General features: G+C 38.7%; 2 protein-coding genes across 7 annotated transcripts; both read left to right on the plus strand.

Moving 5' to 3' along the window:
* Window positions 1-41,173: 41,173 nt before the first annotated feature.
* ERCC6L2 (ERCC excision repair 6 like 2) lies at window positions 41,174-84,698 on the plus strand. Of its 6 annotated transcripts, XM_075020933.1 has the most exons (17): window positions 41,180-41,660; window positions 45,606-46,030; window positions 49,115-49,234; window positions 50,719-50,912; window positions 53,396-53,557; window positions 54,774-54,981; window positions 56,411-56,551; window positions 59,227-59,340; window positions 60,867-60,986; window positions 67,147-67,218; window positions 68,393-68,538; window positions 73,712-73,807; window positions 75,171-75,270; window positions 78,545-78,697; window positions 79,830-79,910; window positions 81,652-82,837; window positions 83,022-84,698. In XM_075020933.1, the coding sequence occupies exons 1-17, from the start codon at window positions 41,642-41,644 to the stop codon at window positions 83,045-83,047; spliced, it is 3,363 nt and encodes a 1,120-aa protein (XP_074877034.1). In that variant the 5' UTR covers window positions 41,180-41,641; the 3' UTR covers window positions 83,048-84,698. The 6 variants fall into 6 exon arrangements, 3 of the variants coding, with proteins under 3 accessions (XP_074877035.1, XP_074877037.1, XP_074877034.1); XR_012649041.1 differs by lacking the exons at window positions 75,171-75,270; window positions 83,022-84,698 and having other exon boundaries at window positions 41,176-41,660; window positions 81,652-81,888; XR_012649043.1 differs by lacking the exons at window positions 75,171-75,270; window positions 78,545-78,697; window positions 79,830-79,910; window positions 81,652-82,837; window positions 83,022-84,698 and adding exons at window positions 70,950-71,194; window positions 74,794-74,877 and having other exon boundaries at window positions 41,174-41,660.
* LOC142027136 (DNA excision repair protein ERCC-6-like 2) lies at window positions 83,347-104,126 on the plus strand. The gene is made up of 6 exons (XM_075020822.1): window positions 83,347-83,537; window positions 83,667-83,848; window positions 84,695-84,943; window positions 85,846-86,000; window positions 100,764-100,951; window positions 102,881-104,126. The coding sequence occupies exons 1-6, from the start codon at window positions 83,347-83,349 to the stop codon at window positions 103,854-103,856; spliced, it is 1,941 nt and encodes a 646-aa protein (XP_074876923.1). The 3' UTR covers window positions 103,857-104,126.
* The last annotated feature ends 40,053 nt before the right edge of the window (window positions 104,127-144,179 follow it).

A 144,179-nucleotide genomic window follows, 5' to 3' on the forward strand; every position in this document is an offset into this window, starting at 1 on the left:
TCCGTTAGCCTATATTGCTTCCAGTTTGGGAAGGCAGATTGCTCACATTCTTTCAACCTCAAAGCTGCTTTGAAATGATTAAGCACATGGCCAGGTACCACAAGTTCTTCCTCCTTCCAAAGCTGGGTGCTTGTCATATTTTACTACTACATCAAACTCTGCACAGAGAACTTATTTTTGTGAGTGAGGAAAAAAATTGAGAAAACGTGAAGGATGCACAGTCATCTAAGAAACCGGTACCAGTACTTCCACCTCCCAATACAATACAGATAAGCAGTAGATCACAATACCTGCTGGTGAAATTGAACCAACGCTTTTTGTGGAAACCTACAACCTTTCACCATTTACCTCAGTGGATCCCAGACTTCCCCTTTACCCTCAATTGTTTTGTAACACAGGATGTACTTATCCATCTACATTTAAAGTGGTCTATGCCTGTGTACCTTCAGACTGATGACACTTAGCACCTTTATGTCAGGCATTCCTTTTCCACTTACAAAGATCAAGAAAATTTTACCACAGAGAATCAGGGAAGCACACCTGTGAGAGGAGAGCTGGTGCATGAAGAAGCAGACTGGGACTGAATGTTTTTTTATCTTGCCTTTGGCAAGTTAAATATCCCTTACTGTTTGGGGAATTGTGAAAGAAAGGCACCCTGGTAATTATTTCCCAGTCATTGATGTAAACAATTTAATAATGAAAATAAAACTAACATAGTGGAGTCAACATCTGAAACTTGAGTGCACTTAGTTCCAGTTCTAAATCCTTTTGTCTTTGAAAGTACCCCAAAGAAGTAACTCAGCAATTTTAAAAGTCAGAGGTAAATAAATCTCTCAGAACCCCATTTATGAGTTTCAATGGAAAAATGTAATCTTGTGGAAAGGAAATAAAAAACCAGTGTAATCCGTCAGAGTAACCTGTAGCCTTTTCTGGACAATGCACCATCAAAACTTTCTTGCTTTTGATTTAAAATTTTTTATTATAGGCTCATATACCAGCTTAACTACTGTGTTTCAAAATAACTCTTTTTATATTTAATGTAAGTAAATATGATATGAAGCTATTGATCCACAATGAATTTAGAAACCTAAGATGCCAATTTTAGAGTTTTTTCATGCCATTTATTAAAATTCTTAAACATATTTTTGTTACATTTACAGTAGGTGTTCTGCAAAATAGTCCTGCAGGTGTTTATAATTTTGATGTTATACGCAGTACAGTTTAGTGGTTTACACACATAGAGTTTGCCTACAGCTGTATTTCAAGACAAAGTACAGCCCCTCTGGAGAATAAGGTTAGATGTTTTCTATCATCCATCCATGTAAAAAATATTGGATAAAAGTGGTGCTGATTATTCAGCAGGTAGCACTAACTTGTGTTTATACCGCAGGTTTGTAATCTGTTATACTACACCATTACAGCTGATGAGTAGTAGCTGCAGTTGTAGAAGATGCAGCATAATGAAAGGTCATTTTTGCTGTTTAATCTAAGTGTTATGCTGCACCTGCCAGTGTAGCCCGGGAAGCAGATTCCTCCCTGCAGTACAGCCTCCCTTTGTATTGTCACCAGTCTGGAACCGCAATGGCAGGTAATTCATTGCTCCTCCATTTGCAACCACTGAGTAAGTACTGAGCTACCGCCTCAATGTTATACTGCTCAGCTTTTTGCTCTCAAGATAAAAACAATAAAATGCTTTAGTAAAGGACTCTTACTGCTTTGTGCAAGAGGTGTGGCACTAGCCACATTTTCCTGCTTGCAGTGAGTAATTATAGTCTGTCATTTCCTCTGTGCTTTCAAATTGTTACTGCATTCTTCCCACCCTGACCAAAAGGTTGTGTAGCACCTCACGCACTGTTAAATAGCAGCTTCACTCCACCCTACAAATACCTGTATTTCATTGTTGGCAACTGAACCAACCCATCCATTTCCCCTTACTGTGGAATGCACTTTATAAATTTTTTGAACAGCATCAAGTGGATACAGGGGTCACACCTCATAGGCAAGAGCTGGCAACTGAAGCATATCTATCAAAATTCTTATCTTTAAGCTTTTCCACTTCTCTCATCTTGTCATGCTCCTTTAATACACCCATAGCACTTTGGCTGAAATGAAAGTGCCACTTTCTGAGGCAACACCATAGCACCAGGAGTCAGGTACCCAGCAGGCACACCAGTAGCTCTGAATTCCTTAGCTAGGGATGAGTGGTAGACTTCTGGCTGTTCTGGGGCTTATTTTTATTAAATAAATTGAAATAAATTCTCAAATTCTTTTGCTTTTTCCCACCTCATAGATGAAAAGAACCCACACAGGTGGACAAAAGTAGAGGATGGTTATATGAACTAAGAAACTATCCTCGTTCTACTTTGTTTTCAGTACGGATATAAGGAGCAATTTCTTGTGCTATCGGTATTGATTGATTGCTTATCTAATGGTAGTTATATGGCACAAGCAAAGAAGAAGAAATCAGTATGGGTTCTTCATTGAAAATGAAAGTTTACAAAAAACAGGGGCATAACTGTCATCCACTACTGTTTTCTGACAGGCACCATTCTGACACATAGAAGTTATAATTGCACTGGCTTTTGCTTTAAGAAGTAGCAAGCAAGTTATTTGCTTTTCTGACTTTTATATGCTTGTGATGGGAGTCTCAGCATCATTGAGTATGATGTTACCTGCACTGTACTGCTTTTGCAGCTTGAGTTGGCAAGCTCAAGAACTTGCCCGTACAAAGCTCCCTGCACGGTGCTCAGCCACATTGTGTTGATCCACCAGGTAGTTCCGAGGTAGCTCAGGAATTCACACTGAATTATATGCTGTTTCACACTGCTGGAAGGCTAGGACAGTTTATTTTTTTAAAAGGAGGCTGAGAAACTCCAACTCAGTTTTTGAAAAGGGGTTGCATGAAATGTTCAGCAATGCCTACAGTTAGGCACTTTGTGCAATGTCTAAATTCCCACTAGGAGAATGCAGCTCAGGGGTTCAGGAAAGCACACAGCAAAATTAGAGTACAAGTTAGACCCCTGTTCCTCTTCCTGTGCCATCATCTTCCCTACCTGTCATTATTTTTACTGCACTTATTCACTACAAGTAAGCTTGTGTAGTTAGGAATGTTGTACTGGGACTGGCTGGGATGGAGTTAACTTTCTTCATAGGTTCCATGTTTTGAATTTGTGGCTAAAACTGTTGATAAGACATCAGTGTTTTGGTTGTTGCTGAGCAGCGCTTGCACAGCATCAAGGCTTCTTCTTTTTCCCTCTCTGCCCTCCCAGCAAATAGACCAGGGGTGGGCAAGAAGTTGGGAGGCGATGGAATCCGGACAGCTGACTCAAACTAACCAAAGCTTAGCTTAGCTGCTGGCCAGGGTCAATCCACTCCAGAATGCAACTATTTAAGTGAACAATTTAACTTTTCAAGCTAGCAGAGATTTAGAATAGGAAGTTCTGGTTTTGGTGCATCTGGAATTGGTCACTGATGAAAGCACAGCTGCACCTATTTCACAGAAGAAATTCATGTATCATTTAATCTAGCAGATACCAGCAACACACTTTAGAGAACACCAAATAATCAAAACTCATGCTAATTTGTCTTGAATGAGTGCATTATACATGTGTATTGTGTTTTTCTCCATACTTTTCAGAGAATGGTTACTACTCCAAGGGATCTTTACTCTAGACCTTAATAGCAGATCTGACTTGTGACTGAGAGCTCCCTTCACTCTGGGACTCTATCAGCTCATTAAATTATTATTGCTACTAATACTCCAGACTTCTCTAGCTTTTTCTCTATTTTCAACTGGAGGGCACTCAGAATTGTTCTCAGAAGTGCTTTTTTCTTCTCCATATACACTTTCCCATGGGCATGGGCACAAACATAGCTCATCTGATGTGTGTTCTTCAAAGCAGCCACTTCAGAGCTCTGAAAAAAGGCAGAAGAGCTGTAGTTTTTATAGATAATTAAAGTACTCAGTAACACTTCAAATTTTTAATAAATGTTTTGAGTTTTATTCCATACTTCTAATGTTTTACAAATTTTAGCCTGGGTTAACAGATATTACATGTTATTTAGAAAACAAAAACGGTGACAGGTGTTAATACCAGAAAACTGGCATTTAGCAAAAGATTTCAAAGAGATGCTGTAACTTCAAAAACATTGAGCCATTTTTAACAGAAAGGCTAAGACAAGCAACTATTTGGTAGTGTGGTAATTTAGAAGAAGTCAACCAGTACTTAAAATTGGGTTGCCTCTGGTACTCCAGTTGGGAGTCTGAAGAGGGAGATGTGCAGAATTAGATGGATATGGAAAGACAACTTGATTCCTCTGATTGCTTATCAAAATCTTAAGATTTTGACTTCCCAGAGTACAAAGGCACTGCCAATACAAAGGGTAGCATCTTCAGAAAGAAAAGCTTGCATTCATTTGTACTCCTCTTTGCCTTCCCTGAGAACAGACAGACATTCATGGTTTATGGTTCAGGAATATGCTCTCCTTCCTTCAGAAATCTTATGCCCATAGAACAGTTTGTTAAAGCCCACAAGAAGTTCCCTTGAAGTATGCTTGTAACAGCATTAGCAGCAAAAATGATGAAGTAATTGTCTCATTTAATGAGATCCAATTTTTACTGCACTTAATTTCTAAGGAGTCAGGAGCAAATTCAGAAAAAGGTTGTATTTCTTGGTGCAATTTCTGCATAAATGACATATGAAATTGGCTTATTTTATTTAAATGGATGCCAGATATTGCCAAAAGACAAGAAAAGTCAGTCATGGGAAACAACTCCTTAGCACAGTAAGGTAGTCAGAAAGCTTGTCATAACTGCTGGCTAAATGTGTAGGTAGTGAAATCTCCAGCCAGGGAACAGAAAAAAGTTCCAACTTCTAGCCTTTTGAAAGCCCCTTTCTGAAGGCACATCTTACACCTCTAGGTGATTTGTGTCACTTCTGCATAGTGAAGGTCAATGTCCCAGTACTAATGACCTGGCTTAATACCACTTAGCAGTCAGGACAATGGTGTCAGTAAAAAAAAATATCAATCTTTAACAATAGATCTATATACACTTTATGCTTCTGATAACTTATGACAGGCAAAAATATTTTTTATTGCAAAGAACTCTATAAAAATGTTTTAAAACTCAAATAATTCTCAAAATTACTAATGCATCCCTCTGGAACACATTTCTTTAGGAAAAAGTTGGAAATACCTCTATGCCAGAAATGTATGATTTTCAGTAGCAAAGAGCATTATTTTCTTTTACAGATTGCAAATTTAGCGCTATGCAGACTTCAGTTGTGGCAATTTATGGAAGAAGAACCTAGAGGGGGCCTAAAAATGGGCACAAGTAAGATAAATTCATGAAACAGGTAGAAATTCTAATTGAAAGCAAGCATTCTGGCTCAGCTTTTAGAGGCAGGGAATGGGAGAGGGCCCATACTAAGCATCCTGTTCACCATACTACACACCAAATCTGGATTTTAAAAGCCTAGGGAGCCTGAGCCAAACTTGTATCTGTCTCACTTTTAACACCTTAGAATTATTCTATAGGCTTCTTCTCACTTGCACTTTAAACAGATCCATCTCTGTTCATTTTAGCAGTTACTTCTATTTACTCTTTTTTTTTTTTTTTTTGGTCAGGGTCAATGGCCACATCTTGAAGTTTCACCCATATGATTTTGGTCCTGACACTGGCAAGAATTTACACAGATCCTTAACTTTCACCGGAAGTATTCTCCCATGAGCAACCCTGTCATATGTGAGGCCACTTTTGCAGTTCGATCTATACATAAGCATTTGCAGAATCAGGGACTTTGAAAACTAGCAGGCAGAGCTAGTTGTTTGCATTTAAAACTGTCTAGCTTAACCAGCATTAGTTTATACTTAAGGAGACTAGGCCATACCATGTTAACTCAGTGTTTACCTTTTAATGAGAAAACCATTATTTCTAAAGTACAAAAGGTGGTAGATTTAATTCATCCAGATTTAGTAAGACATTTGGTATGATGGCATATCAGAAATGAAATGGTATATGATTAATATCAGAATTTTAAGAGGTGGAAAACACTAACTAAATAGGAGAACACAATGAGTTATGCTGAAAGAGGAAGCACTTGGCTAAAATAAAACCATTCACTTGAAAGGAATTCCTTCTGGAAATCCATTCCAAGGATAAATTCAATATTTTTTTAAGTTAAGATCACTAATAGGTGTAAAGGTAAAAGCATTTGCTGTTGCCCCAGGTGGTGGGGGGTGCCAACCACCCAGAAGAGAACCAGAACATGAAGTAAGAATTAGGTAAGTTTGAGGATGGGAGCCATGAAATGAACTCGACAGTAAAAAAATGTTAAAAGTCATGCATTTAGCACCTGTTAATAAGAATTTCCCTTCCCCCAAAAGGTCACCTTATGGAATAAGAACAGAAGGAAGGTCTACTATCTGTTCTACAGTAAGACATTGAAAAGAATTGATCTTTCAAGAAGTTTTCCTGCATTTCTCAATACAACCCAGGTACCATACTCACTGCAGTTCCTCTCCCCTGTGCTTCCCATTACCCAATGCCAAAAAACTGGGACAGAGCAAGGGAAAATGGGAGAGAGGACAAGACGGGAGGAGCATTGTGAAATGAGCATTTCATGAGCGTTTTTATGTTAGTGTGACCTCAGGAATTAACTGAGCATAGCATGTCTGAGCCTAGCAGACTCTTGTGTGGGATATTCACTCACATCGATGGCATTCCACCCAATTTCAGATGTGACTGTATCTTGTCTGTAGCCCAAGGAGACTCAATAGCCTTTCATGCACAGACAGAAGAAGCAGGCAGTTATACTCCCTGGCTGGCATGCTTACTTTGTCTCTGCTGCTAAACAAAAGGTCTCTGTACGAGGTCACTGTATAATGAGCCGTAGCTCAGTTGTAAATACATTTTCAATGTTTCCGTCCCAGTGCAGAACAAAGAGGTGTGCCCCAATTCAGGTCAACACTTTGCAACATCATCATTTGAGGAGAAAAATAATTTTTGTCATCAGTTGTCTCGGCATTGCTGTTTCATGGGAAGCAGGCTTCCTGATATATTTGACACTGGCTGTGATGTCAACTGCCTGTCATTACCCTCTTTAATCTTAATTGGTGATCTCTGCTTTGAGCTTTGTTGCATTTCTGCACACTCAATATTATGTGAATGAATCCTGTTTTGTTTGTCCTTCAAAATTAAACTCTTTAGGTTTTCAGAAATTTGCTTTCCTGGGGTGCTTGCAAGTATGTAAAATCTGAGATGCCAAACACCAACAAAAGACACGCTAGGCTAGCAACAGTAAGGTTGGTTTGCTCTTCCATATAAAGGCAAATTTTCAAATTGCTCTACAGAGTTCAGTCCCTCACCAGAATGCCAGGCCAACTTCCAGGTCTGCAGGCTTATAACATAGCGTGGTTTCACCGATACCTTCTGTACAGACTTTATGTTTTGATTTTGAACCTGGCACAAAATACTGTATTTCTTCTAGTTTCTGAATGATTTGAACTACTGCATGCTACCTTTTAGGGGGTTTAATGCAAAATATTCAGACACTATGATTAAATGTAAGGGTACAGAATATTTTAGGATTCCAAAACTGGATTTGCTTTCACAAACATCACCAAAAAACCGAAAAGTGTTTTGTTCTGAACTGAAGATTATAGGAGACTTCATACTAATCATCTAATCAAAGCTGTGAACTAGCATAAACAAAGTTTTATTTTAAGCTGGAGATGTCTACATCTGTCTCACTGCAACTTACAAGTAAAACAGAAGTTAATTTAAAATTATTCAGCCTTATTTCAATATTTCTTCAGTACAATGGGATTTAAAGAAGCCTGTTGCATTAAAAAATCTTAACTCAAATCTTTGGCAGCCTCTTCTCCTTGAATAATCCCAGCTCTTTGGCATATCTCAGTCCTGCTTTTTCTCTCCTGTCTTCTTGTCTCTGTATATACATTGTTCCTCAAGTTTACAGGTAGATGCACAGAAACAAGCGATTAGAGATTGCTGTAAGTATTCCAAAGACCTTAGTAGTATCTTTTTTTCCTGTTTTATATGATGCTGGTCTGAGCTTACAGTAGAAATGAAAAATATTTTCAGGTGCCACATTTCCAGTATCAGATAAGTCTTTGCAACTACATTGCTAAAATAAAGCACTTGGAAAATATACCCTATTGGGTTCCTAAGTAAGGAAACATACAGACAGATTTTCTTGGCAAATTCTAACACTAACATAACAGCACATTAACAAGGTACTTTATAGCAATATATGGCCAGGTTACTGTGCAAAATATTTAGTTTTAGAAACACCAGTAACTTTCAGTATAACCATCATGCTGCTTCTGTTCTCAGCGTTTTGCATGATTTCACTTATTCTCTTCCTGGGCTTCCAGAACATGTCTGCATCTTCCCATGGCTTTGATGATCCAACCCCCTTTTCTACCTCTGGTGGGAAATTCCTAGTGCCTAATGACTACAGTTTCTTTGGAATTAGTTAGATTTTTCTTCCTTTAAACACAGACCTGCACTTGTAGTGCACTGTTTAGACCCAGGCATAATGGTAGGGTTTCAAACCTTTCACAAGGCGTTACCTCAAAAATGTGTCACCAAAGAGGCAGAACATGAAATATTTCCTTGAGTAAACAACTCACTAACCTCCAGCCCTGCTGATTCCTCAAAAATCAATCAAGTCTAGGTGTTCCCCATCTCTGCTTGTTCTGAACCCACTACAGCTGGGTTTCTGACCCACTAGAGCTTTTTCTAACTGCACAATAGCTTATCAACTGGCATCACATCAAAGAAAAAAAGCTGCATGGAAAAGACTGCAGTCTGGCTCTTCCGTGGCTGTGCTTGTATTAGAAAATGGAGGTGGGGAGCTTTGGAGAATGGGTGTTTTTTCCTCCCTTCCCTGCTCTGGCTGGTGAAGGCAGGGAGGCTTCTGACTTCTGTTTTCAATTGAAACTTTATTTTCTTTGACTATTGTTAAAAACAAAAAAAATCTATGAGGGGGAAAAAAGCTTTTAAAAGAACGTGGGTGTGGCTTTTGCTTCTCTCTAGCTGGTGACACAGACTACATGATCGTACTTTGAAAATGCTTTTCCTGGGGGGGAGTGGGGAGCCGGCATGTCTCCTGCAGTATAAAAGATTCTCTCTCCATAATCACAGCAACAAAGACAAGGTCAAATTTAAGGATTTCAGAGATTTGTCAGGATGATTCATCATGATGTATTGCAGAATTTAACAAGCGTGTTAGATGTATAGCTGATTTCTCTGATCCCACACCACTGCCGAGAAAACTCCAGTAAGCATCTCTTTTCCATTTATGAATCTACACCCCTTCATTATCCCTGCCAAAGAAAGTACAAGAGCTTTTAACATTTAAGCATAACTGAAAACAAGTTAAAGGAAAACTTCAGCTTATGCAGCCAAAAGGGTCTATTTACAAGGGGCTCAGGAACTTAAGTCTTTTCATTTGGTGAATTAAAAAAATCTTTATGGAACAAGATGTAGAATTCAACCTCTCTCTTCAGGACACAGTAGTATCTCAGTTGTAGAAGTCCTACACCTTTTCTATTTCTTTTGAGTATAGTTTGTTCCATAATAGAGGACTTCAGAAGCTTTAAATGGGTCTGGAATAGAGAAAACAGAATAACTAGAGCAAAAAAGCCCTAAACTTCTGTATTTCTCTTTTTCTTTCAAGTATGATGCTGGACTACAAATAAATCAGATTAATGTCCAGCTGATAGCTGGTTTTCACAGACAGTTATGTTTACTATTCAATTTTATCCAAAACCTGTTTTCAAGAGATTTCCTATTTTCCAAACCCAACTAAACTAGCAAGAAATAGATATGGGCAAAACTGAGTATTTAAAGCACAATAAAAAAATAAAGCTAGTGCCAAAGCAAATAAACAAATACAATACCAAAAGCTCTGGTTTTGTTCTGCTAAATCACAGCCTTATTTTGAAAGTTGGTATGTGTTTTGTAATTTTTTTTGTTTTCTTGTTATGACAAAGAACAGCATTCACTGCAGACTTAATTCATTTTAACATGCTCTTTGGGAATTTTTTTGAAAGCTGATAGTAAGAAAATAGCCTCTGCTTTTTTATCATAATTTAATTTTTTTTTTTATTCTATGCATTTTTATAGCATTTTATTTATTACACTTTCATTCAGAAGAAAAAGAACGGGATGATACAAGAACTTACACGGCTTCTAACACAGATGTTATTATTTTAAATTTTTTTCTTTGAAAAATACATTGAGCCAAATCCTACTTTCAGCTGTAAGATATAGTACCAAAAAACTCTAATGAAGTCAGTGGACTTCCTCTGGTTTTACAGGCATAACAGGCTAGGCTTCACCCATGTGTGTCTATGTTTTGTAACAAGTAGTACACACCTGAAGTATTAACATATATAAACGTTATAAACAGCTTTATCTAGATATAATCAGTACACCTTAATTCATGACTAACAAAGAATTACAAACAGAAGTGTCTCACTCTTCAAAGGAACTGCTTGGTTTTCCCCTGCCTTTAGTCCTAATTTTATACTATGTCTTTATTTTATACTTCTTGTGTTGAGAGAATCATGATTCTACCAAAACTATTTAAAAGGCTTTTTGTATATTTACAAAATCAGCTAGGCTCTCCTTCATTCCACAAGGTACTGTTTTCCTCCCCAGTAAAAATCTCACTCCTAAAAGTCATCATATATCAAATAGTACTCCAATTTGTGGATTACCAATAGATTTCTGCCTAATATTGTATAAAGTTAGTAGTAAGGCATTAATTTCTTAAATGAGGCCTTAATATGTAAAATCGCTTGCTATAATGTGCTATACTTCTAGATAGAATCATAAAATCAAAGAATAGTTTGGGTTGGAAGAGACCTTCAAAGATCATCTAGTCCAAGCCCCCTGCCATGGGCAGGGACATCTGTCACTAGACGAGGTTGCTCAAAGCCCCATCCAACCTGGCCTTGGACACTTCCAAGGATGGGGCATCCACAACTTCTCTGGGCAACCTGTTCCAGTGTCTCACCACCTTCATCACAAAAAGAATCTCCTACTCATGTCTATTCTAAATCTACCCTCTCTCAGTTTAAAACCATTACCCCTTGTCCTGTCATGCAGGCCCTGGTAAAAAGTCTTTCTCAGTCTTTCTTTTAAGACCCCTTCAAGTATTGAAAGGCTGCAATAAGGTCTCCCTGGAGCCTTCTCTTCTCCAAGCTGAACAACCCCAACTCTCTCAGCCTTTCTTCACAGGAGAGGTGTTCCATCCCTCTGACCATTTTCCTCTGGATCTACTCTAACAGGCCCATGTCTTTCTTGTGCTGGAGACCCCAGGGCTGGAGACCCCAGATCTAGACACTGTACTCCAAGTGGGGTCTCACCACAGTGGAGTAGAGGGGCAGACTCACCTCCCTTGACCTGCTGGCCATGCACCTTTTGATGCAGCCCAGGATATGGTTGGCTTTCTGGGCTGCAAGAGCGCATTGCCAGCTCATATGTAATTTTTAATCTAGCAATATCCCTAAGTCCTTCTCCTCAGGGCTGCTCTCAATCCCTTCATCTCCCAGTCTGTATCGATGCTAGGGATTGCCCTGACCCAGGTGCAGGTCCTTGCACTTGGCCTTGTTGAACTTCATGAGGTTTACTTTGGCCCATCCTAAGCCTGTCAAGGTCCCTCTGGATGGCATCCCTTTCCTCAAGTGTTATCAACTGCAGCACTCAGCTTGGTGTCATCTGCAAACTTGCTGAGAGTGCACCCAATCCCACTGCCTATACCATTAATAAAGACACTGAGCCCAGTACAGACCCCTGAGGGACACCACTTGTTACTGATCTCCATTCGGACATTGAGCCATTGACCACAACTCTTTGGATGTGGCTAGCCAATTCCTTAGCCATTGAATAGTCCATCCATCAAATCCATATCTCTCCAATTTAGTGTCAAGGATGTTGTGTGGGACTGTGTCAAAGGCTTTACAGAAATCAAGATAGATTACATCAGTCGCTCTTCCCTTATCCACCAATGCACTCACTCCATCTTAGAAGGCCACTAGATCAGTGAGGCATTATTTTCCCTTTGTGAAGCCAATGTTGCTTGTCTCTAATCACGTCCCTATCATCCATATGCCTTGACATAGCTTCCAGTAGGATCTGCTCCATTATCTAACAGATACAGGATACAGAGATAAGGATGACTGGTTGATAGTTCCCAGGGTTTTCCTTTTTACCCTTTTTAAAAATGGTTATGATGTTTCCCTGTTTCCTGTCACTGGGGATTTTGCCTGACTACCATGGTTTTTTACTTTGTACAAGCTGTAAGGGTGGTGTGATTGATAAGAGTGTCTTCTGAAGTTACTCTGCTATCTACACCTCACATAAAATTCTAAGGAAATCTTGTAGTCCTCTTCTATTTACAAGAAAAACATAAGCCAAACTATGTCTATGTCAGAGAAGAATAACATTTAGTCTCAGTCTCCAATTAGAGTATGTTTTTATGTCTGCATAAAATATTGCATTTCCTCATTTACATAATGTTCTATCTCTTACCACAGTAGATTTTTATCTTTGACATTGACCAAAAAATACTATTTTTGCAACTAGATGGAGAATCAGTTCATATTGTAGCTTTAACTACAAGTAAAGTAATTATCTGCCTTATTTTCTTTCCCTATAGTTTTGCTTCTTTAAAAAATAAATTCCAGTAGGCAGGATTATCCTTTCCTTAAGATGGGGAATCCCAGTGCTATATAACCAGAACTAATTTATCACACCTGTCAGGAGAAATTCAGGGAATGGATGATCTGTATCCTATGTTCCTAGAATCAGTGAGTTTGGAGTACTTTTGGTAACAAAAGAATGAAGAACAAGTGCATCATCAAGTTATGGCATTAGAAAAAGGAACAATTTCAGAAACCAATGCTCAGACATTAAGAATTTCTAACCTCCATACAGTGAACTTAATGTGTATGTGAACAGTAATGTCTACAGCAGTATTACTGTAGGTTTCTAAGTAGTTTGCATGTCATAGAAAAGGTTTTATATTTTGAGCTAGCTGTATCTTTTAAATGAGCATCATCATTTAGTCCTGGTTAAGATGACCACACTAATCCAAACAGGAGAGGTTAGGACCAGGAGTTCCTATCAGAGAAAAATAATCATGAACCACCAAGAAGATTAAGGAGATCTTGATCACTGAGTCCATGCCAGGGAACTTTGGGCTACAGAAGTTTCAATTTAGTTAATGAAAGTAGCACGACATGCTTCCACATAATGGGATTAGATATTAATTTAGGAACAGTAAATATCCTAAATTATCAGAAGATGTTCAGTTTATAAACAGGAAATCTGTGTGCAGGACAGAGCTGCAGCAGGGTGAGAAGTTATGGAAAACTTAGCGAGAAATTTTTCAGGGTGCTAGAGAGACACCTGCAAATGCCACCTACTTGTGCCAGAAATTTATCACATGATTAGTGCTGAAGACTGATCAACAGCTCATAGCAATGGTGATGAGAGCTTGGAATTTTTTTCTGAAAAGAACGTTTTCAGATATCATAAAATCCTTATTTGAGTGAAAAGTACAAACTCCCAGATTTGAAACAAGTAAGACCTGCTACACTGGTTTTAAACTAGGTTGGAAAGAGGGAAGAAATTAGTTCATAATAATTGTTTGGACTCGCTCAAGTTAATTTAGCAGATATATCAACATGAACAGGAAGGCTGAGGACACAAAGGTATTCTGAAACAAAGGTGGAGAGTGACAAATCACTGAAGTGTCAATAGAATTATGCAAGAATGGAGTAGAATATATATTACTAAAGGGGTTTCTGATGGTTAGTGTTAGCTTGGTGGGCTAAAATATCACTGAAAGTAATACTTTTGTTGCAGAAAAGTGAGAAAGGAAAGAGTTCATAGCCCTGGCAACACAAAGTTTGGCAGTTAGAACAGACATTGGAGACAAATGCAAGGTAAGATAAAAACAGGGGCTCAATTCTCCACACTCTTTTGATACGAGACTTGGGGTGGTAGGTGATGCAAGCTAGTTTTGTTGGAGGGTCTTTTGTCAACTAAAAAAGTCAAGTGTGATAGGGCCTTAGTATTGTCTCCAGAAAACCCATCTCTACTCCTTGTGTGCTTCATTGCTTCCACAATGCATCGTGGTCCAAAAACTCTAACCATACAATAATGCCTTTAAGAATAAAAAATAAATCTAATGGCTCATCTAGGTGAAATAATTCTACAATACTCTTATAGCTGCATTTTAATAATTATATTTGATATACAAATGGAAAAAAAAATCTCATTTCAGAAACTGTAAGCATACAATACGTAGACTATTTATTTAGTTCAAAAGGAGTAATTTTCTTAAGTATTATATACAACTGCTTGCAGAAATCAGGTTCATTATTATTGATATTTTAGCTTTCTTGATGCATTGTTTACATGCTTTTCTGAAATTAAAATCAGACTGCAGGCCTTAGCTAGACATGTAATATTTTGCTTTTGCAGGCATAATGGAAAAAAAAAAGAAGTTCTGCAGTCTTTATTATCAAAACTTACATTGCTTTTCTTGGTGTGTTCTTTAGCTTAATACTTAAAAGAACTCTGTATTTAATTCTGAATTTCCTTAAGAAAATCAAGATCAAAGCATCTCTTTAGCAGATTCTCATGACAGTCCCATAAAATTTAGTGAAACTCCTAGCAAATGTTACAAACAAGGATAAATCAAATTTTATTTTAAAACAGCTCTGATCTAGAATAATAATTAGAATTTCATACCTGGAGAAATATAAAATGTGAGTTCAAACAGAATGAACAGTTTTTCTGTTAATTGCAATTTAAGGGTAAATGAATAAAACTGGAAAACAAAGGCTCTGAAAATGGTTCTTGGGCTAGCTTATAGGTAGGTGAATAATATTGAGAAAAAAAATCAGACAAGAGAGCTTTACCTCTTCCGTGAAATTATACTTCAGATCCTTACCCTAACCTCCCACTACCTTCATCCCCATAGTCTACCCCTTTCCCGCAAAGTCAGTGTACTGTAAATTGTTACAGGTCTTAAACTGACTTGTCATATTTGGCATTAGTTTAATTAGTTTTGGCAAATGCTTTTTGGTGACTCATGGGAGAGTTCTTTTGGTCTCTTTACTAACAGATGTACCATTTCCTGTGCTAAAAGCAATGACAACAATGTCACATGGCTATAAAATTGTAGGAATTTGCTACTCATAGTCCAATAAAAACAACTTGCTCAAAAAAAAAAAGAAATGGAGTAGATAAGATGGAAAATACACACTAGCAGAAATGTTTGGTCATAAAAGATTTGATCCTTTGTCACTTATCTAAACTTCATATGTTGAACTAGAATTCCGTATTATACAAAGCATTAACTTGGTGGCAACCATTACTTTGTGTCACAAAGAACTCCACTGCATTGCACAAAGCTGCCTCTTCATGTTAGGCTCATGGAATAAAATGGACACATATAATCAATTATCACATTATTTATCACCTCTGGTATAATTTGCTAGATGTTCCCTTGCTTATCCTAATATGTTTCTCCTGGTTAAAGTGTTCCTATGCGAAAGGCAACCTCTGTGGAGTAATACTAGAAGACCAGAAGATGCTCTGTAACAATTTCTAAATCATGATTTACCTCCTTACACATCCTTACTCTCCTCCTCTGCTTAGTTTATGCAGCAGAGAAGCCCTCAAAAGATAAAATAATAAGTTAAAGTCTAGCAATTAGGATATGGCAGCTTCTTTTAATGATCCTCAATCTCCCTTCCCCATTTGGGAACAGAGGGGGATGACACCTCCTCTGGGGTAGATGAGCAAAGGGAAGCAGCACCCTGCCTGCATGCCATCTTCTTGTACCAGAGGAGGCCCTGGAGGTGGCCACCAGATCTTTGCTAGTCTGTCCTTTTCTCAAATTTTCAGGGGAAAGGAACTGAAACAACCAGTGACTGTAGAGAGGAGCTTTCTGCAACCCACCATTCACAACTATTGGTCCGAGTAAAGTGCCACAGACATGAGTATATATTTGCTGGTCATTTCAATTTGCTTTTGTAAACATTCTGAGATTTTTATCTTTTCTTTTAAAGAACAGGAAAAATCCTGTGAATCATCAGGAGGAGAGATTTCCACATGAACATCTGTCTGACCATACTGAAATATTTTTGAGATCCTTGTCCTATAGAGCATAGAAAAAAACCTGTAGCTTGTGCTGTCTGTATTACACAAATAGCATTTCCAGGTGTGGTACAGATATCTGAATGTGGATAGAAGGGAAAGGCTCTCCTGCTGTTACTAAGCTGTGATTTTTCGACCTAGCTGAAACGTTTTTTAGATAATTCAAGAAAAAAAAAAAGTTAATGAAATACTTTTTGAACCATTTCTCAACCAGCTTCAATGACTTCATTCCCCAGTGCAATTAATATGTCACCTTTATCAGAGCTGAATTCACCAAAACAAAACAAAAATGAAAGGAATGTATTCATCACTTAATTACAATTAAAGGTTCAGATTTAGACAAGCTGCCACAGGGAGGTGTAATTTGCACTTCCTAACATCAGCCAACCCTCTTATGCCAGAGGGGGCAATTCATCACTGTGGAGGGGTATTTGGTGTTCCGTGAGAGCACTGCTGGCAGTAGGCTCCAAGTCAACATCTTTGTTAGACATCCTAGTCATGCCCCCTTCTGGACAACACTACCCACTCCTTCAGCAGCCTGGAGAACCTAGGACTTACACTGATACTATTTACGTTGAACCAGCAGTCTGCAGCTGCAGCTTCCCTACATGTCACAAGGTGGGGAGAATAAAATTCCTCAGCATTAGAAACAACACTTCATGCCACAAATGTAAGATCACAGGCAATTATTCTTTTAATCCTAAATGTCTGTATACATGAGGACAAGAAAGAAAAGTTCTTAATGATAAGGTGGACAGAAAGATGAGACTGCAATTAAATCTGGAGTTGGAATGGTCTCAAATCTATTTCTTGAATCACCTTCTTTTATGTTTTCATGGTGCTTACCAGAGATTCCTTCTTTCCAATTCCCTTTTGTATCATGCAAAAATTAAGTGATTAAAAAAAAAAAATCTATCTGTTATAGATAGGACCCCATCCTGTAATCAAAGTTTTGTATTTCTCACCTAATGCTTGACTACTTTAATGACATGTTCAGTATTTGATGAAATAGGTCTAGTCCCATCAAACTCTGTAATGTGGAAAATCTTTTCAGAATAGAATCACAGAAATTAGATGTTCAATGTTCAGGATTTTTAAACATGCCTAAGAGTTTCTTTTGTATGGAATTAAGGCTAACCTTGACTTCCTCTTTTTGGAGACTCTGGACAATGTTTAACACAAAAGGAGCTATTTTGCTAATAAAGAAAGCCTACTGTGACCTTTGCATTGTCTGTGATACAAAAAGCTCCCACTATAGCCAAAAGCAATGTCAGATTTAATTTAAAACCTTGCAATTTGAACTGTCATCAATGATAAGTCCTCCCTCATCAGCAACAGGGGAAAACACATCCAGTAGATTGGAAAAGTGTGAAAACCTTTCATGTTAATGAAAGCAAGTATTGATTTCAAGGTTAAAATTTTGGTTGTATAAACTGAAGATGAATAAGCACGATTTTAATAGAGTAATAATATCTCATGTCAAAAGACTTCAGACTACTTTAGAACAAAAAGCTTCAACTGGTAATGATTTAATTTCACAGTGCTAATGTAGATCAGTATAATTGCCTCCCTTTGGAGACAGATAAACTGAATGAAGTTAAGATGCTCTTTTCTGAGAGAAATTGCTGGATCACTTCTTTGTGGGCATTTAATTTCGAATTAAGAATGCTCTGTTGATATGAAAAAGAAGGCCTGAGTGCCTCATGTGAGTGTTAATGGGTATTTAGATCAGTATCTACTGGAATGACTTGAATCTTGGACAATAATTTAGTCTCCATTCATGTTATTCCTGTTACCTTCTCATGAATTTGTAGCCAGGAAGTTGAGAAGATCATTATTTACAAAATTCCTGACAGTACTACATAGTTCATATTGTCTCCAAAGGACTTATGTTAATATTCATTTCACTACCATCTTATCACCACTGAGTAGAGAAATAAAATATAAAGCAGTTTATGCTCTCCCTGTCAAAAATCTAGACCATACTTCTTACAATTAAAGGTTCAACTTTTAAAGTGCACATACTTCATGAATGCATGGTCATTAGAACTGAATGCTATAGCATTCCTCTTGTCTGTGTTTCAGATCCACTCAGTAAACAAAGAAAATACTAGTCATGAAAAAATGATGTGTAACTTTAACTCTATTTAAAGAAAGAATATGACTTGTATTTTCATTACTGTTTAGATAACACAGTAGTTTTTATATAAAGTACATAATAAGCTTTGCTTCTTACCAATTTTTAGTATTTTTATAGCGCATATCTTTTTTAATTTTTCCTTAGGAATTGTTTATGTTTCTGACAATATTAAAACTTGTTCAGGACAGCCAACTAATTTTTGTGCAAACAGTAAAAATAATTGTAAGACATCATGCTGGAAGTCTGATTTACCACCCAATGTGTATCTTATTTTTAGATGTCTTTACTCATGCATTTACATTTTTTAGATACGCCTTTGGCTTTACTTTCAACTTTAACTCTGCTTGACTTGCCTGCCATTTTTGTATGCAGACTGAACCAAATTGCAGTCCTTGGCTCTGACAGAGCAACATCTTAAAATTTTTGGAAGTATAGCCTTGTTTCAAATGGTGTTTGCTCCTGAAACCTTAGCTCTTCTACTGTGGAGAGGTAAGGGGGTTTTAGGCAATATGTCCTGCCTGGAGCATTGGGCAGTTGTTAGCAATTAGAGACAGTTGTCCACTCTCCCACCCCAGGGAAACTGCTAATAAAATGTTTCTAATGACTTTGGATTTTGTGTGACAACACATTTTAAGAAAGACAGAACAAAGCAATGGTGGTAAATTCAATCCCGTAACATTACTCACCAATGTAGGTGAAAACAGAATTCACATCAGTTTCCTACTAAAAGTGGCAGATCTGACATGAAGGTGAGGACTGTGTTGACTATCTATTACAGCATTAGGCACTACAAAGAATACTGAAACACTAGGCTTAATAATGAGTAAACACTTTAAAAAATTAAACTTGAAAGCACAGGACAAGTCACCATTCTTGGTCAATATAAAGCATAAATATTTCCACTGTATATTCAGTTAACATATTGAGACATAATGGAGAATTTTACTTGTGTAAAATTTTGAAAAGCAACCTTTTTATTTCCTAGTGTGTGGTTCTTAATAGATGGGAAAGATGCTAGCATGAATAGTCACAGAAGAGACCCATCTTGTTGGATGATCAAATAAGTATATAATTGATAGTTTTTAAAGAATAATGAATTCAAGAATGTGCATTTGAGCATAAGAAGGCATACGGAGCAAATACAATGCAGACAAATTCTTCATGGCATATTTCTGTATCCAAGGGTTTAGATTTCTTCTGTGTTTATCAGATCCATGTAGTAAAAAGAAAAATGAAATCATCATCCTGATGATCCCTCTCATTAAATGTCACTCACACACAGCTGGGATAGGTATGCACAGCACTCTAAAGTGACACTGAAGAAGAGTACAAATGTTTTTACTGTACTCTCACTCTTGGCAGGTCATTGTGAGAACTCCTTTTTTCTTCTTGACCTTTCAGCTTATACATCTGGCCTCCAGAACAGCTCTCTTATGGGGTCATACAAAATTCTGTCCCTTCTTGGATACTCCTAGTCCAAAATAAGCACAAAACCCCAAACTCTTTCCCCACTTTTGGACCCAGACTTTCATTAGACTCTTCACTGCCAATAGACTCTACAAATGTTTCTATCCTTCCCAGGTTCAGGCAAGCCTAAGTTGATTTTTGGCAGCTAAATAAGTAATCATCTCCTATCAAACTCTACCTTTCCACAGGGAGCAATCTTCCTTAGGTCCTGGCACTTAGCCAGTGCTTTTACTCCCACAGTAACAGATTAAAAAACCTTTCTTCTTCCCATTCTCAAAGCAAAAAAAAAAACCCAACCAGTGCTAGGCTTCTCCCTTTGAGTCCCCCAAGAGGCTTAATACTGGTCTAAGCCACTCCAAAGCTAATGAAGACTTCTTGAGGCTCACTGTATATCTCTTATGTAAGGGTGACAAATCCCACTAGAGTTGTCTGAACCTTGGAATGCCTAATTCAAGAAAAATAAAGATGGGATGCCTTTTTTCTAAAAGGAAAAGATGTTTCTACCAGAATTGAAAATGAAGACTACATCATCTTGCATTGGCTCACACCACAGATTTTGATGCAAATAATTTCAAGAAGTGTCTTAAACTGTATAGATTGCACCTATACTATATATACAAACATACTGGGGAATGTGCAAGAAGGGATGGAGGAATAAGTATTCCAAATACTTCATTGTACCCAGGAAATTACAAAGATAGACATGTGGCAGTAATAAGAACAAACAGCTTTCATCCTGGTGTTAGCTGAGATATAGACAGGAAAGCTCTAACAGGTAAGAGTACGGGGTTCACAGGGTAGGTGTACAAAGGCAACAATCCGGTAAGATTTTCTGATACTGTGATTGCTGCTTGCTGTTCCAATCCTACCATAAATTAGAACTAACACATAAAGGTGGTCTGGGAAGCTCTAACTATATGCCAAAACTCTGGCAGCACAAAACTCCATATATCAGTTCTACCACACAGTAACATCCACCTATACTGGCATTTGTTGACACAACTGTGCTGATTTGCCCTAACAGCTCAAGTTTTACTATCAATGTTTATTATGTAAAATAGTGCTTCAGGCTGTTGGTACCTTCCATATCCAACTTTGTATGTTGCAAAAAAAAATCTCCATTGTATAGATCTTTTTGTTTGTTTATTTTGCTGCTTACTGTTGTGGTTCAACCCCAGCCAGCAACTAAGCACCATGTAGCCGCTCACTCACTCCCCCCACCCAGTGGGATGGGGGAGAAAATCGGGAAAAGAAGTAAAACTCATGGGTTGAGATAAGAATGGTTTAATAGAACAGAAAAGAAGAAACTAATAATGATAATGATAACACTAATAAAATGACAACAGCAATAATGAAAGGATTGGAATGTCCAAATGATGCGCAGTGCAATTGCTCACCACCCGCCGACCGACACCCAGTCAGTCCCCCAGCGGCGATTCGCCGCCCCCACTCCCCCCAGTTCCTATACTGGATGTGATGTCCCATAGTATGGAATACCCCATTGGCCAGTTTGGGTCAGGTGCCCTGGCTGTGTCCTGTGCCAACTTCTTGTGCCCCTCCAGCTTTCTCGCTGGCTGGGCATGAGAAGCTGAAACATCCTTGACTTTAGTCTAAACACTACTGAGCAACAACTGAAAACATCAGTGTTATCAACATTCTTCCCGTACTGAACTAAAACACAGCACTGTACCAGCTACTAGGAAGACAGTTAACTCTATCCCAGCTGAAACCAGGACACTTACTGAAAGAATTCCTATATATTGCCTGTGCCAGCTCCACTGCAGATCACAGGATTATGTCACTGTTGATTCTTAAATGCAATTGAATGCCTCGTATGCTTGCTCCTATTGGTGGACAACTCCGTAATGAAATTTGGGTACAGTAGCAGGAAGTACTGCAATTGTAAAAACAAGTTCTGAGAAACCAGCAACGTTACTATTAAATGTTTTTGCCAAGCTATCCTACTTCCACACATGACACACACATCTTTCAAATAACAGAGCATGGCCAGAGGTTTAAGTAAAGGTCCTCTAGTGTTGGTTGGCTGCTTCCTATATGTGATGTAATTATGAATCATAATATATCGTAAAGTTACTCAGTCTTAGTAACAGAACAGCTTCTTCTCAAGCATTCTGTGAATCTATGTAGAAAACAACCCCTAACTTTCACAGTTAATAAAGTGTTTGGGGTACTCTTAGCCAAAGAATGATTTTGTACAGATCGAAGCAGCTACTCACCAGTACTTGGAGTGCAATGTCCTGTTCCAATTTACATATTTACAACATCCTTTGTATATATTGCAAATATTGTGCCATCGCAGACAGCACTTTTTAAATGAGACTGAAACAGTACATTTTGAACAGTTATGATAATTAAAGGACCTATCACCTTTGTCACCTTTCTTTTTTTTTTTTTTTCAAGAGTTGCCATGGCTGCTATGGCTTTCTGACCAAAATCCAGTCAAGAGTATCTAATTATCTGATACTTACTGAATATTTTATTCAATTTAATTAGCTGGATGCAATATGGACTTCCTGACCTATATACTTAGTTATAGCAAGCAAGTTCTAAGCACAGTCAAGGAAAGACTACATATGAAGCTTTTGCTTTCTGTGATCTGGTGTTCATGCAGTGTACTGAACGGGTTTCTCAGGAGAAGTTTATGTCTGCTTCTAGTCTGTGTTCCCAAGAGAGGTCCTAGAAACTAGTACATTGAAATAACCCAGGTTTATGCTTTCTTTTCTTCAGTCATACATCCCTCCTGGAAGCAGATCTTGTCTTCAGCCTTCCATGCTTTCTGTGGCTAACAATGCTACCTTTGCAGCCCATATGTAATAGGATTACCCTACAATTGGATATAATGTACTTAATGATTCAAACTCTTTCCTTCCCTAGAATTAATGGTCCCATATCCAATTAAGAGACTACATTTCAGAGACAGACAGCATGTTCAGTTGTTATTCTAAAAGACATTGAAGTTTGTGGAGACAGTCTGAAATCAATAAATATTTTAAATGTGCAAGTTCACCCTTAAGAAGCAGGCAGGAACAGGAAATATCAGAAGAATATGCTGAAATGGAAATTATTCCATGCCAAAGGCAGAAGTTTTATCTAGGGAAAGAAAAAAAGGAACATGGGCTTGAATTATGCTATTATTCTTTTTTCTGCTGCTTGGTTGTTGGTTTAAAATATGGTTAATATAAAAAATCATCATTTTATTTCTATATCAGACTAAAAGGAAAGTAAGATGGAAAGAACATTAATGTCTGAGTGACCTCTACATCTTGCATTGCATGTACCTTCTGTTCCAGATAAAGCTTTTGATTTTAGCTCCCACTTTTCCTTTCCACCCATTTTCATGGTTTGTTTATCATCTAGTATCTTTCACAAGACTAATGTGGCATAGATCCATTGGAGGATTGCTTTCAAGCCTTTTCTCCTTATCTTCCTGTACTTGGATGCTCTCCATGTTAACTCACCGAGGACAGGAAGCTTTCTTCTTGAGCCTAGGCTTGTACTTCAGCACTCCACCTTCCAAGTGGGAGTTGTTTATGAAGGAAAAGAAGCAGACATTTCAAACCAAAATTGAGAACTTGTTTGACAAGAAGCAGAAAAGAGACATAAGATCGGATGGTGCACTCTAGCTAAATGGGGTGTTGCCATTTCCTCTCACTCGACACCTAAGTTGCCCTCCCAAATGCTGGTGTTAAATATCAAGCAAGTGTAGAGTGATTTCTTTTGGCTGCTGATTTGGATTCTTCTGGAGGCTATGTGACACAGAATATGAAAGATGAGTTATTTGATGCAGAAATAATCTGTACACCTTAAGTTTCTAATCTGAAAACAAATCTTTATCTGTAACACTTGAATGCACATCTTTATAAACCTGTACAGCCAATGGATTGTAACTGTGTATAAAGCTTGGGTCTAGGGCCTGATACGGTTTCTAATGAAATACACCTAACTGAAAACAGTAGAAGTTGGTCCTATGACTTCCAATAAGCTTTAGATAAGAATCCTCCTCAGCTACTGAGGAAGCCATGAAGAACTGGAACAATGCTGAAACCAAATGTTATCCATTATCAGATATTCTCAGGCTGCTTTTAATTTTGTATTTTAATAGTACAGAGCAGCTTCAAGCCCACTATACTAGGAGCTGTATGTATAGAAGTAAGGTGTTAGACCTAAATAGTTTAGGGAACAAAATGCAAACTGAGACACAAAAGTCTACAGCAGTTAGAATTGCAAGATGTAATAGTCAGACTGTGGTAAGTTGATATAATGATATCATATTAGTTCTCTCTAGTTAAAAAGCAAACAAACTCTTTGGTAGATTGCAGGGACCAAGGTTGTGCTAAATTTTAGAGAGGCCAGCAAGGGGAGAAGTAATTAATCCTTGGGCATGAATCTGGCATAGCAGATCATTCTCCTTCTTCTGACAGCTACTTTAGTTTTGTGGCAGACTGCTTTTTCAGAGCACTCAACCTTCCAGCTAGTTTATACACAGTGTAAACTTTACAAGTAGTACCCATAGGAGATTTACATAGCAGTGTCAGGATCCTGGGGAAAACTGCAGCCATTTTCCTCAACCAAAGCAAGAAAAAGAGTATGAAGTACACAGAAGCTGCATGAAACCTGCTCCTTGTGTTTCAATTCTTCTATTACCCAGTTTAGTATCCTCCCTTTGTATAGCCTGCCTCTACTGTCGTAGGAGCTTACAATCTTTAGTGTGTTTCCTACAAGTATTCAGAAATAAACTGTCCACTACATAGTCCAATGTCAAGACAGGGCCTACAGTCTCACCACCAAGTCTGGTTCAGTAACCCTTACAAGATTAAGGTTGTGTGGACTTCCTATGAACTTGAAAGGTACAACTCTGAAACGATAAATAACAGTGCCTCAAGCAGCAAGGAGAAGGAAAGGCAGAGAGTTTTCTTCATCACATTCAGGCATTACTGTAACACAGAAAAAAGTATTCCTTAAACAAAATACAAGGAACTTTAAAGCCAACATCTCAATTGCATCATAAACTTTTTTTTTCTGGGCACCTTTCCGTTTAGTTGGGAGATAGCATCAATTTTTGTTTTTTGAGTATGCCTTCAGTTCTACCTTTTATCCCTGGGGGATAAAATTTTAGTATCATTTACATAGAAAAGGACCTGTTACCAACACAAGCTGCCTTTCAAGAAGCAAAATATATAATTTTTTTACCATCAAATTATCTTTGGTTCATACTCTTGATAATATCTGTCAGTGAAGGCTCACTGGTATTGGCAACAAGTGCAAGTGTTAGTGTATGATCAAAATGAAGAACTGGCTTAACTCATGATATATGGTATAGAATATATAAAACAGGCTTTGTCTTCTCAGTACTTGAAACTTCCCAAAGTCATCATTATACAAACTTATGATTATCAATGGAATCTCTCAATCAAGGACCACTTGGAATTCAGATATTCAGGTATTTTGTGATTCACATCTTGAAAAGCTTATTTTACACAGAAAATTATTTCCATGTTCCATTCATATTTCCAAGTGTTATTCTATTTTGTTCCATGAGTGCAAGACTAATAGGCCCATAGATGCAATTGGTTCTTATGAGGTCCACTGAGAAGCATTTTTGTTAGTTTTAGTCACAGGGGTCACTTTTAAGGCCTACCTCGCCAGACAGGAAGCATTTCCATTGTTTGGAGAGTGCCAGATAAATAGACATTGGCCACAATTAGATCACCTTCTGCAGTAATACAGAAGCATTTACTATAAAACACAATGCAGGGACTGCAGCCTAACTTTACCACCACTATGGATCATAAATTCAACTAGAAGTTATTCTCCCTGCTATTCTGGAGGCCTCATGCCTATATTCTTGACCAGCAAGAATCTCTTTTCCATTCCTGAATCTCTCCTCAGCCCTTAGGTTTTAGGCAAAACTAGCAGTCCCCCAAAATGGACTCCGAGGGCCTCTGGCAGAGGATTTTTTGCTTTTATTTTGCATACGATGAAAAAAATATAATCTCACAGAAGCCAACACTAAGCAAAAGAAGCCTACATTCATATGCAAAAAGCTTTAGCAAGTGGCACTGTGTTAGGATGCAGTGCTTTGTTTCAGGGCTGAGGAGTGCCTTGTCTCTACCTAGTCTTAAGAACCCACTTGCACAAGTCTTGCAAGTATGGCTGATGTAGGGCTGTATGTGACTAAGAAGTCCCAGTGTATTAGCAAGGAGTCTGCAGCTATAGATGTGTGACAAACTGTTGAACATGAAATGGAAAATAATAATAATAATTTTAGGACACCCCCCCCACCACCACCTTATTTTCCTTTTTCAGGTCAGTGAGAATGGCTAATTACAATGCATTGCTGAAATTCTGGAAGCTGTGTTTGAATTATAGTGTACTTTGGGGACAGGAAATGTCTTCCAACTCCAATCTATTTTTCATGAGAAAAATAAAAATGGAAGCCCCCCCACGCCACACAGGGAGAATCCACATCTGGATTGTGTCCTCCTAGGGCTAGAGCTGTATGTATTTATTAGATGTAGCAATGGAGAACACTGCAGAAAGCTGAAAATGTATTTTGGAGGGCAGAAGACTACTACCAAAAAGTAACCTGCCAGTGTCATGGTACAGGATTAGACTATCGATTCATGTGGTTACTCTTATTCTCAGTTTATGTGGTAGGGAATACAACTGCAGAATTTTTCAGCTACCAGTTGTCAATTTGAAACTCCCCCAAATTACAGATATTCCATAGAAGAGGAATTGTTGTTTTTTCCAGTTTCGAGAGAAGAATTATCCACCCTCAAAATCTACCAATGCAGCTAATTCAGTTAACCTAACCAAATAAATTGTTTCACTTACATACATGAGTAAGATTTGGCAGGAATGTACTGTCTACAGCTCCAGCCACTTCATGGGGGGCCTCTGTCCATGGTGCCAGCCCAGGCACTGTCTTACTTGCTGTCTGCTAGGTAAGTGGCACAACAGAAGATCAGAAAGTATGAATATTTAGGGATAAAGTATCTGAGGAGACTGAAGGACACAATGTAAGATGTCTCTTTAACCCTCTGGAGGAAACCAAGAAAAATCATATAGCAGCCGTTTGTCCTTTTTCTAAAACAAAAGCTTTTCAATACTATTCACGTAACATCACGTGTGGAGAAAAAGGCTTTGGTCCCAAAAGCCTACAGTAAAGGCAGATAACAGAAAAGGCAAAACAGCAGAAGGCATTCAACAAGAGTTGAATGAAACAGCAATGACACTGAGCCTGTGTCTTTGTCTGTTTTCTTCAAATATGTTCTTCATTTTTTTTTCTCCTTCTGTATTAACTGTTATATTGAAGAAAGGATTAAAGGAAATAAGCAAAATGCACTAGCTTTAAATGGGAATAAAATGAAGCTCATTAACCTCAAAAGCCTTTTTTTTTTTTTTTTTTTTGCATAAAACGACATAGCAGAAACTGTACCTTTTAAACTAACCTTTTCTGAAAAATACTTGTTCACTAAAAGACAAGTAAATTGGAAACACAAGACATCTAAACAAGAAGCCCACTTGTGGAGATGCCATTCCTTTATCTGCTGTGACAGAAAACAGGCCCTTACAAACTGCATTATAGCTCCATCTGTAGGAAGCTTGCAAATAAATAATTTTGTGAGTCAGCAAATATACATATGGATATGTCTCTCAGCTCTGGGATTTCTTGTACCTGTTTTTGAAAGCCTCCAGTCTACAAACTAAGTCTCTAATTCTAGCTCCCCTCTGGTCCTATGAATCGCTCCTGAAGTCAGAAGGAAAACAGGTGAAAGGGAAGGTGAGAAAGAAAAAAAAGAGAGATCATAACCTATGTCTTCATCCCAGTTAAATGAACTGTTTTATATCACTCAGAAGTTAGAAAAAGTCTCTCTATAAAATACAGGATTGTAATGTGACTGGAAGGCTTTTCAAAGTTTAGTTCATATGCCTTAAGCATTTTTCTTAGTCAACTCCAACGTCAAGGCAATGTTTGAAAGTGGCAGCCAGTTATGATTGTTCAATTAGAAAAATTTATTTTTTTTCCTCAGGAAAAAATAGGAGTTCTGTAGGAACTAGCCACATTGACAAGTCTTTTCTCCCTGTCTAAATGCCTGGGCCTTAACTCACCCCATGAAGTCACAGCTATGATGCAACTGAAAGTAAACACACAGCAATATCAATAAACTAGGTAGGTATTACATACTCATCTAAGAGTTTCATCTATGACTGGACAATGAATAATCTAAGATACCTTTAAACTGCCTTGCTTGGGTGCAGTTAACAGTATCATTTCAACAAGACAGAGCACAACACAGGCTGCAAAGCCTACTGGAAAAAATAAAAAAGCCCACCCTTACTAAGCTCTTTTCTGATGTGGCTGAACTGCTACTTGATATCCAGATTAGCTAATTTAAAGCTAGGTTATTGTAGACAAGCTGAAGAATACATTTCCTGGTATAATTACTATAATATAGCCACACTTGGGGACTCTTCTAATTTAAATACCACCCACACTGTCAAGAGAGTACTTTTCGGGGAATAACTTACCCTATTTACCTAAAACAATTAATTAATTAATTTCTTAGTCAAAACGTATTGTTAGAAATCATATGATTTCTATTACAATACTGGGAGAAGTTTTCAGTATACATGTAGACTAGCTGTTTTTGTGAAATGAAAATGCCTCTGTCAGATGACACCACCTAGGTTTGGTGGCGTATTTTAATACAAAATGGTACGTAAACTAAGTAAAACCGTACTCCATTTTCTTATCTTAGAGGCACATTCATCCCAAAACAAAAGAGTGCAGCAGCAAGCACTGAGCAATATTGTCTTTTCTGGTTATCTTACAGAAATGGCCACACCCACTTTAGTTGATATAGCTGTGAAATACTTCACTGCCCTCAGTATATGCTGCAGTATGTTACTGATTAGGTATCAGAGATGCTGTGACAGAAGGTATTGTTACTATTAAAGTATTTGAAGAAAATTAATTAGCAACAACTTCATGCAGTTCATGGTATATTTGGGTTTCAGTTGTAGGTTTATGCTGCCACGTATTTTGCACTAGTATGTTCCAAAGTTGGTAATACAGCTAAGTGGAGAATTGGGTAATCACATAGTTGTTTCTGTAACATACTGCACTTTGTTTGGCATTTGTAAGCTAGAGGGTCTGACAACAATTTGAAAATTCCTCTAGCATTTTCCCCAGTGGCTAGGTTTGTTTCTGGTGAGCAACTCAAAGGCACAAGATCTGTTGCTTTCTTATTGCAATGTGAGTAGCACATTAGCATCAATCCTGATCCCCGAGAATAATGTAATCTAGATTTACCCTGCAGGAAATCCTGTCTAGTGAATAAGATGAAAGCACTTCATTTCTTAGGAATAATCATTCCCCATAATTTATGAAGTGGGAATAGAGTGCCAAATATGATGTATGAAAAAAACTGTACACCAGGAGATTTTGACTGACTTCTCCAGATCATAACCTTTAAAGGACCTATAATAACAATGAATTCTGGTTGTTCCAGGGCAAGCTGCACGGCAGTTCACAGGACAAACTAATATTCAGCCATGTGCACTCTGGATCTTTTCTTGGTTATAGCATCATATGTATTGTAATCTTCCATATGACTTTGCAAAGAACATGTGATTATATAATCTACTAGTCTCCTCCAGTAATCCCCAAATCTTTGGGCCAATTTCAACTAAAGGGAGACAGAATCACAGGATCTTTGACAAAGCTAGTCAGAAGAGGTTTTGGGTAATCATATATCCAACCTCTTACTGAAAGCAGGACTAATTTCAAGTTAGAATTTCAAGTTAGAAGCTTGAAGAATTTCAAGTTAGAAACTAATTTCAAGCTAGAAGCCTAATTTCAAGTTGGAAGCTCAGCATTTTGTCCAGTCAAGTTTTAAATATTTCTAAAAAGGGATTATCCATCTCCTAAAAAATCTCTGTTATAATTACATTTTTAAAATTTAATCAAATTTGTCATCTGGGTAGAGAGGTCAATATGAGTGGCATTGTCAAAGGAAAGGCAGATGGGAGGCAACTAGTACACATTTTGCTTGGCTTCTGCTAGTTAGCTACTCCACTGATAGCTGAGATTGTTATGGCCTATAGAGAAACTGGCAAGAAGGAACCTGGTGAATATATCAAGGATAAAAAATAAGCTTTGTTAAGTCTCCTGTTTCAAGAATAGCTTGGAAAAATGAATAAATACAAGATGGTAAGCACAATTTTCATTTTCCAACTATTTTTTCACTCATGAAATGTAGTTCCACTTCATGAACAGCATTTTCACATTACAGATATGAAAAGCATATATACATAACTGGCCCAGATTAAGAAACTTTAATAGCAGACCTCTTTCAAATAAATGTAAACCACCTAGATGGATTTTAACTAGAATTCAGTTCATTTTTGAAGGCTGAATTCAGATGGGCAGGTCTGTTTTTGCTATGTATTGTCTAATCCTGCAATTCTTCCACAAGTCCATCATTTTTCTTGATGCAGTAGAGTTCATTTAGAAATGCATCAGAGCAAAAAAAGCATCAAACACTACAGAATGGACACCAGCATCTCAAATTAGGTTGTCAACACTCATAATTCTGTGGATTCATACACATGGGGACTAGTAACCTACAGTCAGCACTGATGTACTCAGACTTCTAAATCTAGCTAAACCTAGACTTAGGAGCAAACATCATGGAAGGGGCAAAAACCAGCCATTTGCTGTGTTTATGGCTTTCATCAGAAATAAAAACATTATAAATGTAATATATTTTTATCATATCTTAGAGACTGTAGACTTCTGGACCTCTGAATGTCCCATTATAGTAAGAAAATATGTGAAGGCTTATTGAGTGGGTGGCTGGCATGTTAGTTGTCTAGCAATGGAAGACAAAAGTCTTGCTAATACAGTTTTACCTCCACATTTTATTCCACTCTAACAAACACATCTGTTGATTAAAAAAACTTAAATTATTTGATATAATTTAGTACATTACATCAGGGGTGTTAACAAAGTTGAAGACCTCTCCAAAGCAAACAGCTTAGACAAAATTTGGTTTTTAGACTGATTTCATTGCTGTTTAAATTGGTATCTAGCCTCTAGATATTAAAGAAAAATAGCTTATAATGATATAAATAAATCTCAGCATAGAGCTAAAGGCTTACATTCAAACTGCCCCAAGAAATCGTTTGTACATAAGCATGGTAAGTGTGGTTTCCACATAGCAGCACTGCATCCAGCAATACTTAGCAGCCAGCACTATATATTCTTGAAAGGGAGAGTGACGTCAAAACCACTAAGCATTTCAGGGATCCAGTAATACAGACTGATTTCTTCTTACTTCAGATGTGGAGGTTTGTTTAACTGACAAATTGGATTTTATTTCCTAGCCAACTATATCTTTCAATGACCGATCATCATCCAGCCCTGAAATAAATGTTACCTGATTAAAGTAGTAAAGGTTGAAACATTTAAAACACATGCTGTAGATCTCAGAAATCAAGTCAAGATGTGCAAGGGTAAGAATTATTAGAGGATTTATGAAATCCGCCCCGAACAAATTAATTCATCAGTTTAGCCAAAGGCCTGTCAATGAATTCAAGAGCTTTTCAAAAAATAGAACATCTGTTGCATATTTAAAGGTTCTGTTTATATGTGAATGTAGTGGATTATTCTTTCTGAGGCGGGATACACAGTTTACATAAATGTATTTGGAAGTTAATTGGGAATTGCTCTCATGTTCTTGAGGATCAGGGGTAATCCATGGAGGATTCCAGCAATCACTAGTCCTTGAGCCTTTGGAGTGACTGGGGAGAATTAGATCTTGAGTGAAGCTGAAAGATACACCCATAAATCTGAATAATGACATTGTCAAAACAACCTATTACCTCACAAGAGTTAATAGTAGCCTTCCTTTTTTTTTTTTTTTTTTTTTTTTTTAAAGGAATCAAGATTATGTGGCTTTTTAGAAACAAGGTGGAATTCTCTCTGCATTCCGCGGTCTTTCTGAGATGACATAATAACCTAGGTTCTCAATTGTCCTAGCATTATGTACTGACTAATCTCATTCTGTTTTAGGAAATCATTTAAGCTAAGGCTTAAGTCCACTCAGCTAAAAGAATTTGTTTTACTGTCTTTGTTGTGAAAGGATGGTACTGATCAGAAAATGTGCATTAAGCAAAAGTTTAAGCACTTAGGTTTTTTTTCTTCTGTATATATATACAGATACTCTGTTGTAAATGAACAACCTAGATTCTGTAGAAAACTGACTTGATTGTGCTACTTTGTACTATCTGTATTAACTTCATATACATACAAGAATAAATGAATACAGCCACCTACTAATTGAGATTTTTTGATCTTTCTATATTTTGCCTGAAGTATTCTAAGAAAACATTACACGAATGCCAGTGAATGCAACCATTATTCATATCATGTAGGAGACACAGAACCTCAACAATTTGGCTTAGAAGATCTCTCCTCTGCCTCCTTTTCTGTGGTGGCTGCTGCTACTCCATTTATTTTTACGGCTCCAGTACTTGTAGTAGTTAGATGATAAACATCAGTGAAGTCATAACAACAACACATCTGTTGTTAAGACATAATTATTCCCTCCCACCTACACATAAAGAGCTGGGTTAATCTCTTTCTTTAAGAAAAAAAAAAATATATGCAATATGAGTGACTGGTTGTGGTGAGAATGCTCTTGGGAACATTTTTTCAGCTATTTTTTTTCCCTTTTAATTATACCTATGACTGCAGGTTTGGATTCTTAGCATGTCCTTTTATTTTTTTGGTGAAAGTCAATGGACTACATTTGACAATTGGCCTAGGGAGTCAGTTACTTGGGCCTTGTACTTACAACCAAAGACCCACATGGAGAGAATCAGCCCCTAGGACCGACCAGAAGGGACAGTTGAATTTGAAAAAAGGCTGGTAAGCTCTGGACTAGCAGTAATCTTGAATGTAGTGGGAAGACCCTGGTAGGCTTGTACAGAAAGCACAAGCAATTGAATGCTGTATATTTTTGTCTTTCTCTCTGGTTTTTTTTTTTTCCTTTTGGCTTTATTTACTTACTATACTTTAGGCATGAATCTTCTTCGTTTTTAGTGGGGAAAATGAAGCGGTCAGCATAAGAAAGCACCATGGTGAAGAAGGTTGGTCCATTGCTCAGTGCTGCCCTGTGGCAGTGCAACTAACTTGATTACAAGTCTACATAAAATCAGCAAGCAATCATCCTCAGAAACAAAAGTATTCTTCCAAACCCCAATAAATGTTGCCCTTCTTTGGCCACATTCCTTAAAAGGCACTAGCAAAACCAGTATTTTAGAACTAATTTAATAGCAAATACTACCCCCCCAAAAAAAAAGAAAAAAAAAAAAAATCTGTTCTGTTTAAAATAAGGAAAAAAAAACATTAGGGTTGGCATCCAACCCCAGAGTAAGACTGACTATTTTGGTTTTTTTGGTTTCAATAATTTTTTTTATAAGGACACCTACAACCTGGCTTTGAGATAAACTAACGCTAGAAAGAACAGGTATGTTTTTAACAGTCATTCCTTTTGTAAGCTATATTCTTTCTTTCTGTGGTTTATAAGTAACATATTCTATATGCTACATCTTCAAAAAGATGTAGCATCAACTCAGAATTTACTGGATAAGGTGAATCAGAAAAAAAGAGAACAGTGCAGTTCAAAGTAACTGAGAATTTGCTTACAGATGAGGAAGCTACGTATGTTTCATTTGGACAGTAAGATTTCACTATTATGGTGTATGAATCAAGTTTGCTATTTTGTGGCTTTATTAGGTTTTAATTGTTGATACTTGAATTTGGACAGCCTTAATTACAAACTAGGAATGGGTTTCAAGTTTGTTTGCAGGCCAGTGGCACAGCATATGCATGTACATGTATGTGTACAAACCAATAGACTGTTTTGAATAAAACTAACAGAGATGTTACCTATTAGAGTGATCAGATACCTGACAACAATTTGAAGTTATATTAACTAAGTAAAAGGCATGCATGGCAACTTACTTTTTAATATAGAATGTATTTCTGATGATTCCTTTAAATTAAATTAACTTGTAATATAACTGGCTTAATAATTCATTTGATGCTTTAGAAATCATATCATGGTATTTCTCCTATTTTAATTTCATCTTCCATTTTATTCATAAGCAAAGACTTGAAAAAGTCTACCAGTAGTTTTACTGGTATTGTAATCTGCTGCTGGTGTCACAAAAGGTTTTGTATTTTTTTTATGCAACAGTGAACATTGGGCAGGGGCTCAGAATTTGTCTAAACAGATATATTTTGCAGTGCAGTTCCCATTGTGTTATGAAATGTCTCTGTGCTTGGGTTACTGGTTTAATACATTTGTTATATTGAGAGCTGATTCAGCAGAAATAATCTCTGACATACTGGTCCCAGACGTTTGTGGTTTCTGGCACCAAAGGCAGTCTGATCCTCCTAGTAAAAGAGGTTAACTGACTTCAGAGTTGGGGAAAAATCCCCCAGGAGCAAAAATATCCCTGCCTTCCACATGAACATGCAGCATTCTTACATGCTTTAGGGGAACTGACTGGTGAATTGTTTGACAAGCCCCCAGTTTAGCTTGCCTAGCTCCAGTTTACATCTTAAACATATTTGTACACAGCTATAAATATTTCCCTAAAAACTGCCACTTCATCAAGCTACCCTATTTTGCTAGATTTCTTGTAGACATAGCACAGGAAATAACTTGTATAAAGCACTGCATTCTACTCACAGTACTGGAATAGGATTTTTTTGTTTAAACAGGAGTCTTATCTTCTAATGGAGCTTCAGAGTTGCTTCCTAATATGCTTTTTTTCTTGTGTGTATGCCTCTGCACATTTCCTCAAAAGTATAACACATCAGGTTATGACTCACACAATTAATGAGGTAAATTGCATAAAACAGGTCAGAAAGGAAAAAAAGTTTTCTCTTTAGAGGGTAACTACATACACTTTTTTCTTTATTTTTGGATCATCATAGCAGCCCTGCAATTCACAGCTGGCACCACACTTCCAAGATGACCTTACAGTTTCATTTGATTAGAGATGCTTTGTCTAGGTTTGACCTGATGATTAAGTCAGGTGGCTGTTTACAAGGATTGTGTATTCCAGGTTTTGTGGGTTTTGTTACGGAAGTTGCATGTCCCAGTCTCCCACACCAGATTACATTTGCATCTCATCTGCTTAGGAGGCTTTAAATGATGTCTGTCTTATCTCTTGAGGACACCTTGCCATGTTACCCCCCACAAAAAATAAAATAAAAACCTCTGTCTTTCCAGTTTTAGTCTTTTTTGCTCTGTGTGTGCACTGCTTTTAAGTCTTTCCCTTCATGCTTTGCTGTCAATCAAAACTCAAAAAGGTGAAATCAAACCTGAGGAAGCAAATACTTTTTATTTTTTCCTCAAGGAAAAAACGGATTACGGGAACCAAACTCAACTGTAATCTCCATAAACCATTTCTATGACTACTACTCCTAATGGAAAGCTCTGTTCCATTTCTGAAATAATTTTTATTTGTAAAGTGAAATGTGTAACACATAATAAAAGATCCTCTGAAGAACAATTATGCTGATTTGGTTTAACCAGACCCAGAGCATAACTGAGACTGGTCCACAAGCCTTTCAAATGTTCACATATTTTTCTGAAACATTCAAAACTGCTCTACACAAATACCTGCTACAAATCCAGTGGAGCTGACAAGTCTCATTATCCAGTTCCCACTCCAGGTAATCATGAAATCTGAGTGTTGCTGACATGATCCATTTATATAAAATATTTATTTAAGGACAAAACTTTACATTTTCCTCAAGTCACCCTCTAACCAGAGACTCAAAGGAAATGAATCAATACTTTGTAACACTTGCAGAATCAGTCTCGCAGGTTTATTCAAGCTGAGTAACACATCATCTGGCAGACAAACTTTAAAGGACAATTTTGCAGCAGGTTATAAGAATTATACTACCCTGGCTTCTAAGAGTTAGTAAGATTTAGGACTGGCCAGAATCTTTTTGAGAGAGAATGAGTTAACAATACAAGGGATATCTGATCTATTGAGTTAAACTCTCAAGGTGTTACCTATTTTTTATGTGTTGTGCACACATTTAAGTGTTGTGCAGCACTTCCAGACACCCTTAGTTAGCATTTTCAGGCTTTTATTTTATCATTGAGGATACAAAAGAGAAGAATGACTTGATGATGAGTCATTAAGAATAACTGGAAGATGAGGTTGGAAATATGCATACAGCTAGGTAAGAATTGGTGCCATGTCTTTTGGCACTGGGCCTTGGGACAAACTGGATTCTGGCTAAGCAGTCTGCCTGGTATCTACAGCTCTTAATTTTTAAATAATAGCATAAGCAGTTAGTCAGACCTCAGTTTGTCCTACAGACTTCTTCAAAGAATCACAGAATGGCTGAGGTTGGAAGGCTCTAGAGAACATCCAGTCCAACCTCCCCCATTCAAAGTAGGGTCATCTAGAGCAGGTTGCTCAGGTTGCATGTGTCCAGATGAGTTTTGAGCATCTCCAAGTATGGGGATTCCACAACCTCTCTGAGCAAACTGCCCACCACCACAGCTGAAGAGTTTTTCCTTATCCTTAAATGGAATTTCCTGCTTCAATTTGCACCCATTGCCTCTTGCCTTGGGCACCACTGAGAAAAGTATGGCTCCATCCTCTTTATACCCTTGATCAGGTATTTGTGCACACTGACAAGATCTCCCCTGAGACTCCTCCTCTTGAAGCTACACAATCCCACTTCTCAGCCTCTTCTGGCAGATGCTCCAAACTCTTAATCTTTATGGCCTTGGACCTTCTCCAGTATATCCATGTCTTTCTTGTGGGAATTCAAAAGCTGGACACAGCACTTCAGATGTGGTGTTACCTGGGCTGAACAGAGGGGAAGATCATCTTCATTGATCTGAAGGGCAATGCTCTTCCTAGCATCGCTCAAGATGCTGTTGGCCTTCTGTGCTGCAGGGGTCCACTGCTGGCTCATGGCCGACTTGCTGACCCAGAAGTCCTTTTCTGCAAAGTTGCCTTCTAACTAATTGATCTCCAGCCTACGCTGCTGCACAGGGTTATTCCACCCCACCGTCCAGGACTTTCTTGAACTTCATGAGATTCCAACCTGCCCATTTCTCCAGCCTGTTGCACTCCTTCTCAGGTGGCAGTATAAGCACCCGGTCTGTCAACCATTCCTCCCAGTTGTGTATCATCTGTAAACTTGCTGAGGATGCACTCTGTCCCACCATCCAAGTCATTAATGTAATGGCCAATACTGGCCCCAGCGTCAGATCCCAGAATACTCCACTAGTAATAGGACTGCAGCTGGACTTTGTGCTGCTGATAACAGTCATTTAAGCCCAGAAGTTCAGCCAGTTTTCAATCAACCACACTGCCCATTTACCTAGTCCATACTTCATCAGGGTGTACATAGACTTTTATGGGACAAAGTGGTGAAAGCCTTGCTGAAGTCAAGATAAACAACATACACTGCTCTCCCCTAGTCCACCATGCCAGTCATTTCATTGTAGAAGGCTAATGGATTGGGCAGGCATGAGTCTGAACTCCCGAAGACCAGCTTTATGATCCTGCTACCTGCCTTGTTCCCTTCTCTCAAGATCCTGGACTCCATCATCTCATGGTCACTATCGACCTGACAGAGCCACATGTATCCGTGCTGCTCTCACATAAAATGCTAGTTCTGGTCCCCACTGCCCTGGCGTGTCCTTTCTGAACAGCCCGTATCTGCCCACAGCAGCACTCAGTCCTGTGAGCTATCCCACCACGTATCTGTGATCCCAAGGAGACTGTAGCCCTGCAGCTGCACACAACGGTTCTAATGCCTCTTCTTTGTTTTGTACAACAGTGTACAGACACTTCAGAGCACCCAGTTAGGTTCATTTCCATGAACTCTGAGAGCTTCTTGAATACTGTTAATGGGTAATGTGGAAAATACCGTGTCAAATGAACTGCTGGAGAGAAAAAAGGCCTTCCAAAACGTTAATTCAGTGCATATCACATTACAGAGTTCCTCTTTGTAGCACTTTTAATGCTGCCATGCTTAATTAATACTAGTGAATTGAGCCACCTCTTCTTTCTTCTAGTATAGAATTAAAAAACTGACTTACATTTTCAAAAATTCTAGGTGCCTGTACTTTCCGTGGGTTTCAGACTTGCAAATGCTGAGTGCATCTGAAAATCACTAGCTTGCTTTGTTTTCAGACATACTGACATGGAGGATGCTGTAAATGTAACTAAGCTGCTCTTTTTAGATGCACATCAGTTAATTTATCTCCTCTCTCTGTCAAAGAAGAATGAACAGGAAGGCCACAATGTTACATGTGAAATGCTTTCAGGGATATAGCACATATTTAAAAAGTCCTTATCCCCATTATCCTATTCATTTTGGTTGTTATCTGAGCCTAACACTTCTCTTATGAAATCCAAACTAAGTCAAGTATGAGCAAAGTTCAAATTTTAATATGGGGTTTGGATATATTCAACTTTTCAGTAATGGCAACAGCTTTTCAAAATGAAATCCTTTTACAAATCTTTCCCTGAAGAAACACGGTGTGAGACATTTTTGACATCCTAGCAAATAACTTCAAACTTGTGCTAGGAAGACTCCTGAAAGAAGGACTTTTATATTCAAAAAATGATACATGACAGAGCTAAAGAATTATCTGGCCTCTGAAAACATTTTCATTATGGGCCTGGACCTTTAAGGGTACTGCATGAAAGAAGTCCTAATCTCAGTGGGCCAGCTTGTTGTCTAGCTTTTTTTTGCTTCCCCCCCCCCCCCCCAAAGTGGAGTAAAGATACAGAAACTGCATATAATTTGCAAGAGGAATTTTAATGGCAAGAGGAAACCTACCTGTTGACATAAAGCTAACCAACCGTTCCTGTTAAGGGTGCCTCCCTCCCTTTACTCTCCTTCCTGAAGAGAAGAGCTTCAAGAGTGTACCTAACTGTAATAGAGACTCATCCTAGTGACTTCATTGGGATTTTCAGGTGCAAGTCTGTTTCCAGCTAAGCCACTGAGGTCTTACCACTGACATAAAAGCAGAATGGGAACCCTGGAGCGTAGGCAGAATTTTACTGCCTGTTTATTAGAAAAATTGAAGTGTTTAAGGAAGACTTTAATCTGTTTCTTATTTCCTTCTATTGTGAAGTCATAATACTGTATTTGTGACTGTAAAATAACAGCTGTACTCTGCATGGAAGAGTCCTTATTAAGCACAAATATCTCAAGAAGAATCAAATGCAATATAGTATTCATTAAATAAACACCCTGTTGTATAAACACACCTTTATCTTCAAACATGATCCAGTTTAAAAGCTTGCCTTAGCATCAGAGCCTATATTCTTGCTGATTTTTCTAAGATGCGATGCTCTGAGGGCTGAGGTGTATGTGAGGTCATGGTAAAGTTACATTGTGTTTATTTTGCCAGATTTTTAAAATCTGAAATGCTGCCTTGTTTTCAGCTTTGGTTTTATGATAGTTCTTCTCACACTCCTTTGGAATGAATGCAGTTAACTGCATGACTACATCTATGTTTTTAAAACAATGTAATTTACTGGTATGATATTATTAGTTTTATTTTTGAACAACCTCCCCCAACATACGTGGTGCCTGATATTCATGTAGTTTATTGTTGCAGCAACTGTATTAGTGCTTTCGTGCTTGCTATTTTCCCGTTAGTCTAATGTAACTGGCTGACCAAACACCATCCATCTTTCATTAACTTATGTTAGAACAAAATTCTGGCTCATAGCAGGCAACTTAAAGAAGCAACTTAATGCTGCTCCAGGTTGCATAAGTCTTTACTACTGTTACAGCAGGCAGATAGCTGCCTGCAGGTTAGCTGCATGCAGAAACAGCACGGAGACCCACATATTAGAAAATGTATTGCCTTGCCTTGTTTTTGAAAAACTGGAGGATGTAGAACTTTGATTAGCCAGTCTGACTATCCATCTTCATTGTGCAGAATTTTACTGCATATGCCAAAAGGATCCTGTTTTTTTTCCTGTAATGCTTAATCCCTCCTTAACATATCATTAAAATGATTGAAGTTACAATATAATTAGAAACAATGAGAAATTCATACACAACTGATGTCTTCTGCATTAAAAAAGTAAACAAAGTTGCTATTAAAATAGATCTTGCATGGTATTTACACATATAGACTTAACTTTTGTAAGTGAAACCACTTAGCAGTGAGCTATTAAATGCACGTGAAAGCCTTTTGTCCAAGTAATAGCAAGTATCTGGGAAGTCATGCCCTTCATGTAACATTCTATTAAATTGCTACTGACATATGAGGCAATCTGGATAGATGTCTTGGTGGGGCTAAATTTTTGGTTGTTACTGATGGTTTGTTGATGGTTGTTACCGATTTCGTAATTTGGAAAGCGATACTGTATCCAGTTAAGGTCTTCTGAACACGGGCAGAGGCGGAGCCGTTGTAGCAAGTGGGCGTCTCTCACTGAAGCCTTCTCCCCAAATGGGGAATGCCGCACATTCATTTCTTACCATGCTCCAATCGCTTCTCCCCGGCTAACTCCTCTCTCCCGCGCCAGCTGCAAGGCCGTGCTCTGCCAGGGCACCAGTTGCACCTTCCATTGCACCAGCTGTTTTCCCTGCTTCCTTAGCTGCGCAATTTCTTCACAAAAAAATAACTTTAGACCCCCTTCTTCCCCCTCCTCCTTTACAGGTTTTGCTACGAACAAGGGTTGCACTAGGAGGAAACTCAGTTACAATATAAGCAGCATGGGCCAAATCGTTCCAGCTGGAGTAGTTAACGCTCTGCTCATGGGCTACGCTCTCAGGGGCAACGCCGCACCTCTCACCGCGCACAGGTCCCTGCAACGACACCGCCACACGCGCCACGCGGCACCTCGGTGCGTTTCTGTGCCACAGGCCGCTTCGTCTGGGTCGCGTAACACGGACCCGCAGCACGGACCCAACTTACTGCCGGCCCTGCGCTGGGCCCTCACCAGCACCCAGGGCCGCCGCCCTCAGGCCAAGCGCCCTCCGAGCCACAGCACCGCAGCCGCCGCCCGCCGGGTGCCAGGCGAGGCCGCCCTCAGCCTGCCCGGCGCTGCGCCCGGCACCACCCCGCCGCCGCGGGGCACCATCCCCGCGCCCCGCCCCGCCCCGCCCGCCAGCAAACCTCGCGATACTTCCCCATTCCTCCCACCTTACCGCCGGCTCCTTTAAGAACGAGGTCCCGCCGCACCGCTCTTCTCGCGAGAGTTGCTTACACCCCCCCCCCCCCCCCCCCCCCCCCCGACGCCCGTGGTCCGGCTGTGGCCGAGCCTACCGCGCCCGGTGCGGCGGGGGCGGGGCGGGGCGACAGACGGGGGGACGAAGGGGCCGCTGGCCCAGGCCCAGGCCCCGGCCCCGGGCGCGGCGTCTGCCCGGCACCCCGGGGCGGGGGGCGGTGAGGCCGGCCGGCCGTTACCGGGGCCGGCAGCGGTGCGGGGAGGGGGGCGAGCGACGGTCTCCTTCCCTGACACGCTCTGAGGCGCCCGGCGAGTGACTGCTGGGCGGCCCCTGGGTGTCCTCAGCCCCTCTGCCCGCCTGTGACTCGCCCGGGGGAGCGTGCGGCCTCCGGGGAAGGGGTGCGGGCGCTAGAGCGGCCCGCGCCCCTCTCCCGTGGCGGTAGGCCCCGGGAGCGGCGGCCCGGCCGGCTTCTGGTCCCCACCTGCCGCCGGGTGCCTGCGCCCACGGGCTCTGCTGGGCTTTGCACGGCCAAAAGTTAAAAATGGGTGATGATGTCCCAGGTAAGCGTCTTCGGTGTATCTTTCCAGAGCGACGTTCAGACGCTTGTTCACGTTTGCTCGGGTGGAAAATGAGAGCAGGTGTGGGAAGTTAGGAGGGGCTTGGCGACCCGCGGCGGGCGCTCCCGCACATTCGCCGTGGGGAGGAGTGCGCCCGTGGGGCGGCCGGCCGGCCGGCGCTGCCTCGTGGGCACCTCTCTGTGCCGCAGTGCTGCCAGGCCTCGCCTAATGGCAAAGATGAGGTGCTTGGACACGAGAGGCGTGGTGGCGTATGTGTTTTACAAACATCAAGTGATAAGACTTGTTTAAAGCAGTTCTGGTTGCAAGCGTACGTTTTGTTTCTTGCAACAAGTGCAAATCTGTGGTTAAGGGAACTCAGAACATCTTGCTTTCTTATCTTTTGGGAGAGAACGTTTTGGGGCTTTTAGCCTCTTTTGTTTACCAACTTTATAGTTAAGCTTTATAATTTAAGAAGGGCGATGCTCTTACTTTATTGTATCCTTGAATTTTGCTTTTACAGTCACTTACTGGAGTGTAAAAAAAACCCTTTCCAGGCTACATTAAGTGGGCAAACCTCAATAGTTAGAGGGCATTCATGATAGTTTAGCTTTTTTTTTTTTTTGTAGAGTAGTTGTTTAAAGGAGCTAGTGTGTGACAGTAGGCCATTATCAGCATGATGTAGTATGGTTAATATATATAATGGCACAATTTTTTCATCTGTGGTAAAAGGGGTAAGTGTAGGCAGGCATCTTAAATATAAGCTTTCTTCATTGATGGCAAGTGTATTGTACCCATCAATAGTAGGAAGCCATACTGGATAATCTTTTAAAGATAGTACCCTACATAAATCATAGTTCTGATTCAAAACCCAAGAAGTTAGTCAATCAGGCTAGTTAAAAGTAGCAATTCTTGCTTTGGCTTGTACAGCATTATTTTCTGGGGTTTTGTAGCAATGGTGTCCTTAATACCATTGCTTTTCTTCTCGTGCCCTTTTTCTTATTCTGTTCCTTGTTTCTCACTAGGTTTGGAGTTTGGTAATACTGAAACTATTCCTCAGTGCAATTTATTCTAGTTTGCACCTGGAACTCTAACTCTGACAAGTTGTGTGCAACTCACTAAACTCACGTAAATGCTTAGTTAAAGGCACTGTCATCTTAAGTCATAGTTTTGACTTGAGAGTCTTTAAACAAATGTCACATGTCACTTCAGATATTATTGTAAAAGAAAGTAATGACAGAAGTGCTCTCTGATTTTAAACTTGGTTTTGCATATTTAACAGGGTGCTCTATATAGCTAGTTTCACTTTTTCAGTCTTGCTTCTTCTTTTTGAGAAAATGCTCAAAGACTTAGGTGCTACTGGGAGTTCATGTGCACATTTTTTTGCATTGATTTGAGCGTGTGTCAGAGATAGTACAAATGCCTTAAAGCTTAAGAGATTAGTTATGTATGGTTTGTTGAAGACGCTGTCTATACTTCGTCCTTTGCCTCAAAAAGATATGTTTCAGCTTCAAGTCTCTGTGAAGATCAGGAATGGCTGAAGGTATGGAGCAGCTTACGTACAGGTCACAGGGCGTTGAGGCTGAACTTCTCAAGTAAGGATGGTGGGGGGCATTATGAAAGAGATCTGCAAAATGATGAGTCTAACAGAGAGGTTGTATTTTATGATCTTGTTAGTATAAGAACTAATGGGCCATCAGTTTAGGTTGTGGGATCCAAGTTCATAGCAGGCAAAAGCTTGACAGGTATTAGAGAGCAGACCTGCAAAATCTGTAGTCAGAAGACACCGAATGCAAGAAATATGCATGCGTTGAAGGGGGAATGGAGCTACTTGAAAGAGAGAGGTCTGCTGGGGTTTGCTAAACAGACAAACTACACCTGGCCCCTGAAATCTCTGTAGCTAAAAGAAAACTTTAAGGCCGAAGAATTTTAGAAGAGATTCTGTATGCTTGTGCTATTTTTATTGTTACCTGGATATCAACTTACGGCCACAGCTGGTTGCAGAATAGTGGGCTGCATGGATGTTTTTGTTTTCTTTTAGTGTATACAATGTAATTAATTTTTAAAAATGAAGTATAGTTATCGCTGATCTAACTAATACGTTGTGGAGAATAATCCTGTGAGCATACATGTCCAGGAGCTCAGGAACTGGTGAGAAGAACCTATCTTCTCCATGAGTTTTTTTCAGAGACATAAAAATGGGGAAAGCTGGAGTTTCTTGCCTTTGGGGCTTCCTCTTTTCTTTTCCTTACCTCTGAAAAGTAACTGGGTTGATGCGCCCAGAATGGTGTACTACCACTGATCATAAGTATGAAGTATGAATACTTGCTCTGATGCAAGATTCTCTGTGTCTTGCTCCTTACCATAAAATCCTTAGGTGCCTCTCACTGCTACTGATAATGACTTTGTCAGAAGTAGCAGAACTTGTTCCAACAAACAGATAAGAAACAATAAAAGTTCTGAAATTAATCATGTGTCAGTGATGGCTGAAGGGGAAGGTTGGAAATTGTTTCCAAAAACTGAAAATGGCAACACTTCCTCAGTTCAGATCTGGAAAATTTGTGTGCAACTGTTATTTACGAGGTCTTTCTCTTTTTGCTATGAACAGTGAGCGCCTTGTTTTTTCTGATAGAGGCACTTTGTTGGGTTTTTCATTGTCAGTACAATGGGAATTCTTTGGACTCTGATACACTGCTGTTCTTATCTTTCCCTTTCTCTGTTAGCGGTGTACATACCATTTAAAAATCATCTTTCTGTCTGAACTGTAAAAATGAGGTAGCTGAAAATGAAGCAGTTCAGTTATCTCTGTTGTTAATATTTGGTATGCTGTACTAAGGCTATAGTGAGACCACATAGAGGAACAGATTTTAACACTTCCAGACCTGACAGCTATGTAAGCAGTTTACTGAGTAATTAGCTGCTTTGATGAACAATATAGGCAAGTGATGTGCTACTGTATATTCTTAAAATACACTTCTGTTTTTTCTAAACATAAGTTTTTGGTTTTTTACCTGTTAGAGATTTTGTTAGGAGAAAGGTGAGGTTTTCCTATGTGATTATAATTATAAACAATTTACTAACACTGCAGTACTAGATTCAGGTAGATCAGAAGTGTGTCTATACAGAAGGCCTTTTGACCAGGTCACATGGTCTGTTAATTAGACATTAATCACAGAAAGGTTTGAGTTGGAAGGGACCTTAAAGATCATCTAGTTCCAACCCCCCTGCCATGGACAGGGACACCTTCCACTAGACCAGGTTGCTCAAAGCCCCATCCAACCTGGCCTTGAACACTTCCAGGGACGGGGCATCCACAGCCTCTCTGGGCAACCTGTGCCAGTGTCTCACCACCCTCATAGTGAAGAACTTCTTCCTTACATCTAATACAAATTACCCTCTTTCAGTTTAAAGCAATTACTCCTTGTCCTGTCTCTGCATGCCCTTGTAAAAAAGTCCCTTTCTGGCTTTCTTGCAGGCCCCCTTTAGGTACTGGAAGGCTGCTGTAAGGTCTCCCTGGAGCCTTCTCTTTTCCAGGCTAAACAACCCCAGCTGTCTCAGTGTGTCTTCATAGGAAAGGTTCTCCAGCCCTCTGATCATCTTCATGGCCCTGCACTAAATCTGCAGGCATCAGCATTTGCCTGTGTGAAGCCACTGTGTAACAACTTAATGTATCAGAATTTGGCTTTCATATCAGATTTTTTTTCATATATTCTTTCAGACACTTATAAAATAGCAGTGTTTCAGCAACCTGTAATTCTATGTCTAGCTCAGGATTTGGTTCTGAACAGTAATTGGTATCTTGATTCTAGTGCTACCTTCAATAAATATTTTATTTTAAGTTGTATGCATTTTGTCAAATAAATTTATATTCAGTGTTTTATTAGTGTGACAAAATGGAATACTTTATATATCACAGTTTATCACTATGTGTGTTTGGGGTTTTTTTTATAGATAATTGGCACATTGGGGAGAAATGCCTTGCCCCTCTTCTTGAAGATGGGAAACTTCATGAAGGAACAATATCCTCTATTGAAAAGGACAAGAATGGAAAATCATTTGCTGTTGTATCATTCTTGGAGTCTGAAGAAAGGAAAATACTAATAACTAAACTTTGTAGACTCAAAGCCAGTAGAGGACCCTGGAAAAGCTTAGTATTTGATGATGGTGATCTGGAAAAGCCTTATTTTCCTGACCGAAATCTTCCGACGCCTGCAGTTGCTTTTAAATTATCTGACAACGGTGATTTTATCCCATATACAATTAACAGATACCTGCGTGATTATCAAAGGGAAGGAGCCCTATTTCTGTATGGACACTATGCTAATAAAAGGGGCTGTATTCTTGGAGATGATATGGGCCTTGGAAAGACAATACAGGTACTCTTTTTGATTGTTACAGTGAGAGAATAGATAATTTTTTTGGCAGTGTGTTTTCTGTGAGTTGTAAACCTTTTTTAAAAATAAAATATTTAAGAAAAGATACCTCAGTGGAGCTTAATCTCCGTTTGCTATTGTGGAGTTTGAGGAGGCAGGATGTGACTATCCAGGACAGCAATTAGAGCCAGGAGCCATTGCTGATTTAAGATTCACTCCTGACAGGCCACAAAACTGGGATGTGGCCCCTTTTAGTGTAAGCATGAGTAATTACAATAGTTAAAATGTTAGTATTCATTTTATGTTGAATTTCCTTTGAGGATTGCTACCTGTGCATCATGAAAATAATTTGCACTGGAGTATGCTGAAAGTACTTACAGCATTTATCTGACTGTAGCTCTTTAAATGTCTTTTTCCTTTTTTCTTGAAAGCAAATAGTTTAACTGTACTGGGAACGAGAAGAAGCAGACACATATACTCCCATCTCTGCAAAAAGTGCTTAGATGTTCCATGTTATTTTTATCACTCTTTTGGAAATATGACTCGGGTTGATGAAAGGACAAAGTATAGCTGCATTTTTCCATTATGCTTTGAATCAGTGTGGCCCAAACGATTTATTTATTTTACTAAAATTAGTGTGTTTTTATGTTTGAAAATTCTCTTTAATCTGTCTGTTTTTAAGTTAGCAGCTTGAATCCTATGGTGGCTAGTCTTTGTACCTGTGTCTTTTCTTCCTCCATGTGTCAAATGCAAGCTCATTCCTTCACTGACAAATACTGGCTGTAGCATCTGTTGCCCTTCTATTTAGGAGAATGTTGACAGACACCCTTCAGTGCAAAGAAGTATTGTTCTGTAGCAAACTTCACAAGAAGAGTGAGTAAACTAAACTGGCAAAACTTCTTTGGATAGAGCATTTAGAGATGCATCATGGATTTGTGTAGCTGCTGCTGGTCTTTTAACAGATGTTTATTAAAACTAAACATCCATTTGCCTTGTGTTTTACCTAAGCTTGGCCATGTTTCTTGTCCATGGCTGTTTAAGAATTTGGTAGTTACGGAAGTTTGTTTCTACTCAGAACTGCAAATAATCTGATTTAATATAGTAAGAAGCACCTGTATAAGATAGTAGTAAACTGTAGGGGAAAAAAATTGAGTTGCCTTGCTTGCATCTTTTGTATTTTTTGAATCTTGGAGCTGATTCTGTAGTGATCTGGTCATGTTTATCACTCAGCAACAGTGTGTTCCTGTGTGGAACTCACATCTATTCGTTATTTCTTTTAATCATAGTGTCAAGTTTGCAGAAGAAAGGTAGAGGTTTTGAAGAATATCTTGTGGTTTTTTTATGAAACACAGTATTTATGTTCTTCAAGTTCAGTATGGGAAAGGCAGTTCAGTGGATATGAGGTAAAAGGGACTTGTTTAAAAAAGATTAGTATGTATGAAAGAAGAAATATTAGTTAAACTTCATCAAGTAACTGATTTAGTCTTATAGAAAACTTGTTTTATGCTTGTCAGTTGGCTGAACCTTATTGTTTCTAAATTACAGGATGATTTATGAGATAAAGACTTTCCTAGAAAACTTTTGCATTTTAATGTTCTTTGTAATTCTGAACTGATTTTTGCTTAAGTTGGCTTGACTGTACGGCTCTTTCATTTCAAGCTGAAATTGAAGTGGAGGCAAGTAGAATAATGTTGTTTCTTAATGTGATTGCAGTAAGTTAGTTTCCTATCAAGGCCTTTCGGTGGCTTCCTGCTTTATCTGCAAGAGCCAAAGGTTTCTCATAAGAGTTGCCCTTTTACAGCCTTTGCTATTGTTACAAATTTGTGATGCGTTATTCTTCCAAAGATGGAGGATCTGGAAGGCACATGGAGATTTTATGTTCGGTTGAATTTTATTCTGATTCTCAAAAGGTTTAAAAAAAAAATTAAAGCCAAACAATGTGCAAACTTACAGTTCCTCTTAGCGTCAGTTTATATGAAATCTTATGCTTAAAAGTGTTTGGTTTTTCTTCTGCATACCTCTTTCCCACTCTGTGGCCCCATATGTGATGGGTTTCCTCTCTCTTCTGCTCATCTACCTTTACTCTTCTCAGGTATTTTTCCTGCACTTCTGCACTCCTGCTGGCTCTTTCCCCACCATCATTAGGGGGAGAAAGCTCTGGAAATTTCCTCTTTTTCAGAAATCAACAGCTGACAGCTTTACCTCTGCCCTGCTATGAGCAGATGTGCAGCAGCTGCAAAAGGAAGTGTCTGGAGCTGGTTGCTCTGAGTAAAAGGGGCCTGTTTTCAAAAGAAGGGCACCTCTCTGATGATGCATCTGGTCCTTGCTGCTGCTTAGCCCCATGGATACCATTTAGCCCAAGTGGATTTTATGGATTTGCATGTTCTGGCCAGCTATCTCTGTGCCTTCTTCCTGGTTTGGATTACCACGGGAGCAGCTTGGAGTAGCCTATGCTGGGATGTTTGTCCTTGCTGTGGTGTATTATAATAAGTGTCGTCTCATAATCAAAGCGAAATTACCTTGACTTGTTTGAGGCAGATGACAGAATATAGCCCCAACACAACAGAAGGAATTGCTTTTGAAGCTAGCAACAGGAATTGGAAGGAATGGGGCATACAGAAAACAACATATTAGTGAAAATAGAACCTCTAGTTTAAAGCTCTTCTTCCTTAGTTGCAGAAGTAGCATTGGGAGTATAGTTAGCAAGTATCTCTTCCTTCTGTTTTCTCATCTAAGATTCAAGTGTCCTTCTGAAAATGGAGAATTGCAAGGCATGCCTCATCTCTAGTTTTTCCTGGCTCATTCATAGTCTCTTTTGTATTTTTGGGACTTTTCCACTTGAGAGGATGAAAGAGTAAAATAGCACAATTAATTCCTCTTATCATGAATTCAGGAATCTCCAAGGGAAGGGCTTCCCATTTTAGAAACTGAGATAGATTTGAAACAAACAAACAAAACCCCAGTCCCCTCCCCAAACCACCTTACTGAATCCTGTCCAGGATTTTGTCCTAAATGTTTATTTTCAATATAACTCAATTTCTGTTTGCATTTTGTACATAATCACTGAGAATTGTTTTCTTTCTCAAGGTAATTTCATTTCTGGCTGCAGTGTTGCACAAAAAGGGAACACGTGAGGATATTGAAAATAATATGCCAGAATTTTTACGGAGGACAATGAAAAAAGAATCAAAGACTAACCCCAAGAAGGTACAGCTTTTAGTGACACAAGCTTAAGGATTTTGGTAAAAGGCAATACTTGGATTTTTTTTTTTGTTCGTTTGCTTCAGGACTTTATTAATTTTTAAAATTCAGCTACTTGGGTAGATTAGGAGTTCATGGCCTCCCTAGTAATTTTAGGGAAGCCTTCAGTTTTCCAGACTGTCATAATGCATTATGAGCTGTTATTGTCTGATCTGCTAATGCTGTTGGTCTGCACTAGCACAAAACATTTGGAAATACCTGAATGAGATTAGTGGCTAGAGTACTTTGAAAAGCTTGTGTCGGTGAGTAGAAAATTATAGTTTCGTGTGATTGTGTTTCTAAAGTACAAAAACCATGTATATCTATATTAACAGGATATTTAAATAATTAAGGCAAATGCATATGTTTGGAAAATTTATTGCTAATATTCTTGTGACCTCACATATTTTCTTGAATGACTGTGAATAATGTCAGAAGTAAGTCTGACTGACAATCTAGGTAATCAAATACAGTTACAGCAAATAAAGATGCATGTAAAAGTTCTGTGTGAATGAGAGAAATCTGAAGTTCATTTTAATTTTACCCATCACAGGACCCATGCAGTTTCTATTTTCCATTGCTATTTTTATTTTATTGGAATAATTGGAATATTTGACAGGCAGAACGATTCATATGACTATAGCTCTGTGAATAATAGATACAGGTTCCTCGGGAAATACAGAGAGGAAGAGGTGACGGGATAGCACTTTGTACGAAAAAACAGGAATGCTTCTGACTGGGAATAAGAGAAGAAGAATTTCACTTAGTGGACAATCAAGTATTGGAACAGGTCACAGAGGCTGTGGACCGCCCTCATCCTTGGGAGGTTTGGAAGACCTGAATTGGGAAAGCCTTAAATGACCTGGTCTGAATTCAGTGTTGCCCCTGTGTTGACCAGAAAGTTGGACTAGAAACTTCCTGAGGTCCCTTCCCACCTCACTGATTTTAGTATTCTATGATATTAAATGAGTTGTATGTGCTGTCTTAAATTTCTAAACCCTTTTCATGCCTTTCTGTTTTGAAGTTGTATGATGATGAGACTTGTGAATTGGTGGAAGCTGCTTACCCTCTTCATTCTTTTGTTTTCTCCATCTGTAAAACATTTTATGGTGTACAGATACAGATGCTATAACAAAGAAAAGTGATAGTATCTTATGTCTTATTGCAGTTGTTAGAGTATAATTTGAGTAAATAGCACTACTTTGGTAATTATTTTTTTTTAGTGTTACAGTATTTTTCTTCTGTACTATTTACATACTCTGAGTAAAATGATTACTTTTGAATTTATGTTGGCTGTTCAGGTATTTCCTATATTATGCTTTGAAGTGACACTTAAAGAGTTCAGACTGCTCTAGGCAGTAAAATAAATCTCAACATTTTGATTTTTCCTTATTGAGAAAGTGCTATGTTATAGTTTTTCCAGTAATACTGTAACATCTATTTGTTTTCAGACTTTCCTCATAGTGGCCCCTCTTTCAGTGCTGTACAACTGGAAGGATGAGTTAGACACATGGGGGTACTTCAAGGTCTCTGTCTTACATGGCAGTAAAAAAGATGATGACTTGAGTCGTATCAAGCAAGGGAAATGTGAAGTTGCCCTTACAACGTATGAGATACTTCGCCTGTATTTGGATGAATTTAACAGGTAATTATTTTAATGTCTTTTTCTACATGCAGAATTTTAACTGTCTAATTTTGCATTGTTATTTACAAGTACTTATTCTTTCTGTGCAATGTATTTACTGCTAAATCCAATGACTCACTGGGCTGAAGAGGAGAATCCTATTTAACTATCTTTGGGGAGTTTACCCTCTACTATCTTTGTAGTGGGATGCTTTGGAGAAGTAAGCATTTGAATAGTTTTCATAAAGCTAGTCTTTGCTGTTAATCCATTATTGAAGTGTTCTCTAAAAGGTGCAGGAATTGCCTGCCTGAAAACCAGTGGTAGCTAAAAGATATGCAGAAGTTATTTCTATCTTTCAGTACAGTGTAAGGAGAAAATAAATGTGGAATTTTTAGCAAAGGTATTTGCTAAAAAGGTGTTTAGCAATCAAAAGATATTTTCCTTGTTATTTGCACTTTTCACCAGCTTGATGAAATTCTTGAGTCCTAAAAACTCTGAGATATAAGACGTGTGTGTATATGTAGTTTTAAATACACTGAGGGACTTGGCAGAATCGAGGTTTTTCTGACCGCAGATTGTATTAGAAATCTTGCTTTATTTGCTCCATCGCTGTCAGCATTTTCAAACTGGAGAGCTTTGCCTTTTGTTTTGCAATGTTCAGGAGTACTTGGCCTCTCATCTGATCCTAGTGGTCCTCTTTCCTTATGTTATCTTGGAAGTAGGGTACAAGTTGTGTGAATAGCCAGTAGTAGCAGCCTGCCCTTAGTAGCTGGTGTTGTCAGTGAATCTGCAGATCTGGTCATTTTATGTGTTGGGAAAGCTCCAGGCTCCAGAGTGGTGATGACTGTCCAGACCACCAGGACAAAACAGTCAGATCTCCATCTGTGTCTCTGCTGAGGTCTGAAAAAGAAGTGCAGATAGAATACTAAAGGACTTGTGTTAACAGTACCCTGACTCCTGCTGTTGTCTTTCTGTGGAACTCTTCAGTTTTGGTCATTGAATAGGCAGTGGTCAGGAAATAGGTGGGTGTGCAGAGCAGATCTGACATGTGACTGCCTGCTTGCAAATACATTGCTTCAGCATACAGATTAACTAAACTGTTTCTGCACAGCATGTGACTGGATGGGCCTATAACGTTGACACTGGAAGAGGCTATGTGTCTTGCTTAGCTAGAATGATGGATTGGCCGCCAAAACTGGTCTTAATTAATTATCACTAATAAGAATACATAGGCTCAGTTATGCATGTAAATCAGCATAATGAGAGATTAAGTTGAAGGAGCTAGCATGTGTTCATCTGTTAGTCTCCTTTCAGTAACTCCCAATTTTTAGCAGATTTTAGGAACGTAAGGGACTCAGATATGAATGAATGTATTTAGCAGGCATCAAAAATGCCACAAGATCAGCCTTCAGATTAGTGAACTAAATGCAGCCTGCTCAGGAGAGAGGTTTCCTTCTAAACATGTCTGGTTTAGCTTTTTGCTGCTTGAAGTATCATCAAAGTACATATGATTGTGTTCTGAAATACTCATTCATATATATATATAGTTTAGCAATCTTATAAAGCTAATACATCTCTTCCTGGGGACTTGATGACTTAAACAGTATACAGGTCATTCTACCTCCAAGTTTTATGCTTGAACTTTGCTGCAAAATACCTTTCAGTCCCTGCTTCTAGATATGTTCCTCCTAGTCACAGAATCACAAAATATTAAAACTCCCCTGCCATATTGGTATCATATAGATATTAAAGAAGTTTAGTGATGCATTCATGTAGGAAACCACACAGATTGAAATTATTTCAGTCTACTTATAGTTACACTGGAAAGATTTTGTTGAGAAAATGAAGCATACCTGTTGCCTGACGTGCAGGTGTGGCGACCTGGTTCAGGAACGGCGGCCTCCGTCCATTAGCTTGCGGACACCAATGTGGTGGACAGCAAATGGCGTTTATTGGTGGTCGACACAGCGTTATATAGCCTAAGTTTATAACGCCACTTCCGCCTGCTTACATCGTAAATTAAACACTATTGGTCATTAGTAGAGAGGCTCTAACTTTCCGTACAACGCGAGATCTTCCGACCGCCAGACCCTAATTACCTACACATGCCTGTGTTAAGCATGTTTCAGTAGTTTACCTTCGGAAATTTATTTAATTTTTCTAAATCTTATGTATGAGTGGAATTAGTGCTGCTGAGATTTACTGGATTGATTGCTCCAGAGATTGAAGCTGCGTTCTTTACAGAAAGCAGTTCGTACAGTTATCAGTAGTTTATTTATTTGACTGTGTAGTTTAGCCATTATATTTAACTATGGCAATTGAATTTACTAACCAGAATATGAAGAAACCGAGTAGTATAATACAATGTAAAACAGAAAAATAAAAAAGTAACAGAGTCTTCTAATAATCACAGCTACTTGTGTGTCTGACTTCACTTTTAATGTGTATGTGGGATGAGGGAATAAGTAGTTTCAGTTAATAAAATATTTCTTGTTGATCTGCAGTATAGAATGGTCTGCTGTGATAGTGGATGAAGCACATAGAATCAAGAATCCAAAGGCTCAAATAACTCAAACCATGAAGTCATTAAAATGCAGTGTTCGCATAGGTCTTACTGGAACCATTCTTCAAAACAATATGAAGGAACTTTGGTGTGTTATGGACTGGTAAGTAAAATATCTTTTTTTATGGTCAAACACCTCAATATGTTAACCATGCAGTGGGACTGGGATAGAGCTGCTGGGATAGAGTCAAAACAACAACAAACCACAGCCCTCCCCCTAAAAAAATGCAACATTTTGTGAGAATGTAAGTATGTTTTTCCAATACATCTATGGAGGTAAGCTCCTGGTATGAATTTTACAGTTATTTAATACATTTGGACCTCCTCTTACATAGCTTCTTTGGGGAATTTGGGAAACAGTTAAAATTACTTTCTTTCCCCCCCACCATGTTTACCTTCCTTTTCTAAGGACACTGGTTTTTTCTTCTTCTGTCCTCTGCACAGTAGATGGACAGTCATTACACAACTTTGAACAACTTTGTGCCTTTGCTCTGTCCAATATGTGCAGGTCATTCTGACTTACTTGGAAGATGAAAGTAATAATATTTTGCTGTTTTTCAAAGTGCACAAGTGTGCATATTTGCAAAGCAATGTTCTTGTCCAGGAAAATTTTTAATGGAGAGGGAGGGGTGGAACTAACCCTAGATATAAATCTAAACATAGAAGTCTTGCTGAGGATGCTTCACAGAGGAGGAACAAAAGCAAACATACCTTAGATATAAGGATATGCATGTTGAATTGAAATACCAGGAAAGAAGTACTTTAACAGTAAGCTGCATCTGGTCCATTTAAACTATGCTGATGTTGTTAATAGATTGTTCCAAGATGTAGTGCTGCTAATGATTACTAAATTCTTTTTGCTATTGAGTTTCTTAAGATTTTATTTAGTAAATTGTGATATCTGCATAACGTGATTTTAATAAAAACAGTAAAAATTGAAAACATGACTGCTTAGCTTCCAGTTAGGCTCCTGAACAGTAGCAGCTTTGTGGTTTAAAGGTTCTGTATACTTGTGACTTCTGTTAGTAGCTTTCTTTTTTGTGGAGATGGCAACCCTTTTCCTAAGGGGAATCTCTTAATATTTGAGAGTCACAGAAAGTAAATGACAAAATGGCGTGTCTGGAAGTAGTATGTGTTTCTATTTATATGCATAATTTTTATTAATTTCTCTAGTGATTGTTAATTGAAGAACTCCTTCTGTTAGCCAGAAACAATTTATGGTGTGCTTTTAATCCATGGAAAAGGATAAACTGCCTTGGAGTAAAGAAAATGCTGTTATTCCTTCACACACAGACCAGCCTCCTTTGTTTTTTTAATAGGGCTGTACCAGGACTTTTGGGTAGCAGAGTACATTTCAAGAAGAAATTTTCTGATCCAGTGGAGCATGGCCAGAGGCACACTGCAACTAAAAGAGAGCTAGCAACAGGTCGTAAGGCCATGATGAAGCTAGCAAGAAAAATGTCTGGCTGGTTTCTGAGACGTACAAAAGCGCTTATCAGTGATCAGTTGCCAAAAAAGGAAGACAGAGTAAGAGTGCCTGCACATTTCAAATACAGTGCTAATGAATATATCTATTCTTTTTTGTTCTTGTTGTATTTTCTCTCTTTCATCATGCCTGTAGTAGTTTATGGTTTTCTTTTGGACTTAAGAACTTAAGAAGATCCAGAGCCTTGGAAAAAATGCACAAGCAGTAGTGTGCTTTGTTCACATAATTACTATGATTGCGTGTTGAAATGGAGTTAATCAAGCATAAAAATGCTCAGCTAGACTTCTGACTAGTGATTTACACATGTATTTTATGTGGACTTTTGTACTTATCCGTGCAAACCAAATGCAATGTATGCAGATCTCTTGAAATTCTATGTAGGACTGCTGAATTTGCAGCTTGACACTTTATGCATGGAACAGTATGCTTTTATTTTTTAACGCCTTCATTTTAGGTCACTAAATAAAAGAAAACCCCCAAACCTAAAGCTGATTGTTGATAGGTGTGTAATCCTGGCCATCCAGGGCTAATGTAAACATTATATAAAGTGATAATACTTTATGACTATAGGTAAGCGTTCTGATAAATTCTCATTACATATATTTGTGCTTTCTTCACAAGTAGGCAAATATGTCAGTTTGCAGCTGGTTGTGTTTTCAAAATTTGGTATTTGTTCTTCATTCTCAGTGTATAATAATGTCATCTAAACTGTCTTTGGAAGGAAAGATTAACACAAACGTCAGTCAATAGCTTTTCTAAATCTAGCAGGTTTTATTCTTTTCATTCTCTTGTTAATGTGAGTATATGTTCAAGTTACTGCTGTATTATTATAGCTCAGCATGGTGCTGCTGCTGTGTGGGTGGCCTAGGTTGAGGAATGATCTTGGGATTTCTGTCTCCTGCTGTTTAAGACTAAAGATGTCATGGAGATGCCACCCATGGTCGCTAAGAAGAGGGATAAGAGTTTTGGCCATAGCACTGTGTAGATCCTTGCCTTCCCATTGCTTATTCTGTTTGTCCTGCCTTTGGTAGTGCCCTACAACAGCTAGTGCCTAAAAAGAGGAAAGAAAGCATAAATTGAGCAGCTGGCAAAGCAGAGGGGAATCTGTAATTACAATTATCCATTTATTTCTCTCGTTTTTTCCCTCTTCCTCCTATACCCCCAGAAAAGCCAGATTGAAAGGTTTATAGAAATCTAACGGCAAATTCTTGTAGCTTGATGTTAATATTTTTTGTAGAATTTTGTGAGGCAATAAAATAAGTATACATACATTTTGGCTAAAATTTCATTCTATTTTGGTGTCAAGATCCACATTTTTTCATTTGGTGTTTCCTGTAACTATTTAGGCAAATACACTCTTGTTTTCTACTTTATTTTCGATGTTCCCTGGTTTGTGTTATTTGATGCAGTGCTGTTTGGCTTTTCATTGTATACTGCACATAGTTGTGTTTTTGGGGTTCTCTTTGACAGATGGTGTACTGTTCCCTGACTGAGTTCCAGAAAGCAGTGTACCAGGCTGTGCTACAGACAGAGGATGTAAACTTAGTACTACGAGCAGGAGAGCCTTGTAGCTGCAACAGCGGCCGTAAAAGGAAGAACTGTTGTTACAAAGTAAGAACTTGCACTGTTTGGATTGTAGAACATAGCCTTTCTGGTTTTCTCAAGAGACTCTGCCGATGAAGAGCTGATTGAAATGGCTGCATGGTCATAGGCCATCTGTTTGGGAAATCCTGACTGGAAACTGGACAGGTGGCTGCTTCGCAAGCATGATGGAGTTAGGTTCTTTGGGATTACAGCAAAGCTGCTTCACATGTCCTGAGCAAGTGGTTGTTACTTATGCAGTAGATTCTGGATGTGTTGTATTAGTAAGTGCACCTGTGATATAGTTCATGTTGGCAAGGGTATTGCATTGGGATGATCAGTATGTCAGGTGCTCTGCTCCCATGTGTCTCAGGTGGTCCATGCAGAAGCTGCAAATCCTGGCATCCTGGACCCAGCAGGTCATGTGGGCTTTGCTTGTGTTATAACTGCAGTTGGATTGTGTCTTTCTGTGGCACTAAACATGCACTTTGCTTTGCTTCATTGAAGGGAGAACAGTAGCCATCGAGCACAAGCAGAACTTTTGTTCACTAGTAAAAGCTTTGCAGATTTCTTCTATCTTCTCTGGACTTCTTTAACACTCGATTAGTCTAGCTTTGTATTTGTTTCACCCACATCATTCAGTAGGCTCAGATGAAGTACGTCTTTTATTAACCATGTAGAAGCATATGTGTCATACTTGCTTCTCCCTATTTTCGTTCTATCCTGTTTTGATTCTTGTGTAGTGGTTTGGTTTTTTTCTCCAAATGATGTAGATTGTTCAGTCTTCTGCATCTTTCTTTAAAAACAATCCCCCTCTCAGCCTGTTTAATATTCCATGGATACTAGCATGAGTTTTCTGCAGGCTTCTGTTTCTTGTGATGTTTTGTACAAAAAGTAAAATGCTGTTGAACTTGATTCACAAAGGGCAGTAGGCCGGCCTGCAGACGCTTAAGTGCTCTTATGGACTGTCTTATTTCAAAGTTAACCATGAAATTTAGTAACTTGAGAAGGGAAATGGAAATGAATATTGGTCGAATCAGCCAACCATAACCAGAAAAATAGCTGATACCATTGCTGCTGCTGCATTGTAGAACTTTTGAAGTTGTTTGACTTACGTTACTTGAGATGTTTATAAAGCTTTACTATTCTCTACAGCAAAAATGTATAAAGTTAACTGTGGTAGGATAAGAAGTCATTCAAACTGTTCTTGATGTGATTTACATTTAAATCACTGGCAAGTGCTCCAGCCGCACTGCACAAGTCACAGAAGGCAAAGGCAGGGACTGGGAGAATGAAGAACTACCCACCCTAGGAGAAGATGAGGTTCGAAACCATCTAAGGAACCCGAAAGTGCACAAGTCCATGGGACCTGATGAGATGCATCCCTGGGTCCTGAGGGAGCTGGCAGATGAAGTGGGTACGCCACTATCTTTCATATCTGAGAAGTTCTGGCAGTCTGCAGAAGCTCCACCAACTGGGAAAGAGGAAACATAATGCCCATTTTTAAAAAGGGGGAAAAAAGGAAGACCTGAGGGACTGCAGGCCAGTCCTCACTTCTGTGCCACGCAAGATCATGGAGTGGATCCTTCTGGAAACTATGCTAAGGCACATGGAAACCAAGGAGGTGATTGGCGACAGCCAGCATGGCTTCACTAAAGGCAAATTGTGCCTGACAAATTTGGTGGCCTTCTATGACGGGCTTACAGCGTTGGTGGATAAAGGAAGAGCAACTGACGTCATCTGCCTGGACTTGTGCAAAGCCTTTGCCACTGTCCTGCACGACATCCTTGTCTCTGGTGAGACGTGGCTGTGATGGATGGACCACTCGGTGATTAAGGAGTTGGCTGGATGGTCACACTCAGAGTTGTGGTCAATGGTTGCTTGTCCCAGTGGAGACCAGTGATGAGTGGCGTTCCTCAGGGGTCGGTATTGGAACCGGCTCTGTTTAACATCTTTGTCAGCGACATGGACAGTGGGGTTGTGTGCGTCCTCAGCAAGTTTGCCAACCACACCAAGGTGTGTGGTGCGGTTGACGTGCTGGAGGGAAGGGATGCCATCCAGAGGGACCTTGACAGGCTTGAGAGGTGGGCCCATGTGAACGTCATGAAGTTCAACAAGGCCAAGAGCAAGGTCCTGCACGTGGGTTGGGGCAATCCCAAGTATGTAAATACAGGCTGAGTGATAAGTGGATTGAGAGCAGCCCTGTGGAGAAGGACTTGGGGGTGTTGGTTGGCAAGAAGCTCAGCATGACCCGGCAATGTGTGTTTGCAGCCCAGAAAGCCAACTGCATCCTGGGCTGCATCAAAAGAAGCATAACCAGCAGGTCAAGGTTACCCAAAGCCTACCCAAACCAATCTGTGATGATTTTGAAGTTACTGTCTTTCTGTCTGCTCAGGAATTCTTGGTTATCTTAACAATTTCTGTAGATACCGTGGTATCTGAAATGTTTAGTAAGCTATGAACATAGTTGTCGGTTCTTTTTTTGTTTTTGAGAAGATGTTTTCTATTAATAGGATCACAAAGCTGAGAAAAAAAAAACATGCTGCATTTTTGTTAAAAATACAGTATGCATCTCTTTGGGATCAGTTATAGTACTACTTAGAATTGCTAATGCATTAAACCTTGTAAGAATAGCATTTTTTAGATTATTTTTTATTTTCAGGAATATTTATTTGCATAAACATTCTTTCTGGTTTTTTTTGTAGGTAAATGCTTACGGTGAAACAAGTAAGTCACTGTGCTTCAGTTACCTGACAATCCTACAGAAGGTTGCAAATCATGCTGCACTGCTACAGACGGACAACACTAGCAAGCAGCAGGTTAGTTTCAGAAGTATCTAAAATATGGAGTTGTGGAAGATGCGATGAAAATTGAATGAAAATTGCTTCTGGCCTCATTTTTAAGTCTTAACTAACTGAAATTAAGATATTTTGCAAAATTTGTTTTCCATTCAGTAATTCAGACTGCAGCCATTATAGATTGAGATGTTACACAACCCTAAGTTCATTTAGTTGATGCATATCTGAAAATAAGGGTTATAGAAATATTGGCGAACTTTAGGAGGGAGAGTAATTTTTAGTGATTTCTAGGAGCGCCATTTCTGTTCCATTTATGACAAGTGTCTAGTAGGAGGAATATCTTTGTGCAAAGAAATAAATAATAGGCAATTAGAATGTGTGGGAGTTTTTTTCTCTAGTACTTTTCTATTCAGAGCTGAGCTTCTTTAATTAATGAGAAACATGTATTAGTAGATAATGCTCAACAAGAGAACAGTATCAGCTTATCTTATTACTGTGGCAAGTAACAAGACCCACAAACAGCAGAGTTTTTAAAAATGCCTGCATGTGAACCTTAAGATCCAAGAATGAGCAAAGGGATTTAGGGGTGTTACCACTACCTCTCAGAAGTCACAAAGGAATGGAAATGAGAAATTCCTAGCTAATTTTGGCAAGTTTGTTCCATTAAAGCAGTTTTGCTTTTTAGGTAATGTTACTATTAATGTCCAGGGCCTTACGTGCAGTATATACCAAAATGTTTTCAGTGGTTTTTTTTGTATATTGTATATGTAGTTTTTGTTATAACAACATTGGAGAGTTTAAATAGCTACGGAAATAACAATATATAAGTATTTTGAGACTTACTGTCTTTTACAGCATACATAATTATTAACCTCTCCAAAATCTAGTGAAGACACTGATATTTTGTACTATTTCTTACCTCTAATACTAAAGTCCATCACATGTGTTATTCTTAGGTGAGAGATTAGATATTTTCTGTTTCTCTGGAAAAGTAGACTTGAAGTATGTGGTCATGTTCAAGTTCAGAGCTACCCAAATTCTAGCAGTGGAGCTTTACATGGCTTTTGAACAGTTTAAATGCATTTCCCTTAATGTTTTTGGTCATATTGGCAGGACAATATGTAATTCCCATATTAGTTTATCATGCCAGAGGGTCAGGAGAAATACTGGTACACAACTGTTGGGTAATGCAAACCTCAACCCAAGAGAGTTCTTCAGACTGACACTTCTGGCCAGTCCTGTTTCAGTCTCTGCCCTAGAGAAGAAATTTTGGGCATCTCTAGTAACTAGAATCCACAGTTTCAGATTAAGATCCTCTTCTTTTTTTTTTTTTTTTTTTTTTTTTAATTAAGCAAACCAAAACACCCAGGAGATGTTTTATCCAGTACTTCTGTAGTGAACTGAATAAAACCATGTAACTCTTTTTCTGCTTGAGTTACTTCAGCAGATCACTTGTTTCAACCTGTTTAACTCCTTGTATGGCTTAGTGGTATCCCAATGTAGCTCTAATTTTTAATGCCTGTTCAAACTTTCTGCTTTTCTTCCAGGAAGCACATATCAAACGGGTGTGCAGCCAGGTATTTTCCAGTTTTCCAGATTTTGTGCAGTTAAGCAAAGATGCAGCCTTTGAAACAATTTCAGATCCAAAGTACAGTGGAAAAATGAAGGTAAACCTGCACTTTAGAAGAAAAATATGTATTAGTAATAGATCTGCTGCTGTAGTATATGGATATAAGAAAATGTACACCTAATAGTTGTGGGTTTTTAATCATTCTGTTTATGGTGGTGGTACCACAGCAGGTGTCTCCTGTCATGGATAGGGTGCCTGTGAGCAAAGACTGGATAAGAATAATCTGTGATGCAAAGAAATCTTAAGATGTTAGCTTCACATATTTAGTGATAGGCACGGAAATGGGCCTTACAGTCAAGGGGGTTGGGATCATACTATTATGACAGGTAGTTCCATGAAACCATCAACTTGGTGGCAGTTGGAAATATTTGGGAAAGTAAAAGAGAGGAAACCAGAATCATTATGGACTTAATGATTTGTGCACAACTCTAGTATTGTGGGTAGTTCCAGTCCCTCCTCTCAAAAAACATATGTTAGATGTTGAAGAGCTCAGAGAAGGGCCACAAAGGGGATCAGTACTGTGGGACAAAAGCAGCCAAGTAGGCTGGGACTCTCCAGGCTGGAAAAAATGTCTTAGGATGGATTTCAGAGGGACCTACACAATCATGAGTAGCATGGAACTGGTGAAGATGTACTGAGTGCTTACTGTTTTTTCTAACCCTTTGGACATCAAAGGAAGCTAATAGGAGCCACACTAAAGATGAACAAAATAAACATGTTAAGTGTGAACCTGCAGAACTCCTTACATCAGAAACTGTGCCTTTCTCTGATTTTGGAGGGGAACAGGATGAATAGCTGAAAAAGATGTGTAATGTAGCTCATGAAAAAGAAAACCATACTAGTTTAGGAGAGTTCCTGCGCTGAGAGTAACTGGAGGGTAAGAAGCTATGCAGAATGGAGTGTACTATAGTTTTGCTCTTTATAAACCTGGATATTCACAGTTGTTGGTTGGGACTGGCAGGGAGGCAGTGGCAGGGCTGTGTTTTTTTAACAGAAATGGTTGTTAACACTTCATTGCTCTGTTATCATGCAAGCAACATCTTTCCTGTTATTACGTACATGTGAGAGGCCTGCATATTAGCTTGTTATATATATACTTAATTATCTCATGAAAGTCAACTTTACTGTTAAATTAGCTACCAGCAAATATTTAATACGTACCTGTAAAAACTAAGTCCACGATCTTTGGTGGTGCTTATGAAGCTCTTCTTTTATTGGTTAAAACTAGTTTTCCTTTCTCTAGAAATTTGTCTCTTGGGGCTATTGCATACTTCACTCCAGCACCGCCTTAAAACATTTTCATTATGTGTTTTCTGACACAGTAGTGAACAACACAGACAAGCAAAAATGCCTTAGTTAAGAGAGAGGTTCCAAAATTATGTGCCTTTTAAAGCCTGCTGCTTACAGAACTGCCTGTTGGGAGGAATCTGTTGCAAACTGTGGCCATAAGTCTGAGTTGATTCTGGGACAACATAGACTGCAGTGTCTTCTCAGGGGTGCAGCTGGCTGTGGGTGTGTGGGTTGGGTGTAACCTAAGGCTCTTCTCATGCTTCTGTACAGTGGCCTTGGGTAGTAAGGAAGAAGGTTCTGCTATTGCAGTGCCAGACTAAGAGCATAACTGAGGTGGCAAGAGAGCAGAGGCTGTGATCATCTTAAGTATAGTGAGCTTGTGCTGATGGCTTGACACTGATGAGATGTCAGCCAGGTTGAATGTTTACTTTTGATGTTGAGGAGGTCCACACAGTTAGAAAAATCAGTCTCTGAGCTACCAGTAGATAAGTGCCAGGCCAATTTACATTTCTGGATAATTTGCCCAAACATAGGTAGAAAGAGATGAGAAATATATGATTAAAAATAGTGAGCTACTGGCATGATCATAACTCCTGTCATTTTTTTGTTGTTAGTGAATCATCTAATGTTCATCTTCATTCTATGTCACTAGAAACTTTCCTGATATATTATGCTTTTTATTTAATTTTCGATCTTTTAGCTTGTTATCAGTCTATACTGATCAATATTCCTAAATTTCAAGGTATTTTTTAATATAGGTTGTAAGTAATTTAAAAAAAAAAAAAAGCCAAAGCAAGACAAAGAAATCCACAAGTCCCCCCAGAAAAGACAAAACCCAAACCCTAAAGAAGCACATATTCCTGAGAAGGGCCTAGGTGTGGAGATTTTCCATTTTTTAAAAAAAGTGCAGTGTATATCATGGGAAACTGGATTTTAAAATCTGATCTTGTGTTTTTGAAGTAATGGTTATATTGAAAAATATTTCTTCAGTGTGTTTAGTAGATGAGAGGGTAAGTGCAATATAAATTTCCGTAGAAAACTAAGAAAGGAAATAAAAAAAAAATGCTGTAATTCTTTCACAGAACATTCTATTACTCTGACCTTTTTAAAAAGTCAGATCAGACACTACACTGCAGTAGTAGTAGGCAAAGGTACAAAGCAATATGGACCTTTCTTTCCTCCAACCAAAGAAATTCTGATCTTATGTTATTATGAGGGGTTCTGCTTATTTGATTTGTTTTTTATTTTATGAACTGTAGAATAGAAGCATTTTCAAATGCTGCATTTATGACAGCCCAGTAGACTTACAGAATATTTTTCCACTGTTGATGACTTCTGGTTTTGTATATGTGATGCTTTGTTTTAGAAATCTACAGTATGTTTCAGTCCCTTGCAAACTGGACCCAATTTATCTAAGAATTATTGATAGAATTGCTTACATTGACAGCCTGCTTTCTCTTTTGAGGGGAACTTCAATTTTGGGTCAGTTCATGAAATACATCTTGGTGTAAACAGAATATTCTGGATTGTGTGGTGATATCTCTGTGCCTGGAAGGAGGAGTTTTATGTAGTGGGCCAAGTAGCCATCATTGAAAAATAAGGTGGTTTTTGAGTCCATTAATTTTGTCTTCAGAATAATTGTGATGCAAAAAATCGCTTCATATGTGTCTGGTGTTGTGGTGGTTTGGTTGGTTTTGTTTTGTTTTGTTTTTCTGCTGATTGCATTGAAGGTTTGTCCTGTGAGAAAACACTGTCTAACTTTTTCTATTCTGAATTTTAAAAAAAAAAGGCTGTTTGGGATGATTTTGATTTTTATGCTCTGGAAGCAAAGTAATTCAGAAGGTATTTAAATATAGAAGGTCCTCTTACCATCAGAAAGTAATCAGAGGAGAGCCAACAGATACTAGAGCTTGAAAACTACTTTTTCTATTTTTAACATGTTTGTTTGGAAATAAATGAACAAATGATAGTAAAATGTTTTTTCATAGCCATGTACCACTGTAGTCTTCACATTTTCTGTTCTATAAATAAATTCTAGGAACTAATTGAAATACTTCTGTAACTTTCATCTGACAGTATAGACTGAATAGGTATTATCTAATCCTTTAAATTACAGGCTACTCAGAAGTTTTGGCACAGGTGATTATTCTTCTGTAGATGAGCATATTTGCAAAGGAAAAGTTTGTGGCATTTATTTGAATTTATTCAGCGTGCGGGGGGGAAGGCTGGGTTTTGTCTATGAAGTTTAATAGCTAAGCAGTTTTAACTGTTTTGCAGAGCTGAAAAGGTTAACCTATCAACTTAAAGTATCTTCTGTTCTCTCACCAAGCAGAGATAAAAACCACAGGGAAACGTACTTTTTTGTATTATGGAATATGCCTATGCCACCAGTAAAACTAGAATTGCTTGAATGTAAGTGTGAGAGAATGGCATATTGGTGTTCAAGTCCTACCTTGTGCTGTGGCTGCAGTCATCTCTGTGTGTTTTGCAAGCTGTAGCATTTACAATGTACTACCCCAGGTTTTCTGTTCTGAATTTAAGATTATAACAAGAGCCTGGAAGAAACAGTCCCTGTAATCCAAACGTACACATACAAGCATTAATGGTACACCTATGACTCTTAATAGGTCCTTGTTACAGTGGGAAATAGGTAATAATGCAGTAACGTGATCTAAGCTTCAGCTTTTTTTGTGGAATTATCCCCTCATTTTCAATCATACTGCAGAACATACGGTTTTCAGAAGACTTGCTTACACTTTCTATTGCAAGGTGAATTTCATGCCTAGATTTTTAACTTGGAATAGTTGAATATTTGAGAATTGAAATGAGTGTGCCTTATTTGGAAACCACCATTTTTCTCTCATGAAGTGTGGACCTGCAAAGTGCAAGGACAAATGATTCCATTGCTTTTGAAACACAAAGATTGCAGACTGTCCATACATTCCACTGCTTGGAAAAAAAGTCAAGATGAATGAGGGTAGTTTTAAAAGCCTGCAGTAATTCTCATTACTACCTTGTCTGATTGTTAAAATTCTAGCTCAGAGAGACTCTATATGCTTTCTAATTGAAAAGGGCTATTAAATGTCTGGGTACTTGAAATAATTTTATTTTTTTTAAACTACACATGTAATATTTCCACAGACATCCATTTGTGCAGTTTTGGAATACTGTTCTTAATACACATCTCCTGGATTGATTTATTTATTTTTGCCTTGCATATTATCATTAGTTCAGTGGGAAAATGGAAGTCTATCAGAGCACCTTGCAAATAATAGTAATTTCTGCCATTAAACATAAACCTAACCCAGGCAGGCAGGCATGGTTTTAAAGGTTTAAAAACACCGTAGGGTAACTTGGACATTTGTATACAAACAAGGTATTCTCAAATGTGAGAGGTAAAAATTTCATCAGTCAGGCAACTCACAATGTGTAGTAATGGGGAGATAGGCATTTGAATCCATGTGGACTCTTACAAAGTGCATGTAACTTTTGCTTGGGTATGATGAAGTATTTCTTTTTCAGACCAACAGCTTTCAGGATAATACTCTGGTGCGCAAGCACCGAATTTATTTCTCTTTCGTGCAAAATCATTCGTTACTTTTCCCTGTTTGTCAGAGCTGTTCATTACTCCAGAATATCTGAAATCTCAGTGGGCATGACATTGATCCATTTTATTTAAACAAACTGGGTGGATTTGTTTGTTTGTTCTCCTATAGGAAATTAATTATTTGACCTGTACTTTAATAATAACAACAACAATACAGTAGTGAAACTCCTTCTACTTTAAAAGCATGTCACTGTTTTTCTTCTGTTTCTTTTTCTTAATGTGGCTAAATAAAATGCAAATGTGAGTCATTTAGCTCTTGCCAAATTACCCGATGCAGATTTTTTCTCAGTAAAATAAATCCTGGTTTATATGTTCTTGTACAATGAAACCAAGCAAGAATTATCTTGTTTCTACCTTGTTTTCACTTAAAACTGGCTGGCTAACATATACAAAAGGGCTTGTAAGTAATGTATAATTACTATTTTATATTCTAGACATTATCCAGAACTGTAAAATTAATATAAATATTCATCATTATTTGGTTATCAAAGATTTGTTAGGCTTTTACTGAAATCAGTGTTGATTAACTGTTTGTTTATCACTGAATAAATATAAATTTTAAAACATTTATTGCCCAGTGGGAGAAAGCTACAGCCATGGTACAGAAAAGTCGTCCTTCCCCTTTGTGTGTTTCTTCTGCGTGGTACTCTGGAGCTGCCATTGCCAGATGTGGACATGCTCCTGTTGAAAATAACAGTATCGCTATTATACACAAGGCTCTGGATTATTTGCTTCCCCACCAGAAGAACATTGTGTGTGGGCGGATTATTGGCATTTCAGGGTCTGTGCAGAGTCTGGGAAGCTGTATCCTACTGTAAACAGAGCAACAGACGAGAGTGGGAGCGGGGCGGGGCATAGATCTCACTGATTATTTTAAGAAGACAAGTTCCAAGAAGTTCTGAACTCAGATGTAGTACAGAAAACTTAAAACAGACCTTCATGTTTTCAGGGGAATTCTGTGCATTTGTTAAATGCAAAAATTCACAAGGTGAGCTAGTGCATGAGATATGTCAGGGCAACAAAACATTACTTAAATAGCTTCTGAATTTACCTGTTAGTGATATGATTGCCTTTTTACAGCAGGATTTCCATGTAGATCACTGAAAAATGCATAGGTCCAGCATCTCCATTACCTTTGGCACATTCGTTATGTTAGTAGTGTTTTTTGTTATGCCTCTGTTTGGGTTTGCAAACAATTAATTACAGTGTAGCCTGTTTAAAGGTTGAAAACACAAGTAAGTGTGTGTGAGATGACCTGTGGATAAAACCTCTTTGTTTGTATTCTGTGGTTTGTTTACAGGTCCTTCAGCAGCTTTTAAATCACTTCCAAAAAACCAAGGATAAAGTTCTTCTTTTCTCCTTTTCCACAAAGGTGAGCTCTGTATGATTTTTATCAATTAACTGCAGCAGTGAGTTCTGAAGTGTAAAGCACTGAGATGACAGCTGTCAACCACATTTCCTTTCTCTCTGTTCTATGGGAAATAATGATGAGGACAGTGTGCTGTATTCCAGAAGCATATTGAAACCTTATGTTATCTCTTGATAAAAATGGTGACAGCAAAACAAATGTAACACTCTGCCTTCCTTAGAGCTTTTTAAAATTCTTGTATTACTTCAGGTGTAGATAGCTCATACTGACTTCAGCTGGTATGTCTTGAGTTAGAGCAGCAAATTATGATGGAAGTATCATACAATCTTTGTGTTAGCACTGAAAGTAGTTAAATTTCCTCTGTTCTGCTGGTTTTTGACCATCAGCAGTGATGAAACTTACGCCCTGAGACTTACTACACTAGTTGGTTTGAACTTAAAACAGTGTTTAATTGGAGCTAGAGGTGTATGTGCATTTCACTTTTAAGGGACTTGATTTTCTTGTTAGGGAAAAATGTGTTTCCTGAAATGGTGCAATCTATAGTATGGTTTTCTTTACTTAAATATTTGTAATGATAGCACTAAAAAGTGTTAAAAAATAATAGTGTGAATGACAGGTCAGAGTCTTAAATATTTAATAATTTTGTGGCTTTAAGGAAGTCTGCAAGTTTAATATTTAGATGCTGTAGTAAAATGCTCATGTCTCTTAGGTTGTCCTTCAGGGTGTTCAAGACCAGACTGACTGCTGCTTACTGTGGTCTTTCACTCCATCCCTCTGAACTGACTGCATATCAGTGTGTTTCTGTGCTGGCTCTGGTGCTCATTTACTGTATTTCAAGTCATTGTAATTTGCTAAGATGGTAGGAAACTGTTAAAAGTTGTCTGCCAGCTTATTGGGTAGAACTGATTCAACATCACTTAGAGAAGGGACAGGCAGCCAGGGTTGGAGGACTGAGTGAAACCACAGCGGACCAACATTAATCACCTTGAGTGCTGTAGAATCACAGCTAACGAGAGTCAAGGATGTTAATACCAAAATGGTGAAGATCTACTCTCATTTTCAATGCTTGGTCTATTGCAAATATATTTGGGAAACATGGCCTCTGTGATTATGTTTAATTAAAAAGATAATAGTAAGCACTTAATCTTTTTTTTTTTTTATTTATTTTTCCACCCAGTTGCTAGATGTGCTGGAACAATACTGTATGGCATCTGGGCTAGATTACCGAAGACTTGATGGAAATACAAAATCAGAAGATAGGATCAGAATTGTAAGAGAGTTCAACAGCATTCAAGAAATTAACATATGTCTTGTATCTACAATGTAAGAAAATTTAACTTGTAGTCTGTTTCATTCTGCCTTTCTAGTGCTTAGTGAACAGGTTACTCTGCATTTTGATTGATGACCTTGTGAGGGGTCACTTTTTTAAGGAAGTGAATTGTTCTCTTGTCTGTTAGTAAACACAGACTCACTACTGTGGTCTGAAGCTTCTTAAAATATCTGGAGAATTCCTCCCTTCCCCTTTCCTCTGCTTTATGAGGACTTCTAATATCTGAAACAAATGGGTCTTCCGAATCCTAGTTTTAAATTTCCAGTTGCTGTAGGAGCGAGGAAACTGGTTTTAAATATTATTATTAAAACGTTGTTGTTATTGTTATTATTTATTATTATTATTATGTTATTATCCACAAAAAGCTTTCATTTTATTGTAGACAAACTCAATTTCTTGTACTGTACTAGCAGAATTAGCAAGTGAGTGTGAACTTGAAACACTATATTGAACTGAAAAATTATCTCTTGTTGTTACTGTAATTTATTAACCATGTTAATTAGCATATGTCTATTTAAAATACTTCAAACAATCCCTGATTGTCTTTTAAAAATGTATTTACCTATTAGATCTGCTTAGCAATCTATGATGGATAGTGAATTCTTTTGAAATAGAGCAATATGTTCAACTAAAATTAATGAAATTGAGGACTATTCTTTTTCTTTTTTTCTTTATTTTTAATTCTGGCTACTTCTATGTTTCATCTTGAATGAAGTTTGTTACCAGGCAAGGGCAGAAAGGGAGCAAAGAGAAGCTTTAATCTTCCTGCCCAGAGGAAAACTACGTGAAACTCGATGAAAGTGCTATTCTTGCCTATACAGTCACTTTAGTCCTTTATTGAAAGCGTGCATGTTGGAGTTAGATAGGAGGATCCACACTACCTCTGTTTAACTAGAAGTCAGACATAATCTTAAAGACTATTGCAAGTGCATGTCAGAACTGTCTTCAGATACTCTCTGGTGTATGTGGGCAGGGTTTTAAGAGGTTTGTGGTATTGGTCATGCACATTTGTTTGTAATCTCAATCAACTGTGGAATCTGGCCATCAGCTTCCCTAGGTCCCCAAGACCTGTGTGAGTCCCTGTTCCTTGTCTCTGAAGACAGCAGGGAATTGCCGCATCCGTAGCATAAGAAAAGACTCTCTAGTTTGTGCTTCTACCAGTCTAGTTGTGTGATCATAACCTTTTCAGTTCTTTTCCATTAACTTATATAGAAATACAAATGAAGGTCAGGTAAACAGAGATGAACTTTCTCCTCTCTGTTATGAGAGCTTGTGAATACAGAGACTGGTGAGCTTTCAGTGCTGGCTGGTGGTGCTTGAGACGCAAGTCTTGATTCTGTTGTTTTTAGTGTTTCTCATCTTGCTGAGTGAATGGAAGGAACGAACAATGATGGAATTGCAGTCAATATAACTAGCGTTTAATAAGCAAAACAGAAGCTACAATTATTTTTGTAGTTTATGACAGATAACAAGAAGTGATCTTTTTGCTTGCTTGATATACAGTAATGGAAGCAGCTTTAATTTGGTAATTGTTTGGAAATCAAAAAGTGATTTATTCTAGTTGTACTCTGCAAGAGATTCATCTTTCCTCTTACCCAGATTTCAGGCATTAGGACTTTACAGTATATTATGGTAAGTTGACAGAATTGGGTCATACTCTTCTGTCTGTACTTTCTTGCAAAGTTTTTGGCCAACTGTTCTGTGTAGTCAACTTGTATGTATTCTGAAAGTCCCATTGCTTGGAGAGCCAAATGTTGATTTTTGCTGAAAATACTTGCACAGTCTTTTGGCTACAGAAATACATTCTGCAAAGGATGAATTCCCCGCATAGTGATCTTGAATCTGCCATTATATTCCACTGGCACAGTTAACATACAACTTTAAACAGGAAGCTGAATCTATAAATTAGTGAGTTACAGTGCAGACAGTGGTGATGAATTCACTATTAAATTTACAATGTTCCCGGTTTTATATTCCATTTTTTCTATACCAGCAAAATGCTGTTTCTGCCTGGAATTGCCTATGTATCGCCCGTAAACATTTGGAAATCCTGATTTTAATTGGTTGGTGAGTTTTTTTGAGAAATGGGGCCTTAAACAATAAAATAAAAAATAAAAATCTGTCTATCTGTATAGCTTGACCTCAAATCTTTCAGTTAATGTTAGTATCAAACACAGTCATATAGCTATCCATAATGCTTTTATAGCTAGCTATGACTCTAATACAACTATATGGATAAATATATTTTATGGGTGTTGACAGAAAATATGATTGATTTCTTCAGAGCTTGTAAATTCCATCAAACCATTAGGTATATGTCATGAATTTCAGCCTTGAGCTCTATGGAAAAATAGGTATACATCTGTTGGAACTGCTAAGGCTCATTAAGTATAATCTGTTTCAGAATACTGCAGTCCTGTGCTGGTGTTGCTGGGAAAATATATGATTATTTGGAAGAAGAGAAGGGCATTTGGAGGCATGCTTAGAAACATTAAAATAATTGCTGGAGTTGCTATAACTTGATAGAGGAATGTCAGAGCTTGCAACTCCATTGACACTGATTAGCCTGAAGAAGGGGAACTGTATATGTACAATAGTGAAGTCTACATAGTCCTGTTCCATCATAGTGTTCTGGAAGAAATAAAAGCAGTGAGTATTCCTACCTTTAAAGCTAAATTGCTGTTTTCAGGTTTTCCATGCTAGTCTTCCTCTAGATTAATTCCTCTGGGATAATTATAAATTAAAATCTATTTCTGCTTCTCTGGGTTTTTTTTATGTAAAGAGAAGTGCTTAGATGATGAAGAGATGATGGTTACAGAAATTTTTAGACAGTTTTTTATTATGAAACATTACAGTATACACTTCCATTCTACCTGCAGCATTCTCAATTACTGGACTGCTGTCCGCTACTTTTACAGGGCTTTTTTTAACTTGAATTCTTCACAGCTATGTTACAAATCATTTTTAATGAGCATGCAATCAAATTCAAAAGAACTCTCAGCTACGAGATACCACTCAAACAGAACTTATTAACTGTAAAAAACTTACCTCAGTAAATAGAATTACATAGTCAAAGCTTTCATGGAAACTTTCCTAATGTGATACTGTTTTGTAATTTCTGAACATGGAGGTATTAAGTTGTCAGTGGCAGGATAGAAAAACAAGCCATTTATTTAACACAGTGTGCAGTTTTAAGTAAGGTGATCTTTTGAAAACTGTTGTTTGTAACACAACTGCTATGAGACCTTTCATACAGGGATCTTCATTTGAGCCATATTACTGTAATTTGCATGCATGGACCATCTTGCAGTAATGACTAGCAGATAGTTGAAATGATAGTTAAAATGGAAGATATTCTTTACAATGCGCAAACTAACTACTGCATTCATTCTGCCCATGAAGGATGTAGGAGCCATTCTTTTTCTGTTTTGGAATATCTGAATTTTTGCGGCATACCTAAAATTATGGAAAGGTAAAATCTTTATAAAGCTAAGTATCCTGTTTAGTTAATCTTTATGGTCAGTCTGTTTTACTTGCACTAAGGCTTTGCACTGAGGTTTAATTCATATTTCAGTTCCAAATATTGCAATTTTTTATGAGAAAGTATTTGGAAAAACATGTTGACTTAACGTTTCAGTCTGACTGCAGGGTTGGTTTGGTAAGATGAGAGGCTGAATTCTGTCCTCACTAAAAAGAAATACACCAAAATTCTGAAATACAGTAAGGTATTCTGAAAAATATAAAGATTTTTATTCAGCATTTCAAACTTTGAGAACGCTCATCCTCCGGAAACCTCCATTAATATTGGCAGGTTCCCACATCCTCTCCCTTTCCAGATTTAACTAACACACACCACACCACACCTGGAAGGAAGAGGCCACAACTGTATTTACATTGACAAGGATTCCATGAAGACCACAAAGCGGTGGGGCTCCATAAGCTTTTGGTTTCTGTCTTCATTCATTCTTATACGTGGAAACTTTACCTTTCCCACTGCTTTAAACAAGTAGAATATAATGTAATCTGTTAAAAGTAGCTGCTTGGTAAATTAAATGGGATTGACTTTTGTTTTTGTGGTACCTCATTCAGGAAAAAAACACACTTGAAATTAGTGCTGTCTATGTTAATGTGAAGAATTGTTTTAATAGTTAAATTAATAATAGTATTTAGTGTGTACTTATTTAGGAACTTGCCTCTTTTTGTAGGAATGCTGGTTGAGCCAGTTGAAAAGAGTTTTCAGTATTTGCTTGTTTTGCAGCTGGATGAGAAGTGGTATATTCCTCACTTTTGTTCCTATCAAATCATTCAGCTATGCACATGCCAAACTCCAAGTAACTGAGCAGTTCTGTTGGATTCAGCAGGGCATTAGTTAGGTACATCAGGTTAGACATACGCCCAAATTCTTCACTGGCTTGCAGGCTTTACCTGAAAGCAGACTACAGCTGTTGAATGTTTTAAGATGATGTAACTGGTACTCCTGTGACTCCTAACCCCCACAGTAGACAATTTTCTTACAGCGACTTTTTTCCTTGAAATGACCAGTATGATTGTTGCTCATAGGCAGCTGTGTGGCCAACTTCATTTTTTAACGGTTGACTTACATACTGTACAAATGTACTTGTGACAGTTGTTAATTCTTACAGATATGACTTACCCTAGACTGTGACCATTTTAGTGGAAGCTGCATAGCATTATTGTCAGAACTATGTACTGGGATTAGAGGAAGTAAAATCTAATGCAGACTCTTTATTTAAGCTATAGTTTTCCTGCTTCTGTAATGTTAGCTGGCATAAAAGTGGTTATGTATTTCACTATAATTGTTGGGGGAGTTGGTCTCTGTAGGGCTCAGTGGGTATGAAATAGCAGTCATGTCTTCTACTATATCAAGGTCATAGCAGTTGGTTATGACTCAGCTAGTCATACAGTTTGTAATCTTCTTGCTACGTAGGTGAGAAGACTGCATTTTACACCAGTGGTTATTTGAGTACTTGGTGGTTATTAACGCAACAGTAACACAAAGCTGTACCCCGCTATTTTTAGTATCTCTATTGTGCTCTTTTTTTTTTATCTTGTGGAAGGATATGCGAATATGGACCTAATACACTGGGAAATAAAAAAGTTTTTCTCACTGTCAAATAGTTCTATTTTTTAATTTTTGTTTTTTAGGGCTGGTGGACTGGGTCTTAATTTTGTTGGTGCCAATGTTGTTATACTGTTTGATCCTACATGGAACCCAGCAAATGATCTTCAAGCTATTGACAGGTACACTCTCAAAGTATAGAACTTGATCTGTGTTGTACTCTTATTTTGCTTTGATTCTGTAATCTTATTATCCAACTAAAATTTTCCTCAGGGAAGAAATTTTTTACATAGTCTGACTTGTCCACAGACCAGTAAGAAATATGCAGCTATGTTATTTTTAGCTTTGTTCTTATTTTTAACCCTGAATTTTACTTCTTGTTTTCCATTTTATTTTTGTGGCACTGTTATAGTGGGGTCATTAGGAAAAAAAGCCATAGTCACTGTAACTTTTTGTGATCTTGAGAAATGTGTGTGTGTGTGTAGTTGGATGGCATTTTTGCTTTGTTTGCTAGGACAGAGTAGGTTGTAGTTGACCCTAGTTCAAGTGATATTTTGAATTCCAGAATCCTTGAAGAAAAACATTTACGTTCTTTTCTCTTTCACCCTTGTGGAGATTAGTGTCTTTTCAGCACTCACTTCTATCTCTGATGGAAGTGCCGTTGGAATATTTCCAGGAATCTGGGTTTTTCTTTCAAGGCTTTTTGACCATAGGATGTTTTCCTAGGAATTCAGGACAGACTTTTGAATAGCTGAAGTAAAGAATATTGGAAACCTTCAAAATCCAGTAGATTTGTACATTTTCACAAGCAGAAATAAACTTGTTTCTGTTGTCCCATCCAGTTACGTAATTTCATTTTAAGGGTCTTTCTGACTTCTGAGAGGTGTTTATGTGCACCTGTCCTAGAGAAATATGTGTTTGAAATGTGTATGGTTGAAAGGGACTGTCTTTAAAGAATCTTTGTAAGATCACATTTCTATAAATTGGTTCAGTCTCTCTTGAATTTTTGGAATATAGTTTATTAGAAGTCTCAGAATTTACCATTTAGATAGAACACTGCCAGTTCATTAGCTGTTTTTATGATGTTGTTACTTGCAAAGTGCTTTATAAAGATAAGAAAGAACAGGCTGCCCCAAGTAATCCGTGATCTAACTCCTATATAATGCAGATAGGAGGATATCTTGTGCAACAGCAGATGGAGACAGAGAGGAAAAAAAAAAAAAAGAGAAAACTGTGGAAGATGTGTTTTCAAGAGAGGTGGGAGACAGGCCTTGTGATACAAACTGAGGACGAAGCTTTTTCAGCTGGACAGGCCTGGGAAGAAGCATGGAAAACTAAGGGTAAAGGAAAAGGGAATAAAATACTGAGGAAAACTTGGAAAAGTAAAATTAAAAAAAAAAAAAGCAAACAACCAACTTATAAATCATTTAGAATACTCCTGTTTTATTGGAATGCTTTTATTTATTTATTTTACTACCCCTAAGAGCTGTCTCTTACTTTTTTTATTGATTAAAAATGGTTTTTAATATGCCACTGTCCTTGCAGAGCTTATAGGATTGGCCAATACAAAGCTGTTAAAGTGTTTAGATTGATATCCTTGGGAACTGTGGAGGAGATGATGTACTTGCGACAAGTTTATAAACAGGTAAAGTTCACAAACTATTTAAGTTGGGAGATGGTTTTTAGTGGCTTCAATGACTGAAAGCTAAGCTAGCCTATAGCAAAATTGTAGTTTACCTTGGTTGTATGATACATGCTGTTATCTTAGCTTACTAAGCAGAGATATATCATTTAGCGATAATCAGAACAAAAAAGAATTATATTTGTATTCAAGTTTTTCCTGTAACTTTTGACAGTTTAATTATGCAATTAACATTAATCGGGTTATACAGAGAAGTGTTTTATTTAAAGACTTGTAAAATATATCTGCGAGAGTTGTAGTTAGTAGCTGCAGCAGTCTGATTCAGGCAGCTTTTTCTTATGAAAGGTTGGAGTAAGTAGAGCAAAAATCTTGCTGGTGCTATAGAAGACAAGCAAGAAGGCATTGTTACTCTCCTGATTGTGAAAACTTGCTTATAAAAGGAGGGGGAAACAGCTTGTAGTTGCTGCTATTACAAAGATGATAAGTGATGTTGCTTGCCAGAATACTCAACCTGAAACGCTTGCTCTCTCCAGATTTTTCGATTTGCATTGATAGGTTTAAACACCTAAGATTAGGAAGAGCAATGTGTGTGGTTTGAGGAACCCATAATCTAGCAACTGGTTCCTGGTGAGATCAGAATTAAAACAAAAAATAGGCAAACTTGAACATGAACAACAAAGAGCTGGCTGCAGAATAATAAGAAACTCGATGAAATATGAACATGTTTTTCTCAACAAAAGTTGCAAGTTAAAGAAATAAGGTGATTGATTTTGAGTTGAGATACTGACATTATAGGCATAGAAACTTGGAGAAAGGAAGAAAATCATGGAGATACAGTTGTCCTGAAGAATGCATCGCATAGAAAAGACAAAGTAGGTCACCTCAGTGGGCAAATGATACTATATATTAAAGAAGGCTTTATGAAATTTGATGAATTAACCTAATAATTTGAATTTTTGGCCATAAATAGGAAAAATTTGGTAATGAGTCTTCAGTTACAAGCAGGCTCTTGTAGCTGGGTTATTTACAAGGAGCAGGTTGGAGGCTGATTGAGTGGGAAATGCAGTAGTATACAGATTGTCATTATTCTCCTAAGATTTAAGTAAGTGACAAATCAGAATAAGGTTCTAAGATCATCTGATTTCACAGAGCAGATAGTCAGAAAACCTACAGCTGGAAGATCAAATCTTGAGCTGCTCTCAGTAACATGTATGGCTTGCTTTAAAATGCTACTTTCAAAAGTGTAACAGTGACTCTTATCTGATTTAAATTCAGTGTTTTGTAGAAGCCAAAAAGCTATTGAGTCCTGTTTAATTCTTACAAAATTATCTAAATAAAAAGGTGGAAACTTGTTAAGAAGAAATTAAAAGAAGTAGGTGATGGGCTGAAGCGCTCACAGGTATTTGGGCAATTTTCAGAGACTGTGTCAGAAGCTCAGAATGAAGAAGACATTGTATTAATAGTTGAAATCATATATTAACGAGGCAAGTTAAATATAAAACCCAGTAAGTCCAAAAACTATTCTTGGGGGACAGTGGTCTAAAAACATAAAAGCTAATAATTTAGTTTTCGAACACATCAGGAGCAGGAATTGTACTGCTGTATTGGCATGACTTTAGCAAGGTTTAAAGGAGTGTTCATTCCAAAAAACCTGCTTGATTTACTTTTTATAGCCACATTCACAGAAAAGCTTAGAGAGCATCCTGTTCCAAAATTTTTCTTGTGCAAAGTACTTTTGAGGATTCATTTCAACAGCAAGTGTCAGTAGGAGAGGTCTCAGAAAGGCTAACAAAAATGAGCAATAGCAGAGTACGGCTGACTATATTCACTAAAATCCTGAAGAAGTGGAGTCATGCTTCATGGATGTCTTTGGAATTGGTGATCTTGTAGGTAAAGACCACCTGGATGTTGTCTGTTTGGATTTCCAAAAGGCACATATAAAACTTCTTGAAAGGCTCTTGTGTTTTTTTTTCAAGTTGCCTTGTGTTTTTCAGGTTGATTAGGAAGCAGTATACAGAGTAATTGTAAATCTGGGATATTATTTTTTTTAGCTTACAGTTGGATTGCATTTCCTGCTATTGACACTTGAGCACAGTTAGGAAACTTTCAGTAAGTTTTGAAGAAAATGCATTTTTCTGCTCTTGAAAATTCAGACACCATGAGTGCATGTGGACATATGGCTTTTGGTGAACTATACAAATGTGCTCTCAGAGAGCTAAATGTTGTCATCCATCCTTTTCATGAAATGAATTTATGTGAAAATGCTTTGTCATGTTTGTAGTGTATTCTTACTGAGAGATCTATTTGATTTTAAAATTGCTGAATTTTTTCTGTTAGTGGTGTTTGATTGTCTGACCTAGTCATGTGTGATTGAAGAATCTGATGTAAATAAAACTGAACTCTAACATAATAGAAAACTGAATAAGTTATATATGTATCCTAAAGTATACTTTTGTAAATACCATGCATAATTCAAGAAAGACATAAACGGTGCTTAGCTAAAATTAAACTAGAACTTGACTGTATAGTTACTGGCCTACATAATTCAAGAGATGTGCTGTCTAGGAAAATACCTGTTCAGTGCTAGAACTAGAAGTGGGTAGAACTGAAGAAGTACCAACTGCTTAGAGACAGTTACAAAAAATATTACAGGTCTGGTATCCTTAAAACCATGGATTTTACTTTCTTCCACTTAAAGTCAAATAGACCAATTATGTAAGTGTTGAAAATTTGCAGTCATTGGAATGCAGCTAAACCTGTCTGACTTCAAAAATGTTTTAATTCTCCCTGACAAACTATTTACTTGTCTTTCCTTTTTACCTGGAAGATTTTGAAGTCACTTCTGTTGAGTCAACTTAGCAAGAGTGCATGATAATTAAAATTGAATTCAGAGAGCAGTAGGAGTAATCAGGTGGCTTTATTTAGTCTTTACCAAGTAAGCATACAATGCATAGGACTATGAAAAAATACTAAGAATTTAGTATCGAGGAAAGATGAGCAGTCAAGATATAGAGGACTGGCAGTAGTGTGTATAGTAGGTGTCTGATATTGGACAACAGTGAAGTAAAAGACTTGAAATATTTTTATTTTTTTATTCAGTGAACTCAAACAGGCTCGTATTATACCAACATCTGCCAGGGAAATGAAAACAAAATATCCTCCCTTAGGAATTTCTGCCTGCTCCAACGAAAGCTGTGTATACAATGTGCATGCCAGGAAATTCTGACATGTTGTTGGAACAAACACTTTTGAAATCTTTTGTGTTGTTCTGTTTTAGCAACTTCACTGTGCGGTGGTTGGAAGTGAAAATGCTAAGCGGTATTTCGAGGCAGTGCAAGGATCAAAGGAACATCAAGGAGAGCTTTTTGGGATCCATAACCTTTTCAAACTCAGGACTCATGGGTCCTGTCTTACCAAAGACATCCTGGAGGTGTGAAGTCCTACCCTTTTGCTTTTGGCTATTAGCTTTACATTTTTCCTTTCCTCATGAGATACTTCGTCATAATTTTGTATGGAAACACTTTATAAAAAAGAATGGTGAAACTTAAGCAGTACCTGTCTATGCAGTGCCTTAAATGAAATAGGCATGCTAATTTCTCACTCTGATGTAGACCAGATAAATTTCCTTAAATCAAACAAAAAACTGGAAATCAAAAGTTTGCTAATATATTTCTTTTCCTAATAAAAATGCTGGAAGTTATTTTTATGATACTTTCACATATTGTCAGCTTTGTGCACAGATACCTTTTATTCATCAGTAGCTCAGAGTGACCTTTTAAGACAGAATTCTGATCATAAAAATATTTTTTGTGATCACGGCAACTTTTTTATAGTACATTTTGAGATGTCAAAACCTGTTTAATAAAATATATTTTATAATGCTGTATTTAAAAATGTTACAGGGTGGGAGTAAATAACTGAGGCTTGATATTTTGAGATTCACTTCTTAGTTACTCCAAAAAGACTGTTGGCCCAATTCCTTAGCATATAGTGCAAATGAATTTTAAGTATATGCAGTATTATACCTTTTTTTATCCAGCATGTTTGCTGCAGCTAACTTGCATCTTGCAATTTATTGCAGCTTTATTCTAGGTTTCTTTCCATCCTTCCCTTCATTTTGTTATTTTGCCTATGCTAGGAAGAGGCTGAGGACTGTGATACAGCCATATAAAGGTAGCATACCCAAAAGAGTAATGTGGTGTAAGAACATGTACTTTGGGGATATTAAGCTCAAATCTTCTCTAAATTAAATTAAAACATGGTATGTGATATGAATATTGTAGCAGGTATTCTGCTTTGGAAAAGTTTAAAATTATTAAGACAGTGTATGTATAAGATCCTCCCAATTTATGCAGTGTGTTACTTTTCCTGCAGGTTATGTGTTAGATCAAAGAGCAGTAAGTGTATTACCAAAATGTAAGTCTTAGTCTGGACTTGCTGATGATATGTCCAGTGCTTACACCTTTTGTAGAAAGAAAGAAAAACTATTTTTTTTTTCTGGGCTTGCCTTTATTAACTTGAACAGATACAGTTTTTATTACATACATTCTTGATTGTTTTAGAGGGAAGGGCGAGTAGAAGCAGGAGTCATGACAGCAACTACATGGCTAAAGGAAGAGACTCCTCCATGCAGCTCAGAAAAGGTGAGATCTCTTTTTGGACTATGCACCAAAGTGTGCCAGTCCCTCTAGTCCCACTAGAGTGGCAAATGTGGACAGTATGTTATTAGGCTGATAATACTTTTACCGTATATTGCACTTGCCATCTTTTGTTGTCTGCTTGCCCCTGGTTTTACATATTGTAAAGCATTGGATAATGTCATGCTGTCTGTATTTCTGTATTTAAAATGGAATATTGTGGACATCTGGTTATATGGTATTCTGTGATGTTTACAACACTTGAATATCCTCAGTCTGAATGAAGGTATTACTAACATGCAGTTATTACAGAGCAATACTGTTTACTAATCGTTGCTCTGTAGTGTCTTGAGTGACAGCCTTATGATATGATATGACATGATATGATATGACAGCTTTCCAATCAAGAAGTCAGTTGAGAATCTGACACCTACTGATGTTTAGAAGATTTTGGTTAGGGCATTGTGGAAAGGAGTACAATTTCTTTAGAGGATTGAAAGCTTGCTTCAGGTTTTGTGGACCCCTCTGGAAGACATGGGCCATTTAGTTAATGTACTCATGTACAGTCATTCCCACCAAATCAGTGGTCTGTTCAGTGCAGGCTTTTTTTTTTTTTTTTTTTAAATAATATATCTAATAGTTTCCTTGTGGAACAAGATTGATTTTATTATTTTTTTTTTAATTTTTTTTTCCTGAAAAGGTTGGGTTTTATGGGAGCATTTTTATGAATGTTTTTGACCAAACACTGTGTTTAGGTGATTTGGGAAACGAACAGTTAGGTCTACAATATGGCTTCTAACGTGAAAATATTGTTAACTTAAATCACACTGAATAGTACTAAAAATTAGCCACTGTCTATTATGTTTTTTGGAGATTTCTGTGGGCAGATGTCAGTATTCATTTAAATCAGTGTGCCATCGCATTGGTCATAACATCACATTGCTAATACGTCACTGTATGGTCATGATCTCACATTGGACTTGGTGACAAGCAGTCACTTTTTTAGCTTATGTTAAATGCTTTTTGATAAGCAGGGTGATATCAGGATTAATATATTAATTTTAAAACTTCATGTACAAAAGTTTAGTATTCGCCCTTCTGACTTTCCACTTACGTATTGTCATAATTTTGGCTTAGTAGTAGGCAGTTTTGGAGCTGTATTCTGGACTTCTGAATCTTCAAAATGTTTTAAGGTTGCCTGGGGGTAATTTTTGTTTGATTACAGTAGACCTCAACTAATTTTAGTGCAGAATATTATGTACTCATAGCTCTTCTAAACTGTGTTAGCCCCCATATACAAGGAGGTTGACCACTGCTGTGAGAATATTTTTTTTTAATGAACGTCATTACACAGTATTAAGGTTTGAATCATGAAGTCACTTTTCAAACTACCTTTGAAGGATGAAAAGTTGCAACAAGATTAGTATAAGCTAGAAAAATATGGGTGTGGATTGTGAAGACATAGGTTGTTTTAGCAGTGTGCAGCATATATTCTCAAATACATAATATTTTTCATTATTTTAATTGTTCTGCTAAAAATTTTGTTCTCCTGAAGACTTTCATATAATTTCTTTTTATGATTTGTTTTGCATTTGCTTTCTATTTGTATATTATGATACTATTTTGTATATTTTTTGATTAACATAGTAGAAATCCACTTTTTTTTTTACACTGCTTTGAAATTAGGTGTGTTCCATATACTATTTATGTCTTAAATACCTTTGCTGTCAATTATTTTTCTTCTTAGTATGAACAACCAGACTCTAAAGAAGATAGAGATCCCCAAAGCATTCAGGCACAACTAAAGAGAGAAGAAATGGATTTTTGTGATGACTTTAGTGATGATGATATTCTGGAAACTTCCATGAAAAAATGTGACAGAAGGAAGCCTTGCAATGCAAATAATTTAATGGTAACAAAGGGACAGCTTTCCTTAATGCAGTGTGGATTCTCTAAGTTGTTGCAGAGAGAAATTGAAACTACCAGAGGGGATAATGATTATACCTCTCATCATTCAGGTTCTGATGATCAGTCTATAAGAACAAATGTAAATAGCAAGCGCAGTGATTTTCACAAATGTCAAAACCATGTGCCTGTTTTGGAGCATGGGAAAGCTGCTCAGTCACCAGATGGAATTGATAAACAAGATACATGTAGTACAGACTGGCTTGCTTTATCAGGCTCTGAGGAGGAAGGGGACAGAGAAAGTGAGGATCAAGGCATTTCAAAGCAAAGTGATATAATCATGGAAACTGAAGACAGTTCTGAAGAGGATGATGATGTCATCTTTCCTACCCAAGTTCCAGCATGCCAGCAACCAGTGCATACTAAAAAAGTTGAAATTTTCAGATCAACATCTGAAAATTGTGAAGAGTTAGCAAAGGAAAAAGATGGGTTTGTATTTAAGGGAGACAGTAGGCAATTTGGATGCCATAGTACTGCGTCAAATTTCAGCAAAGTCATGTCTTCTGAAGACATCAAGAACAGCACAAGAGATTTGAAATATGAAAGTGACATAAGTGATGAGTCTGATGATATTGAAATTTGCCATAATTCTGAATCAAGAAAGTTAAGAACTTTAGGCATTCCAAAATGGAAAAAAAGACATGCCTGTAGCAACGGACTAGGTAACATCTCCAAATCTCTGCTAGAAGCAAAGAAGCACAATAGAAAAGGAAGGGAAAGTGATTCTCAGAATATAGATGAATCTTCATCATCTGAAGATAACTTACCAGTTGAGAAAGTTCATGCCAGAAAGCAAAGCTGTAAGTCTAAAAGCCAGAAAGGCAGAGTTCAGTTTGGGTCTAAAATGCTTCATCCTATTCAAGACACCTCTGTTGCACAAACAAAGTCTAGCAATTATGCTGTGCGAAGAACTTCTGCAAGTAAACCTGAATTTGAATGTGAAGCGGAATCAATGGACAGATATTTAGGTAACTATGGTAATTTAATTTCTTTGATTTTTATTTCAACTAAAGCAGTAAAGTATGTTTAATTTATCATTGTTGGCAGGTTTTAAATTCTTCCTGCTATACAAGTTTTTGTTACAAGATACTAATAAATGCTTTGCTAAATTATTTAGTAATGTCTTTCCCTATCTCTCTTTTTACTTATTAGTGTTACTTTCCTGTCTCCTGGGTTGATGGGCTGCTTTCAAGTATTTTGTTAAACACTTACTGTCTGTTGAAAGATGCTAAGATTGAAGATTTATTAAGAATTCACAAATCTAAATATTTGACCTGTAAAACCTTGAAAGTCTTGACAGGGCTGTTAAATAAAGACTTGTGCACATCTACTTGGCAGAGTACCATGAGATAAAGCCCTAGAGGGAAGTGGGAACCAAGAAAGCTCGTTAATATTCAAGGATAACCTCCTCCAAGCTCAGGAGTGATGCATCCTAACAAAGAGGAAGTCAGGCAAAAACACCAGAAGGGCTGCATAGATGAACAAGGAGCTCCTGGATAAGCTCAAATACAAAAAGGAAGCCTACAGAGGGTGGAAGCAAGGACAGGTAGTGTGGGAGGAATATAGAGAAATAGTCCAAGCAGCCAGGGATCAAGTTAGGAAAGCTAAAGCCCTGATAAAATTAAATCTGACCAGAGACATCAAGGGCAACAAGAAAAGTTTCTATAGGTACATCGGTGATAAAAGGAAGACTAGGGAAAATGTGGGCCCTCTCAGGAAGGAAATGGGAGACCTGGTTACCTGGGACATGGAGAAGGCTGAGGTAGTCAATGACTTTTTTGCCTCGGTCTTGACCAGCAAGTGCTCCAGCCGCACCGCACAAGTCGCAGAAGGCAAAGGCAGGGACTGGGAGAATGAAGAACTACCCACCCTAGGAGAAGATGAGGTTCGAAACCATCTAAGGAACCCGAAAGTGCACAAGTCCATGAGACCTGATGAGATGCATCCCTGGGTCCTGAGGGAGCTGGCAGATGAAGTGGGTACGCCACTATCTTTCATATCTGAGAAGTTCTGGCAGTCTGCAGAAGCTCCACCAACTGGGAAAGAGGAAACATAATGCCCATTTTTAAAAAGGGGGAAAAAAGGAAGACCTGAGGGACTGCAGGCCAGTCCTCACTTCTGTGCCACGCAAGATCATGGAGTGGATCCTTCTGGAAACTATGCTAAGGCACATGGAAACCAAGGAGGTGATTGGCGACAGCCAGCATGGCTTCACTAAAGGCAAATTGTGCCTGACAAATTTGGTGGCCTTCTATGACGGGCTTACAGCGTTGGTGGATAAAGGAAGAGCAACTGACGTCATCTGCCTGGACTTGTGCAAAGCCTTTGCCACTGTCCTGCACGACATCCTTGTCTCTGGTGAGACGTGGCTGTGATGGATGGACCACTCGGTGATTAAGGAGTTGGCTGGATGGTCACACTCAGAGTTGTGGTCAATGGTTGCTTGTCCCAGTGGAGACCAGTGATGAGTGGCGTTCCTCAGGGGTCGGTATTGGAACCGGCTCTGTTTAACATCTTTGTCAGCGACATGGACAGTGGGGTTGTGTGCGTCCTCAGCAAGTTTGCCAACCACACCAAGGTGTGTGGTGCGGTTGACGTGCTGGAGGGAAGGGATGCCATCCAGAGGGACCTTGACAGGCTTGAGAGGTGGGCCCATGTGAACGTCATGAAGTTCAACAAGGCCAAGAGCAAGGTCCTGCACGTGGGTTGGGGCAATCCCAAGTATGTAAATACAGGCTGAGTGATAAGTGGATTGAGAGCAGCCCTGTGGAGAAGGACTTGGGGGTGTTGGTTGGCAAGAAGCTCAGCATGACCCGGCAATGTGTGTTTGCAGCCCAGAAAGCCGTTTGCAGCCCAGAAAGCCGTTTGCAGCCCAGAAAGCCGTTTGCAGCCCAGAAAGCCGTTTGCAGCCCAGAAAGCCGTTTGCAGCCCAGAAAGCCGTTTGCAGCCCAGAAAGCCGTTTGCAGCCCAGAAAGCCGTTTGCAGCCCAGAAAGCCAGTTGCAGCCCAGGCTGCATCAAAAGAAGCATAACCAGCAAGTTGAGGGAGGTCATTCTCCCCTTCTACTGTGGTGTGGTGAGACCCCACCTGGAGTACTGTGTTCATGTCTGGGGCCCCCAACATAAGAAGGACATGGACCTGTTGGAACAAGTCCAGAGGAGGGCCATGAAGATGAACAGAAGGGTGGGGAACCTCTTCTGTGAAGGCAGGCTTAGAGAGCTGGGGTGGTTCAGCCTGGAGAAGAGAAGGCTCCAGGGAGACCTTATAGCAGCCTTCCAGTACCTAAAGGGGGCCTGCAAGAAAGCCAGAGAGGGATTTTTTGCAAAGGCATGTAGTAATAGGACAAGGGCTAATGGCTTTAAACAGAAAAGAGGGTAGATTTGTATTAGATGTAAGGAAGAAGTTCTTCACTATGAGGGTGGTGAGACACTGGAACAGATTGCCCAGAGAGGCTGTGGATGCCCCATCCCTGGAAGTGTTCAAGGCCAGGTTGGATGGGGCTTTGAGCAACCTGGTCTAGTGGAAGGTGTCCCTGTCCATGGCAGGGGGGTTGGAACTAGATGATCTTTAAGGTCCCTTCCAACCCAAACCGTTCTATGATTCTATGAAAAAAAAAAAACAAACCACCAAAACTACATGACCTGGGAGTTTGAGATACCATGGAGAGGATTTGATTCTATTAGAGACTTCAAACGATACTGCAGCTGTTAAATTTTCAATGCTTTCAAACTTCTTTGTCCATCTGAAAAAAACAGACTGAAATGGAAGCAGTATTAAACTGTCTGGATAAATCTAAATAAGTAAAATTGTTAATTTCATAGAGCTGAGAAACCTGATGCTGAGTGAAGTCACAACAAATCTTACAACTTTCATGTAAAATTTTTAAAATTAGAATATCCTTTTTCAGTGCAACTGTGTACCTTCAGGGTTTTGTAATAATCAACATCTTTGATTGTATCTTTCTCCTAATATATCAGATGGTGTTCAAGAAGTGGCATATATTCATTCAAATCAGAACGTGGTTGGATCCAGCAAGGCTGAGAATCGCTTGAGCCGGTGGGCAGTACGAGATGTATTTAAGTTGAAGCAGTTTTCCCAGCTCCCTGCTAATGTAGCAGTCTGTAGTGCCAAGGTAAAGAGAAATGTTTGGGAAATGTTGTTTTTACTCTTTTTTTTTTAATCCTCATTTTTCATGTTAAAAAGCTCTAACAAACTTGTTTTTCTGTTAATGGCCACCGTGAATGATCAAAGCCACTGGGGGAGGAGGAGGAGGCTCAAATGGAGGTCTAATAAATTACATTTGTGTTTTGTTTTTTGGGGTAGTTTCTACATTGGCAAACTCTGAGAGAGTTGGGAATTAAGCAGCACAGCACCCTCTGTGGGATTTTACTGTGAGAGAAATGGTGAGATTAAAGATTGAGTGTTTGAAATCAAATTCTGTGCCATGTTTGCCCAGTTTGAGGCTTGAAAAAACTTCAGTTTGTCCTGGATCCAGTTAAGAAAAATCCAGTTGCCACAGTACATGCCAGAATCTCTGTAGCATAGAAAGTCAAACATAAATCAGTTTGCAGACGGGTTGGTTGGTTTTTTTTTTTTGGGGGGGGGGGGGGGAGGCGGGTAGGGAGGGAACACATGCAGTTGCTACAATGAGTTAAATTGTCTATGCTTAATGTCTGAAACGTAAAACTAGAGTTTACTGTGGGTATTCATTTGCAGCAACAGATATATTTTATGCTTTTTGTTGGTCATGCATCTTGTTACATTTGGAATACATACAAATCTGGAATAGATTCAGGTACAGCTTCCAGATTTTTGTTCATATTACACAGTGGTTTTAATCTACTCTAGTTATCTGGACACTTTGTTGTTTGTCTTGTAATAAACATTGGCAGTTTCCTAGACTGATTCTTAAGATAAACCACAAGCATAGAAAAAGTAATCGGTAAACGTGCAGTTTAGTCTTTACAGACATGTTAGCAAGCACTATAGAAGTTGTAGACATAAAACTATGTTGTTCTGGGGTGTTGAACATCCGCGGTGGCTAGAAGAGTTTCTTCCAGTGTTGTTGATGTACTGTATTTAATTAAGCCATTAGCAGGGATGCCAAAGAATTTTTACTCTGGGAAGATCAAACCAGGCCAACCAGTGAAAGTGAGGCCTTTTCAATTCTAACACATTTGCATTAGAATGTCCCTTATTAACAGAAAAGTTGGTCAAAAATACTCAAGAATACTGTAGAAAGGTACTTACTTAATGGCAATGACAACATTATAAAGTTAAATATAAATGAAAGAAAACTTTGAAGAGCCTACTTTGAGTAAATGTCTGTTGATCCACCTATGTTCAAAACTAGCTTGTGGGAGTTCATTTGTCTTGTTCATGTAACTTACATCTCATTGTTTAGAGTTTGTGTGACTGCAAGTATTACAAATGAACTTCTCTTGATTAACTTGTCAGTTTTTCTAAGGTATCTATTTTTCACTCAGAAGCAACAGTAGTGTCAATCTTCCTGGAGATCTAAGTAGGAAGAAAAACATCAATAATTATGGAGAAGGCTGCCTCTGCCTTTGCTTCCTGATCTTTCTTTTACGTATAGGTACTAATCTGGAAATAATCCCTAGATAGCTGCCTATTCTTAAATGTGGAGCTTTGAATTTTTTGTGCTCTGCTTAAAAGAGCTGCCGGATCTTCATAGACAACTTTGAAATATGATCTACTTAAAATGTTACTGCTACTGTTTTCCTTTCTTCATTATTTTATTTTTATTTTAGAAGGTGTTCTGTGAAAAACATCATCATTGTGCTTCTGGCCATCATTCCTTGCTGGTCATTTTTCACTCATGTGCCATCAGTTCAAGTTAGGACATTTGCTGTCAAAGCAACTAATTGTGTTTTAAAGAGAATCCTGATTTCAAATGAAGTTTAATAAAAAAAGTTTTTCAGCAGATTACAGTAGCATTATGTGTAATATTAAAAATACAGCTGAACAGTTTACATTTCCATCATTATTTTAGGTAAATAAAATTATAGTATTAAATACTGGAATGTTAATTATAAATTGATAGTTATTTAAAGAAAAAATTTTTGTCAGCTGAAATTTTCTCACTGATGTCACTTTCTAGCATCACTGGTCTAACAGTGGTTCTCAGAAATTGCGTAGCTGTTTCTGTTTGTTCTGCTTTTCAATGATCACATTCTTAATTAGAAGCTTTTTTTACAGTGTATTTATGTGGAAGCTTTATTTGATAGCATCATGAAGGCTCCTGAATAATGCCCTGATAATATTTCTGTCCCTTTTTAAGTACACTTAATCAAATTGTCTTATCTCTAAGTAGGAGGGATCAAAAAAAAAAGGAGGGGGAGGCATCTCTTCCTTTCATTTCATAGATAGGTCTATTTGGGACAAAAGTAAAATATCCTTTGCGCTGTTCATTTTACCTATGTCAACTCTGTCTTCCTGCTTTGCAGTTTTACTCTGCAATCTGTCTAGAATAATGCACTTCTGACTTAAAGTTTAAATACATTTTTCAAGAAATGACTGATGTCTTTGGGAAAGGGATGCAAGAATACTTAAAAAATAACAAAGTATTCCACTGGAGTTGATGTGTTGTAAGTTGGGAAATACAGCTTGTCCTACAAATCTTAGTTGAAGACTGAGTGAAACATTTTTGCTTCCTGCTTACAAGTGAGTCTAGAATGACAGGCATAAAAAACAATGTTGTAATAAGCAATAAGTAAAATGTAATAAATAATATGCAAAAGTAATCAATTAAGGCAGCCTCTTCTAAGAACATTGACATTTTGTTGATTTCTTGCTGTTGACTAGTCACCTAATCACATTTGGCTTCACTAAATTCCCATGAACTTTTACATCCTAGGTTAAGCTCTTTAGTTTCAGTAGCTAATTTATGGAAATTAGGTAAATATGAGTAACAGCAAAAATAAGTTGCTGGAAAGCAATATTAAAAAAAAGTCTTCTTCCTGGTTTTCTCCCTGCAGTACTACTACTAGTAGTACTAAAAGGAGTATAAATTAGGTTTATTAGTCCTTCCTTTATTGCCGAAGCATGGAGACTAATGTAGTCACTTGAGTTGTAGAAACTGCTTAAATCTGGAGTGGACTGCAAAATCTGTGAGGACTCTTCCTTCAAAGTGAGAGAGCTTGCATGGGAAGAAGTTCCTTGAGAGCCAAGGTAGAAATGGTGGGGGCAGAGAGTTTTGTTCCTCAAAAGAGAGCTTTGAAGGTATGTAGAACATCTTGTTTAAGAACATGCGTAACTAATGAATAAATAAGTTTGGGTTCAAATTGATTATTAAAAGTGTATGATTTGAACTTTGGGGTAAGAAAAGGTGTTTGTCTTGGTGATAGTTTCTTTCCTTAATTTGACTTCAGAAGGTCTGCATTGGATCTGGACAGCTGGCACTAATGTAATACAGTCAAATATCTCTTAACCTTTTAAACGGTAGGTTTTAAGCAAGTGTATTTTTTAATCCAGTAATAAATAGTCCATCTGTCCTTAATCTTACCTATGCTGGTTTTCATATATCCCAGCTACCTTTTCTCTGAAGTAACAGAACATATTGTTTTAACCTGCTATTGCTCTGTACCTTTAAAGGCTTAAGGGAACAAAATCTTGGTTCTTTTTGTGAGAAACAGGTCTTGCTACTATTTTTTCTGTTCTTGCTTGCTTTGTGCTCCAGGTTCCATAACAGTCCTGGTACTTGGCTTCAAGACTGCTGCAGAGCCTTTGACTTTTCTTTCTCCAGAGGTGGTAGGGAATGCAGTGATACTCTGTATTTTTGTTTGTTTTAAAAGGAATTGTGCAGACAGACTAGTTTAGCTAGAATGTTCACGTTTATGGTACTGAATGCTTGTTTAGTGTGTATTTCCTTCCATAAATTCTATATGGCTATTGAAAATACAGTTAGGTAACGGCAACCAGAATATGAAGTCTGGCATCGAGAAATAAAATAGGATATCATGAAAGCTCTGTCACAATTTATCAGCTATAAAACGTGAGATAAAAGCTAAAAGTAGTAACAGTATAAAGTATGCATTAATTGTACAAGCAAGAGAATAAACTGTATTTTGGTTGAATATCATTAGTCAAATAAATCCTGTCCAGCATCTGAATTAAAGATAACTATTTGAAGGTAGTTTGTATATGACAGTAGTAGAAGCAAACAAATGTGAAAGGTTTTTTTTATCACATGATTCTGAAGAAAGGAAAATAAATTGTGTTTTGGGGAATATATTCCCTTTATCACAGAAGTCCATGGGATTGCATAAAGGTAGAAGAAGATTCTGTAGCTGTTAAGTGAGCTGGAGCAGCATTTTCAATGAAGAGAGATACTTTGTCTTGTTATAGAGGGGGCTTTCATAAATAGTCATCTACAGCAGTGGAGATCTGCTTATACTTTATTTTGCAAGTATAATCAGGGAGGTGCTTAAAAAGACTAACAATCTTTTTTTTTTTTAGATAGCGCATATATATACTTGATATCCCTTAAATGTAGTATGCTTAGAATTACAGTAAAAATATTTTAACTTACTACCAGCAGTTCCTGAATTGTATGTATTATCCTGTATCTGAAGATTGTCCGTATTCTGACCATTGACCACAACTGGCAGTGTCAGATCAATGTAGATTTTGAGAAGAAAGGACATAATAACAGTATGATAATCTTCCCTCAAACAGCTGATGTTTCCTGTGGTGCTGGTTATGTGGAAGGCACTGAAGTATCAATAATTAGAGGTGTTTAAGAGCCTATTCCATGGAGAAGCATGGCAGACAGCTGTTCCTGAAGAAATTTTGGAGATACAGATTATACTGTATTATAGGTTAATAACACATCTCAACTTCTCCTTTAGTTCTAGGAAGTTACTGTATGTCACAGAACCTAAGTGTTTCAGAAAGCAGTCAAGTATCTCTTTGCAGTCTAAGATCTCTGGCTATTTGTAATCTTTCATAGCAAGTCATAAGTGTTAAGGCAGAAATTATGGTCAGATCTGTGACACCATGATGCAGGGAGAGTCACACCAGGCTTCAGTATTCTAAACATCTGAGGGTAGAAAATGCACGTCACTTAGTGTGGCAGATATCCACTCCAGTAAAAAATTACTTAGAGCTGGCCTTTGTTGCTTCCTTATGCATATGACCACAAAACACATTTGCTGTGCTATTTCACAGAAGATTATTCCTAAGAAGGGTTTTCTGGTCTTTTGTGTAGAAGTGTAAGGGAAGATGATTATATTAAAAGTTAGCCTACTAGAATAAATAACATTTTTTTCCTGCATTATTTTGTTGGTTTTAGCCTGATTTAATGGCATGGAGTAATCTGTGTTCTGTGTTTTATTTTAAATTCAAGTCTTCTTTACACATGTGTGCAAATAGACTTCATTAAAAATTCATTGTTTTCTCATGAAACAAGTGGAAGATTATTGTCTCTTACCCAGTCGCTGTCTGTGAAGGTAGCTGAAAACCAAAATGAAGAACTATCTTGTGTAGCTACAGAAGGAAGGATATTGAAAACAAAAGCTTCTAAAAGAAAACACGTGAAATGAACCTGTAGACTGGACATGGTGGACTTACAAAGCCAGACTATAATTCCCAGAGCAGACCTACAGTTATTTCAGCCTTTCAGGAAGGAGGGGGGGAAAAAAAAAAGTCTCGAGTAATTCATGTGATATTTTGCTCAAAGTTATTCTGACATTATTAATTTGGGGGAAAAAAATGAAAGTGTTAACAACTTCTCTAAGACCTTAATCATCTACTAAGTATTTTTTAGAGGTTTTGATTTTTATTTTTTTTATCCTTTTTTTCTGGTGGGTTCCAAGTTCCAAAGCAACCTGGCTGATTTTCAGTGCAGCTTTTTACTTACTTTGGTTTTTGGATAACTTGCACTGTTATTTGTGAAGCTTTTTCGTAGCTACCATAAGAAATAGAAGCCTTCCAGAGGCAAGATGAAATACCTTCTGCTAATATTTCTAGTCTATTCTGAATTAAATTACTGTATTCCTTAATTAATTTCCTAATTAATTTTTGTGTTAATTGGCAAAACCAGCCTATGTGAAAAGTTTTACACAAGTACAGAAGTCTGGAACAGGCTTTCTCTAGTTCCTATAAAGCTGAATTTGTGTAGTATTTCTTCAATAGGAACCTTGGGGTGGGGGGTTGGAGCATGGGGAAGACTTTGGAGAAGGCTTGGGAAGCTTCACAAAAAAGACAAAAAAATGGGAGCAGGACAAACTAAATAATCTAAAAAACTGATGAAGTCCCACATTAGCCCTAATTTGCACTTTTTAATATGTGGAAAAGTGTTAGTCACAAGAACTTGTACTGTACCTGTTGAATATATGGACTCTTTTTTTTTCTTTTTTTTTTTTTCCAGTCAACTGCATGTTTTCAACTTAAGTTTACTTAAAGTTTTACTGAAAAGAAATATACAAAGAGAGCCATTCAATTGAGGATTAATCACTATGGCAACAGAAATGTGGTGACTGAAAAGGGGGAGGATGTATTCTCCCCTCAGCTTCCTGCCAGCTGTCATATTCAACCTCTGCGGCATGAATTCAGGCCAAAATATAGACTGTGACCAGCTCTAAGAAACTATATCTGTATTTTTTTAAATTCGTACAAGAATCACACTATAAAAGAAGACTTAATCCTCTGAATTGGATGACAGACATTTGGCACTCTTGCCAGTGTTTGACAGAGAAATAACGGGATTCTTTGTAGTAAAACCTGGATTAATGGTAAACCCCTCTTTATGTTATTGCAATGTGGTGTAAATGAGAGAACTAAGCACACTGTCAGCCTAGGAAAAAATGTTCCCTTTGTATCTCCAATGCAGATTTAAGTGCTGTTGAGAATACTGTAAATACAAAAGTTGTGTCATTAAGAACTCCTCTTTATCTTATTTGTATTACATTGACATTTTGTAGATTATTTAAACAAAGACTTTCTATCAGTTATAGTAACTCTGATCGCAGTGTGTTTGCACAGCTTTCAGATTCAACAAGTTTAGATAGTTGTTTACAAAGACTAGACTTTTGGGAGATAACATTCCATTATCCTTGCTCTTCTAGGGTGGGAAATGCTGTTCGGCTTTAAAATAATTGTTCCCAAATGATTGGCCTGTAACGCTGCTTTATTGAGTTTAGTGTTTCAGTTTACAATGGAATTAACCATTTCAGTATGGCTTTTAGTTGTATTTTTTAGATGCAGTGTGTTCATATGTGGCATTTTGTGAAGCATGTAGTTGCATTTTCATTATGGTTTATGTGCATGGCTTTTGGTTTTGCTACTGTTTGATGGAGGGGTGAGAGAGTGAAAGAAGATAAGTGTAAATCCACAGGCTTCTGCTGGAGTAAGCAATTACCTTAGCTTTGAATTCTGAGATAGGCTGATTGTCTCCTCTCATTCTGAACAGTAGTAATAACTGTTGATTTATGATCAGGTTTTTGGTGCAAGAAAGTGATATGGCTTATAGGAATTATTTTTGTTAAAGAGTCAACAAATTAAATAAAACTGCGCCCAATGATAAATTCTTGCTCTGTTACCTGATTGGAGAAGAAACAGACTCAGAAGTAAATGGGAAATAGAGGGAACACTATCCATCCTCTAGTTGACTTAGTAGTCAGTTCTCCGCTACGAAGAAAAAGATTAGAGTTTATGGAATGTCCTTGGTCTCAGTTTATACAAGCAGAAAAGCTAGCTATGACAACAGGGGAAAATAACTACATATTACTCTGATAAAATTTCTTTACTTTTATGAGCAGGTATAGCTAAGTACTGGTCTTTTGGTGTTGACAGAGTTTTTTGGATGAGTAATTTAGACCCAGAATAAGTCTTAACTGTTTTCGTAGCTTGAAGAATATTTCAGCTATTGGTCTGCTGTGATACTATCAAATGTTAGATAACTTTGTATTCATAGCTAATATGCTGAGTAGCTTTGTTTAGTTCAGAAAGTACAACCATAAATGCAGTTGTCCTGGAGTATTCTAAAATTTTAAGATAGGTTAGCTTCATTTTCTAAGACAATTGTGGTACTGACCATTAGCTATACCATTACCTCTAATTCTCATTCTACAATCCTGTTTTGTTAGAACAGTAGACAAATTCAGTCTGAGTGAGACTGCTTTTCAATTAAGGAAGTTAAATTCAGAGGGAAAAATTAATGTCCACATCAGAAATAATTCTGAAATATGATAAAATTCAGGCTTATTTCAAGCTGTGGAGTGTGTAACTCACCATAACCCTCTGAAGTACATAGTTTGTTCAGTAGTGTGTCCTCTGTAAGTAGAAAAGCAATTCTGGTATATTTAAGAATCACATGAAAGTAGAGACAGTCTCATTGTTTGATAACTTTTTTCATTATCTTGACCATGTGGACCTCATTTTTAGAGAAAGTACATGAAGTTTTATGTGGACATTATTAGACTTTGTCTTCCTTGGCATGCAGAATAATTTAGGAAGAAATTCTTGTTTGACATGTGTACGTGTAGAAGAGAAAAGGAAACAAGACCAAGAATGAGCAGTTGGGTAGCAAACGTTTCAGAGTATTTATATATGTCCTGCCAAGTAGAGAAAACATAGGTAAGATAAAAACAATATCTAGGAATAACATGTGTTCAAGAAAAATATATAGAAGGGTCATAGTAATTCATACATATTATGGGAAAAGCACCCAGGGAAAAAAACAAGGAAAACTATAAAGGGAAAAAAGATCAGCTGAAATAATTTAGAACTGCAATTTGGGTAGATAAATTCACTGGAATGCAGTAATTATCACCTCATCAAAATAATAACAATCATCAAAAACCCACTGCAACTCACAGTATATCTGGAAAGTCAAGTGTTTTCTCAGGTTTTGAGGCGAGTGGGAAAATATAAAAGTAGAATATGTCATAAGGGTTTGTTGTTTGCTTGTAAGCTGTGTTTTAAGAGGACAGTCATACTGACTTCAGTGTGTTTCATGCTTTTGTATCATATAGGTGACTGCAAGGCAGCTAGAGTTTTGAGGCAGCCTTTTTTGTTTGTTTTAGAAATGAAAACAAACAATGAAACTATGCAATGGAAAGTATCCTGGATATCTGGCAGCAGTTGTTTTATGCATACCTGAAGAGAAAAGCCTATTAACACTGTTTCAGCTGTGAGTGGAGAAGTCAGAGAGGGTTATTGCTGAGTGGAAGTCAGTATCTGTCAAGATACTTACCATAGTGATACTTTGGGTACTCAGGCAGTAAAAGAGAGGAAGATGCTCAGACACAGTACAACTGTGGCTGAGGAATAATTATGCAAATGTGTTCTTAACTTCAGATTCAGGCTTTTGAAGGAAGTTCATTATCCTCTTAAGTCTGGTGACTTGAGGAATTGCCACAAATGTGACACAGCTCTGCTTACTGCTAGCCTGTGGTCACTTACTCTCCCATACATTTTCATCTTGCTGTACTTAAAAAGATGAACATTGTTCTCTTCTGCCTTTCTTGAAGGGGCTAAAGAGAGGAAAGAGGGAAGTCAGAGGCTTAAAGTGTCCAGTCATCTCAGTTGTGTCCGAGAACGCTTATACGTGGATTAGCATTCGTTGCTCCAGAGCATAGAGCCACCTCTTTATACCTGTTGTAGGAAGAACAGATACTGAAGTTTTGTGCTGTCAAAGATAGACAAAGATTGGTTTTGGTAGGTGTATACTATTTTTAAAACTTCTGTAACTATACAGCAGGAGACAGATTGTCACATGAAGCGAACAGATCCAAGAGTTGTTGCAGATTCTAGATGGATTCTCTAAGTAGAAGTGACTGCTGCATTGTGGCACTTAAATTTTCACTTGATGCTCAGCTGCATGTTTTTGTTCTTCTTGAAGAGCATTACCCTTAAATATGAACTGGTGTGGGACTCTAAATGTGCAGATGCTACCATTTTTGCTGGACTCTTGACTACAGCCTGTATATAATATGTAACTCAAAGAAATGGAAACTCATTATTGGTATCCCAAACTTGATACATACTTTTAAGAATAAGAGGCATACACAACAAAAGAAGAAGGAATGGAGGGAAGTATCTTCTGTGGTAGGAAGATATAACATGTTTATATTGAAAACCCATAGACTAAATTGAAACGTGAAGGGTGAAGAAAAATGCTTTCTTTGAAGTATTTTTTCATGTGTGGTAAGAGTCCCTGAGTTTTCTGAATACTTTAAAAACTCGTTTCTGCACAACTATGTAATAATCTCTCTTCTATCCTGTTGCAATATATGGAAAGCCTTGTCAGAGTAAGCGCAGTAAATGAAGTGGGGGTAGGATAAGAAAACAAGCGTAAGACAGGAAGGAGTGGCTGCACTTATACATGTTATTTTCCCTAGTTCACAGTAACACTTCACAATTTCATTTTACTGTACTTTCATTAAATTTATTTCTTTCCCTTTGCTGGGATAATTTCTATGTAATTTTTTGAATCAAAAAAATGTTGCCTTCTGCTAAAAAATTTGCATCTTTGTCTTATATGTATGCCTTTGAAAATAAGTTGTTTATTTCTTTTGAACTTTGTGTGAAGTTTTCCTTCAAAAGTGGAAGTGCACAAAGTTGAACAAAGTAGTAAAAATGTTAAATTCAGTAACTTAATTGAAATTTTTTTATCTTTGATGTCGAAGGAATTATTTTGCTGCACCTTTTTTCCCCTATCAAGGTACTAGTTTGAGAAAGGAGAAAATGTGAAGAATACAGAAATGTGAAGTGGTGTTACAGATTATTCAGTATAGGTGCACTTAATTTATCAGACGGCCTCTAAGGATGTGGTCAAGTTTAAGTGAAACCTTTCCACTTTGAACAATGGATATTTCATAATATGCACTGCAAATGCATATTGTCTTTAATGTAATGTAGTTAAACATTTAGTAAACACTAACTGCTTTCATGATCGCTGTCAATCTTTTTGTAAAAATTACATGTAGCAGATACTGTATGCTATACTACATATTTCTTTAGCTTTGTGTCACATATTTCAGAAGGCTCATCAGAAGACGCACTATGCAGTACATAAAGAGTATGTTTTAACACACTGTACATGTGTGATGATATAACGTTTGGCAAGAATGCTTTTGGATTTCTGTACTGTGATTTTAGTTGTCATTCAGAATAACTTGCCCATAATCACATATTTAAAACTTTTAAGCATATTTACATTTTAGTGTGAGAGAAACACATGCTATTACTTATTTAGGTACTGGATGGAATCTTAATTTCAGGAGAAAGAATTTGTGTCGCTGTTTGTGCCATTTGAGTTAACTATTTTTTTCCTACCTGTGTTAAATTGGTTAACATTTTTTCAGTAGTTATGTGGCTGAACCATAAAGCAAAGCTGGACTTGCTATTTGGCAAAAGAGTTGGATTTTTTTGACAAAAACAATTTACTTGTTCTTAATTCTCCTTTCTTTTTTTCTACTTGTGGACTGATCATTATCGTCTTTCCAGTTTTCCAATAATGATTCAAATGCATTGCAGTCAGATCTTGTATCATAACAATCTCCTTTCAAGAAGTTCAGCAACACTTGTACTTCAGTATATTTATTAATATACAGTACTTTATTTAAATTAAAGAAAAAACAAAAATAAGATACAAAGACAATGTGCACTTCCAAATGCACAGAATACTTCTTGTGTTGAAGGATTTTTATTCTCTTTATTACTCCATTCTTTTGGTCATAACATTTATTAATTCATAAAGGGTCTGACATTCAATAATATAAATAGATTAAATGCACTAGTATCAGTAATATAAGAACAAGAGTCAGAGGTTCCTAGCTGAATCAAATTCTAGTAATTTCCATTTTGCTTTGTGAGATTGTCTTACACGTATGATATACATGATAATTCAGCTGAACAAGACCAGTGCTGTAAAGTCAACATGGGATTTCATGTAGGAGCAAATAATGGGGTCGTATACGAAATAGTTTGGTAGAGACAGTGCTTAAGGAACAGCAAATAGAGCTGTTAAAAGGAAATTTTCATCATGAAATAGATTTCAATGAGTGAGTTAGAAGGCAAATATTGAAGAGAATCAGAAACAAAGCAGCCATGAGAGGGGATAATTAGGGAGAGTAATAGATGAAGTCAAACTCAAAAGAAAGCAAAATAGTGTGGAATGTTGACTGAAGTTTTCACTTTTTTTAATGGTAATGCTAGTAGAAAGATACAGGGAATATTTTCATCTATGTGTGTAAAGTTTATCTCTACCCAGAGCTTCACCCATGTGTCGCTCAGAGTAACAAGCTTCAGATTTGACCTTTAGCGAACATGGACATGTCTTAAGAAAAACCGAAATAAGTGTTTTAGTTTTACTGACAAAATGTTTATCGTTTTTTAAAAATATATTATTGGATTTTGGGGTTGGGGGCTGGATTTAAGTTGGCAAACTTTCAAAAATGTTCACAAGTTCAACAGAGCCAGTTGTTGTGTTTCAGCCTAACTGGGTGCCATTTAACCAATTGGCTTTGCGCCAGAGAGCTGAGATAAGTTTTCAGGAGTAACTCACTGTGGCCATGGGCTTTCACTGGCATTAGCTGCAGCAAGCTCCTGGGGTAACTTGTTTATAGCAACTTTTTCTACCTTAAGGAAAAAACTTTGAGCAGCTAATTTAGGTAGAAGAAGAGGAGCTCTTTGTGTGTATATGGTGGTATTTTGCTGTTGTTCTTTTGGGTTTGGCAGTGTGAGTCAATGTACTTACAAGTTCTGTACTTCCAGAACTAAATATGCCATTTGTGAGTTTATTTGCAATTAGCAGTACTTTTAACATTAATTCTGGTTCTCTGCAAAGACAAGCAATTTTACAACTTTCAGTGCGTTTACAACATTTGGCTTTTTTCCCAAAGAGATTTTTAATCTCCTGTGTTTGAACAGATGTGTAAACCAAAGTATTGCTGCCTCATATACTTTGGTCTTGTTTAGTAAGAGGTAGATGGATGCACATTTATGGGCATTTTAAAATACTTTTAAGACAGGCATTGACATGGTTAGGCTTGTATTCTATGCAAGTTATCCTTGCTTGAATTAAATCATACAATCCTGATTTCCTGACAGTGAGACATACACTAGGTCATATCATAGTGTGAGCTGAATACTATGAATATTTTTCATGCGAAAATTCTATCAAAATACATATATTTTAAAACTAGCATTGTTTTCCTCTTTTAAAATACCTTTCCCAAGTAAAGTTCTGTATTATCCCTGCATATCTTAAAAAAAATAAAATATAAAATAAAATTTGTAAACATCTTAAATGTATACAGAATTAGTAGGATAACTGTAGAATATTTATGCTGTAGATAACATCTGCTAATTCAATCTTAATTTTGTTACTATCATCATAACATTATTGGGAGAATAAGGTTTTTATCTTAATTGGGGCCCTGGTTTCACTTTTGTGTAGTATAACTTTTAATAGTGCAGTGAAATTTTAGTCTTTGGAGTTGTGCATCTAGCTTAAAGAGTGAAAATTTATGCCTGTAGGTTGCTTAATATTAACATCTCTCTCTGTATGCTAGTTTGAGGTTACTTGCCAAAGTAATGGATTGAGAACAGATGTGGGATCCTAAAGTTCAAGAACATTGTGAACAGCCTGTGGAAATAAAGGAAGTGGACGTGGATCAAATAGAAACACATTGGGAAAAAACATTGTAGATCCAAAACCAAATTTTGAACTGCAAATGACAAGGTGTGAACACAGTTTGTGTTTTCATCTCTAAAGCAGTGTTAGTAGGGGGATTGAGGACATCACTAAGCAGTTATTCTTTCCCTGATCTCATTTAAAAAAAAAAAAAGTAATGTTGCTCTTCCAGTTTGTTTTTTTTCCATTTTTCCTGGCTTTTCAAACACTTTCTTTAATTTTCATGTTTCCCTTGGCTTGCCTTTTGGCAAAGGGAAAATTTTGATAAGAACTTGTGAGAATTTCTTAAAAATAACTAAGGTGTAAATAGTATAACATTTTTGTGCAAGACACTGACTGTCAATGCATGATGAGTTGATCTGTAGCACAATCTTCTTGAATTTGATTAAAACATTAGCTTTTTATGACTATGACATATAAAATTGGCATTATCCATTTAAGAAGCATCATGTGATTGTTCATGTTTTAATCTTACCAGTATTACAACAAAAGTGTAATGTGTAACTTTTTTTGTCCTGTTCCTTTATACATTAATATAATGATACCTCTTCCAAAAGTATCTTTACAATTCTGAATAATTGTGCGCGCGCGTGTGTGTGTGTTAGAGATTGTGATACTGACAAAAATGTTTGTACCTTAACTTTGGTGTCTTTGAATTTGGTGTTGTGATTATTTATAGTTTTTCTATGAGTAAGTAACTCAAACTTAGTACTTTGCTAAAGTAACTAAGAGTTCTGAATATATACTGTGCAAAAATTGTGTAACGTACATTAACAAGCAGGAAGCAGTGAATCCAAATTAGCCATTAATCTTTATAAATTAATCCAGGAAGTTGTTATGTACCTATTAAGACTGTAAGCTATTGACACAGGCATTTTCTATTTTATAGTAATATTTGGAGGTTGTAACTGAGATTTGGGTCCTGTGGCACAGGATTAGGTATTTGTATAACCCCTGGTTTTGCATTGGAGAACTTAGAGAGATCTTTCATTTAGCCTCACAATTAACCTGTTTGGAAAAATATCCCACCTTACTCTTAGAGAACCAAGACTTGCGTTCAGTGTCCCTGGATGTTTGTGATGGAATAGGGAGTCTACACTGCAGCTTTCAGTCCCAGTCTTAACATTCACAAGATTGAGTGCTAGCTAAGAGTGACAGAAATGAGTGCAATAGAACTCATCATTATGTCAGAGACACAGCTGTTTTGATGATTTCCATGTCTCATTTTACTAGAAAAATGAAGAAAACCCAGAAGACAATACAGCAGAGAACAACATCGTTAAGGGAGGGCAAGAAATGTTGGCAAACAGTAATCAACATCACCTGTATGTTATGCATCCTGTGACCCAGAAAAACAAAAAAGTACACAGAGTAGGTTCAACCACTTTCTTGGTTGGAAAGACACCCAAAGGAATCCGCAGGTAAGACTGTTTTGGTCAGATGCAAATAAAATTCTGAGGTTGAAATGAACTTTCCTCTGGGCAGCTTTTGTCTTCGTTTCAACCATACTCAGGGAATACTGATTATTTTCTATGTCAAGAGCAGAACTAATGGGAAACTTACACTCACACTATACAAAGAGTACCATAACTGATTAAGAAAATGAACTGAACCCAGAAATCACTTTAATGTGTTGATTCAATGTGTCATATATTACATAGCTGTGCAGATGTCATCACCATGAGTGCTCCTGGTATGTGCATCACGCAGTACTACAAACCAATGTTTAAACTGTATAGAAACAAATTCTATAGTGTGAGCTTCTGACTGACTACTGGTTTTGCCCAGATCTCATCACTTTCATTGAAGGACTATTAAAAAAAATTGGACTCTGTGTTTATTTTTTAACTTGGTGCTCAATATTTTTTAATATTTCCTTTAACATTTTGTTTCCCCCCTCATTTTTGGAAAGATAATAATTTTTCTATCTCCTTGTTTTCCCTTTTTCCCCAAACTATTGCTATTACTAATAGAAATACTTAAATTCCATTGGTATATAGATTGAAGTTCATTAACAATAGCCATATGGTATGTGGAAGTAGAAAGTGGAAAGCTGTAGCTAACTAGCCAATCCTATAGAACTGGGATTTGGTATATACTGTCAATTTGGCCTTGAGATAATTAAATTACTATATCAGAGTTGGTATCTAGGTAATACCTGTAAGTGTTCAGAATCTGTCATATTAGCCAGCTGACCTCAGCTATCCAAACTGTTACTGTTGAAGTGCCAGACTTGCTTACTGTTATAGATACTGAAAATTCTAAATATTTAAGAGGCAGGTAGAGGAGAACCCTTCATGCCAAAAATGTTCAAAACTGTAATCATAGTTATCAATAATTTGTTGAGGTAAAATTTTCAAAGGCAATGAAATAACTAAGGGTGTTATTCTAAGATCCTAAAGCCATTATCTAGCAAAAAGCTTAAGAAAATTCTCTCTTAAACATTAAGCAGGTCATCTGTTAGCACCTGGCTTGCAGTTAGACTTTGTAGTACATCTGGATATGCTGTGCAATGAATGAGGATGAGTAGGTGCCTCAGTTTGTGTTGTAGTTGTAAGGGAGAGTGGGAAGCTGTCTGCAGTCACCACACAGAGGGTATAGTTGGCGCTAGCCAGTCAAGTGGTATTTGAGGCCAAACAGGGTTAAATCTCGCTGCTTATTGGAGCCCTCATACAGGAAAGGCAACATGTTTCATATCCTTTCTCTGACAAGGTAGCATAAACCCACCTCTCCAGCCTTCCAGTTAGGTTACCTGACCCTAGACTATGGCTAACTCAATTAGGGGGATCTCCTTTAGTTAGAGCTTGGCCTTTTAGCGGAAACAAATATTCCATAGCTTACTGGATAGGATGGAGGGGACAGTCCCTGTCTCCTGTGAATGTGTTTCTCCAGCTCTTGTTTAGCAAGTCTTTTAAAAGGAGCTTGAGCTACTACTTCCTGCCTGTGCCCCCCCCGCCCCGCCCCCCCAAAAAAAAACCCCAAACAACCCCAAAAAAACCAACATTCAACCATCTGTCCATCTGCATCCTTTTGGTAGCTAAAGACCTTCTGAAATCTGGTTCTTTGGTGTGATATCTTACCTACACTGAAAGTCAGTAACCCTTTGGATTGTAAACTGAGGAAATCACACTGGAATTTGGGATTCAGAAGTCACTTCATTTCTTCTAAGGTCATCGTTCTTCCTTCTCTTTGCTAATAAAAGCAAACAATGCTCCTAATAAGGAAGTTACTTTTAGTGATTACTTTCTGGGATATGTGAAGTAGGTGAATTGAATTAATTGCTTGGAAGCTGCTTTTGTTTCTACCTAAAGGTATCAAAATAACATGTTTTTACTTCTTGATAATTACAGGAGACAATTTGAGGAAATGGTATCCCACTTTAATATGGGATCAGTGGAAGAACTCGCAGAACATATTGCAAAAGCTACATCAGAAACAAGGCAGAAGATGTTGAAGGAATTCTACATTTCCAGATATCCAGAGATGGAGTCTTTCTTCCCAGTTGAAATATCAGCACAAGCTTCACACGACTATGAGGAAAGAGAACGGGGTACAACACACTCCAGAAAAAGAAAATCCATTGTTAATATTGGAAGATCTAAGTCTAGATCTTCATCAGCTGAAGGCCTATGTCTGAGTGGAACTACGGAAACACAGAGCCAGCAGAGCTGTAAAGGAGGAGTAGAGCAGCTTCACAATGACTCCTACTTGCAAGATGTGTGTGTTGATGCAAAATATAAACAATCACCCACTGTTGCTACTCAACATATCGAAAGGAGAAACAGTCAGGCATTCAAGGATTTTATGGCATCTGGCTCATTAAGCAGTAAATCAGAAATAATTGAGGTGCTGCCTGTAAAAAGTTGTGAAGGACAGCAGGACTCAGAAGGAACACGGCTGCCAAGAAAAAGATCCCCGTCTCAGTCAGAAAATGGGGAGAGAAAAGCTCAGACTTGTAAGAAAAAGTCCTTTGTGGACTTGCTTGGAGATACCTCTATTCTCAATGACCTCTTCAGAAATGATGGAAATGGGCCTACAGAATCACCAAGGAGATTCCCTTCAGGGCAAGCGGAAAAATCAAAGGAGAGACCAAAAGATTTCTGGGACATGCTGAATGAGAAGAATGAGGAGAGCCTCAGAAAGCTCACGGACATAGCAGTCATAGAGAAGCTATGTGAAAGAGCACCTCATCCCCCAGTGACAGAAGAGAGAGAAGTGTGTGAAAGTTCTCTTTGGAAAAAAAATGAAAATTTTCTATGGAAAAAATACAGTCCAGATGATTCAGATGAACCATCCACTGCTACATCTTGTAATGTAGTAAAATGAAAGTTTTTTATGTGAGTTGCACTGTAATTATTTTAATGTTCAGCTAGAATATCCACAACTTCAGCAGTATGCAGCAAAACATGATACCTCCATGAAATTAAAGGCAAAGTGATGAATTCATATTTATGATGATACAGATTTACATTTTACAGATGTGAATATATATGTAATTACATCTGTATAGTACGTATGTGCATAATGGTGCTTATGTACTATATATTGTAAGCTATGATATATTAATTTTAAATTAAACTTTTTTGAATGTTCTGACTGCACTTTGTTTTCTTGAATTCTGATTATATTCCTAGACTCAGTAGCATTAGTAAGTAATTTTTCCCCTTTACATACCTTTAGACACCCTCAGTCATCTTGGCAGAATATAATGATATTAACAGGATTTGACAATGATATTCCACATATTTTCTGAGCTACTAGAGACTCAGGGACTTCATGAGACAGGGATGATATCTTTGTGCCTAATAGCCTTTGATTAATTTTTTCTTTTTTTTTTTCTTTTTTTATTGTTCCCCTGTGATTTTGCTCAGTCTCTCTTTGAAGCTGTGACACTTCTAATTATCTTCAGTATCTTATGGCAGTGAATTTCTCAGCTTGTTTGATGTGAAGAATCACGAATTTTTGTTTGCTCTTTTTCAGTGCAAGACCTACAGCACATTAAATGATGCTGGGTATCAAATTTCATGTCTCATTGCACTTTCTTCTCCCATTTTTTATTTTTATGGACTTTCATCATGTCTTTGTGAGATGATGTGGTCTGGCCAATGTGTTGCTGTTACTCACTGTTCTATGCAAGGGAAGTGGAGAGGCAATAGTCTTTTAAAATAAAATTTTTTAAAAATACACTTTTTCCTAGTGAATTTCAGGAAAATTCTAATGCCATTCAGTAATTCAGATTCACTGTTGTCTCCATTTATTTCATACATTTGAGTATCTGATAGGGAAAAAAACCAAACATGGTTTATACTGGGAAAACTCTTATTTCTTGCTCAGCTTAAGAAATGAAACAAGTTTCATTTTGTGAGCATTGTAGTCTGAAAAAAATGTGAGTGCATTATTGTATTGCATGTGCACTTAGAAATATCATGCAATTAACATGCGGATTGTTGATTGATTTTTTTTTTTTCTTTAATTATTTAAAACATGAATATTTAGTATGAGCAATTTTGTGGGCATTTGTGTGGATACATTTTTTTTTTAACCTCAGGCTGTCCATACTCTTAAAATCAGTGAGGTAACTTTTTGATGAAATTAACTAATCTCCTGTTGAATTAGTCTGCTGTTGACACTGAATATTACTGTTGAGTGTATTGCAGCTTGAATTCAGCTTCTGCTGGTAGTCAAAAGGTTTGTCAGTCGTCATATGCTTACATAATTGTAGTCCTTGCTGTGCGATGTCAGTTTGCTCCACTATGATGCTTTAATCATTTCTGCAGCAGGAACAGTCTATGAGTGTCCTGGACATTTCACCAAGGATTTTGCTTACCACATTTGAAGTACACAAATTGGGCTAGGCACAGCAGTTAGCTGCCTGAGGGAATTTCAAGAACCATGGGATCATAGAATGATGGAATGGTTTGAGTTGGAAGGGACGTTCAAAGATCATCTAGTCCAACCCCCCTGCCATGGGCAGAGACATCTTTCACTAGACCAGGTTGCTCAGAGCCCCATCCAACCTGGCCTTGAACACTTTCAAGAACGGGGCATCCACAACTTCTCTGGGCAACCTGTTCTAGTGTCTCACCACCATCATCGTAAAAAGAATCTCCTTCTCATGTCTATTCTAAATCTACCCTCTCAGTTTAAAACCATTACCCCTTGTCCTGTCATGCGGGCCCTGGTAAAAAGTCTTTCTCAGTCTTTCTTTTAAGACCCCTTCAGGTATTGAAAGGCTGCAATAAGGTCTCCCTGGAGTCTTCTATTCTTCAGGCTGAACAACCCCAACTCTCTCAGTCTATCCCTCTGACTTTTTTTGTGGCCCTCCTCTTAACCTGCTCTAACAGATCCATGTCTTCCTTGTACTGGGGACCCCAGATCTGGGTGCAGTACTCCAGGTGGGGTCTTGTGAGAGTGGAGTAGAAGGGGAGAATTGCTATCCAAAATTGCCACCTGGAGGACTCCTGTAGTGATCAGTCACAATTATGAAGGTTCAGCCAACCATCCAGTTTCAAGTCAGACCATTATCTCATCTATGCATATGACCAGTCATTCAAGGAATAATGACTCGAATAGACTGGGCGTGCGCACCACAGGTCCATCCACCATTGAAAGCATAGAGAATCCGTGCTCCTGATCATACCTGACAAATTATTTAACTCCATTACCCTTTGAGCCTGTTTATACAGCAGTATATGCTTGAGGAGAGCACTGGTGGCAGTCCCTGCTTCATGCCACCTCTGCTATTTAGGCAGATTTCTGTCTGTAGTGCTGTGTATTGTGTGTTCCTCTGGTTTTGGCATGACTGCTGCTGGGTGCTGTGTTTCAGCCAAAGCAAATTATTTACATGTGTCTTCCACATTTGACTTTAATCTCAACACCGGAGTTGGAATGAGCCTGCTTATGATCATAGCACTTCTCATAACATCAAATTTTTATACTATTACTTCGCAGTCATAGCTTTCAGAGCAAATAATTTTTATGTTGGGCTTTTTGAACATTAGTTTTGCCCAACACTTCGCTAGTGCTATGTAGGGTTGCAGTCCCAAGCTTTCAGGATGAAGATGTGTAAAACTGGGATCAGGTTCAACCATAATTCCTCTGATGTGTGTATCAAATGTATGCGTTATCAAATGGAATGGTAGATAAAGTTTTTTACCCAGTTGTGCACCCCATTCAACTAATTCTGTAACAGACCATCTTCATTCTTCTTCCTAAGATGGTGAGGAACATGACCTCAGGGTTCTGTTCAGCATTTTGGTTGCAAAACATAGAAAAATCTGTACATCTCTGAGAACATAATAAATACTTTCCAAGGTGTACTTGGGGGGTCAAAAAAAAAGCTGCTGGATCTCATTTTTATTCCAATATTACCATTATTTCAGAAAGGAGTGGTTCACCTTGTCAGTTGTTAAGAACATGCAATACAGTATGAATGGAATAAGGAGTTTCTGCGTACTGACAAGTTAGCATCTTAGTCCTGAAATGCTGGCTGTAATAAAATTTCCAGATGAAAACTGTTTTTCACAGATTGGAGGAGTGGTTATAAGATAAGCAATGCCATACCTCATTTGCCAAATAGTCTGTCACATTTCTCAATACTATAGGATCATGCGAAGGAGTACCTTATAACACATAACCAAAAGAGGCCAGGGCTTCATGTTGTTCTGGAAGCCTTAACCCTAATCTTCGATTTTTGTAAGCTTTGAAATCTCAGATGTAATGCTCTATTAGTGTAGGGTTTTACATTGAGTATACTGTATAAATTGTTTTATGTGAAGACTAAATGTTATGAAATTTTAAAACCTTGGACACTGAAGCTGCACAGCAGCAGTCTGTGAATGGTGGTAGTTTTTGTGGTCTGGATGACTGCCCATTGGAAAATAAGCTTAAATTTAATCTGGAGCAGCTTCTACTTTAGGTCATGGGAAGCTGTTGTAGGGTTTGCTCTATCTCTGTGTTAACCATTATGCGCTTATTGTAAGTGGAAGCCATCTAAAAACCTAACTGGGAAATCTGACTTAACTACCTGGAACAAGGAGCTCAATATTTAACATACATGATAAAGTAGTAAAAGCTTTGGTCTTTACAGACAGCTAACATAAGTAAGATAAATGTGTTCCTTAACTGTTTTTCTCACCCTGAATCTATGCTGTTACCACTTTATTATACCCAATGGTATTTAAGATCCCAGATGACATTTAGGTTAGTCAATTGGAACAGCTTTTTAAAAAAAAGTCTCAACTGAGAAAATAAAAAGCCATAAACTGTTAGTTATTGGTACATTTGAATTATGTACAGCTGAAGGAAGTCAACTTTAAGGCAGGTTATATCTGCACCCTTCTTGTTGATGTTAATAAACAGAATAAATTAAGGCTTTTATTGGTGGCATCAGTACTGATTTTCTTTACAGAATAGCGTTCTTCTGCTTAGAGAGGCAAACTGCTGCTTAGCTAAGAAGAGAAGATTTGGTGGAATAAAGAATATGGTCATCAAATATGTAAAAAGTCTGCTGCATAGAGAAAGGGAATAGTCCCTTTGTGTCCACAGCAAAAAGGGAAGAGTTAAGTGGCTTAAGCCATACCAAAGATAATTGAAGTTAGAGAATAGGGAAACTCTATAAAGGTAAATGTTGTATAATGGGTCGTGTAGTGCCAATATTGGACGTCACCAAGAATAGGAGAGACAAATATCTGTTACAAGTTGCATAGGTAAAACTGACTTTTCTTTTTAGGCCAGATGGAGGGACTGGTAACTTCTCAGTCTGAGGGCCAGTAGGGGCTAAATAACCTTGTTGATTTCAGCTTGTATTGGTGTACTAGACAGAGGCTTCATCTGACCACCACTAGTTTGTCAGTCATGGTCTGAATCAGTAGATACTGGGGAGGGCAAAATCTGATTGACTTAGGTAAGATTTCTCATCTTACTTCTTTTAGAAGAACCTCAGAGCAATGAAACTGTATGGGTAGAAGGCTGAACTGTAGGGCTGATTCCCAAATACAAAGCTGTCATCATTTTCCTGAAGTAATCAGAAAATTATGTTTCTCATCTATAAGGTGATGATATGCATAAATCAAAACCTCCATAAAAGTGCATGTTTTATTCACCTGTATGCCAAATACGGATGATATATTTGTGGAAATACATTTGTTATCTGCAATTGAACTGAGCTACAAGAAGATGTCTTAAAGTAAGATTTATGTCACTCTGTAGCTTCCTGTGCAAATTTAATGTATTTTACTAGGGAATATCACCTAAGACATAAATACTGCAATTTAGCGCCCTGGGGATCTGTGTATAAAGTATTTTTGTCAAGAAGAAGATGTCTGTATGACTTAAAGAATCTGAACAAATTAAAAAACGAAGAATTTGACCTATATTTGAAGGCATATCCTTCAAATACTAAAAGCAGATATCAGTTTTTTCTTCTTGGAAAGCTGTGATTATCATTTTGTTTGGCTTTAAAAATGAAGGAGGCTTTGGGGGATGCTGTGCTTAGGATTATGGTAGAATGGAGTTCATACAGATTCCACGTGCAAGTTCCTACATGGTTGCAGGGAGGCAAAGGATATAGGGAAACTGTAACAGCCTCCTAGCATAAGGAAATAGCTTCATAGTAGTTATCACCCTATCTCAGCATAAATCAGCCATGGAAAGAAGGGTGTCTTTTTTGTCATTGCTTTCAGCTGAAAAGGGCTTGCTGGGTTTTTCCTGTTCCTTATTGCAGTTTCCTTGTTCTTTTACTCAGTGGGGTTCCTATGGGTCTGGCTCTGGGTCCGTGACCTAATGGGGTACCAATAGTTCCCATTGCCTTCAATGGAAATTCTTTGACTGGAAAAAAAAATAGGTTGCCAGTGATATAGCAAGAAATCTGACCCTGCCTATGCTAACAAATGCAGCTCTGTCAGCAACTTGTTTACCAAACTGTCACTAGACTTAGTTAAAAACACCGTGTGTGTCCTGGGCCTGATTTGCAGTGTAGTTCAGCTCTTAAGTATGTTTTGCAAACTGGAGCTATGCTTATAACTATGTTTGGGAGTAGCCATGTGGTACACAGATTTCATATTTGGTCTGGGGGAGGAAGAATGAATAATTTCAGATAATGAGTATGTTTGAGAAAGCCAGGGTGTACATACAAACATTTCATGAATGTGTTAAGGCAGTTTGAAAGGATGTATTTGCTCAGCTTTCGCAGGTCATGACTTCAAGCACTGAAAGGCAGACTGATGCCAGTGCCATGGCTTCAGCGCAGTGAGTGAAAGCAGCTTTAATAGGAGGGAAGGGAAATTGGTAGTAGCATAATCAAAGTATCACTGGATAATTCAAAGATGATAATACATTCACTATGTATGAAAACGATGGTTTAAGTTACTTGCTTAGGAATCTTAACAGCAGAAGGAGGATTCTGTTCTTCCACAGAAGCATTTAACTGGCTTTGCTGCTACATATTTTTCCATTCCTGCAGTGCCCTGCGTATTTTATTCACTGCATACCTTCCAGCTTATGCAACAAATGAGGTAATACTCTTATGAAAACTCTCTCCTTGCATTTGCGCATTCCCCGATTGAGTACATCTTGACTTGGTGCATCCTATAGAAAAAGAGTAATGACTCTTGAAGTAGACTTCATGCCAGCATCTACTTTCCTGATTAAGGCATCTGAAAAGTAGATAACTGGCTTAAGGTAGCTCAGGAAATTCAGTTTCTGTTATCCGAACTGGACATCTAGATATGCAGATGAGAGAGGTAGGCCGTGATTCAGAGCATTTAAGAGGTATGCCTCTTTTCCTATAGATCACATGTGGATCATAGGAGGATCCTTGTGATGCTAAATGATTCTGTCTCTTACGTGACTCTGCCAGGTAACTCTGAAAGAGGAGGAAAGTACATCTAAACAAGATGATTGGAGGCCTTCAGAGTTGTTTGCCTGGCATCCTAACCTTTGTTTAGTTGGCATCCAAAAAGCTGAATTTCCTTTTTCAAAGACCGAGGGAGGATTGTGCTCTAAAATGAAAGACATAATTGAATGTAGGTATGTTGAATATGCATGATACTTGAGGACAGATTATCTCAATTGTTCCTTGAGTTTGCTTGAGCTGAGAGAACAGAATCGAGCAGTCAGAACTTGGCCTTGTGTCTATGCGTTTGCATGCAGTGTGACTGAATTGAGATTGCTCACATAATTTAACACAAACTGGAGCATGAGCAGGCCTGCTGTGCTAAAGCATTGTTTTCTGAAAATGCACACACACAGCATATTACATTAGAATTTGCACTAGTCTGTTGTAGCATGTTCCAATGGCTGAACATTGGTTGTATATTTGATATCAACATTTGCAATCCCTAATGCTGCACCCATTAAAGACAATGGCAAAGCTGTGGGGATAGCTCAGATGCTAAAATACTGGCTCAACTCAGAATGAGTCTGTGTTTTACTTCAACAGAACTGTTTATACTAAAGGGATTTTCTTCCCCTGTGGTTTGATATTAAGTTGTTTCCATCAAGTGAACGCTCAAGTAAACATGATCTCCTGTATCACCCTGAAAATCATTCTATGCCAATTACTTTAAAAACAAATACCAGATGTCTGTTTATATTGTTTGAGGTAAATGCTTACAACCATCGGCAGGCAGCACTGGCCTCTCTGTGATTCAGGCTGTGATGGAAGTTCCAGCACGGTTTCTAGTTGTTCTGGTTTATAATTCAATGGCAGAGAAAACAAATTCATACCATGGTCTAATTGGGAGTGTAATATAAGTACCTCTGAGAAAGCTTTTTTCTTAAAACTTCTCTTTTGTGCTTTGGTCTCATCACCTCTGCAGTAGATTTGGATGTGAACCTGGCTTAGTCCTTCTACGTGCAGATACTGTACTAGCATAGCTAGAGTAATTCAGGCTCCTCTTGCCTCTCTCTCTGCCCCCCACTGTTTTGTAGTTGTGGTTATATATATTGCTGTATTACAGTACAATACTTCTAATTTAAGAGTCTTATATTTGGAGGGAATATTGAGGAGTATTTTCTCTTTAATCAAATGTTAAGCTTCTGTTCCGTCTCTGACATGTCACTCTTTGCAGTACTTGAGAAAACCAGAACCTAAGTTCCCTGTAATGGACATTATTACTTTACATTACTACATGCCCTTATCATTAGAGGTAGATAATACATTATATATATATATACACTGATATATATACTTATGTATATGATATATATACTCTATGTATTATATACTTTTATATAAAACATATAGGTATAGCATAAATTACAATTATATTGTAGATTATCTATGCAATATAATCAGCTTTTAACTTACATGGAAGGAAATTCTGATTGTATGAAATAGATATTTTAAGCCTGTGGCAAAACAAATAATAGGCATTTTACCTACATAGTTGACATACTGTTGTTTGAACCTTGGGAATGTAGAATAATTTTGTCATTTAGAATTTTGTGGTTCTATCAGACTTTTATAATTGGGTAATTTACCATCTGATGGCATCTTGCTTCAAACTTAGAAACCTTAGCCTGCTAAGAAAACACTGAAAAATCATACTTTTGCATCCATAGGAAATACCTCAATTCAGTGGCATTCATCTCTCTGATTCTTTGTAAGCTGCACACATGAACAAGGAAGAAGAAATTAAATAGGAAAATGCGCTTGGCCTAGACTGTGTTATTTCTCTTGAAACATTTCTGGATATGTATGAAGAGATTCTCTTCATAGATTCCACTTCATTGAAAGAGATAGAAGCAGTAGGCAGGCATTTAAAGGGGAAGGTTGGACTTGCTATTGCTTATGTAGTGGAAAGGTTAAAATCCTCAGCAATAATGACGCAAGCTGTTTAAAGTTGGGTTTTTTTAATCCTTTCCTTTACCCTTTGGTTCAGGCTTTCTGCATATTAACATTCATGAATACCAGTAAAAGGAGGAATATCCTAGCTAGTGACTGAAAAAGCAGAAGACATGGAACCTGTTTGCACCTGGCAACCATGATGTCCAGAATGTCAAACTGTTCTGCCACCTTTACCTCAAGAAAGGTAAAGGTTTAGGCCTTTTTGCAATGCTGCAGTGTTTTCTCTGCATGGTTAGGTATTTAGACCACGGTGGTAGGTTCAGTGTGGTTACAGTTTTTCATCTCATACATGAAGTCTTAGCCTCTACCATGAGAAGAGACAGCTGTCTCCTGGTAGTCTTGAGGATGATGTGTCTGAAAAAAAAAATCATGGTAAGAAAATAATTTTAGAAAGTTTAAGGGAGTTTAAAAAAATAGAACGAGACATTTTTATTTTACTTTCCTCACCATGGAAATCCCAAGAGTCATCTTAATGGAAGACTTTGTGTTTAAGACTCAGAGCAAGCAATAAAACCCTCTGTAACTGAGTTACTATAGTTTAAGATGTCACAGGTTTATCTTTTGTTGTTTCATTCCTTCAGAGGCGAGAAGTGAGTGTACAGAACCGCTGGGAAACTGCAGTGAGTCTGTTCCTCCTGTAGCAGAGAACTTCCATTTTTAGCTTTGCTGGATTACAGGGTAACAGATGAAGTCTGTGATGTGTCTGGCTTTACCTTTTGTTTTTGTTCAGGCAGGGAACCGGGAATTAACTAGAAAAGATTATAGCTACCCAGTAGCTTGGTTTGGATGAGTTGAGATGGTAGCCACTGTGCAGCTGTGGCCTCTTCACAGCTGCAGAGGCTGCAGCTGATCTGGGTGGCAACCTGGAATTTCTTCATTCTTGGCTTTGTGCTGGGACAGTCATAGTGAAAAACTGCAAATCTGAAAGGGGAAGAAATAAAGGGATCTTTCCAGAAATGTGAGGTACTTTGCAGAGAAGAAGCGTGATGTCCTTGGGAAAAAGTTAGTATTGGTGAGCATACAGTTGAAGACTATGCCATAATGCATTTACACCAGTTTGCCTGAGCATTTATAATGCTGGCATTTCCTTACTTTTGGGTGGTTTAATAACTTAATATTTCCAGCGCAGTTTTGACAGTGTGTTTTTTGAAAACTTTCAGATAAAACCAAAAAGCAAAAGAATTCTGTTACTCGGCAGTGATTGATTCCCACATGGATCATCACCAACACTTAGAATCACAATTTCCATTACTTGACCAATTGGAGTGGCTAGATGCAGGAAGCAGTAGGTTACAATCTCTTCTGTGGAACAGCCAGTTAGGAGAAGAAAGGATGTAGCTGCTAGCAGATGTCACAGAAACTGGTTGAAAACAAAAGAGTGCTGGCATTTGTGAATTCTTGGTTCCATTCTACAGTCTGTCTGTGTATTTAACACAATGGATCACTATGCCCTGGCTACGTTGCATCTGTCTCTTGGAGTCTGCTCTGCTTTTCCATTTCTTTCTTGTTACCCCAAGCTCTTTGGCTTGTTTCCAAGCTAACAAGCTTCCTCAAGTGTACTGCATGGGCACTGTCAACGGGTATTGATGGTACAACAGGCAGAATTACTCAGCTCTCAGTTCTGGTGCCACAGCAGCTCCTGGGGGCCAGGACCAGAAATTGCATGAGAAGTCCTAAACTGCCCTATAGATCCTTTTGTAACTGGGATGATGCTCAGTTCATCTGTGGGAAGGATGCACACACAGTCTGGTGATGGACATGGAGGAGGTGTTTGAGGTCAAGGTTCTCTTCTGTTTCAGTGGAGCATTCAGAAAATAATGGTGCTACTCTCCAGCAGAATTACATGGAGCATGGATAAAACACAATTTTTAGAACTTTGTAACTTGGCCAAAGTTTGGCAGGTTTTCAGAAGGCTGTTGCTGGGCATGAACCTGACAGTCTGATCCCTTACAGTAAGGTAACCCCTTTTCCCACACCCATTATCTCTCCCAAAGCATGCAGGCAAAAGATCTCAGTGAAGTGACTGTAAGAAAAACATGGGGAAAAGGGAGATTGCTCCCCTTTAACCCTGTATTCAGAACAGCTGTACTATTTAGTTGAAACTTACCAGAAAAATTCAGCCTGATGCAGGCACTCAGCATGGAAAATTTCAGCTTGAGCACTTAGAGTTTGGCAAAGTTATAAACAACTGAAAGCAGGGTCCTATAATGGAAAGTGTTAAGCAAGCTTAACTATTGGTGGAAGTAACAGCACTGTGTATGGTACATGTACATTTGTATGTATAAGCAGATAGAGAGTATCGAGGATGTTAGAGTGGATATCAATGGCTCAGCTGTATGATGGTATTACTGATCAGATACAAAGCAATGACTGAGGTACTGAAGTGAGTCTGTAAGCACCTTTGATTGTTCATTTTAAGCTCTGCAGGGGCAGTTCAGCAGTGGTGCTACAATTTAACACAGGAGAACTCCTTACCTGTTGAACACAATGAAGCTACTTCTTTTAGACCAGCATAAAGGAAATATTTAATGAGACCTGAGCAGGAGCTTAGCCAATGTCTCAGTGTTTAAGTGCACTGGCTCGCTGTCAGGCTGTGGAGAATTAAGCTCTGGAGGTGATACTGAAGCAATGGAGTAACAGCTGTGGAAAAGTTTGCCCTCTGCCTATTCTGTGTGTAGTTTTTTCTCAAAGCCATACAACATAGTTCCTCTGCTTGAGTGAGGAAAGGATGTGAGTTTTTTATAGGCAATAGACTTATCTGTCTGTTTTACTTCTCTGGATTATAATGGAAAATAACATCTGAAACACTCGGTGATTTTAGCTTAACTAAACAAGGAATCACAGAATCAACATTATTCTTTAGGAAAACTGTGAGGAGGGCTTTTCCTCATCTCCCTGTGCAATAAAAATAGCTTTAATATGTTTGCATCAGCAGTTTCTCCTCTCGAAAGCTGTGTTTAGATGGCATAGGCTTTTTGCTATTTCTCTTTAGCATGGTATGCACATACTGTAGTAATCCATTTTTTCATCAGCTTGTTGCTAATAATGAGCCACCTAAGCTCTGAAAACCTCCTTCTGCTCTTAGCTGTAGAAGAATGCTTAAAGGATTTAGGGATGTCAGTCATCATCTTGTTTTTTAACAGAAGTGTGTGTATGTGTGCACAGGGACAAGTGGAAGAGAGCCCAAGCCGGAGTTCAGAAATTACACTCTGTGTGTGGTCTGAGGTTATTTCTCATTTCATGAAATGCACGCTTCATTCCTGGCTCAGGCAAAACTTGCACGTCACTGAATAAGTCCCTTATCCAGTTTCCAAAACACTGAAGAGATTTGAAAGGGCTCTGTGGGTGGACTGCTACTATCAGCAAAAGCAAATAAGCTAACCTATTTAGCTAAGCATTTTTTAATACTTAAACAGAATAACTTTCAGCAACACTGGAACAGTTGTGGCCAGCCAAAGGAAGAGAAGGGGAAAAAAACACAAGTTTAAGCAATCACACCTTAATTAACATTAAAGGCTGGATTATAGCTCTTGGTGTGTGAAGGTGCTGTCTGATCAGTCCAGAGAGAACACCGGTGAATGATTAAATGAACTGACTGTGCTTCTAGGAGTCCTGTGCGGTGTGCTGGTCATAGTTTATTCAGCATTTCACCTTCCTTTAATCAAATGTGGTGCAAACTCATTATCATCACCCCCAAAAAGATGAATCCAAAGATTCCTTATATCAAGCTGTGTTGGTGTCCACCATAAGTAAACAGTTCTACCCTGGAAAATCATGGGTGTTCAGCAGCAAAGCATTATTGTAGCAAATGCTAGCTCTGTGCTAAGTCTTAGCATCCAAAATAAATTACGGTTTATTTCACAGCAGAAAAAAAAAACCAAAACCAAAAAAAAAACAAAACCAAAAAACAAAACCACCACCACCAAAAAAATCTCAGAATGCAGTCAGGATGCTAATGAACCAAACCAGCAACTGTGGGTGAAACCCAAATGACAGGACAGCACCAGGGAGCCTTACAAAATGTTACTATTCACCTAATTGGAAATTATTTGGCCAGAACAGGGTTGAATACTCCAAATGAGGCTTTCAATCCAGTGTTCAGTGATCAGAATATCACTGATCTTGATAGATTTACACCAAATTAACAATGTAGCAAACACCCCAATTGTCCAACCCATGTTTTTGCAGGACTAACTTTGTTGCTGCTCTGAGCTAAATCAAGATGGAAGAATCTCTTTCAAAGTGAATCTTAGACAGAAATCTTGGAGCCTGAGAGATCAGGATCTGTGAAAGCTCAGGCAGGGCAAAGCACGGCAACATAATTTGGTTAAGGCATCCTGTGACAGGTATGCAGCAATGGTCTTGCACTGGGTAACACAGGACAGACCCACACTTCTCAGAGGTCTAGCAGAGTGCAGGGCTAAAGGTGTTTGCCCAAGAAGAGAGGTTCCTGCTTCACTGTGGCATGAGAGAGGAAATCATCAGGTTGTAGATGGAAAATTTTGCCAAGGTCACTGCAACCCAAAACACAACTTCAAATACTTCTCACCTACCAGTGCCAATGTTAAATTAGGTCCCAAGGGTCTCGCGTTCTGAATAAACAGAGGAAAAATGAATGTTGCCAAGAGGCTGTTGAATCACAAGGGAGAAGGAAGAGGCATTTGATGGTTTTTCTTCCTTCATGACATTATCAATTCTTGCTTGCCTAGTGCAGGCCAAAGACTGATGAATTGCCAAAGCCATGTTGCATGTTGTCTTTGCAGGATGCACAGAGCCAGAAAGAACTGGTGACGCTGTGCAGTTCTTGTCTGTGTCCACAGCCCAGTGCCACAGACCTCCCCCACCACATCTTCCATGTGGGAAGGAGGGGGCGAGTTTAGCCTTCCCTTTGACATTGGATCTGCATCTGTCCTAGTTACCCTCTCCCCATGGGGAAACTGAGGCACAAGGCAGTTAAACGCTGCATGCAAAAAGTCTGTGATGGACTCAGGCTGCCATAGACCTGAGCTGCAAAACTGTTCTTCCTTTCTTAGATTGTGTAGCATCGTGCAGCAGATCTCCCGCTGGGCTGGTTGACAGACCTGCCAAAGGGTGAGCACTGGAGGGGGTTGTGACATGAAGCACTTTGTGTGGTCAGGGATGGATGGTACGGAAATCTCCAAAGTGTGTGCAGTTACAATCTAGACAGGTTAGTCAACATAGGCCCAGAACAGATAAATGTGTTGGGGCATGCATAATTAAAAGTTAAGGCTAAACAGCTCTGGACAGTGGAACAACTTAGCTGATGGGGAAGGGTGGGATTTGAAGAAATTTTTAAGGTGTACTACAGGCATATCACAAATGCTCCAGAGAGAGTTCTGAATAACAGCATAACAATGCACTATAAAAGTCATTGTATGTTTCCCCTGCTCTTGGATGGCAGCAGTTGATGTTGAAGTTCTCTACATTTTCACCAGCTCCAAAGCTGAAATTTGTCTTGTGGTGGTATTTATTTAGTCTGACTAGTTCTGGACAAGGTGTTAGCCCCTCATTCATTTGTGCTTAATGCACAGCAGCAAGTCCAGCTGCCGAATATGGGGCTTTTCTCAGCAGTTGTCTGTACTAGCGTCTTGCTACTAAGACCAAGCTGTGCTGCCAGACTTCCACAACACTGTCCAGACAAGGCTTTTCCAGAGTTGGATGAGCCTAGGAAAAAGACACCAAAACCAAAACCCTCTTCGAGAAATCAGTGCCAACTTCAAATACCACACTCTGAAGTGCTTCTGCTTGTGAAGCTAGCAATCAGAAAACCTCTGCCTGGAAGAGTGCTCTAAACCAACTCCTATTATAGGACCTGGCGCTGAGTTCTTGGTGGTAAATGACCACATTACTCTTTGGGGCTGTGGGTGTCAAAGAAAAGATGCATGTGAGAAAAGTCACCAGCTGAAAGCAGGGGCATGTTTTGAACACTAGAGGTAGTTTAGTAGCCCAGGCCTGTTTCTGATTAAAATGAGTCTTTCAGATGAATGGAATGTAAACCACATACCAATTATTGGAATCCCATAAAGGAAACTCCCTTTTCCATCTGTCTATCCATCCATCTGCCCACCCACACAAGTACAGTGTCTCAGAAATATGCCTCTGTAGAACTGATGGAAAAATTCAGCGCTTGCTTCCTTTTTCCTTACCTCCCAGGTGCTGGATGACAACTGAAGAGATGAAATTGCAGTGAAGCCACTTAAACACTTATCAAAGAAATGGACCTGCTAATTAAAAGGATAATATTTCCTGGCACCAAGACAAAACACACAAAGCTGAATCTCAAGGCCTTCCTCAAGCAAACTTCTGTGGGAATGTGGCTGTGTGAGGGCTGCAGGAACAAGCCTTAGAGTAAGACCTGCCCAAAGTGAAAGCATTAGATTAGTGCACTCGTTAGAAGAAAAATACTAAGGCATGCGTATACCTGTTTCATTTGCCAAATGTCTCATTGCTTTGCATTCCCATTGCACTTTTTATTGAAGCTTTTCCATGTAACTGATTACAATAATTAATGTTTCCATCACTTCTATGGGGCAGGAGGTGTTTCTGCCAGGTCAGCTGTGCATTGTAAGTATTACAGTATCTATTTTACAGACGGTAAGACACCAAGTTCAGAGACAGCAAATCCATGCCAGCATATGGCAGAGTCCCATTCCTGACTCTGACCACAATACACACTGTTTCTCCTAAGTAGGCACTAATGTCAAACACACTCTTTAAATGAGCAGATCTTCCCTGTATGAATGAAGGCAATGTATCTATTTTGGTGAGCACTCTCTACTAACATCCATGACCCCATGTAAGGAATTTAGATCCATGATAAAGGTAATACTATGGCATGTTTCCTGTGTTCCTACTGTAATTGCAGGACAGTTCAGCCTCAATGCAAAAGGCAGCCTTTGGACAGCTGGAAGAAGTTTAAGGTGTTAATAATTTGGGTAAGAGTTGGGTCTACAGTGGTTTTATGGTCTAGTTCATGGTAACTGTTTTTTGATACTCTGCTGGCCTCTAGAGGGATAATTTATACACAGGCTGAAGCAGTAACCTAGGGATTTTAAGCATTACTGCCTGCTCTTCGATTTTCTTGCCAGGTAGTTCTTTTCTATTTTGCAAGGCCTTTAAGTAGTGAGGTTTTGTAGCTCTTTGGAAACACTTTTTTTCACTTGCATGATTTTCCTTCTCTCTGGGCAGTAGAGGTAAGGTATGTTTCTTCTGCTCAAATAAATAGGGGTAGAAGATCCTGGCAATAAATGTCTCTCAACCACTGAAGTGAGAAGCTCTGAGGAAGAAGTGCCAGAGGGGTGAGTGAGAGAGAGAAATGCGGAAAAGAGAATACAGCATTCTATGTATAACTTTTATCCATAATTTAAAGGCTCCTAAATGCTGAGAGTTCTTCTCCTGAATCTTCTCATGTTCACTGAAAAGCTCATGCCAAAAAAAAAAAAGAAATCATGGTTTTGAAATCCCCAAAAGACAGCACATCTTCCTTGGCTTTTTCTGCTTTCTGCCTCTCTACTGACTGCAAGGGTTTGCTGTATTCTCTACTTCATTCCCAGACCCTGTGGGTGGGGGAATTTTTCAGGATACATGTATTAAATCTGAGAAAAACACTGAACAGAAAGGTTGACAATTTTCTGGAGAGGATAGATCATGGTCTGTAAGCAGTAACTGCTTTCAGGAAATATTGTGGCTTTGTTCAATATTAATATATTCTTAATGTTTAAAGTGTACCTTTCTGTAACTTCAGAGCATGGCAGGCATCTTGGTACATCTATGTGAAGGCTGAGTTATTGTTCCAAAGACATCTGTACCCTTTATCCAACACCAACAGCATATGTCCCCCAGGTCCTCAGCTTCATTCTGGCCCTTTGCCTCCATTCCTGATGGCCAGTTCTCTCCCAATTGAAATGTCTCCTCAGGATATCTCCATTACCACCCTATTGGCAGTTTTCTACTTGGAGTGAGGTCAGCTTGCTGGAACCCAACCCAAACTAATTTTTAATTCCTCTGTGCCTAATGATATGATAATTGTAAAATATGCTTATATTAGCTTCTCCTTTTCTCTTTCAGATGACTATCAGGAGCTTTCAGTGTAGGGAAGAGCCTCATCTAGAGACCATCCTGATGTCAAATGCTATTTTAACATTTAAGTTGACATATTTGTTGACCAGTTTCTCCCACAAAGTCCTCTGTACTATTTAAACACGTATGGCAAATATTACTGGGTGCAGCAAAATGTCAAGTAAGGCCTCTGTGGTAGGATATGCATCTGTCATGGGATTTGCTTCTGTTGAGCCTTATTCTAGAAAAACACTGAAGGAAGCAAAATGCTGTAATAATCAAGATCTGTAGCTGTAATCTACAGCAAAGCACGTTTTGACTTCAGGAGGGCTAGGCTTCCAGTCTTGTGTGGAAAAACAAATGAACCTACAGCACTCCAGCATGCCTGTCTCCTGTGCAGAAATTTCCTCTCATTCCTTCTCTGTGCTGTTGTTCTGCAGATATGTCATCAAACTACCACAAATTCAGTTATTTATCAAAATTTGCATATACTCTTCAGCACATACAGGAAGCTGTCAGGTCAAAAGACTGAAGCATAGTGTAGTGACATAAAAACATTTGATGGGAGCTTTTCTAAAATTACCTGAATGGCTGCTGATGGTTGCTGTGTCCCACTTGAGAAGCCAGACAAGATAGCCTGGAAAAAGCTAATCTTCATGAGGCTGTGTATTTACTAAGTACAGTTATCAAAGATCATGGTGAATCTATGTAGTTCGTATGTATTATTAGTAAAAAAATATGTCTCCAAATGGAGAAAGAGTGAAACAAAGGAAATTCTGACTGCTTGATTCAATTAAGAAAATTAATGGAGCTCTGTAGAGCTGCAGAGTTTCAATGTTGTTTTGCAGGCTTGGTTACTGTGTGGTGTGCAAAAGCAGGCAATGAAAAAGCAGTGATTGGCTGGCATGGCCCTAAAATGTGCACTAGAAATTACTGGATTAGTGGCGACAGTAACTGCAGATGCCAGGGAACTGCAACAGCGGCATGTCGTCTGTGCAACAAATAACTGGGGTCAAAGAGAAAGCACAAAGACCACATTCAGGGACTGAGTCCTTTTGTTGTGGGAAACAGCCTCAAATGCAAATGCTTATTTGTTCGAACAAACCTTGAAGAAACTGCTGGAAATTGGAACAAATTCAAAAAATATGCAGGTCAGTGTGAGCCTTTCAGGAAGACAATGCCAGGGTATTTTGGATTCATCAGGTTGCAGGTGACAGCACAGAACTGGCTGAAAATCTTGTAGCAATTCTGCAACTGCTACGTGATACAACAATAATCACCATGTTATTAAACAGGAGTTAAAACAGAGCTTGGTATATCCTCCATGCTTCCTCTAACTTCACAGCTAGACTGTCACAACCTAGAGGGATGACTGTTTAAAAAATCTTGATGCTATGAGCAATTTAAACGGGGGAAATCCATCTCTTTCTCTTGGGTGTTATTACAGTAGGGTTCACATGTAGTAGTAAAAAGCTGAGGCTAAAACTCGTGAAGTGCAGGAGTGCTGCGTTCTACTGAAGTACAGAATATCCAGACAGCTTTCTATGAAGCCTAAATTAGGTGCTGAATCTCACTGCCTTCCCTCCGCTCAAGCTTTGGTCTGAATCACTCATTATGCTCTTGAATTTGGAGGCTGTAGCAGGCATGCAGTGTCAGTGAATATGGCCCAGAGTGCCCAAGGGCTTAGAAAGAAAGAGGAAAAGAAAATAATTCCTACCCAAATAAAAATGGAGCTCCAGTTTCAGGTGTGTCAGTGTTGGATCAAAACTTCACAAAGTCCAAGAAACCCATGGTAGGTTTTCCCACATGGACTAGAGGCATACCATGTGCTGGAAGGTCTTTTCTGTCCTTGCATTTCAGTCTTCCACATCAGCAAATGTCACTGTGCTTGTGTTGACAGAGGAACTTAGCAGCTACTAAGGGCTGCTCAGTAGGAAATTATTTTCTCCTATTGCAAATAACCAATTTCTAAATCTTGGTCTAGGACTACATGTAAGGGTCTTATGAGAATGACAGAGAAATGTGGTCATTCATGGCACCAGCTGTTACAACATTCATTTCAAGCTATCAATCAAGTTGCAAGTGTTGGTTGTTTGCCAGTGGAAGCAGGAGGCAGCAATAGTGACAAGGACCTGGAGACAGTCATTTTATGGCATAGTCTGATGTGATGGGGAGAGATTTAATATGACCCCACATTGGCTAAACTGTAGTGTGGTATGGCAAAAAGTTTGACTCATATACAGAAACAACTGTTTGTAGCCTTCTTTAGTTGAAAACAAGCTGGAGTAGCTCACTGGTTTTTTCAGATGATTGTTCCTGTGAATCGTGGGTCTTTTATGCTCCAAGCAACATCAGGGTCTTAGGAAGATGCTGAATCAAAAGGTTTTGAAAGAGGTAACCAGGTACTCATATACAACTAAGGGGGAAATTTTATTTTATTTTATTGATAGTAATGCTTCTGTAACTTTTTAATATCTTTTTTATAGATTCATGGAGTTTAAAGCCAGAAGGGACCATTAGCTTCTTTCACAACCATTGAATTTCATTTGCTATTAGTGCATTAAGCATACTTACAGTACAGGAACTTTAAACAGCTTTCAGTGTGCTTTGTACTTTCAAGACTGGCCAGAGCAACATATGCATAAATAGCCTTCAGATGTCCATTATAATTAGCAATTCTTAGTATCCAAAAGCCAGCGAATTTTTCCATATTATTTTGCTGTATCAAGAACACAAGATTTGAGGGGAGCGATTCCATCATCCATTCTTACTCATCTGCACACAGTGGCAAAACCAAGAAAACTGATTTCCATAAACCAGTTAATTTTATGGGTTTTTTCCCTGGAAACAAGAATACAGGGATCCATATTTTCCAGACTCCATCCCACTACCTTGCTTAGGTTTGAAATTGGTGAATAGGATTTCCAATGGGAACTCCAATATGGAGTTCTCGGCGATATGCTGCCGACATCATGACTGGACTCTTTTTCCTCAGTGAGATTTTAGAAATTCTTTAAGAAAGGGAAGAAACTAATTGGAATAATAGGAGAAAACTGCTACTTTCAGTTTGCATGGGACACTCTTTCTGGCAACGATCTGAGTGGGCCTATTCAGCACACTAAATGCAGTAGCACAAGGGACAGGACACTTTAATGAAAGACTTTGTTATCTTTTTTTTTTAGCCTTCATTGTTGAGGAAACTGGAAGGTATTTACTGAATGAAGCAGAGCTCGGCTGGTGAAATGCTGCCACTGACAACTGAATTCTCTCTCTAACACATTTAATGTGCAGCATATCGCCGAGAATTTAGCAGGTAATTGCTCACTGTTTGCAGGGGTCTCACTTGCAGAACTGCAGAGCACTCACAAGAGCCATGGAAGTCAATGGAAGTGGTGTCTGGAAAATGTAAAGTGCCTGCTAGTGCCAAAAAGTCTGGAAAAAAAAATAATCCTAAGAGCCTTAATTTAGGCACCCAAAAGAGGTGGGCCCCTTGGACATTAATCTGTTTGTGCTTCAATTCCCATCTTTTATACCAGTTCCTCATTTCATAGGCTTGTTATAAATGCAGTCTGTGAAGCACACAAGTATTATAATAAGAAGGAAAACAGAGAGACCTGCAAGCAACTTAACACTTCAGTCTTCAAAGTTGTGTCTGAATTATGCAGAAGGCACATGCAGAACATTGGGGATGGGACACGCTGATGACTAGCAGCCCAGTCTGTAAGCCCTCACCATACCCTGAGGCACACACGCAAGTGAACTCAAGGAAGATTTTATGGGCGGGGGAAGTTCTGGTGTTCTTAATTTTAAAGAATTGAATCTGCAACTTCATTGTGTATTTTTAGTTCTACATGTGTGCACCACACATGCAAAATACTGCTGTCCCTAATAGCTTTGCTTTTCAGGACCTTTATAGTCCTAACCCTAATTGGAGGTTCCTAAAATATTCCTTATATTCCTAGGCTTCTCTTTCACTAGAAAGCTACTTGTGGGTTTTCTACATCATGTAATCTCTCTGAATCAGAGAAATAAGACACACAATTGTTCACAGACACACCCACCCTCCCTCCCTCCAGAATCACAAGGAAAATCAAAAGCTTTGCATTCGGTAGGATTGCCCTGTCTTACCTACTCTGGTTCTCGGTTCTGTAAGTGGTCATTTACTTAGCTGGTTGACAATTATTTAGCATCTGCTTTGCTCCTACCTCGCTACTCCCTGCCCTGCTCTTCTTTGTGAGGATGTCCTGTCTGTTGTTTGAATGAAAGGATTTCCCTGATAATATTAACATTCACAAAAATTGCCTCATACTATGCACAGGGTTGTACATTCTTTTTCTAATACAGTATGAGTTGCTTTCTCATCTTTTCTTGTAAGTGGTACTTAAATTGGCAGTATGTCTCACTTTAGTTTTATCAAATACCACAGAGCTTTCTCTTCTACCAGTAAAGGAAACCTCATAAATTTTTAATGGATATCATTCAGTATATTCCTTACTTCAAAGGCACTTCTATGATCTTACTGGTATTTCCCTTCTTAAGGATATATTCATCAAAATTGTCATTACATATAATCATCACTGGAAAAGCAAAAGGTTGACTAGGTACAGTATAAGTTTACAAAACTGTAGGGACATGGCTGAAAGATCACACTTACAGATCTAAGCCTCAGGCTGTAAGATCGCCTTCCAATGCCTATCCATATAACAAAGGAATTTTGCAGTACACTGCTCTCACAGCCCAAATCTGTAGGACATTTCTCATTCATCACACAGAAAATTGATTATTTTGTAATGAAGCCAACAAATCTCTAGATTTGACATGCTATGCTTCTTTTTGTTCCTGTTCTGTAGTTCATAGAGACCAAATACAGTGTCCTTGGGTGAAACAGGAGACCAGGGGACTGCTGGGTTCTTCAGGATTTGCAACTTCCAGATGTTTTTACACAACTGTTCAAAATTGAGATGTTAGGTGTATGGCTTTCATTTTGTTTTTTCTACAGTACGCTCTTTTGCTCCTTTGTCCCCCCTTCCTTTGTGTGGTATTTGAGATGGTTTAAGGTAAGGGCATATAATGTCTATCTATTTTTATTGTGGCTCTGGATCCAATCAGTGCTGCTAGTGGTTGAGTGAACTTCTCTGTCTAGTAGCTTTTTACAAGCTTCTTTACGCTGTCTTAGTAGTTGTGTCTTTCTTTGGCAAAAATGTTTGACGCTGCTGGATTGAATGAAACAGAAATTTTCAAATTAATTTCTGAACTCTGCTAATGAAAAGAATTAACGTGAAAAAATAAATCACTAGTTTGGAAAGACCCCTATGTTGTGTCTCATAAAAGAGCCTTCAGATGTTCTTTAGTATGAACGGTATTTATTTTTATTACTCTTCCTAATATCTAATAATGAAACCTTTTATTTATGTGCTTCATCTTCAAAGTGCCTTGAAAACATTTGTTATCTGAACATCTGCAGGACTGGATGTCCTTCTGCCATTCGAAGTGTCTCCACTACTACATGAGAGAAACTTAAATGATTCCAGCACGACTTTACCACATGCCAGACTTCTGGGAGGATGATTTTGCTTCAACTTTAACCTCATCTCCTATTTGCCCAAATGTTTGTGGCATATTTTAGACATTCTTGGCTGTAGATTCAAACGTGCTATAGCAAAAGAATACATTTCTGTATGACACAAAAATTGGATTTGATTTGTTTGCAACTGGTGATTTTTAACACATGCTACTTGGTATCCTTAATCTCAGAATCATATGAAAGTCTAGTGCAACACAAATGTATTTTAAGATATTCCGTTGCAGTTGGGGTTATTTACCATGTTCTTCCTTCACTGTGACAAATTTGCATTTTTACTGTTGGTTTAATTGTTCCACCATAATCTAGTTACAAGAATTTAATGCCTTTCCTATTGTGGGAGCTGATTACATTCATGGTCTTCTACAGGAGTCAAACCTTGCCTGTATGGGTGTTGAAGGAGAGTTTCAGGCAAAGTAAGTGACCACAACTGATTGACTCAGTTGTAAAATGTTCCCTCCCCAGATGCAGGCTGCAATGCCTAAGGCTGCAGTGGAAGCCTTCAGTATCTAACAGGGCTACTCCCTGCCACTGTTTTCAATTGCCCCGTGTCAGAGATTATCACCGGAGACAAACTGATAACAGAGTGCTCCCTGATTCCCTGCTGGCAGAGCTGGGTATGTTAACCTAGCAGTCACTTAGGGTGATTTACTGTAGTTTGCAGCTAAGGGGAGAGTATTATCAGGCAGCAAAGCAGCTCAAGAAGTCCATAGCTTCCTGCACACCTTCTCACATAGATCCCTGTACAGCAGTGGATGTCAGGAGTAACTTTCAGTATCAGTGAGATCACACTGCTGAAAAAAAGGATTAATTGTACTGGTGATCAAGTGGAGAGTTTTGCAGTGGGACTTAGCATTCACTGGGAACTCATGTTAATCTTACATGTGGTGTGAGTCTAGTTCATTCAGTGAAACAAGCAAAAAAACCCAAACCCCCAATTTGCACAGACTTTTAAAGGAAGAGCATAATAATTCAGCAAACTCAAATTCGGAGCTGAACTTTCATCTCCTGCTCCTGAACAGTCATTCAGGACCTATTTGCCCTGCTTGGACCCATTTAATTGTTCTTTATTCACTTGGATCTTTTGGTAGTTGAGATTGGAAACGGCAAATGAATGTGTTTTATGGGAAAGTTTAAAGGAAGGAGTTCATGTGCAGCATGTTATCAATCATGTCTTGTAAATATGATTACAGCATTTACACTGCATCACATCAAAAGCCGAGTGTTATGTGACATCTCCACCATCATAAACTTTAAGGAAGCTTTTTTAAACTATAGTGATCCATCTCTGAAACTGAATGCCTGCTGTCAACATTGAAAGCAGCAGTGCTCTGATCTGAAAGAGCTGGTAGCAGAGGGTGCAAATGCCAAGTTGTCAGTGGTGTGGCTACTTAAGGAAGAACCAGAGATTCCCCGTCACCTGCTGCAGTTGCAGTGAGGAAGTTTGACATCTCTCCAGCTGTGCCCGTGATGAAATCATTATGGGTGTCTTGCTACAGCATCTGGAGAGTCATCTGTGTTTAACCACTGCCTCCCACTATCCTAGTGGGATTAATTTTGGTTAATCTCATTGGGTGTTTTGTTTATAGAATTTGGGCTTTTTTACTAGAATTTTACAATAATTGTGACTTATTGGCTATTTCTATCAGGACACAGCAAAAGTAAGTTTTTCACATTATGGCTGGGGACATGGATCTGAACAGAAAGTCTGGGTCTGAATTTTTCACTTGTTATTGAGATCAATCTAAGTGCAACCTGTTTCTGGTTTACATTTTTACCTGCTGTCACCCTCATCCATTGTGTACATCTGACCAGTAGCCTTTATGCAAGAAAAAGAGCATGACTTTGAGGAACACAGTGACTCAGCATGATTTATGCTTCACTCATTAGCTACTCATCAACTCCCTTGACAAGGATTCTGGGTAATGTAGTCCACAGGGCCCCACCTTGGGGTAAACAGTACCAGATGGTTAACGTTAGTGCTGCGAGAGATTATGCTACAAAGAGCCCTAGGCACAGGAATCTAACACAATACAATTGCTCTCCAAAGAGTGGGCTGTGTGCCTGTGCTGTCTGCAGAGTCTGTTTCTCAAAAAGAGAGCCTGTGAGACTCTACACAGCAGGACTTGTGGGCATGGGGAGGTGGAATGGGGACATGCACTGAAAAAGAAGTTTAGCCCTTGGGTGCTGGGATCTGGGATGCAGGAACAATGGGAACAAAAATGGTTGGGAATTGGGACTTCTGTTCTAAAGGAAATTCCAATGGTTTGAAACAAAGCTTATTCCAAAACAGAACAAAATGCTAACATGCTCCCATCAAACAAAAGTCTGACAGGGTTTGATTACTGTGGTAGTACTGAAAAAAAAATTGTTTTGGTATTAGTGTTTTAGTTCTACAAAACTTTGGAAATTAAATTAAATTAGCCTATGTGATAGATAGTGTCCATAATGTGTAGCTATTTAACATTGTCTCTCTATATATTGCAGTGTTATATAAACTTGGTATTTGTTACCATCTGACCAACTAAAGCTTAATCAAAATAGAGAAATGTAAGTTACATATTCCAACCACTTCCAGATGAATTTGTGGAAGCCAACCCATTCCCACAAAGCTTTCTCATGCTGAAAAACTGGATGTTTTTAACTCGTCTAAGTGGGGACATCAGCACCTATCATGTTACGGCTGTGGCCTAATGGAAGCAGTTCCTTTGCTACCATCTGTAGGAGGTCAAGAGCTGTCCTGGTAGTGCCATCGAGCACTGTTGTGCTAAGCCCATGTATTGAAGTTTATAGACCAGGATTTAGCATATTAGCAGTTTTCATATGAATTTCCTTCTTCTCTTCACTTTGGGAAACCGAAGAAGTGCTGAGTTCTAGGCAGTTTCTGTGGCACTGCTGCCTGATCAAACATCTGCTTCATCACTCCACCTCAGCAGAGGGCAGTGGCCTTTTCTGATCTGCTTGTTCCTAGATACAACCAGTATTATACTTGTTGTAGGTAACACCAATACTGTCACAGGCAAAGTTGATTTATTGTAACCAGAATAGCAATTTAATTATCCCTGATGCATTTTTAAATTTTGTTGTACAATCCATGAGAAGAATTTCCTGTAAAGCACGGTTCATCCCTGATTTGCTCAGGGGCACCTTGGTGCATCTCTTTCGAAACTAGCAGCTGGATCCAGCAATTAAGAAAATGAAAACCATAATTTTGTGCAAAGACATATTTGTGGGGTGATGATGCTTCGGCCCCATGACCTCTAGCAAATTGGCTAGTTTGCATTCCCAGCAGGCAGTAATGAGAGATCAATGTGTCTGTCCTAATCTTTGGTTAGAACTAAACAGAAAAGATACAGACCTGGCTAAACCATTAAAACAGCCTTAAGCATAGTCTCTCTATCTAAACAAGATAATAACTCAGGACAACAGCGATTTCATCAACCAGGTGTAAATTTATTCTGTCTCTTCCGGAAAGAGAAGGTAGCCTGGATCTGCAACTGGAGCTCATGTTTGCGCTGGTAATTGCATACTTAATGTCATTTTTAACGGGGACATATGCTATAAATGGCTGTGCTCTCCCACTGGAAGTCACAAGATATCACTGAAATCTGTACGTGTCAAAAAATTGTCCAACATGTCTTTCTTGGTAGCAGTAAACAGTCTGCAGTTCGTATGTATCTGCCAATGTGAACAGAGCCCTTTACATGCAGATTTCAGACTAGGACATTTAATCAGGTCAGCAGTAGCAATGGCTATGTCTTGCTGTCAAGAGGAGTGAGTGTCCCCTGTACTACAAGCACACCCAAGCCAGTCTACATACGGACAGCAGTGCACAGCTGTCCTCCTTGGAAGAAGAACAAGTAGTGTTGGGGGAGCTTTGGCCTCGTTGACAGCCTATGAAATGCAGTCAGACTCAGTCAGCAGAGGTGAGCAATTTCTCTGCTGCCAAAATTTATCTATTGCCAGAGCGCCTTACGCAGCGTCTTATCGGGTGTCCTGCTCCACGTCTGTCCAGCACCTCTCTGAGACACGTCAGACCACCAAGGCTCAGGCTGGTCTGTACACCTCTGGCAACTTGATATTCCTTTCATCACTCAACTACTCTACTTACTGCTGAAGACCAACAAAATGAGGCTGGTTTTATCTAAAGCCGAGGTGGGTATGATGGCGCAAGAGGCCCTTTCAAAGGGTTCAGCAACTTCAGCTGCTGGTAGAAAAACAGGGTATTTTGTAGCTTGAGAATTCATCTAGATTTGTCACTGCTTCCTGGTAGCCAGGAAACAATGGCCGAAGAAAACTATCATTTCAGCTCCATATATTACAATGGGTTTTTTTTTCTTTACCCCTGTTTTGCTTTTGTTTGACATCATGGGAGAAATTCAGTTGCTTAAACATAGATGTCTAACGTCATTTTAGGTGCTATGGGGTATCACACCTTACCAGCAGCTATGGTCCCAAATGGCTGCAGAGCTCCCACAAGTCCTTTACAAGGGTTTAAGGTGTCGAGGGTATCTCAAATCACAGTAGTTTCCTGTGTCGAAGCAACTGCCGTTGGCTTAATTGCTGCAGTTGGACTATGTCTCCCGTGAGGTACCTTAGCTATAACACCCCTGCTGTGGTGTAGAGGAATAGCTCCGTCTTTTTACCAGTCCCAAGCATTTATTAAGGGAAGAAGATTCATGTATTGTTGCAGAGGGATGAAAAGACCAACAGAGAAAGGTTGGATAACTCTCCGTGCTTTTAGCTCATATTTGGGAAGTGACCACTTCAAAGCTCTGCACACAGTTTGTTGAGCCTTGAGCTCTAAGTATTTATTGCCCAGCTTTATGAGGTCCAGATCACTTAGTCCCACCACAGATTTAATCCACCACTGCACTAAAACCCCATTCTTGCCTCCTTGGTAGAAGAGGGACCGAGAGAAGTGGCAGCCCTCTGCAGATCCGTTGAGGTCTACCAGCACCCCTTTGCTAGGTCCCACCCCACAGTACCCCCATACTGTCCAGTGGTATCAACCCTGCTTCTGTCTGCCAGAAACGGCAACAAGTTAGCTTTGGGTGGCTGCCACCAGCTAGGTTCCCGCATAGCCAATTTTGCGCAGATGCTGCTGACTCTGTCCGCCCTTGCTGTGAAGTCAGCTCTGCGCTGTGGCTGTGGCTCCTCTCTGCACTTGGCACAGGCTCTCCCTGTTGGGAACACAGAGCAAAACAAAGCCCTCTGCCACCTCTGGCTGAGGTTTTTAACTTTGTTACTAAGCCAAAAGCTGTCACATGTAAATTCAGTGTCCTTCTGTAAGTATACTTAGAATAATAATCTATTAACAATCAAAACATATACAAGTTCCAACCAAACCTTCAAAACTCAGCAAGCGAACTTATCAGTAAGCACATAAATGATGACCTCCAAAGCTGTGTTTTTTCCTTCTTTGGGGAACACAGATGTGTTTAAAATTAAAACTCTCCTGCATGTAAAAGAAGACCTTTACCTCATCTTCTCTATCCTTTAAACCCATCACTTCAGACAATGTTTACTCTTTTCTCATCATTCCTGTCTTGAACTATTGTCCTCTGCCATGCCTTCTGTTTGTCATGCCTGATTTACATTTAAATTCTTTGGGACAGGGGAAATATCTGTATTTGTAAAATGTCCAGTAAATTTATGGTGCTGTGTAATTTATGATGATAAGTGCAGGACATATTTCAGTTTGACATTCCAACTTATATTTTCAAAGCCATAAATAAAGTATTTATGAGCAAGATCTTGAACATTTTATTTTTAACTTTATACTTGAATGTTTATTTCAAGGATGGATAAATATTAAAATAATGTGAGCAGAACATATTGCTCACTTTCTTCTTCTTCAGGCAATACTGAGTGGCCAATGCCCTCATTACTGCCAGAAAAGGGATATTTTACTCCACTTATGAGGACCTAGCATACTGTACCTCACCAGGGAAGAGTGAGCAATAATGGCTCCAGCTAAAAATGGCTTTGGAAAGGACAAACAATGACTCCCTTTCAAAAGCACTTGTGAACTAAGCTGATATACAGAAATGTTATTTTGATATTGCACAGAGTGAGTATGAATGTTCATCTCTTAAGAAAATATTCGAGTGCAGCTGTTGCTCTCTTGTCCCATATGGTTATGCTTTTAAGCATGGCTTGAACTTGAAGCATTTTCCATTTATAAAAAAAAAATTTCTTTAACAAAATCTTTTTTTCCAAAAATAATATTCACATGTGAGTCTTTGCTTCTGATATTTTTCTAATTAATTAATCTCTTGTTCCCAGTTCCCTTGCCCCCTTCCTCTGTTCCATATGCATTTTATATCCACAGCCCTGAAATCTTCCTAACCAGTTCAAGAGTGTGGAAAGGTTGGGCTGCCTTGTTTTTGCTCCAGAGGCTCTTAACTTACCTGTTATGACAGTGTGTAAAGTCTCACAGACCAGGTGTGCTGCCTCTTCATTACAGACTCAACCAATCCTCCTATGTTAATGTACTTACTGACAGAGTTTCCTGCTGTATCTGTCTCTGTGAGACTGTCCTAAACTCAGCCCTCAGCATAGGCAGATGCTCTGTTAATGTACTGCTTGCATCATTATGAAAAAGAAAAATCCCTTTAAACATGGGAATGTGTTCATGCAAGGTACACTGGGCCACCTGGCAACGTAGCTGAGATTGTACTTTAGGAGCTGGCCTCGTAACTGTACTGACACTGAAACGTAGCTGTAGACAGGTCATTTTCTTTTAAAGGTAATGTTCTGCATGGGATGTTAAACAGATGCCCTTTCCAGTAGCCATGCAGATGGAAGCAAAAATTACACTGAGCCTCCCAAAGAAGATTGGTAGACTTTAAATCTCACTGGCAAGGCAATAGCCTAGAATGCTTGCTGTTTATCAATTGGCCTTCAGGAATGCCTTTTTTGAGCATCACATTATTTTAATGAAAGTCACAAAAACAAAAGCAGTTTGTCTTCCCATATGTGATCTATTACTGGCTGAGCAGAAAAGACACGTGCTGTTTCTGCATCTACTTCTGTGGCGAATTTTTACAAGGGAGATGAGAACAGAGCCCTTTATGTTGCCAGGAAATGCTGAAATGGCTATGATATATGACTGATAAATAGGAGTATTACCTGAATTGGCCAATTTCTGCTGTGCAAGCGGTGCATCCATTGTGACATTAGATACTAGATTTTGTTTTCCCCTGAGCATCCTGTATAAATAGTCTGTGACAGTTTAATAAACCCAATTTAGTACATAACCCTCCACTATCCGCTGCTCCTAACCTTTACATTCCACGTATGATGCTGGGAGATGGTGGCACGCGGAGTCTCATGATAACATTTCTTCATGACAGACTTGCAGTACAAAATGGCTTATGGTCAGGCAGCTACTGCAAATCATTATATTTCCTCATCTGTTTTTTTTCTTCTCCTTTTGCAAGTATTGCCTGCATTGATTAACACCATACTCTGAATCACATGTCTATCAATACAGCACCTTTTCACATGTGCTTAATACCTATAGCTTCTACTGCTTACATGACAGAGCTAGGAGGTCAGCATTCAGTGTGCAGTTTGAAAGCCACCTTGAGAAGATGTGAAGAAGAGATGCGGGTGCTTGATATTAGAAGAAAAGACATTAAGCATGATGTTTAGAGTGAGTAGTTAGGGAACACTTATTACTAGTACTGCTGCGGACTAGACAACGGAAGTTTAGAGACGAAATTACGGTTCTTGCCAGTTCCAAAAATTAAGTGATAATGCATCAAACCTCAAAAATTTGTGAAACTACCTTAAATCAACTGTTAAAAAATATATAATCATAGAAGTCACATTCTTTTTATTTTTCTTTTTTTGAGGCTAATGGCTCCACCACAGTTTTCAAGCTTTAGTTAGGGAGTCCAGACACTAGTCACAAAAAAAACCTTGGTTCAGCAGTTTAGCTGTTTGAGGCTTTAAGAAAGAGGTTCCAAATATCCTGAAGATCTGGGTAAGATCATGCATCAGCAACTCTAAAAAGATAAAAGCAAGCTTTAAAATACCTGAAAAAGCATCAGTGAGCCAACTGATTTGATAACAATTATGCAGTCTCTGCATAATTACATTTTTTAAAAAAGGATAAAGTCTCTGTTCTTTCCAGTCTTTATGTGTGATCCAGCACCTGCTGAAATCATTGGTAGAACAACAGAAGGATTTACATCAGCCTCAGAGCAGACTTTGAATAAAGTCTTCAATCAGGAAGATCGGAAGGCTGGAGCCACAGACAGGTAACGTGGAGAGCACGAGGAAATACAAGGCTTTTAGGGTAATCTTTGTGTGGTTTTGCTATTTCTATTCAGCATGCAACTGATGCACAGATGGTGTTCAGCTACAGAAGTGAGGTCTGGTTCCAAATTTGGGACTATTTAGAACTTGCACTTTCACTGTCTTTCATTTGGAGGGAGAGTAAGTGTTCAAAGGTGTTAGTATTAGCTTGCCTTCAAACACTAAGTACAACATAAGGGCATGTAAAATACATCTCCAGATGAAAAACTACATCTTGTAAGACTGAATATGACAAGACTTAAAATGTGACACTGAAGAGTCAGAAACAGTATATGACTTTAAAAAAAAAAAAAAGAAAAGAAAATCAACATGAATGTGAACCTCCAGTATTTGCTTCTATATGATGAAGGCTCAGTGGCAGGGTTTCATCCTAGAAATTCCACTCTCGCTGGTTGACAAGGGACTTCCATGCATACTTTAAACTCCCACGTGGTTCCTTTAGCTTCCTTGGGACTAAGAAGGTGTGGAAGTTTCTTCATATGCGTAAGGACTTTCCAGTGTTCACACCCAGCCATGCTGACACACGGACTAGGACCCTACTGATGTGTCTGAACACTGTTCAATGTGCAGATGACAAATTTCTTCCTCTCCCCTCTATACAATTTTTTTGTTTGACTAGCTGATAGGCCAAAGAGTGATCAAAGTGTCCAGGTTGTTGCAGACAGGGCTACCCAGGAGTATTGCAGTCTCATCTCAGTGGGCAGTTTTCTTCCCCCCAGCTGCCATGGGGACGTGGCTCACAAAACCGATGCTCAGCTCCTGGTCTTGAGAATTGTAAATTTCTGAAATTCAAATCACAGGAAGCCTGTGATAAAATTCTATGGACATTATCAATAACTTCATAAGAGCTACGACTACTTAATCATGGTCTACTGACTGCCAGAGAGTTCTTTAGTTTTCCAGATATGGTGGTCCTAGAGAGTTTATTTTTCAGTATAGCTTCCTGTTAATCCTAATTTTGATCAATGATGGGAATAGTGATTACCTACACCTTCAAATCCGTTTAAAAGTAGTAAAAAATTATGGGTTTGGTTTTTTTTCTAAAACCCTGGCTGTCATTGTTCCTCTCTCTTCTCTTTTTTTCTGCTTATTCTCTGGCCCCTGATTGTTCAGGTACAGTAGCTGTATGTAATGTGTGTTTAAGTGTCTAGGAAAACAGCAATTTGTACCCTTAGGAGTGATGAATGCATTTCTAAAGAAGCATTATTTAATCTTCTCATACATGTTGATGCACAGACTTGTCTTAATTCTGAATTTGTATATTTGGGTCTTTATAATCTCTGTAAGAATCAGATCTGTGAAACTAACTGAGGTATTGTCCTTTGTTGCTGTTTGATCAGATTCCAACTGAATTTAATTCTGAATGTCTGTGAATCTTTGGTGTTTGCTGTCCGCAAATATTGAATGTTCAAGCTTAAGAAGAGCAAATTCTTACCACTCCTGAGAGGGAGGGGAAGAATTTTAAATGAGCACTTAAATGCTTATGGAGTAAAAAGTCTTCTACGCACTTGGCTGTGGTATGTGCAACTCAGAACTCACTCTCACCAGCATGAGAAGAATTGCATCTTGGTTTTAAATATGGAGGTTTGGGTAAGCCCTTGTGTGAAAGTGCCATACAAAATACTCGCATTCCCAGGCAACAGAGTACCCATGGACCCAGGCAGTCTCCTTCCAGACTGCACAGACATTTAACCAGGGTGGTGTATATCACCTCAGATGGGGCAAGGAGCTTGCACAATGAAAACCTTGCTTCTTCAGTGCACCGAGAGCCTCTGAGCTTGCTCCAAAGTCCACAGAAGTAAAAGGTATTCGGCGCATAAGCATAGAGAGTTGTGTCAATAAAGATCTGCCCTATGTTGCCATCACCTTGCTCTCCGTAAGTGCCAGTACAGTAGCACCAGGGCTGGGTGACCACAGACAGTGAGTGCTCTCCACAAAGGCTTTACACAGAGTGCTGGTAGAACCAAGAAACACAGACAAAGTAATCAGTGATTTCTCCAACCCCAGTTCCCTGTGCCTCTCCATGATTCCTTACAGGCCTTCCAGGTATAACAGCTACCATAAAAAATTAGGCCTCTTAAGCGATAGGAAAGATCACAGGCTTGGATTCTTTCTTGAGCTTGCCCAACAGCAGCCATCATCTGGCTAAACATCACTGTGCAATAAGTAACTCAGATCAAAAAGCGAGCTGTATTTACTGTCCTCTCACATAAAGGCAGACTAAGAAAGAGCTATTTATGTACCACTAAAGCTAAAGCAGTACAAAGATAATTTAATCTAACATCAGAAAAAAATCTGTCAGGAAAAAATTCCACTCTCAGGGAAGGCTATTATTGTTATTCCTAGTTCAAAGTCCAGGAACACTAATGTATTTCAGCAGCTAATAAAATTACTCTTTGGGATTTTTTAAATTTGCAATCCACTGTGCTTATATGTTCCAGGGATAAAAAGGAAAAATACATCAATGCTTTGAAGAAGTGCTGTCTAAAATGGAGTCTTTCCATCTGAAAACAAATCAACTGTAATATTATAAATACATAGCTGTGATACAGTAGATGTTGAAGTAGTTCACAAAGAAGTCATTGTACAGGTGGGGAAATTGCAGCATGATCTGGGGAAGTGGCTTGTGAAGGTTACCTGGAGCAGAGCTGGTTTCAGAAGTGAACAGTGAAGAAGTATGACCAGTAATACACGTGCTTACCAGGTCAGTTTAGGTAAGCGAGTGTCCTTTCTTGCACAAGTAGAGGAAGAAGGATGAATATGGAGCAACACCTGAGCATCTAAAAGGGCTTTCTAAGGCTGATGATGCTAGGCTAATGAAGAATACAAGATTAAAATCCAAGTCTCCTGAGCCTGTCACATCCATCATCATATAATCCCCGCCCCTATTCTTAGTAAATCCGCTGATAATGTAGTGGAGAAGAGCACACATTTTTTCACTTTGCAAGGAAAATGTGATTGAGCTTCTGAGATACATCATGACCTTTTAGTGTGAAAGTCTTGCTAAAATGGTAGAAGAATTTTGTCAGGCTAGGAAGAGAAGAGGAAGAGGCGTTACTGAAACAGAGGAAGGCAGGGCACCAAGGTACCCTTCCTGCACTAAAGACCTGAAAACGTAAGTGGGTCTGGGGCAGGGTCTACTCCCTCGCAAGCTGCCCAAAGTAGGCAGGTGACTTTTGGTGTGATGCTGCTTGGATCAGAGGAAGGCAAGTAGACTTTCGTGCTCCTTTATTTCTTATTTCTTTTTGTGCACTTCATTTGAGGTTTCCAGCTGATGTAGAAACCAGCTCACGGACCTCAGTAACTCCTGTCCTACTGGAGCGGGAGTGTGGGAGTGATGGGGAGTCTCCAATTTCTTTTTAATTGCTGTCTTCTCAGTAACATGGCCTCCTTTCTATATTTAAACCCTGTTTGCCCCTGCAATATACAGCTCTTTCACTCCTACGTTTGTCCATGCTGGGGCAATATAGTGTTGCAGAGATAGGGACTCACCTCAGAAACTCTGTTTCACCCTCACACTTAGCTATTGCTCCTGCAGCTGTTATTGCCTCCCCCTTCTGCTGTACTGAATAACAAATAATATGCACCAGGGAGTGGAAAGCGCCTTCTTACAGCTACATATTTTGGTCACACTGTAATGAGATGAACAGAAGAAATGTCTGACTACTGACCACCCCAGGTGCTATGCAGGAGGGTGGCTGCTGTTGTTTCTCTTGGTGTTGCTACAGCTGTTGTTCCCCAACAGGGATACACTGCCAATATTTTAACTCCATCAGTTACACAAGTCTCACTTCCTCTGCAAAATGTACATATGTGTATATACACACACGTGTATATACTCACACAAGTATATAGTTCCCATAGTTCGCCTTTCCTCCTGCTCCTCCTCAAATCCAGCGATATTTCCCCCCACTTCCTTTCCTCTTCACCCAGCTGAAGCTTGTTTTGTTGGTCCCCAACTTAGCAATAGCATTTGTGGAGGGCAGGTTTCTGTCTGGCCTGGGGAATAACTCCCCCTCGGAGAAGATGCCATGCTCATGGCAGATAAACTGGCCGTACTGCCAGCTTGTTGGCGGGGCTGGGAGCCAGCCTTACTGCTGTGCCCACCCTCCAGACTTGGGCACCAGTTCGTCTGCAAAGGGGAGAGGAAAACAGCAAGGAGAAGGTGGATACTGAGCGGTATAGCTTGCAGTTTTATGCCTAGCTGAGTTGTGAAATATGGCTGTGTGCAGCAAACACTGACTAAGGAAACATGAAGATTCAAAAATTAGCATGCAAAGGCAGTGTGAATGTAGCATAACCGAAGAACGAATCAAGGTGAAAGTATTACTTGCAGCAGGCACACATGTGGCTTCAAGAGGAAAAGACATCACTAAAGTTTTCTTCACACCTCAGCTATTTCTTTTTGCTTAATTACATTGTGTTTTACAATTTTTTGCAGAAAACTTTAGTATGGAGTCTCTACATGGATCATTGTTGGAGTGAGAATAACAGCCCTTTGGTAATTATTAAAAGATTGGTTGCAGTAAAGCTTCTTTTGCTTTCTCTTTTTTTAAAGCTTTTAAAACTTAGCTTCCTAATATGCTTTTATTTGTTTTCATATGAGTAGAAACACATAAATATGCCACAGCCAGCTTGGCAAGTGTTGTAATTTCCTAAGAAATTGAATGTAAAATCGTTTTCAAATTGATAGTAATCCCCCTCCCTTTAGCTCGCCTCTGCATGGTCGTTGGAATTTTGCTTTGACTGCGAACCAGAGTTTGATGAAAAAATCTTCACTTCTCATGTTTGCATCCTGCAAATGTTATGTCTTAAATCCCTCTTTTTTCCACATGACTTCATGTGCTAGCAATTTGACTTAATGAGCAGCTACAATAAATGTACAGTATGGAAATATTGTTATAAGTCTGCTAGAACGTTCCCATGCTTAAACAAAGTGTTGCGTTGAAAGAGATGTAAAATATATAATTACACTGAGGCCTTGAACAAAATTCCACTTCTTAGTTCATTCTTACCCTTTTTTGGACAATGTGAGTAGGCCTTGTTTATGCCTTCTTTTTGGACAGTACTGCTGAGCTTCTAGGCATCAGAGCTTTGCTTTCCCTATCATCATCCATGGATGCATTCGAGCTACAAAAATGAATAGGTTTCCTTGCATATTGTTTATTTTACCTGAAGCTCTGCCAGGTTCCTTATGTAGTGATGTCACAAAAAAAATCTCACGTATGCCCATTTGTAATTTTATCTGGAAATTTAATTTACTGGAGGCAACAAACAAGCAGAGCCTAGAATTAAATGCAGTGAGATTTCCTCTCTGGTCTATTTACAAATATTAGACAAGTTGAATCTGCCTTCCCTTCTGCTTCAGTGCCAGCCTGCTCAGTCTGTGTTGGCTTGCCTACAAAAGCAGAAGTCATGGATGCAAGTGTAGATTCCACAGATGAGGATTTCAATTTGTTTTTTAATTTTTTTTTTTTTTTTAGTTCCTTTGCAACCCAGATCTTTCAAAGGTTAAGGAAATAAATTAGTGCTTACTTATAACCTAAAGAGCTCCAGTCTGTCCTGTCCCCTGCCTCCAGGCTTCGGAGAAGTGCATGTGCCTGATGCATTTCAGGGTACCTGGATGTCATTTGCAGGTCTCTTCCTGAGTAACCGGCGAGCTGCCATGCTCACATTCTGCATTTTCCATTGACCTGCCAGGGCTAGCAAGGATTTCTTACCTGACTGTGGGCTCCCTCTGTGAGCCATGTTTTCCCTCCTGCATCCTAGCCTTCTTTCTTGCTGAGAGACAATGTGAGCACTAAAAATCCCTGGCTATAGTGTGTTATGGGAGACAAAGCACGGCTGGGGAGTCCTGCCCCATGGGCCATGAGACAACCGCACTTCAGCCCTCATGCTGTCAACAGCATTTCCAAAATGGGAATACTTCCTGTCGACCCAGATGTTTTGGTTTGTCAGGCAGACATTTTTATTATTTCTAATGGAAATTCAACATTTTCTGCTGTAATCAGACATTTTTTGGTTGAAACTTCATTTTTCCTCCAAGAGAGCTTTGAGTAGAAGTCCCCTGAGCTATCACCACCCTGCTCCCCCACCTAGTTAGTTTCAGACACTGCTCTTGGGGTTTGTACTAAACCACCATCTTTATCTCTGGGCTAGGGAGGTCATATAAGCTTTTATCATTGTTAGCATCTTAGTGTGCTTCAAGAAAATGTCTCCTTTCAGCACTGATGTTGTAGGGAGGCCTGTGCAGACTACAAAAGCCTGGGTGGGACATTCTGTAGCAGTGTTCAAAAACAGTTAGCTAAACTGTCCTTGATCTTGAAACTCTAGCTCATCCTCATAAAATTAAGATAACAGATTTTTGCATGAAATGTCTGTTTCCTGTTCTGCCAGAAGATGAGAAAGGACTGAAAATCCCATGAGAGAGGCTGGGAAGCCCCAGCCTGATACCGGTCCAGCCCACCAAAGGGAACGGCATGCAGCATTGCACTAGGTCCTGGTTCATGGACACCATTCCTCAGCAGACATATGTTACTCCAAGGACTCCTCCTCTGCTTTACACCACTCGGCATCACATGGTCTCTCTCCTGACCAGCTCCTGAAGAATATTTTGAAGAACTTACTCAAAACTCTATTATTTCAAGCAGTTTGTAGTACCAGCACAATAATAGCACTATCACACTGTTTTACAAGGCCATAATTTGGTTCCCTCCCTGGCATAAACCAGGAGAACTTTAGCCTGGTAGTTTCTCCACTTGGTGACTGGCTTACTGCCTTGTAAAACAGCACGATGGAACTATTACTACTGGAGGAAGGGACAGGCATCGGTAGATCCTATTGGTTGACACCTCTTTTTCATTTAACATAATATTTTTCTTCTTGGAAGTAACATATAAAACAAAATGTTTGCAACTGTAACACCTCATAATTTACTTTTTCCCCTCAATGCAAAATCAATTTTAATACAGTTTGCTTAATTTATAACCAACCTACCAATACTATTATTCGTTGTTTATACAACACCATAAACAAGGGGGACACGGCCACTGCACAAGGAGGGGTGGACGAGGTGGCCACGCTGCCCAACTGTGAGCAGGAGCACTTGCACGAGACCAAGCGGTGGCTGGAGGGAGGGCTGCAGCCCCCCCAGCTTCTTCCTGCAAGTCCACGCTGGCTGGAAAGGCATGGGACATTTCATAACACTGGCAGTGTTTTCCTAAGTAATCTCATGGCTCCTTCTGAAAAATTTGTTCACTTGCACCTGCAAGGCTTCTACATGGTAGGGAATTACTTACTATCCCTGTTTGACATATGAGCGTTTCAGGCAGAGAGGGGCAAGGCTGCACACCGGCCAGGCATTTGGCCACCAGCTCCAGTAGAGATCCCACGGCCCAGCCCTTTGCCACTTGCCTCTGAGATCAAACCTACATTGTCCCTGTCCCAGTGCAGCACACAGGTTCCCCTCTGAGTGATGACCCACATGCCAGAGGGAACCCAGGATGCTGCAAAGACCTCTGAGCATTAAACAAGTTGGACTGTAATATGGGCACAGAGAGGAGTGCTGTGCTACTGCTGCAGCATGAGTACTTTCACACCTTTACTTTAAGACTAGGCATATTTTGTAATAAAATACCTCTTTAAAAAAAAATTGCTTTCAGAATCTCAGAGCCAGTGCATTTGTGTGTGTAAAATTTCTCATTATTCTCTTCTGCTTTGGCACTGTTTAACACATTCAGCTTGGAGCAGTGAATTGTCAACCCAAAGATTAATTATCTGTAGGAAAAAGAAGTCTCCTCTGAAATAATGCCACCTAGGCTTAGTTCCTGGCTAACCTGGTCCTGGTTAGCTTTGGCTTTTAAGGTCATGGCTCCTCGTACCGAATCAGACCCAGTCTCTGTAGAGGACATAAGGAACAGCAATTACAACTTACATGAAAATAGTGAGCAAAGAACAAATTTTGCGCAAACTACCACCTGTCAATTTTTCCTTGTAATTGTTGTTCCTAATTGGATTTGCTTCAAACCAAATTCTGAGAGCACCTACCCAGCATGAGGTAAGGGTACTGCTGCTACTGCTCAGAGAGTGGCAGCTTTTTTCAAGAGCTTTCCTGGGGACTTGGCTGGTATGGAAATCCCTGCAGGCATGAAGGTTGCTTATTAAGTTTCACCTCCTTCTTTCCTGCATCCTCTGAGCCAAGGGACCTTTTGGGGATGGGTCAATATTGCATCAACACCAGGGCACACTCCAGCTATACCTGGCTAGGACCCCAAAGGGTACAGTGAACTGTAACAAAACGAAGTCTGCAGGCTGCTACAAGCTTTGCTAAGGCTAGGTCAAAAAGCCAATTAGCTCTTTTTTCATCCTTTACCTGGTCTTGTACAGTTAATAAACACTGCTGAACATCATACATCCATATGAACAGCATTTGTTCTTCTAACCATGCAATTGCATATCTCCTTGCAAACTTGCCAAATTTCTTGTTACCTACACTTGCCCTCTGAACTGCTACCGCATGATTGCTTTCAGGTTCTCTTACTCCGGGATGTCACTGAGCGACCTAAATGTTGCCTCGAAGCCAGGTTCAGTCACACATGTCAAAACTTGTCATTGGAGTGGGATTGATCTCCTCAATTCTCTTTTCTGCATTTACAGCTCTGGTTTGAGTTGCTCGGGAGCACTGTTGCACTGAGCAGCGACCCCCACTGAGGCCAGGCTCTTCCCTGCAGATACCTGCTGCTCCCTGATTCATTTCTGGAGAAAAGGAGGCTGAAGGGAGACCTTATCACCCTCTCCAACTACCTGAAAGGAGGTTGTAGCGAGGTAGGTGTTGGTCTCTTCTGTCTAGTAACTAGTAATAGGACGAGAGGAAATGGCCTCAAGTTGTGCCAGGGGAGGTTTAGATCAGATATTATAAAAAATTTCTTTACTGAAAGGGTTGTCAGGCATTGGAACAGGCTGCCCAGGGAAGTGGTGGAGTCACCATCCCTGGAGGTGTTCAGAAAACACATAGACAAAGCATTTCAGGACATGGCTTAGTGGGCGTGGTGGTGTTGGTTGACGGTTGGACTCCATGATCTTAAAGGTCTTTTCCAACCTAAACGATTCTATGATTCTATGCTCCCTTGCCTGATTTCACAGTGGCAGGATATGGCCCAGCTGATGCCCCTGTGTCTCACCTGGCTGCTGCCGGTCCCACTGCGAAGCAGCAGAGCGAGCTCTGTGAACCACCATTGCTCACACTCCACCGTGTCCCTGAGAACCCAATTAATGAGCTTATTGCAGTGAATTCTAATAGCTGGACTGCAGACGATGGCAGCTGAGAAGCAGGTTAGACCATCCACTCCGACCTCTGCTGCAGGGGTGGTAAGCCGCAGCTAGGAGCAGTAACTGGAGCTAATGCCCACATAAACTTGAGTCAGATCCCTTTAGGGAGCAGCTCACTAATATATTTCGAGAAGACCAAGACAAGTGTATCAGAGAATAACGTGTGTGCATTCAGTCTCGAAAATGCCCTGGTAGCTGTACAACAGCTTGTCAGACCCCACCAGCAAGTTTCCCCGTTAAACCCCATCCACTCAACATCTCTTCATTGTGAACCTGCTGAAGACAGTGTAGAGCGTGATCCACACTGCGGGCTTTAGGGTGGCAGGGAAGGGGCTTCACCCTGTGCCGTTGCCACCCTGTGTGGGCACACGGGGAGCCCCTGATGCGCGCAAGTTCCCCCCCGCGCAGCTGCCGCCGTCTCCATGGTCCCAGCAGGCTCCGGCCGTGGCGATGCCCGTCCCACCAGCCACAGAGCAGCCGGGTG

Source organism: Buteo buteo, chromosome Z (assembly GCF_964188355.1).
Source record: "Buteo buteo chromosome Z, bButBut1.hap1.1, whole genome shotgun sequence".
Lineage (NCBI taxonomy): Eukaryota > Metazoa > Chordata > Aves > Accipitriformes > Accipitridae > Buteo > Buteo buteo.

Bases quoted from the DNA above. Each gene is read 5' to 3' on its own strand.
- ERCC6L2 (XM_075020933.1), top strand. The intron at 54,982-56,410 runs GTAAGAGTGCCT...TCTCTTTGACAG, and splicing joins TGCCAAAAAAGGAAGACAGA to ATGGTGTACTGTTCCCTGAC. The intron at 60,987-67,146 runs GTAAACCTGCAC...GTTTGTTTACAG, and splicing joins AGTACAGTGGAAAAATGAAG to GTCCTTCAGCAGCTTTTAAA.
- LOC142027136 (XM_075020822.1), top strand. From the start codon at position 83,347: ATGAACAAGGAGCTCCTGGATAAGCTCAAATACAAAAAGGAAGCCTAC. The intron at 83,849-84,694 runs GTACGCCACTAT...CCGGCAATGTGT, and splicing joins GGAGCTGGCAGATGAAGTGG to GTTTGCAGCCCAGAAAGCCG. The intron at 100,952-102,880 runs GTAAGACTGTTT...TGATAATTACAG, and splicing joins ACACCCAAAGGAATCCGCAG to GAGACAATTTGAGGAAATGG.